At 37.4% G+C, this 121,896-nt stretch overlaps 1 protein-coding gene across 2 annotated transcripts; it reads right to left on the reverse strand.

Annotated features, from left to right (window-relative positions):
* Window positions 1–46,587: 46,587 nt before the first annotated feature.
* On the reverse strand, window positions 46,588–120,673 carry DEPDC1B (DEP domain containing 1B). Of its 2 annotated transcripts, XM_045565955.1 has the most exons (11): window positions 120,556–120,673; window positions 106,992–107,257; window positions 83,919–84,054; window positions 79,100–79,227; window positions 78,339–78,469; window positions 76,401–76,448; window positions 73,053–73,193; window positions 59,568–59,734; window positions 57,543–57,719; window positions 48,782–48,967; window positions 46,588–47,272 (listed from the first exon to the last, which is right to left on the reverse strand). In XM_045565955.1, the coding sequence occupies exons 1-11, from the start codon at window positions 120,601–120,603 to the stop codon at window positions 47,111–47,113; spliced, it is 1,590 nt and encodes a 529-aa protein (XP_045421911.1). In that variant the 5' UTR covers window positions 120,604–120,673; the 3' UTR covers window positions 46,588–47,110. The 2 variants fall into 2 exon arrangements, with proteins under 2 accessions (XP_045421911.1, XP_045421912.1); XM_045565956.1 differs by lacking the exon at window positions 48,782–48,967.
* Between the last annotated feature and the right edge of the window lie 1,223 nt (window positions 120,674–121,896).

Here is a 121,896-nt window from a genome sequence, read left to right on the forward strand (position 1 = left end):
TTCTTTGGAAAGGCTGGCATTTGCTTATGTCTCTAACACAAAGCACATTAACATTCTCAACCAAGAGCAGTTGACTTGGTTAGAACTACAGGTCTGAGTTTCTTCAAGGGAGCCCTCAAGATTTCTGATTTCACTGTCTTCCAAAGGGCATTTATATTTTTCTCCAAGTAACGATCTTTAGGGTTTTTCCCCCACTAAGTAATAAGTTAGCAAATTCTGGTAGCTTCAGAATGTCAACTTCATCTGCACCTAAGTCTCCAGATTTTCATAATGAACAATTCTGCTGATTTCTTGGCTACTAAACCACTTTTTACATGAACATGCCCCATTGGGCAACTGATACTGCAGAGGAAGAGAAATAAGATTTCTATTTCCTCCCAATTCTTTGGGCCTAAACATGTCTCTTTTACACCAAGAAACATTACTGAAGACTAATTCTTTTGCAATGTTTGAGGTGGAACTCCCAGCCTTAGCCTTGGCCACATCCATCATAAAAACCTTTTATTGATGTCATTAATAATATGTAGATTTAATTTACAAATTCTTTGGATTATTCCTGCTTCCTCAAGCGCAGACATCACATTTTTTCCCTCATACTTATAGTACCTAGAATACAGTAGTTAGTAAATATTTCTTGTGTTAAGTTGTGGACTTTTCTCAACTTGGAGCTTAATATTTTAGCCTGAAAGGGACCTGAAATGATCTTACGTTGGCCTGATCATACTGTTCTGTTCCATGCTCTATGTATATAGAGTAGATAGAGGGAGAGGGCAGGATCTATTTATGCCTTTGAAACAAATATAATAGGTATGGATTTATTCCACAACCCACAGGTACATGAAATGCCACATTTCTTTAGTTTTGTAAATCTACTTCCAACTGGATGAGCCTCTCCCACTAGAGTTGACAGGAAATTCAATCTCAGTCATTTTCAGGCCATCATCTACCCACCCACCAACATAAGACCACTGGGGCTTATAAAATTCATTTGGGGAAGGGCCTCTAGCCTAGTCCTCAGTCTAATTTAATCACAGAACTTTGAAATATATTGTCCAGCCCAAGTGGTTTATTCCATGGTGAACGATGATTTTGTTATTCACCAAACGACAGACTCCACTAGAGTCTTTTCCCTGCCACTCAAAGCCACAGTGCTTCATGTTCAACTTCAGGCACCACCGCCAAGTGTCTTAGCATTTCAACATCTTCCAGGATTCATCATCATTTCCCCTTTAACTTTCTAGTCCTCCCTCAATGCCAGTCTAGGAAAGTAGCTCCAAAGGCACAGATCTATGTAACAAATGCCTCTCAGCTCTCTCCTAGGGCAAAGCAAACTCAGACTTCTCCACAAAACCCTTTAGCTACCCGCAACTAGTGGGGATGGAGAATGAAGATACAAAAAGAAAACTAGAAAAATCAGTTACTTCATGCCACCCCAGAATAAGTTATTTTCACTGCTTACCATATCCATGCTTAAAGATTTGATAAATACAACTATGGAATTATTACAGAAGAAAATGTAGGAAGGCTTTTTGAAAATCCTTTTATAAAGAATTGGGGACAAATAATGAGGGAAATGCAGGGCCAGGAAAATTCTATTTCCACAGTAGGAAAGGCTGAGCTGCTTCACCCACTCCACAGTTCTCAAAATAATATAAACTATCATGTTTTTTGAAATGGGAAACCGTCATGTTCACATAAGCCTACTTCATTTGCTCCTGTTTCAGAATTTGTTACTTTCTTGACCTGTCCTCCAATTCAACATGCTCAAACCAGATTGAGGGGCATTAGAATGATTTTGCATATTCTGAAAGTCCTCCTAAATGATCCTTCAAGATTTTTCAAATAAATTACTCAGGACATTAGGCTTGAAAAAAAACTCTGGTTCTTTCAAAAAGCCTTTCATTTTTGTGTATAAATTCTTTAACTTGTCAATTGCTCCATTGCCATCTCCAAAGGACTATAATTTATCTGTAATCTATAAGTTTATATAACTCAAGAATTATTTTAGCATAAATTACACAAAGCACATTCTTAACCTCTAAAATTGAATGAGTGTTTTATGTTGTGTTTACTTTTTCCATGGGAGCCAAGAAAGAAATCTAGCATGTCTGACACTTTTAAGAGTTGTGCTTGTTCTGTACTCTGAATCCAATTCAAATGTTGAAAGTTCAAGACAAAATGCTTAAAAGGAAATGGTTACAATGTATCACTGATAATGAAATTTGTAATATATTATATAACAAATATATAATTTATAATTATAAGAATTATTTGATGAACTTTCAAATAGGCAGCTATTTTAGGATCTATCAGCATTTATTAAAAGGTGGGAAAGAAGTTATGTGATATTATATTTTGCTCATTTTTTACTGTACTCCCCTTTTATAAGCAGAATGCCACCTCTTTGTTTATTGTCTTAAGGGAGGGGCAAATTGAGTCAAAAAGCAGACAATGCCCATGGGATTTGCCACCATTGATTTCCCAGGGTAGGGGGCTAGTGAGAATTAAACCCTTAAGACTAAGGAAATGGGCTGAGTGCAGTGGCTCATGCCTGTAATCCTAGCACTCTGGGAGGCTAAGGTGGGACGACTGCTTGAGGTCAAGAGTTCGAGACCAGCCTGAGCAAAAGCAAGACCCCATCTCTATAAAAAAGAGAAAAAATTAGCCTGTTGTGGTGGCACATGCCTGTAGTACCAGCTATTTGGGAGACTGAGACAGGAGAATCACTTGAGCCCAGGAGTTTGAGGTTGCAGTGAGCTATAATGACACCACTGCATTCTACCCAGGGCAACAGAGCAAGACTGTCTCAAAGAAAAAGAAAAAAAGACTAAGAAAAAAGACCAACCTTCAAGCTATACAATAAGACTATAGTAAACAAAATGGCATGGTACTGGCAGAAGAACAGAGACACAGATCTATGGATCAGAACAGAAAACCTGAATATAAAATCACCTTCCTATTGCCATCTGATCTTTGACAAAGCAGAAAAAAATATACACTGGGGAAAAGAATCCCTATTAGATAAACAGTGCTGGGAAAATTGAATAGCCACATGTAGAATATTGAAACAGGATCCACACCTCTCACCACTCACAAAAATCAACTCACAGTGGATAACACAGTTAAACCTTAAGGCATGAAACCATGAGAAGTCTAGAAGAAAATATTAGAAAAACTCTATAGATATTGTCCTAGGCAAAGAATTCATGAAGACCCCAAAAGCAATCACAGCAACAATAAAAATAAATAAATTGGACCTGATTAAATTTTAAAAGCTTCTGCATAGCCAAGGAAACAATTATTATAGTGAATAGACAACCTACAGAATGGGAGAAAATATTTGCCCACTATATATCTGATAAAGGGCTGATGAGAATCTATAAAGAACTCAGGAAAATCAGCAAGAAAAAGTCAAACAACCCCATTAAAAAGTGGGCAAAGGACATGCACAGAAACTTCAAAAGAAGACAGAAGAATGGCCAACAAACATATGAAAAAATGCTCAACGTCTCTAATCATCAGGGAAATGCAAATCAAAACCACAATGAGATATCACTTAATTCCAGTGAGAATGGCTTTTATGAAAAAGTCCCAAAACAACAAATGTTGGCATGGATACAGAGAGACAGAAATACTCATACACTGCTGGTGGAACTGCAAACTAGTACAACCTCTTTGAAAAGTAGCATGGTGATACCTGAAAGAACTAAAAGCAGAACCAGCATTTAATCTAGCAATCCCACTACTGGGTATCTATCCAAAGGAAAAGAAGACATTCTATAAAAGAGAAACCTGCACTCAAATGCTTATAGCAGCATAAGTCACAATTGCAAAGATGTAGAAGCATCCCAAGTGTCTATCAATACATGAGTGGATTAATACAGTGTGGTATATGTATACCATGTAGTACTACTCGGCTATAAAAAATGGTGAACTAATTAATACCTCTTGTATTAATTGGGTGGAACTAGAGACCATTCCCCTAAGCAAAGTATCACAAGAATGGAAAAACAAACACCACATGTACTCACCATTAAATCGGAACTAATTGATCAACATTTATGTGCACATATGGAAAAACATTCATTGGAAATCAAGCAGGAGAGAGGGGGGAGGAGGAGATGGGTAAATTCACACCTAATGGGTACAACGCACACTCCCTGGGGGATGAACACACTTTGACTCAAACAGTACAAAAGCAATTTATGTAACCAAAATGTTTTGCCCTCGTAACATTCTGAAATTTTTAAAAAATTAAAAAGAAAAATTTAAAAAAAAAAAAAAAAAAAGAAAATGTACCGAGGTCTTTGTAAAGTGTCTGAGACAAACAAGAAAGGAATATAATGTCCCACCTCACACTATTGCCACTCCAGAAAAGAAGAAGGTTTCTGGAGTAGAGGAGAACAGAGATGGGGAGAAAAGAATGGCTGTATGTGGCATCCAGGCCGAGGAGTCCATGCAGGTTTTGTGGATCACCCAACACTTCAGAGAAGCAGGAAACTGTGATGATGCAGCTCCCTCAAGTGTGGCATGAACATAGCAGAAGAAGCCTCCTGAAGTCAGCCTGCCATGCAGACAGAAACCAGATAGCTCGGCAGCAGCGTCTGCAGCCCAAGGACCCAGAACCAGAGCTGGAAGCAGTCATGTCACAAACACCCACGTAGGACCAGATGGGTCATCCCCAACATTAGCTACCTCTCTGGCACCTGGACTCAAGGTGTAAGATGAGAGAATCGGTGGATGCGGGCCTGATTCGGAGTGTGTCCATTATGCTAGTAGAATGGGAGTTGATAACAGAAATGATGATGGATTATAGAGAAAACACTAATATTTGTGGGCTGAGATTTATACTCACTATGAAAGACATATTTAATTGCCAAAGTATGCTTTTTCAATGAAACAGAAAGACAGTTATGGACTTTATTCACTAAGCTTGCCTATTTTTATTGCATTATGAAACCAGTGCATTGTGAGGAGGCTTAAAAACTACAAATGTTTATGCCATCACAATGCTCACTAAGTCAGGAGGAAAAGTTTATTATTTTGCAGATGAAAACATCAAGATATAAACATCAAAACATACTTCTACATAATGAAGCAGGTTAGCAACAATAGTTTTGTTTTCTTTGATCCTCAGTGTTCTAAACACTGTAACATAGCGGAAGAGCCAAGGTATTATTTAACCCAATGGTATCAGAAACTCCAGAGACTTCTGCTTTCAGAGTCAGTCTCATCACTTCTTAAACCATTTTCTCAGTTGGGATCAAATACTGTTTTCCTGCAGGTAACAATTACATGCCCTACTCAGAGTCAAGTCAGACACAGAGGAATCATCATTAGAGTAGCCATACCTGGGAATAAGTGTTCTCAAATTTGACCTTTGTTCTCACCATTCTCGACCCTCAGCTCTTCAGATCACCATCAATAGCAAAGAAAGGAGCTTTCCTTCCTGGTTCCAGCATGCTTTCCTCTGGCTTTCTAGATGTGGAGGGCACCCAGAGACACTCACCCTGCAGAGGCTTTTACCAGCACCCCACTGGGCATGTCCTGCTCAGGAGCCCTGGTCTGCAGAACCCAGCAAACTTCTCTGCCATCCAGAGAAACCAAAGCCAAAGCTCTCTAAAGGGTTCTGAATATAAGCCTTGCAGTGGAGGAGCCTCTTCCAAGTTAGTTCTTCCAAATTGGTAGCTACTCCCTACATTTGCTATTCTCTTAAGAGTTTTCCTTTGCTCATTTTTTTGTTTTGTTTTTTGGCTTAAACAACGGAAATTTATTTCTCACAGTTTGAGAGGCTGGAAGTTCAAGATCAAGGTTCTGGCCAATTCAGTTTCTGGTGAGGGCTCTTTTCTTGAAGTGCAGATGGCTGACTTCTTGCTGTGTTCGCATGGCAGAGAGAGGGTGAAAGGGGGAGAGAAAGAATGTTTTCACTCACTCTCTGCGATCTCCTTATAGGCCCTAACCACAAAAAGTCACACTGGAGGTTCAGGCTTCAACATATGAATTTTAGGGGGACACAGCTCAGCCCATAACGTATACTTTTTCTCTTCACATTGTGGGTTGAGATACTGTATCCTTTGGGTTGTGGAGCTACTGAAAATTAACCTTTCGGTTACCCTTTATCTTTTGTGTTACCTCTTATTTTTTTTTTAACAGTGAACGACCAATAGCTTTAATTATGGCAATTAAACAAACAAAAATAAGTAAATGGGACCTGATCAAATTAAAAAACTTCCACACAGCCAAGGAAACTATCATGACAGCGATTAGACAACATACAGGATGGGAGAAAATATTTGCATGGTATACACTTGATGAAGGGCTGATAACTAGAATCTATAAAGAACTCAGGAAAATCAGCAAGAAAAAGTCAAACAACCCCATTAAAAAGTGGGCAAAGGACATGAACAGAAACTTCAAAAGAAGACAGAAGAATGGCCAACAAACATATGAAAAAATGCTCAACATCTCTAATCATCAGGAAAATGCAAATCAAAACCACAATGAGATATCACTGATCTCCAGTGAGAATGGCCTTTATCAAAAAGCCCCAAAACAGGCCGGGCGCGGTGGCTCACGCCTGTAATCCTAGCACTCTGGGAGGCCGAGGCAGGTGGATCGCTTGAGGTCAGGAGTTCGAGACCAGCCTGAGCGAGATCCCGTCTCTACTAAAAATAGAAAGAAATTATCTGGACAACTAAAATATATATAGAGAAAAAATTAGCCGGGCATGGTGGCGCATGCCTGTAGTCCCAGCTACTCGGGAGGCTGAGGCAGGAGAATCACTTGAGCCCAGGAGTTTGAGGTTGCTGTGAGCTAGGCTGATGCCACGGCACTCACTCTAGCCCAGGCAACAAAGAGACACTCTGTCTCAAAAAAAAAAAAAAAAAAAAGCCCCAAAACAATAAATGTTGGCATGGATGCAGAGAGATAGGAAGACTCATACGCTGCTGGTGGGACTGCGAACTAGTGCAACCCCTATGGAAAGCATATGGAGATACCTCAGAGAGCTACAAGTAGAACTACCATTTGATCCAGAAATCCCATTACTCAGCATCTACCCAAAGGAACAAAAGACATTCTATAAAAAAGACATCTGCACTTGAATGTTTATAGCAGCACAATTCACAATTGCAAAGATATGGAAACAACCCAAGTACCCATCAATACATGAGTGGATTAATAAAATGTGGTATATTTATACCATGGAGTACTACTCAGCCATAAATAAATGGTGAACTAATACCTTTTCTATTAACATGGGTGGAGCTGGAGCCCATTCTCCTAAGTGAAGTAACACAAGAATGGAAAAACAAATGCTCTTTTTTAATAATCACCTTTTCTTAGTTAACATCTCTTTATATGACATTTCCCTGGTCATCTTACAGATGTAGTTTCTAGCTCCTGACTGGTAAAAAATTGGTATCCTTGAAACATGAAACATGGGATTATGGGATTATTTTGATTGTGCCCTTGGATTTGAGCAGAGTGTGGATCTCCTTGCCAGTGGAAAATGGGATCTATATCAGTCAGGGTTTTCCACAGAATCAATAGCATACATATTTGTATATATAGGTGTATGTGTGTGTGAATAGAGAGAGGTTTATTTTTAAATATTTTGATCGACATATAATAAAAATATTTGTGGGGTACATGTGCTATATTGATGCATACATATAATGGGTAATGATATTTAGGATATCCATTCCCTAGATATTTAGGATATCCATTCCCTAGAACATGCATAATTTCATTATGTTGGGAATACTTCAGATCTTCTCTTTTAGCTATTTCAAAATATACAGTATGTTGGTGTTAACCACAGTCACTCTACTGTGCTATCAAAAACTAGCACATTCCTTCTATCTAACTGTATGCTTGTACCCATTGACCAACCTCTCAGTATCCCCGAGTCCCCATCCTTCTCAGCCTCTGGTAACAATCACCAGAGGTTTATTTTTAAGGAATTGGCTCACACAATTGTGGGGGCTGGCAAGTTTGAAGTCTATAGGGCATGCCAGCAGGCTGGAAACTCAGGCAAGAGTTGAAGTCACAGTTTTGGGTCTGAAATCCGTAACACAGACTGGAAACACAGGCAAGATTTCCATGTTACAGTCTTGAGCCAGAATTGCCTCTTCTTTGGGAAACCTCAGATTTTTCTCCCAAGTCCTTCAACTGATTGGCTTAGGCCCACCTACATTATTGAGGTTAATCTTTTTTCTTATGGTCAACTGATTGTAGATGTTAAACACATATACAAAATACCTTCAGAGCAACACCTAGATTTACATTTGATTAAATCACTGTGTACTATTGTCTAGCCAAGTTGACATGGAAAATTAACCATGACAGGATGCTAGTAATGCATGACATGCATTAACAACACAATTAGTTAAGCCATTACCAGTAATCGATTGTGATGAATTTCCTATTGCAGTGAGTGTTTTGGGAGCCCAAGTGGCTACTGTACCTGACCATTATAGCAGTAATGATGATTACAAGAACTATGGGTAGGATGGATTTTTTTTTTTTTTAGTGTCTTTGAGTACCTGCAGAAAGAAAAGGAAAAGCTCATACCCTTTTAACTCTGCTCTAGTCACTATCTGAGAAACAGATCATTTTCCTCGTAATCCTAAAAAGAGTTCTCATTTATTGTAGCCACTGATACAATAGTTCTGATATTACAAAAAATATTTCTTTTATTTTCTTTTATTCATTTAAAATAAATAATTTTACTTAAAAAAATACTGCTAAAAATCAAACACAAAACTTAATAATGTGGGTTGCTGAATTTTTAACATCAGTTTAATTCACAGTCTCACCAAGTTTCTCATGTGAAAATGAGGGCACAGATTTGGAGAGAATGGAGCCCTAAAATGTGGAACGGGGACATCTGGATGTACTTAAATGGAAATAGCTTGTCCTCCTTTGTCTGAGGACACTAGCCTTTCCTGAAACCCCTGTAATAATATCATCTGTGGAAGATGACTTGAAAACGGGATATTCATTCTCCCCAAGACCCACCCTTATCGCCACTGGACCCATAATCAGGATTAACTCTTAGCATGCTCCAGGGAGTCAGGTGCACATTATAACACAGAAAGAAATAGCTTATTCACCAAAAGAATTGCAAGAATTTGCTAACTGTATTGGCAGAAACCTGGGGAATGTGTGTATAATAGATTCTATGGGTGCTAGAATAAGAAGGATGGAATACAACATTAGATTGGGCCAAATTCATTGATATGGGTATAATTACTACAGAATCTGGATTTCATGTGTTAGCTTGTACAACTAGAAGTGGCTCTAACAGCTTGTGTGGTGGTTGGTTGACTGAAACTTAGTCTCAGCAGTGGCCTATGTTTAATGAGGCTGAAATGCCGGGGAATACAAAAGCTTAGGAGGACAGGAATGTTGGAGAAGATTCATTGTGTATGACCTGCACACCTACCTTCCAATTAATTCCCCCCAAAAGGCCCACAATATACTTCCTTTAGTAATGCATTTATAAATACATCATTGGGTGGAACACCTGTATCCTGTGCTTGCTCATTTTGTTGGCCAGGTATGACCATGGAAGATGATGCTGTTGAGACGAGACCCCTGATTTCAATGTATCATTGGATTCCTGAGGAACAGAACCCAAAAGGCAGCAATTAACCACCAATGACAAAATGGATACATTCACCATAAGGGCACCAGTGATCTGAAAACATGATTTAATAGAAAAAACTCCAGATCCAGTGGCCAAACTTACCTGGGTTGAGTTGCCACAAAGTTAGGGAAAACTATGTGGATGAACTCGTCAGAACAAGCATAGTGTGGGGATATTTATGTTGCATGTGACTACTTCCGAAAGGGCATCCACTACAGAAGAGGCTCTTAAAAGTCTTTACAGTCATGCCTCCTGGATGTTGGTCAGACTCTTCCCCCAGCTACCTCAGTGCTTAATCGATGGACCCATGAGCAAAGTGGCCAGGGTGTCGGGGTAGAGGCTATGCATGAGCTCAACAATATGGACTTATTACTAAGGCTGACCTGGCTACCACTACTGTTGATTTTCTAATCTGCCAACAGCAGAGACAAGCATTGAGCTCCTGATATGGCAACATTTACCCAGAGAGCCAGCCAGCCACCTGGTAGCAGTTTGATTACATTGGACCTCTTCCATTACAGAGGGGTGGAGATTTGTCCTCACTGTACTAGACATACACCCTGGATATGGATTAATCTTCCTGCCCATAATGCTTCTGTCAGAACCACTATTCATGGACTCAAATAATGGCTTATCTATCAGCATGATATTTCACACAGCATTGCTTCTGATCAAGGTGTTGGTTTCACAACAAAGTAAATACAGCAATAGGCTTATGTCCAACTAATTAACTGATTTTATCACATATCCTATCACTAAGAAACAACTGGGGTGATTGAAATATTGAGTGGGCTACTGAAGACTCAGTTACAGCACCAGTTAGAAGACTACACTCTGAAAGATGGGTTTCTGTTTTATGAGATGAAGTATATTCCTTGAATCAGAGACTATCATATGGTGCTATCTCCCCTATACCCAGAATACATGAATCTGGGAATCAAAGGGTAAAAGTGAAAGTGGCTCTTCTAGCTATATAAATAACAATCCATTTGCAGATTTTTTGCTTCCCATTGCAGCAACTTTGAACTCTGCTGGTTTGGAGGTCTAAATTCTCCAGGGGTCAATGCTTCCACCAAGGTATCTAACAATGGTTCCATTGAATTGTAAGATGAGAATGCCACCCAGCCTTTTTAGACTCCTTTTGCCACTGAACCTGTAAACAGAAAAAGTGGTAATTCTATGGGCTGGAATGGTTGATTCTGGTTACCAGAGGAAATTGAGTTGTTACTACAAGGTGGAGGACAGAACTATGGAATGCAAATATTAAACGTTAATGGAAAACTACAGGAATCAAAAAAAGGGAGGAGCAGGATTATTGAGGACTCAGATCCTTTAGAAATGAAGATTTGGATCACTCCACCAGATACAGAACCCAGACCATCTAAGGGCAATGGAAATATGGAATAGGCTATAGAAGACGGAAGCCATAGATATCCACTATGGCCTCTTGATCAATTACTCTAATGAGAACTGTAGTAGTTTTGCATATTTCCTCTTTGTATATTATGTATATGAATGTATTTGCATATATTAACATTTTTTCTCCCCTTCTAATTATTATTTTATATTTAAGTTATTAAGTATAATAAACTCTACAAATTAGCCTTTAGGTAAGAGAATATTCAGTGGGACTATGACTATGAAGGATATTTAAGACATCTAGCTGAGGATATAATGACTGTTGAAACTGTGTCTCTCCTTATTGGGAGAAAGGAGTGAGAAGGCTGCATTTCTATGAAGAATAGAGTTGCTTTGTGTTGTACAAAAGTTCAAATGTGTGTAAAAGGATGCATGGGGAAGCCAAGTAGCAAAAGGTGTTGACTGTGTCAGTTATCAACATACTGCCTCTCGGCTCCAAATGCACCCCTCTTCCCCCTGCTTTGTGATACTAATCTGAACCTTTCGCCAGCCAGGGAAACATGTTTCATTGATAAAGTACAGAGAGACACAAGCTAGAGCAGAGGAAGGTGCATTCCTTCTTGATTCTTCCTGGTTCTTCTTACTCCTATGACACGCCACCAGTGGTGTGTGGGAAAGCCAGTGGCACCCACCCACGAGTGAGTTTCACCAGCACCTAGTAAGGGCTTCCTAGTGAGTTTTACTGTGTCCCTAGCAGCGAGCTTCCTTGCCAATGGTATGCATGAGACCCAGGGGTACTCACCTTCCAGCAGGTTTGGCCAGCCCCCTAGTAGGCACTTCCTTGCCCACAGTTCTGGCCCACTGTCACCCCAACAGACAATTCTCTGCTCACTAGCCCTAGCCTGCAGCACCTCAAGAAACTTCTCTACTACTCAGTGGGCCCCAGACCCTCCCTCTCCAACAAGATCTGAGGGAATAAATACCCTTTCTGTATTTGTTTCTTCCTTGAATATTCTCCTGAAGCCCTAGATTTAGTAGCTTCTCCCTATATTTGCTATTCTTGGCTTCTTTGATGTTTAATTTACCTCTTTTGTTGTTAATCACATTTTATTAGTTAATAATTCTTTATATTAAATTTTCCCTCTTCAAATTCTTGTGATTTCTGTCTCCTCACTGGACACTGACTGATATAGGTCCCTTCAGAAAAGAATCCCCTTTACCCTGCCTGCCATAGCCTGCACCCATGTGCATCATCAATGGCCTGAGAACAGGCCAATCTCACCTGGCATTGCCTCCACCAGAGACCACATGCATCATCTGGAGGCCTGGGGACTGACCTGCCCAGCCTTTCCACCATTGGTGGCTGCACACTCCTCCCAAGGGCCTAAGGAAAGACCTTCCCAGCCTGCCAGCATCTGCACAAATCATCTGGGGGCCTGGGGACCTGCTCCCCCCACCACTGCTGGCACCCACACACTTCTCCTAGGGGCCAGAGAACAAGTCCACTCAGCCTGCCACCACCATCACCACCAACACCCACCTGTACACATCACCTGGAAGCCTGGGGACTTGCCCACCCAGCTTGTCACTGCCACTGCTGGCACCTATGCATGTGGCCTGGGGGTTTAAGGGTTGGCCTTCCACTGCTACCATCATTGCTGAAGCCATACATGCTTCCCAAGGTCTTAAGGACCTGCCCACCTGCCCAGCCCACCACTGCCACTGTCTGGAGGACCAAGACTTGACCTGCCCAGCCTGCTACCCATGTACACCACCCGGTGGCCCAAGAACCACACTCGTCCCACCACTGCCACACCTGGGGCCTGAGGACTGGCCCACCTGGCATCCCATCCCCAGAAAAGGCTCACCACAGTTTCCACTAACAACCAGAGCCTAAGTCACCAGGGAATTTACAGACACTACTGATACTAGTTACAGCCAAAAACTCATATGGAGACTACACAACTACACACATCCAAAATCAAACCCAAAGTGCCCTACCCAGTCAACACTATAGACAGGAAAAAGTCTTTCCCTACAAAAGCCAATCCATAAAATTGGAAGAAATCACTGTTACACCAGATGTGCAGATATCAACATAAAGACACAAGAAACATGATAAAGCAAGGAAACATGGCACCTCCAAAGGAACACAATAATTCTCCAGCAACAGATTCCAACAAAAAGGAAATCTATGAAATACCCAAAAAGAATTCAAAATAATGATATTGAGAAGCTCAGAACACAGATAAACAATACAAAGCAATAAGAAAAACAATTCACAACCTGAATAAGAAATTCAAGAAAGAGATAGATATCATTAAAAAAGAATCAAAGAGAAATCCTAAAACTGAAGAATTCAATGAATGGAATTAAAAAATACAATCAAGAGCTTCAACTTAGAGTAGATTAAGCAGAAGAATGAATTTCTGAACTCGAAGATAGGTTTTTTTGAAATAACCCAGTAAGACAAAAAAATAAATAAATAGTAAAGAAAGCCTACAAGATGCATGGGACACTGTAAAGAGATCAAATATTAAAATTTGGGGTATTCTAGAAGGAGAAGAGATAGGCAAAAGCATAGGAAAAACTAACAAAATAATAGCTGAAAACACCCCAAGTCTTATAAGAGATATAGACATTCAGATACAGGAAGCTCAAAGATTTCCAAAGAGATTCAGCCCCAAAAACGTGTTCTCCAATACACATAATAATCAAACTGTCAAAACTCAAATATGAAGAGACGATTCTAAAAACAGCAAGAGAAAAGCATCAAGTCACATATAAGGGAACTCCCCTCAGATTAATAACAGGTTTATCAGCAGGAACGTTATAAGCCTGGAGAGAATAGGATGATATATTGAAAGTGTTAAAAGAAAAAACTGCCCATCAGGTATACTATACCCAGCAAAGTTACCCTTCAAACATGAAGGAGAAATAGTCTTTCCCAGACAAACAAAAACTTAGAGAATTCATCACCACTAGACAGGTCCTACGAGAAATGCTTCAGAGAGTCCTAATCTGGCAGTGAAAGGATATATAGCATCATGAAAACATACAAAAGTATAAAACTCACTGGTAGAACAGATGCACAAGAGAAAGAGAGAGGATTTGTGTTACCGCTACAGAAAACCACCAAACTGCATGAGAAACTATAAGAGAGAAAGAAAAGAACAAAGCATATACAAAACACCCAGAAAAAAATTAACAAAATGACAGGAATAAGTCCTCATCTATCAATAATAACCTTGAATGTAAATAAATTGAATTGTCCACTTAAGAGATATAGATTGGCTGACTGGATAAAAAAAATCATGACCCAACTATATGCTGAAGTAAGTGAAGAAACTGACTTCATCTGAAAAGAGACACATAGACTGAAAGTGAAGAGCTGAAAAAAAAATTCCATGCAAATGGAAACCAGGAGCAAGCAGGAGAAGCTACACTTATATCAGATAAAACAGACTTTAAGTCAAAAACAGGAAAAAGAGACAAAGAATGTAATCTTATAATGATAAAGAGATCAATTTAGCAAGAGGATATAACAATCTAAATATATATGCACCCAACACTGGAGCACCCGGATATAGAAAGCAAGTATTATTAGATCTAAAGAAAGATATGGACTCCAATACAATAATAGTTGGAGACTTTAACATCCCACTTTCATCACTGGACAGATCATCTAGACAGCAATTCAACAAGGAAACACTGGGTTTAAACTGCACTTTAGACCAAATGGACCTAACAGACATTTACAGAACATCTTGTCTAACAGCTGTGGAACACACATTTTTCCCATCAGCACATGAAACATTCTCCAAGATAGATCATATGTTAGTCCACAAAATAAGACTCAACAAATTTTAAAAATCAAAATCATATCAAATATCTTCTCAGATCACAAAGTAGAAATCAATAATAAGAGAAAATTTGGAAACTGTAAAAATACATGGAAATTAAACAAGATGCTCTTGAATGACCACTGGGTCAATGAAGGAAATTAAAAAATTTTTGAAACAAATAAAAATAGAAATGCAACATACCAAAACCTATGGGATACAGTAAAAGCAATGCTAAGAGGGAAGTTTATAGCAACAAATGCCTACATCAAAGACTAGAAAGATTTCAAATAAACAACCTAATGATGCATCCAAGAAAGTAGAAAAGCAAGAATAAACCAAACTCAAAGTTAGTATAAGGAAAAAAATAATAAAGATCAGAGTAGAACTTAAAAAAATAATGACTAAAAAGTAACGCAAAGGATCAACAAAATGAAAAGTGGGTTTGTTGAAAATATAAACAAAATCCACAAACCGTTAGTTTGAGAATAAAACAGAGAAGACCCAAATAAATAAAATTAGAAATGAACAAGGAGACATCACACAAATACCACAGAAATATGCAGAGGCTACTATAAATAACTATATACCAATAAATTCAAAAACCTAGAGGAAATGGATAAATTCCTGGACAAATACACCCTACCAAGATTGAACCAAGAAGAAACAGAAAACCTAAGCAGACCATTAACAAGTAACAAGATTGAATCAGTAATAAGAGGCCTCCCAACAAAGAAAAGTCCAGGACCACATGGCTTCACCACCGAATTCTACTGAACCTTTACAGAAAAATTAATACCAATTCTTCTCAAACTATTTGCAAACAATTGAATAGAAAGGAATTCTTCCTAACTCATTCTATGAGGCCAGCATAACCTTGATACCAAAACCAGAAAAGGAAACAATAAAGAAAGAAACAACAGGCCAATATCCCTGATGAACATAGATGCAAAAAGCCTCAACAAAATACTATCAAACCAAATCCAACAACATATCAAAAAGATAATACACCATGATCAAATGGGATTTATATCAGGAATGTAAGGATGGTTTCAATATACACAAATCAATAAACATCATATATCATTAGGGAAATGCAAATTAAAACCACAATGAGATAGACATCATCTCACTCAAGTTAGAGTGTCTATTATTAAAAAGACAAAAAATAACAGATGTTGGTGAGGTTGCAGAGGAAATAGAACTCTCATACACTGTTGGTAGGAATTTAAATTAGTACAGCCACTATGGAAAACATTACGGAGGTTTCTCAAAAAAACTAAAAATAGACCTGCCATATGATTCAGCAATTCTACTACTGAGTATTTATCCAAAGGAAACGACATCAGCATATGAAAGGGATACCTGCACCCCTATATTTATTGCAGCACTATTCACAATAGCCAAGTTATGCAATCAACCTGTCTGCCAATGGATGAATGGATAAAGAAAAAGTGGTATATACACAATGGAATATTATTTGGCCATAAAAAGGAATTAAATCCTGTTAATTGCAACAACATGGATGGAACTGCAGGTCATTATGACAAGTGAAATAATCCAGGCACAGAAAGACAAATATCACATATTCTCACTCATATGTGAGAGCTATAAAAGCTGATCTCATGGAGGTAGAGATTAGAATGATGGTTACCAGAAGCTGGGCAAGGGGCAGGAGATGAGGAGAGGTTGGTTAATGGGTACAAACATACAGGTAGATGGCAGGAATAAGTTCTAGTGTTCAACAGTACAGTAAGGTGACTATAGATAAGAATAGTACATTAATATATTTCAAAATAGCTGGAAGAGAAGATTTGAAATGTTCCCAACACAAAGAAATGATAAATGCTAATATCCCTGATGTGATCATTATACATTTTATGAATGTATCAAAATATCACACGGGCCCCCCTAAATATGTAAAAATATTACACATCAATAAAAGATTAAATAAATTTTTTAAAATTCCATTTAGAAAAGTTCTAAATTTTTCCACAAATGAACTGACAGTATTAAAAAAATGACAGCACCTCAAATGGACCTTTCCCAAAGTAGATGCTCAAAAAAATAATTGTTCATTGAATTTTTACCAATTATAACTGTAAAATTTGCCTTTTACAAGGCAGTGGAGAAATTGAAAGCGTCATACCCTGCTGGTAAGATTGTAAATGGTGTAGTCCCTTGAAAACAATCTGGGAGTGCCTCAAAATGTTAAACATAGAGTTACCCTGTAACCCAGCAATTAATTCTGCTTCTAGATACATACCCAAGAGAAATGAAAACATATGCCACACAAAAACTTGTTCGCAAATATTCATAGCAGCATTATTCATAATAGCCAAAAAGTGGAAACCACCCAAACATTTATCAAGTGATGAATGGATAAATAAAATGTCATATATGCATACAATAGAATATTATTCAGCCATAAAAGGGAACAAAGCACTTATATATGCTACAACATGATAAATCTGGAAAGCCTTATGCCAAGTGAAAGAAACCAGAGTGAGTCAAAGACCACATATTGTATGATTCTGTTTATAGAAAATGTCTAGAACAGACAAATCTATGAGGATGGAAAGTTGATTAGTGGTTGCCTCGGGCTAGGGGTAGGTAGGGCAGGAGAGAGCTGGCAGGAAAGCAGAGTGACTGCTAAGGGACATGGGATTTCTTACGGGGGTGATGAACATGTTCTAGGATTTGATTGTGGTGATTTTCACACAACTCTGTGAATATACTTAAATGAGTGAAGTGTACACTTTAAATAGATTAAAATGTATGTGAATTTGATCTCAGTGCTGTTTTTTAAATTGCCTTTTAAAAGGGGCTTTAGTTCTGCCTCTCTAGTTCATAAAATGTAGTAAAGTGATGCTAAAATAAAACCAAGAATTAAACCCAATGAATCAAAAAATCTTTATTTTAAAAAGTGTATCTGGCTTTTTCTTTCTGTTTCCTTTTTATTTGCTTTCATTTATTTATTTTTTAAGCTAGTCCAGTGAAGCAGTAGGAGTGGAGAAGGAGCAAAGGAATCTGTAATTGGTTGTGATCAATTAGTTGTAAACACCACTGCACTCGGACCAGCCCATTTTTATTTGCTTTTAATTAGAATCGTTTTGGGAAACATCCGAGAGGATAGTGGATGGTTTTTCTCAGATGTCTTACAATAGACTGTTCTACCAGACTGCCTGAAGGATCTGTCTTGGTGAAAGTGACTTAATGTGCAACGATTCTAAATCAACATTAAAGACAAGCTCATGAGACATAATAGCGGGAAAGTGTGGTGAGAAATGCCAAAGGCTGTCTTTCTGGTCCCGTGGCTAGAAACAGGGGCTAGAGCTTTGGAAGGCGCCCTCGCCTTTCTGGGCCTCTCTCCTTATCTGTTGAAGCTGACAGTCTCCGAGCATCTTTGTGGATTGAACATTCTGTGAGTCTGACATTCTGCTATGCAAATGTTAATATTCTTTCATAAGTCATAGGAATAAAGGTAAATATGGGTGATACCTAAGCAAATTTTGCAAATGGAAGTAAATTTTTCATGTTGAATGCTAAAATTATAATGGCCTCGACAGCCATTAAATATGCCTAGGAACACTGTCCCTCAGAGGTTACTGATGCTACCATTTTTTAGGGAACTGGACAAATAGCAAATCAGAGGCCAGATAAGAATTAAAAAAAAAAAAAATCTGACTCTTCAGAATGAGAACCTTTGAATGAGGCTACAAAATTATTTATTACAGTTATTAACTAAATTTATTGCCATTTTCCCTAAGAATAACAACCATTCCACCATTCCTTTTTGTTTTTAATAAAGACTCCTGTAGTTATGCCTGGTTGAAAAAAAAACAGGTAATTTTGAAATAATTAAATCCTTTATATAGTTTTCTTTCATATTACTCATCTATTCTTTTTCTCCCTGAGGATATTGCAAAGCATTGCTCCTCAGGAAAAATACAGAAAACTGCAACTCCTTTTCTTTCTCATATTTTTCTTGGTGTTCAATAAGAGTCCCCAGAAGAGTTTTCCATTATAACTCCAAATGTACAAGCTAAATCTACTTCTAATTGCTACTTACATTAGCTAATCTCACATTTAAATCATGTTGATGACATTTTATCAAGGCTTTAAAAATTGCTTAAGCAATTTTTGTTTACTTGAATGAATTGAAAGCTAGATGTAGCTCCTTTAAGGATTTTTAAAACTTAATTTTAGTCCCTCAAATTTCCCCTCATTTATTTTATTTACTAAGTATATAAAATGGTCAGGTATTCAGTGAATTAATATCCTTTATCCACAAAATAAAAGGGAAACCAGGGATTTAGCCTTTATCAGAGTAGTATAAAAGTTAATATAAAGTGAATAAAATTACAAATATTTATGTAAATTGATATAAAATGACTATGAAAGCACATATCAAATATTTGATACAGGTAAAGAATATTGGATACTACTAGATACAAAGTAAATATTTATTTAAAATTTTTAAAATTCCAAAAAAGTACAATCTTTTAAAAGGTGATAAAGACCACAAATGTTACAAAATCCAGAAAAAATAAAATATTTGTGTTAACTAGCAGCCTGACACATTTCTAGAATACTTTATTCCTACAGTGTTAGCTGAATACTCTTTGGTTGCCTTGCCATATGACAATGTTTTGGGTTTTTTTGGTTTTTTTTTTGTCAAAAAATCTAATTAAGAAGTGTCTCTTTTGTCCATTGTAAGTTGTTTGATTCTTGGTAAATATTATGGGGTCATGATTCTGAAAGAAGTCATTAAACACTGTTGAATGAAATATGGCTCATAACAAGTCATAACAAAAGATGACAGTACTTATCAAAATAAATGACCTGCTAGAACTGTAGCCATTGTTGACCTTCATACCCTTTCTGTTGACTGTATAAATTAAGTTTTTCTTCACTGTCATTTCATCTTCCTTCTGCTTTTTCACTTCCTGTTTGGGAGGGTCCTGGTTCTCATAGGCATCTTTATGTCTGCCATCCTCATTTAATGAAAAGTTAATTCCATTAACTACAGTTCTTGGTTACCTTGATTCTTTTCCTTATCTTCATGATTTTGAACATCAGTTTTTAGTTTATATTGTCACACAGTAAGAGAGTTTTTGTCATTTTAGAGCTTTTGTTAGCCTTCTTTATTTCCATTTTTGTTTTTGGTTTCCCCAAAGAGGGGATACTTCTTTTGTATCTATATTTTAGTACAGTGAATAATTTTCTAATAATGTATATAATATATAATTAATATGTAATATACCATATATAATTTATATAAGATACAGTTAATCTGCAATCAAGGCATACACAGGAGTAGGAGTCAGCAACCTCTTCTGTGAAGGATCAGATAGTAAATACTTTTGGCATTGGGGACCTTACAGTCTCTTTCTCAACTACTGGACTCCACTTTTATAGCACAAAAACAGCCGTAGATAATATGTAAATAAATGGACGTGACTATGTTCCAGTGAAGCTTGTTTACAAATAAGGTGGCGGGCTATATGGGGCCTCAGGTCATAGTCTATAAACCCCTACCCAAGAGCAATTCAGATATATTTTAAAGTGCTGCTTCACTGTATAAAGCTACACACTTACTCATATTACTTAAGCCTATATACTCTTATAACAACTTATACTGCACACATTGACTTATTGACGAGTGTTAGAAGTTGGGTCACTTGTACACTTTCTTCCTCTGGCTGCCTTACTGCCTTGCTGGCAATAGTGTGTGCCATTTCATCTGGATCCACAGGATTTTAGCAGGACAAGGTGCCTCTGAAATGCTAAAATACAATCCAATACCTAGGGAAGCACAAGACCCATGACTTCTCTCTCCCTCCCTCTCTATCTCTCTCTGTCTATCTCTCTTCCCCCCGCCCCCCCCCCCCACACACACACAGTTTGTATTATGGCAACATGTTTGGGCCCTTCACGGAAATTCTGATAAATTTTATTTTGTATATTTCTCATCAAAAAGGAGAAAAAAGTATGGTGCATTTATAACTGACATGGAGCATTATTGAACATATTGCTGACAGGAAAGAATTTCCAACTTAAGTAGAAATCAATGAAAACGCTTTTGCAAGTTTGGAAATCGGAATTGTTTTCCCCAAACTGACTTCTGGCTGTCTACATTTCAAATCTAACTGCACTGCACTGCACTGCACATGTGGTTCTGGTACTAGACTCCATGTGACATATTTGTATCATGCTAACAGGCTGGCTCTCCCCCTTCCTGCTACTCCACTGGTGGGTTGACACAGTGGGCAGTAGGCATATGACTGGAAGCCATTCCAGTATCTCATAACTAGCAGGAACTTAGCTATCTCTATTAGTCTCCAATGGCTGCTATAACAAATTACCACACACATAGTGGTTTGAAATAACACACATTATTATTGTCTTACAGTTTTGGAGGTCAGAAGTATGAGATCAGTTTCACTAGGCCAAAATGAAGATGTCAGCAGGTCTATACTCCCTCCAGAGGCTCTGGAGGAAAATCTGTTCCATTGCCTTTTCCAGCATTCCATGGCTTGTGGACCCTTCCTCCATCTTCAAAGCCACAAGTGTAGCATCTTGCTTCAGTGCTTATTTTGCCTTCTTTTCATGTCATGCCTCACTCTTACAAGGATACTTGTGATTGGTTGTAGGACTCACCTAGATAATTTAGGATGATCTTACCATCTCAAGATGTTTAACTTAATCCTCTCTGCAGTCTCTTTTGCTATATAAGGCAACATTCACAGGCTCCAGGGATTATGACCTGGGCATCTTTGGAGGCCACTACACAGTCTACCACAATAAGTTATATTACAACATAAATGTCTCACACATAACCCAAACTAAATACATGTCTAATTCAACCTCCCATCAGCTAGATTCCAAAAATGCCTGTGCCCAATTCTCTGTCATAATCCAAAGGGAAGTATGACCTAGAAGTCAGGGTAGAACGTGAGAGCAGCATAAACTGGTTGCAATTAAAATATACTATTTTGGTAAGTTTTATGAAATCTAGGAAACTCAATTAATCTTCAGAACTCTAGTAGATTTAATAGATGAAGTGCCGTAGTTTCAAAAACATAGCAAGGGTCCCATGCAGGAACTTAATGTGGGACCATGCAAATGAGAGACCCTCTTACTAAAGCTTCAGTAATTTCAGGCAAATCCTTCTCTAACTCATTATTTGCCTCTCCCAGGGTTTTTCTGGATTTTTTTTTCTTGGTGGTAAATGAAAATATTACATTAATAGTCAAAGGCATCTCTATGCAGAATTTCCAGTACATTCAAAATGTTATGCGAGCATCACCTTTCTCTAGCTCCAAAACATTTTCATCATTCCAGAAGAAAACTCTGTACCCATTAAGCAATTCTCACTCTCCCTCCTCCAGCCCTAATCAATCACTAATTTTCTTTCTGTCTCTTCATATTTACCCATTCTGGACATTTCATATAAATGGAATTACATAATATGTGAGCTTTTGTGTCTGGTTTCTTTCACTTAATATTATCTTTCCAAGGTTCATCCATGTTGTAGCATGTATCAGTACTTTGTTCCCTTTATGGCTGAATGATAGTCCACTGTATAGATATACCATATGTTGTTTATCCATTTATCCACTGATGGGCATTTGAGTTGTTTACACATTTTGGCTATTCTGAATAATGCTGTTATGAACATTTCATGTATAAGTTTTTGTTTGAACATCTGTTTTTAGTTCATTTGGTTACATATGTGGGGGTACAATTGCTGGTTCATATGGTAATTCTATGTTTCATTTTTTGAGTAATTCCCAGGAGTTTTTACAATTTAAGCCTTATCTCTAAGTGTGAAATAAAAAGCAATTTCTTGGCCAGGCATGGTGGTTCACACCTGTAATCCAAACACTTTGGGAAGCCAAAGTGGGAGGATCGCTTGAGCCCATGAGTTTAAGACCAGCCTGTGTAACATGGTGAGACTGCACCTCTACAAAAAAATACAAAAATTAGCCAGGCATGGTGGCACACACCTGTAGTCCCAGCTACTCAGCAGGTTGAGACAGGAGGATGGACTGAACCCAGTAGTTCAAGGTTGCAGTGAGCTATGATGACACCACTGCACCCTCCAACTGAGGGTGACAGAGCAAGACCCTGTGTTTAAAAAATAATAAAAAGCAATTTCTGTTAACATGGTTTTGTGAGGTAGTTATTTTTGGGAAAAGCTGGCCGAGGAAGTGGAAGAAGAGAAAATGAAATGTCCTAGATCAACTCTCAGTGGCTCTCAAACCTGGCTGCACATTATAATCACCTGGGTACTTCTTTTTTCAAATGGCAATTAAACATTTTGAGAAAACTTGATTTTTAAAAAACCCTCAGAAAACAGGTTACCCTATCATACATCTCTCTCAAAAGGTTTGTAAATAAAGTTTCTCCAACCAGACAAAGCCCCACAGTTGGTGGTACTGGGACAAATTCAAGCCCTATCATGTGGGCGGAATCTCCCCTGACTTTGGGAAGACTGTAGATGAGAAAAGCCACGAAGAAAAATGTTCGAAATTCCTCAGAACCATTTGAATTGCTCACCTATGTGACCAGGCCAAAAACCTCTTGAATTACACAATAATTCTATTTCCTCAATTATAAGATAAAACAAATGTTAAAATACACTAATTTATCAAACTTCCATGAGTTAAAAGATTACATTAAATGTATAGAATATAGATACATCTTAATTGTTAAAAAGCAAAAATTTGTTTTTACTTTAGACTTTAGGATATAAAGTTACTTAAAGACTAGAATCAAACTTTCTCATGGCCTTCACAATATATAAGACCAGCAGGAAAGTAAACCTTGAAAAAGAATACAGTAGTTAAATTCATAAGTCAAAAAATTTCCATAGGATAAATCTATAAAGTACAGAGTGGGCGCTTCATATATATTACAGATAGAAATTAGTGTTTTTTTCCAACCCAAACTATTGTACAGGAAGGTAGGCTAAGTTTTCTACCTTGTACCCCTGGAGCAAAGAAAAAACAATAGCAATAGCTACCATTTACTAAACACTGACTTTGCTAGACATTGTGCCAAGCATTTTGGTTACCTTAGCTCATTTAGTCCTCTCAACAACTCTATTATATTTTAAAGATAAAGAATCTGAGGCTTAAAGACACCAAATAATGCTCATATGTTTACAAATTAAGAAATATATTTCTATATAACCCATAGGCTCAAGAAATCACAATAGAATTGAATACATTTCAAACTGAAGTATAATAAAAATAATGCACATAAAAATTCATTGGAGGCTCCTAAAGCTGTGCTAATAGGAATATGTATAGCCTTATATGTATATATTAGAAAAGATATAATTTTGATAACCTATGCTCTAGATTTATCTCACAAAGTTCAAAGATAACTAATAAATTTAAGTCAAAGAAAACTGAATGAAGGAAATAAAGACAGGAACATGAACCAAAGAAATAGAAAACAAATACACAATAGTGAGATCAACAAAGCCTAAGACTGGTTCTTCACTGAGAATAAATAATTTGCCTAACTGACCGTTGAAACACAGTCACAGCGAGCTATTTGCCTCCCTAGGCCAAGCTCTTAGGCCTTAGTCTAAAGGTCTGCTTATAACCTCCACCTGGTCCTGAAGTCACTGAAGTGTATGATCTTAGTAAAAGCAACTCTGACCATTTATAGAAGATAGGATGCAAAATATAAACAAAGCCTGCTTTTACAAATGAATTTCAGTAGTGAAATCACTCTTGTTATTGCAACATATTTGCAAAGTTTTTTTGAAACCCACATCTTTTCTATTTTAAAATATAAATAGCCCTCCCTCAAATTATAGGGAAAAAACCCTGAAAAATAGTTGCTTGCTGCTTGTGTGAAATAATATTTCATTTTTATATCAAACAAGAAACAGATCGATATTTTATACAAAAGGGAGAAGAATCTTGTTAAATAACATTCTCTACAGGATTATTAAAATTACTTTGAAAACAAAAATGCTGTCTTATAGTTACTATTAAGATCCTAGGTGGCAGGAGTTGTACACACTTACCTGAAATATTTTCCAAAGCCTTTCCACAATGCTATGCACCCTTTGATGTTTAAGAAATAATTGTTCGATCATCCACTGCCCTGGTTTCTCCATTTTCCTTAGGGTGTACACATTTGAGCTGTTTAATATAAATCCCAGGATAGCTCTCTAAGGCGGTGGATCTCAAAGTATAGTCCCAGGACCAGCATTACCTGGGAACACCAGCATTACCTGGGAACATCAGCATTACCTGGGAATTGTTAAACATGCAAATTCTCAGGCTCCACCCCAGACTTAATGAATCAGACACTCTTCAGGTGGAGCCCAGCAATGTGTTCTTTAACAAGTCTTCCAGGTGATTCTTTGCATGCTGAAGTTTGAGAGCCTCTGCCCTAATATAAGTTAGTAAGACTTTAGAAGCATCTCAAAATTTTACTTGCACCGGTAGTTACTGGAAGCTCACAGGGCTCTGCACGTGCACATGTTGGCAGCTTATACAGGGTTCTTAATGGCTCTGCCTAAAGCAGGAGATTAATTATCAAAGGAGCTTCCACAGCCCTCACAGAAGAGAGGTTCTACACTGCAAAAACGGGCCTTAAACAGCATTTGCCAGCATATTGGAAGAAATGACAAGAAATCTAATGAGCTTACAACACCAAGATATACTTGCCTGAACATTTGATCGTTCATCAGGGTAGGGTTGCCCTGCCCCCCACAAGGACATTGCCGGGAAAACGGAAGAGAACAGCGAGCAGTGAACCACTGTTTCAAGGACAGCCAATTAGAAAAGGACTTGATAGAATGAAAATAAAATGTACCGGCATTTTATCACCAATTATTCCAAGGCGACGAGGACTATATTCACCCATTTATATTTTCCCCTGCCTTATTCTTGCCTCTATTTTGAGAAGAAAATGAGGAAAAATGTTTCCCTAAGCTCAGCTTTCAACTGTGTAACAATAGTTGCAACAGCCAGGAAAGGTTTCTCGGGAGTTTAGGAACATCAGTCTCTTAACAAAGTAGAGCAGAACATTTGACTTCCCAAATTTGGTTTATTTTACTTTTTAATAACAAAAATATATATATATTGTTTTTCCTTTCCAAATCACACAAAAGATTAAACAGAAATGTGGGTAAAGAGTGCTGAATGCAGCTCCATTGATGATCGGAGGGGGAAAGAAAGGAATGTGTGCATGTTCTACTGCTATTTCTTTCTCCTTCTTTTCTCCCACCAACTTCGACTGGACAAAGTTATTGCACCATTAACTGGAATGTTCTAAAGGTCCAGGCTCCCTCCTCTCTGCTGGGAGACCATGGAGCAATGAGCTGGGTGCAGCAGCCTTCTCGACTGTCCCCCACACCACAGCACAGGCGCTAACTCTGTACCTGGAACTTGAAAGAAAAATATCTCTGTCTTATAATTATTCTGTATTCTAGTTTTTCCATTACAAAAGTAACATATGCTCATTTTAACTAATAAAAGAATCCAAAGATACATGTATAATATCTGTAATGTTTAGTGTAAATACATTTGTAACGGGCAATTGTGGGGAAATCCTCCATCGTGTGAATGTTGGTGGGAACAGTGTTCTGCTTCCTGAAGGGTCACACACCCCCTCCCCCGGTGTCTGGAGCACGGCACAGAAGCTCGGCTGACACACACACTCCCATCTGGGATGACTGCGTGTAAAGGACATGGTACAAGACTCCACTGCCAATTGGTGCCCGTGAGGATAAATGTCTAATGGTGTCAGTAGGGACACCCTGAACCAGATTGCTTTGTGGTGTGACCTGGACAGTGTCCTCCACTGCCAAGGTCCTTGCCAGATTCCTGAGCCTAGCTCTTCAGTCAATCTTCCAACCAGGTCGTCGAGCCCCATTCAGCACATTCTCTGGCATATTCTCAATAGTGGTGAATTTGTTTCCTTTGAGGATTTTGAAACAGACAAATGGCATTTGGAAACAAATGATGATGCTAATTAATACTATATATGGACTCACATACACACACACAAATAAGATGTGATTATAAAGTTTTGACACTAGTTTTCCTGCCTACAAAAGACAAATAGTGCCAAAAATGTTTTGAACAATGAAAACATGTTAAAATGAATGCATTTAACATTTCTTAATCTCACTCTTTAAAAGAATGGAATTAATTTGAATGTTTATTCATGTATGTATAGGTTATTATAAAAGCAGTCTCATTACTGCCTACCTAGTGTGCAGAGTATATGAGCCCAGGCATGACAGGACTTCACAGAGGTCCTAAGAATACTTTATAATATTATAATTGATAAGAAAAAATTGATCCAGGCCGGGTGTGGTGGCTCACACCTGTAATCCTAGCACTCTGGGAGGCCGAGGCGGGTGGATCGCTCAAGGTCAGGAGTTCGAGACCAGCCTGAGCAAGAGCGAGACCCCGTCTCTACTAAAAAAAAAAATAGAAAGAAATTAGCTGGCCAACTAAAATATATATATATAGAAAAAATTAGCCGAGCATGGTGGCGCATGTCTGTAGTCCCAGGTACTCGGGAGGCTGAGGCAGTAGGATTGCTCGAGCCCAGGAGTTTGAGGTTGCTGTGAGCTAGGCTGATGCCACGGCACTCACTCTAGCCCGGGCAACAGAGCGAGACTCTGTCTCAAAAAAAAAAAAAAAAAATTGATCCATAATTACTTTAAATCTGAAAAATTTAGAAAATTACTTTAAATCTAGAAACTCTGTTTTGTTCTGCCTAAAATTGTATTCTTTACACGTTGATAATAATAACAAAATAGCTTTATCCTGGCAGTACACCTACATAAATAAAAACACTATCCTGAAATAACATTTTTATGACCTTTAAGAGAAGCCGATGTTTATCTTGTTTTAGGTTGCTGTGCACTTTTGCTTTTGATATTCATATTTATCCATTTGTAAGTTTCTAGCACACAGTAGGCACTGAACATATATTTTCCTTTTTAGTTTTATGTCATGAACTGGGCACAACTTTTTTCTTTCCTGTGATTTTTTTTTTTTTTGTATCAGCTTTCTTCAGATATATTTCACATACCATACAATTCACCCAATTAAGTATACAATTCAGAGGCTCTTAGTATATTCCAACAGAGTTGTTCAACCATCACAACTGTGATTTAAGAAACATTGGCCAAAGAAAGGGGCAGAATAGGAACTTCCTTCTCAAGTTATACACAAACCCATATCGTGGCTATTTTGCCAGAAGCCTCATAGATAGCTTTGAGGTGGCAAATTCATTCACCCTACATCAAGACAGTAGGAGGGAAAAGAGAAGGAAAGGCAAAATAAAGCTATATTTAGGGTCACTAGCCCAATCTTCCTAACAAGCCTCTACCCTGCTGGGCAATAAAAACATTGGAATTTAACAAAATTTAATGCACCAGATGTTATCGTAGCTGCTGAAGTCAAGACTGATATTTGACTAAAAAGTCAGTTCAAGTGGGGGATCATAAATATATATAACACATATTTACTATAATCATTTTCATTTAAACCACATGTATATACATTTAATAAAATGAGTGCGTTTAAGTTGTTAAGATTTTTCATAGCATAGTCCTTTTACTTTTTTATTGTATTGTTGACTGTTGATCCAGTCTGTTTAATATATGATACTATATAGGTAAAATTATTGGCCACTTTTGGCTCTAGATTTGATTCTCTCTCTCAATTTTTTTCTTTTCCAAATTGAGATTAATCAGTTTAATTCAGGGTACATATTTTTCTGCATTCATAATTTTATTTTCCAGTAAATCATTAAATTAAATATTCCATTATTTGATGTCTTCTTATAAATCATTAGGACCTTTAATTTTCTGAGATTGATAATAAAATATGTTCATGATTTTAGTCTTAAAATTCAGGATTTTCTAGTGCAACGACTGACTTCTGCTATAGTAGAGGAAAACAGCCAGAGACAAGATCTAATCCATGAATGTGTCTGTGTTCCAATAAAACTTTATTACACGTGGTTTTGGCCCATGGGCCACAGTTTGCCAACTCCTGTTTCATGTTATTTTCAGCCCCAGGCCACCATTTTTTCCAAGCTTTAGTACATGTTCACTTAGGACTTTCATTTGTCAAAGTATAATTTTCAAAAAGTTAAAAACATGACTGTCATTAAGTATGTAGCAAAGATTTATTTAACTCATTAATATGAAACCAGTAAGATAGCTAATGCGAGTCAAAGGAATAGAGGAGAGACGGAAGTATTTATAGTCATTGAAAAAAGATTGCTGAAATAAGAATGCTAAAATAGACAAAAGTGGTTAATGTTCTACATTAACTGTATCCTCTGGAGTGTTTTTTTTCTACAGATTTATTTGCATCACTGTCGGTTTTCTCTAAGACACCATCTACATATAGATATCCCAATCAATAGCACTTAATGCGTTACATGAAAGTTAATAGCCCTGAAGAATTAAATAATCCATAGGTGCATATGTTACATATTTCTCCAATATGGCTATTTCCAAGTTTTGGATATCTTTTTCTTACCACACTTCACTCCAGTACTGCACCGTGAATGATGACTTTTTAGTGAGGAATTTTATCAATTCTGTAAGACTCATGTTCTTATATTCCATCTTTCCAAAACAGAACTCAAATCCTTTCTCATTGCATTTAGTGGTAAACAATATGGCCTTTACACATCTCCGTCCTTAAGGTTCACTCAGGAAGTAAGATTGTTCTGTGTGTGTGTGCATGTGCAGAGTGCATTTTCCAAGACAGCCACAATATTATTTCTGATCCTGTGTGACTTTCTTACAATGTGACGTTGGTAATTCCTCCAAACAAGAAGTGGGGTATATGATCCCTCCACAGGAATCTGAGAAAGCTTGTGCCCACAGAGGAAGTAAAGCTATGTGACTTCTGAAGGCTAGGTCCTGAAAGGCAATATGGCTTTCTTCTGATTCTCACAGCAATGCCCACACTTGGAAGGCAGCCACCCTGCTGTGATGAAGCCCAGACTAGCACAAAGAGACCACGTGGACAGGCCATGCGTCGGTGCCTTAGCACAGCCCAGCTGAGGTTCCAAATGATAGAACCCACTGCCATACAACTGAGTGACAATTCCTCCAGATCATTCCAGATCCCAACTGCTGAGTCACTCCCAGCCTGCAAGGCTTCCTAGATGGGGCTCCAGACATGATGGAAAAACAACCAGCCATCCCTACTGTGCACTGTCTGAATTCCTGACCCACAGAAAGCATGAGAAATAATACTTTGATTTCACCATTTTAATTTTTAGGGTGATTTGTTAAGCAGCAATAGAAAACTGATATATAGGTAGTATGGTTGTGAATTTTTTTTTTTAATTTTCAATGTGTCATTACAGACAAAAATTTTGGAATCCTTCCAAATTGATTTTTGGTACTGTAGTTAGAGAAAAAAAATTATTTCTAAAATTTCTAGAATTTGTAGATTTACCAATAACAAAAAGCAATTTTCTATTCTCTTAATAGCTGCATTGCTGCAGATATTGCTGTGATTTTTTTAAAAAAAATGTTTCTTAAAACCTCATATCGATGTTCTTCTTGTGTTATCATTTTTGTAGGTAATATCTGATGATGTAGTATTTTAGGCTTGTTCTTTAATCAAATGTTAAATCTCAAGAATTGCCTTTAAGTTTTGTTACCTTTTAGAACAGTAAGATTATTTCTTCCTAGTAGTGCTCAGTACATGGGTGTCCTCTTAGGTCAGTTTTCCCCCCTTACATTCAAGCCATCTGTTCCTCCAAAACTTTTGCACCACCAGTTAATTTCTTTCAAGTGGCACAAAAAGTTTATGTCATTTGCAAAATTATTTGGGGGCAGACTACATCCAGATTTTTACAAAATGTCCTTAATTTCTTACAGTTGCCTTGGCCTCATTTAACACAACAGATTTTTCTACACTCACCTTTAGCAAGTTTTTTTGAGAACATTAACTTGGTTTTCATAGAAAAAATACTTTTTCATTGGGTTTTACAGTACTTCAGTTTTGTGATTACAATAATTACAATTACAATTATTAATTGTAATTACAATTAATGTGGTAGCCAGCCTCCACGACAACCTCCAGTGACCCTCTCCTCCTGGAATTAACACCTGCGTACAGTTCTCTTCCACAATGAATAGGGCTAACCTGTGTAACCAACAGGACATTGCAGAAATGACGGTGTGTGACTTCCGAGAGCCTTATAAAAAGGCATCGTGGCGTCTGTCTCACCAAGATCACTCACTTTGGGATAAGCCCACTGTCATGTCACGAGGGCACTCAACCAGTTTATAGAGATGACTCCATGGCAGGAAACTGAGGCCTCTTGCCATCAGCCACCATCAGCTCGTCAACCATGTGAGTGAGCCATTCTGGAACTGCTTTCTTTGGCCCCAGTCAAGCCTTCACGTGACTGCAGACCCAGCCAGTAACTTGACTGCGACCTCTGAGAGACCCCCAAGTCAGAACTACCCAGAGTGAGCTGATCAGAATTCCAGAGCCTTGGAAACAGGTATAATAAATGCCCACTGTTGTTATGTTATTGTTGTTTTAAATCATTACGTTTTCAGAGAATTTGTTATAAAATAGAAATACTTATTAGAAAATAGAAAACTAATACAATGACTATAAATAGGTTTGGGAATAAACAGATAGATACCTAACACAACCAGTATAAACATATTTGAGAAACAATACAACTCCCGCTGTGTGAGAGCTAAGCGGAACAGCACAACCAACTACAGCACAGCCAACTAGCTGCGAGTCCACACCACACAGTGGGCGTGGAGGATACAGGGTACATTGGTTAATCCAACAACCCTGTTAACTGAAGGTCTGTTAAAAGAGTGCCAACTGTTAGTCCCTTTTGGATGATCTAGTCTGTTCTGAGTAAAGACTTATCGTGCCAGTTATCAACTTATTACCTCTCAGCTCCAAATTCACCCTTTGATACACACTCTGTGATAATGAATAGAATTCCTTTAAGCATTTCTCCTTTACAATGTACATAATATTAAACTATCACAGCAGAAGGGGCAGGAGGGGCACTGCGTGAGGAAGGGACTCTCCTACTGTTCCTGGCGGCTGCACAGGGGGTCAGTGGTGTGGGTGTGGGGACTCTGGTGGTGTTCTGCCCCAGCCACTGGTCCAGAAGATGCAGGCCCTTGGCCAACTCCCAGCCTAAGCCTGGCCTGCCAATCACCTTGCAATACCCGCACAGCCCAGACACTGCACCCTCCAGGCCTCTTGCTGCACTGGCGCCCGCAAACCCTCTGCACACTCCACTTGACTACTCACCGGCTGAGACTCATCTGCAAACTGCCACCCCGCAGATGGTCACCACCAGGCATCCTCACTCCCTCTGCATGCCGACCACCCAGCTACCAGCTGCCCCTCACCTGTGCGCCACCTACACCCGGAAGGGTCGCTTCCTGTTTGCCCAGGGACTGCACAAGGCTCTGACGTGGGCACACCAGGGAGCTCTTCCAACATCCAGAGACCTGCATCTCACGTTCTCCAATGAGTTCGGAACCCCAGCCTCAAGGAGGGGGCTCTCCTTCCAAGTTTACTTTTCTTGAGTACCCTTCCTCAGTCTTAAGGTACCATAAAACGTTTTCTCACATCTTATAGTTACTCTTTTATCATTATTTAATAATTCTTTATATTAAATTTTCCCTGTTCAAATCACTGTGTAGTTTTTATCTCCTGATTGGAGCCAAACTGATACACTTACGTTTCAGAGTTCTTTCCCTAACCTCTGCTCCCAAAGATGGCATCTGGGTATATGAAGAAGCTTCCTTTATTCTGTTGGGAAGGAGGGAGGGATGTAGGGAGGGTGAGACAGAGAGAGAGAGGGAGAAGTGACCTCAGGTTCAAGAGCTGTTCTCTGGGTCTCCGTTGTATTCTACTGCAGGCAGGTAGGTTGCTCGGCTCCCTGAACCGGTTCCAGTGAGTGAAACTGTTCACACTTGGTTTGGGGTGGAAAATGCTGGCAACCACTACTAGAAACTGTGATCCTGTCCTCTCGTCTTAGAGGCTCCCTGAACCACAATCTTTTCATTCCGTTAAGGTATTTTCTGATCCATTGGCCCCCACGGTGTCCCTGCAGTGACAGGAAAACTCCAGGCATAGAAAGGCACATGACCCCCGCACGCCAGGCACAGCCCTGGGCGCCAGGAGCAAGGCCTCAGTCTTGATACTTCTGGCTTCTCCAAGGTCCCCCGAGGCATTGCCTTCTCACAGTGTTGGGTAGCAGCCCAGAGCCAAAGGCTAAAGTGGAGTCAGAACCGATGTCTGTGGCCCCTCCGATGCTTTGACAAAACAGCAGACCACTAGCTCTGAAGCTGTGACTCCTCCATGCCTTTCCTGATGCTTCTACATTCTCCTCATTCGAGGCACAGCCCTAAGAGGGGAAAAGCAAAGACCTTACGGAAAAGCAGGGACCCTTACCCCATGGAACCAAAAAAAACACAGGACCTCTACTTGCTCCAATCTAAATCCTTCTTTCTAGAAGAACCAAAACCTCTAAACTCGGAAAGAAATGCTATAAATTTTTCTTTTACTACGTTTCTGAGCTTTAGAGACATTTAGAAAATCCTTCATCTTGACAAAGTCAAGCTTTCCATATTGCCAGCATTATTAAAAACATCCTATGGTAATTAAAAGCTGAAGAATGACTCTTCTTTTTTTTTTTTTTTTGTATTCTTGTTATCAAATTCCTAATCCCACTCCTATTTCCAGAATGTCGCATTCCCCCATCCCACACTACAGAAAGATGCCTCGGCCTGACCAGGTATAAAGTCATATATAGAAATTCAGGAGAGAGGGGTACATACATATTTCAAAAGCTTTTACCTTCCATTAAATACTTAACTTCCAATACTTGAAGAAAAGAATAAATAAACGAACAAGACAGGAGATAAATTTGTACAGAAAAGATGCAAAATCAGAGAACACTAAGGAATCCTTATTTGATGCATAAATAGATTCACTGACACCATGAACCACCTTTCGTTATCTGTCCTTGGAAAATAAAAATAAAATGCTTCATTTTATAAAATCTAGGACACCATTAATTTGTGTACCACTAAAAAAAAATGCTGCCAATTGAACTGTAATACATCCTCAATTGAAAGATGCATTCTAGTCTCAGAGATGATAAAATGTGGAGAAAAATGTGTGTCTTAGAAGTAATGAAATATAGCAGTAGAGATGATTGAATCCAGAAAACAAAAATTATCTGCTTATTTTAAATTATATTGGAGATAATTTTAAAAAGCCATGAAAGTAAAAAATAGAAATGGGAGCTTCTGGGCTCACCAAAAAGAAATATTTTCAGCATTTCTAATAACCACAAGTTACTATTAAAAAATGTCACAAAGACGTGGAGTTTTGAACCAAATATTTAAGTGCTCCCAAAATGTCACATGTTCAAGTGGTGCAGTTAAGAAGGAAAAAAGCATATACACCTGGAATCGTGGGAATGTCGCTGGTATCTGAAGAGGCTGCTGAGCAATCGCAGTGGTTAGTAACAGGAAAACACAGGACTGTGTCTCGCTGCAGGATGACAAGAGCCGGGGGTTCTGAGATGCACACAGAGCTATCTCCGAAGGACATTTTCTGAGAAACCTTCCACAAGCATAAAGAGGTTGATGATCTCTAGACCCAGTTTGTTTTTACCTAAAGAACAGCAATGCGAATCGTGTCAATTACCTCCTTCCCTAGCATCTGCAAACCAATGCCATGCATAGGGACAGGAAAAAATCCTAACTGATATTAAAAGAATATAAATGAAGCATAAAAATAAGAATTTGTAAACTACATCACTGTAGATTCTGTTAAAATAAATCAAGCTATCAGAAAGCAATAGCATCTAAGCATGACCAATATTAACTGCTTATAACTCAGTTCCTTACTTACAAGGAGCTATACAAATTTATAAAATTGGACTTCTGATTATGAAAATATGCAACATTGGTAATGAGAATATTTCACAACTTTCAGTGCACAAAAGGGCTATCAAATCAAGAACATTTTAACGAATTGGGGAATAATTTAGAGACGCTTATTTAATACTCTCATTTTATATTGAGCCAATTAAGGAAAAAAAGCCCATATAACCTCGGTCTTGACTTAACGATAAACTTGAAACCAGGCGTCATGACGAGTCATTTGATCTAATAGGACAACTTGAACTTCTGTGCCAGCTCTAATACCCACCTCCCCAAGCTATTGAAAATTACCGTGAACATTAATAACACTATAAAAAAGGAGTCTGGTTTATATAAACCCAAGTCAATACAAATGGGGAAAGGACCATTTATTGTGACGGATGTGTTCACTGAATGCAAAAAGGAAATTATTGAAGAGAGAGTGAAAGGGAAAAATCTATAAATATCCAGATTCCCTGCAGTAGTGGGGAATTAACCACACGGAAATTAAAGAAAAGCTAAAGGAAAAGAGTGAGTTCACATGTGGAGAAAATATTAAAAGCATCTCACTGCAGGCAAGAAGATTAAGGCAATGCATTTGCAGAGCCACTTCTAACATTCATTAAATGTTATGAAATGGAACAGTATAGACCCAGAGGCATGGAATACCAGGCTGTTGATGGAAACATAGAAACTAGCAATAAAAGGATTACTTTTTAAAATAAAGCACAAGGAAGGTTCATCAACACCCGCAATTTATTGCAACCATTGTAAACACATAGGTACAAATGAACACAGGCATGCCCTGTGAAAATCTGGAAAGAGAAACCATGATGTAGCAGCAACCTAAAAAGAATCCAAAAGTAAGTTCCAAATAGTACTGGGATCTGGACCAACTGGGCTGGAATATGTAGAAGAGGAAGCCATATTGGAGATGTCATTTGAGAGATACCAAAATACTCCTCACTTAAAAATAATTCCCCTGCCTGCCCGCCACAGTTCATGCAATACTCCGTCCTTTAGGCAAAGCCATGTAAGACTTTATACTAAAGCATCACCTGGACCATACAGAATGGCAAATCACTTCTAGTTGTCACCAGAAGCTTATTTCATGCTGTTTCCTCTGAGAAGATGCCTTTGCCCTGCCATCCTCACTAGTGAACACATTCTTCAGGGCTTACCTTAAATATTAGCTCCTCAGTGACACCTTCCATAGCCCTCCAACTGCCCTGGGAAAATTACCTCTCTGTCCTCTGTGCCCCCTGCACTCTACAGAGGTCTGAGGCGTGGATTTCATTGTCTATAGTTGCATGTAGACATGTTTGCTTTCCTCTTTGGGCTGAGGTCCTTCAGAGTTAAATCATCTTTCTTCCTCCATAATTGCCCAGCCTAGGCCTACAACAAACTGGGTGAATGAAAGGGCTCTAACTATGTAGTTAGCTAACTAGTCTTTGTAAGGAAATGTAGTGCAGCCTGGTTAAGTCGTGCTGAGAGCAAATGTAGACATCACAACGGTGAGCCTGAAGTGACAGCGCAGTATCAGGTGGGGACTGGCTGTTTCACCAGTTCCTAAAAGGTGTCTTATACAAAACTGATGCTCAAGAAATACATGAGCACAACTGAGGAGGCAGAGGGTGAAGAGAAAAGACCCTAATAAGAGAGAAGGGGCATAAATGGAGGATACAGGGAGTCAAAAATAAGCCCCCTCTTTCAGAGATTTGCTTGGATCAAGCCCACAAGCTTCATCTGTCAGTGACAGGATTTAGTGTGGTGAAGTAGGGAGAACTCCAGATCACCACAGAGAAGACCAGAGCTGAGGTTTTGCATTTGTAACTGGGTACCTCTCTGAACCGCAGTTTTCTCATCTGCATCTATCTGCCCACCTCTCCATATAGGATAAGTTTGGCCAACATGAGACATTCAGTATTTTATCTGTACCAAATACTTTGTTGTAAGGCCCACACATTCCATTTCTCCACTGGCCCCTCCCCTCCCAGCAACTTCTAACATCTTCCTGGTCCTGGAAAACACTGGGGTTTGTGACCTCCAAAATCCAATCCCTTCACTTTACTGAAGGAAAAAACCAAAGCCCAGAGAGGTTGTGAGTTGCTCAAGGTCAATTGCCCAACTGTTTCCTTGCAGTGCTACAAGTTAAAATCCAAATATTCTGATTTCTAACAAATATTAACCCTACAAATTCTAATGGGAAGGACCCCGAGTAATAACTTAGTTGGAAAGAAGGGACTAGGAGTCTTGCCTTCAGATTGTATTTGCACAGCAAACACACTGTTTACTTAATTATGTTTATTGAAGGTGTGGGAGATTAAAGCCTCCTCAAGCCATGCCGTGGCATAACCATTGTTGCTAACGCACTGCTCTTTGCACTCTACCATCTACCTCCAGTAAAGTCACTTACCCTCTCAGTAACCTGGGCTGTGCTTGTTTGCTTATTGTATGTTGGCATCAACAACTCCAAAGGCATTACTTGTAAACATATGCTTTATCCCAGATTGCCATCTATGTATTTATTATAAAATGCTTGGTCAGAGATCAAAAGATTATTTTGACAAATAAAACAAGATTTATCTTAAGGAAAGAGAGTGGCATGGTTATCTCCATATTGCAGGGAAGGTAGCAAAGGGACTGACTCGCACAAAATTATCCCGCCTCTGTGTTTTTCTTTTCAAACTGAATTTTGCAGGATATATTCTTTTCACTTTAAAATCCAATAATCTGACGTTTATCCCAAATTATCTGCTACTGCACTTAGATAATTGTTAGTTTCTACCACTTATAGCTCCCTTTTAGGGAGTATTTAGCAAATAATAATAGGGCCTTTCTGGAGTTTGGGGGGAAAATACGGTTAACAGAGGAGCCAAAATATTACTTACAGTTATTTTTGTTACAATAAAGATGATCAATGTTTGAGTCTCTTCTTTCTACAATTAATGGCTTACTAACCATATAAAATATTCTGGATTTAAAAAAAAAAAATCCCTAGTTACTCCTCTGTGATAGAATAATTACCAACACAAGACTGACCTCTGCTGGGAACATCTGGTCCCTGTTAGATGGATCATGACTTTTCAGAAGTCAGCCAGCTAAAGCAGGTACCACCTAGGGCCCTAATAGATAGTTGAATTCCATTCTCTGTGAAAAGGTAAGAGTGAGGAACTGTCTGAAATTAAAACCTTCATCATCTTTAAGCAGTAATTGTGTATAATTATACTTGGCATTTTGATAAGTAGAAAGTATAAAGAAATTCAGAAATGTCACTATATGTTTTAAATGTTAATTATTCCCTTAAATGATTAAGAGTTAGAACACTGAAACATTATTATCCAATCATATTTGACCATCCTGTATATTCTATTTAGAAAAGTCTTAAAATTTTTCTAAGTATCAGAAAGCTTTCAAAAGACTGTAATTTTTAGGACAAATTTGCATATGGACAAAAACCCAGGTTTAATTTTTAAAAATTATGCGGAATCAGTAGGCAAGAAAGCTGATGTCATTTGTCGTATTTCCTCTGTGTCTGCTGTCATGGTCTAAGATCTCACGTGAAGTAGCTTTCAGCCACATGATTCTATCTTCAAAACATCTCTCCCCTACTTTGACTTCGATTTTTTAATAACTTCTGTGTCTAAAACACACCGGATTAAAAGACATAAACATATAGATATAAGTTTCAATAACTGGAGATAAACTAGTTTTATCTAGGCTCTCAGATAATCAGAGATTGCTTTTTATCCCGCATAACTCTTTTTAGCAGCAAACAGTTCTGCTATCTTGGTAAATTATCACTGAAATGTTTGTGGCCAGGACCCCTCAAAGGGCACGAATTCTTAGTGGAAACAGTGAGCAAAAGGCCTCTATGTTCCCATGTTGGATTAGGCAACACTGATCAAAATAAAAGGGCTTCAATTTTAAATATCAATCATATTTTACTTATTTCTCATGAAAATAACCTCTAGTCCTCTGAGTTTGTTTTTTTTTTAATAAAGCTTTTTTTTTTCATTAAGCATAGAGAGCAATTGTTATTATAAACCACTCAAGAAGACCACCTTGTTATTACTATGAAAAATATGCTGGCAGCAAAATGTAAAATTTGTGGGGGCTGGAAGAGGGAAGAAAAGCTTTTGTTACAGTCTCTAGAAAAAGCTCTAGAGACAGTATGTGTCCTCAGTTGTGACAGAAGAGCCCCAAAAGAGGCATAATAAAGTGAACAGACCTAGCCAAATACACATATTATATTTTTTCTTCTGAAATAAGCACAGTTGGTGACATTTTATGGAAAACATAATGTATTCTAGATACTCAAATGAAGCAAACAATTCACTCAACAATTCTCCAAGGTGGAATTTGCAAAAACTGTAAATAGATTTTTAGCTAAATCTTATATTCACTAGGTAATTATCAAACTTACATAGCAATGCAAATACGCACTAAACAACTGAAAGTGACATTTTTTTATTGGGTTAGCACTCTACTATCCCATTATTGTTCCCATTTTATTTCTTCAAATTGAAAGCTTGAATGTTAACTAGACACTGAAAAAAATCTATCAGAAGGTATTTATTATTAAATTAATGAATATATCCTCCAATTATCCCAGGCAGTTCATCAGTTCTACCAATTAAATAATAAATGTATTTCCATTTTGCCACAAATTAGCAAACTCTGCTTATTAATGTGGTCTCAGATCCCAACTTTCAAATTGCTTGGGTACCCATGGGCAAATAATTTCTTTAAGACCCAATGATCATAGTTTGTTTTATAGTAATTTATTTGCTGGAAGACCCAATTTGCAATGATGTCATGGTATTATACTTTTGCAGGTTACATTGTCTTAAGCAAGGAAATGCAAGAATGATTGACAACACTATAGAATTTCCTATGTTTTATTCTGAAGTGAGTGCTTCAAAATACTACGATAATGGATACAAATACAGTTGAATCTCCCCTAAATGCTGATTTTAGTAACTAATAACACTCTTACTCTAGGGCTTTAATATTTGCAGGCTTTTGTTCTCAATGGTAAACATAATGATTCACTATAACCACACCCATATAACAAAGAGCCATTTTAACTGATTCCTCCTTTAATCCTGATAAAAGATTTTTATGGCATTCCAAACATAAGACATTTTTGTTTCTTCTTCCTGTACATAAGCAGCTCACAAAAGCCAGCTCCTTTTAAGTTACATTTCCTATAAAAATGTGCAGAAACTCTTTTGTAGGTGTGGGAATCAAAACCAAGCTCCTGGATAACATAAGTGCTAAGTCATGACCCATATGTCTGTCCAATTTGCTAGATTCCCAGACACGACTTCCCTGAAGGCAGAAGAAGAACACAAAGATGTGTGAGAAATCAGAATGACAAATGGCTGAATTCCATCACCCTGCTCATAGGCAGCATGTATTCAACCAATTTTCTGTGAGGAACACTCATTTGATAAATTCCTTATCAGAGTCTCTCAGAGCAATGATATGATGTTTTCTACTCATCATACCTAGAAATAAAAGCAATTATAAGCAAAGATAAAGATACTTCAAGAATGATTTCTAGGCCAGGCCTTGTAGGTCATGCCTGTAATCCTAGCACTTTGGGAGGCCAATGTGGGAGGATTGCTTGAGCCCAGGAGTTAGAGAATAGCCTGAGCAAAAGCGAGACCCTATCTCTTCAAAAACAGAAAAATTAGCCAGGCTTGGTGACGTGTGCCTATAGTCCGAGCTACTGAGGAGACTGAGGCAGGAGGATCGCTTGAGCCCAGGAGCTGCGATTGCAGGGGGCTTTAATGACGCCACTGCACTCTAGCCCAGGCAGGCAATGGAGCAAGACCCTGTCTCAAAAATAAATAAATAAATAAATAGAAAATAAAAATCGTATCTAAATATAGAGCAAATACATGCTCATGTCTATAGAGCCTCAGAAAAAGACTTAGTTTTCATCACTGTTGCAGTATTTCTTGCGGGAAATTATAGAAAACTCAATTAAAAACCTTCAGCATGTATTAGAAGAAAGTGATCAAAAGAAACTAAATGAATTTGGCAAAGCTACTTAGGACAATCAAAATACTATAAATCAAATAGAAATTTGAGATCTTAATTTTTAAAAGCATAAGCTGAAAAAAAAAACACGTGAACTTACATGTAAGTATCTAAAATTGTATCTAAAAGTATCTAAAAATTGCTAAACACCATAAAACACCACTCACTGGGAGACAATACAAGAAAGTAGTCAAGAGCCTGGACTTTGCAGTCAGGCAGTGCTTGTTGTGACTGCCAATTATGTTACTCGCAAGCTGAGTAATCTTAGGATGTTACCCAACCTTCCTGCAACTCAGCTTCCTGACCTGTAAAATGGACAGTAAAATGAACATAAAATGTGAGCAAGGTTTTATATAGAGAGGAAAAAAACTGTTTAGATACTGCAAAATTCATACTATCCTTGTGCACACAGAATATTAACAGAAATTGACCATATACTAGGCTATGCATCAAGTCTCAACAAATTTTAATGACTGGAATTATACAAACCATTTTTGTGACTTCGGTATAATTAATACATTAAAAATCAATGACAAAATGGTAACTAACAAATTGCCATATGACTTTACCAGCAAGTTTTGCCCAAGATCCAAGGGAGAAATCATTCAAACTTATACAGAAAAAGGGAATAATCTCTACCTCAATTTATATAACCTTAATCACAAACTCAAAATGGATAAGAGAAGGAAATTTTCAGGCCAATTTTATTCATGAACATAGATATAAGAACAATAAACTAATATCAGCAACAGAATCTAGATATATATTAAAATGATAGTACAGCATGACTTAGACTTACACCCACCTCACACAGAGTTTTAATATTAGAAACCAATTAATATAACCCCACTGACAGATTAAAAGATGGAACCTGGCCGGGCACAGTGGATCATGCCTGTAATCCTAGCACTCTGGGAGGCCTAGGCAGGAGGATCACTTGAGGTCAGGAGTTCCAGACCTGCCTGAGCAAGAGTGAGACCCCATCTCTACTAAAAATATAATAGAAAAAAAAGTTAGCTGGGTGTGGTGGTACACACTTGTAGTCTCAGCTGCTCAGGAGGCTGAGGCAGGAGAATTGCTTGAGCTCAGAAGGTTGAGGTTGTAGTGAGCTATGATTAGGCCATTGCACTCTAGCTGGTATACTATCCATGGCTTCAGACATCTCCTGGAGGCCTTGGAATGTATTCCCTGCAGATAAGGGGGGACTACTCGCTGCACAGAGTGAGACTCTGTCTCAAAACAGAAGTTCTTTTTTATTCCTAGATTGCCAAAACATTTTTGTTTGCTTGTTTTAAGATTGCTGTTGAATCTTAATCAAATGCCCTTTCTGCATTTGTTGAGGATTTTATAGGTAACATTTTTTTTTTTTTTTTGAGACAGAGTTTCGCTCTGTTGCCCGGGTTAGAGTGCCGTGGTGTCGGCCTAGCTCACAGCAACCTCCAACTCCTGGGCTCAATCGATCCTCTTGCCTCAGCCTCCAAAGTAGCTGGGACTACAGGCATGCGCCACCATATCCATAAAACAACTTCTTTTAACATGATAAAAAGGTATCTACAAATACCCTAAAACTAAAAGATTTCCCTCTGAAATCAGGAACACCACAATGATAGCTTCTATCCCCACTTGGATTCCACATTATAGAGTAGTCCCCCCACCTTATCTGCAGGGGATACATTCCAAGACTTCCAGTAGATGCTTGCAACCATGGATAGTACTGAACCCTATATAAACAGGCATACTTGGTTTTATTGCATTCTGCAGATACTGAACTTTTTACAAACCAAAGATTTGTAGCAACCTTACATCAAGCAAGTCCATCTGCGACATTTTTCTCATAGCATGTGCTGATTTTGTGTCTCTGTGCCACATTTTGGTAATTCTCAAAATACTTCAGACTTTTATATTATTGTATCTATTATGATGATCTATGATCAGTGATCTTTGATGTTACTATTTTAATTGATTTGGAGTGCCATAAACCACACCCATATAAGACAATGATCCTAATTGATAAATGTTGTGTGTTCTGACTGCTCCACCAACTGGCTGTTCCCCCGTCTCTCTCCCTTTCCTCAGGCCTCCCTATTCCCTGAGACACAACAATATTGAAATTAGGCCAATTAATAACATCTCCAATGTCCTCTAAGTGTTCAAGTGAAAGGAAGAGTTGTATGTCTCTCACTTTAAATCAAAAGCTAGAAATGATTAAGCTTAGTGAAGGCATGCTAAAAGCTGAGATAGGCTGAGAGCTAGGCCTCTTGCATCAAACTCTAAGCCAAGTTGTGAACACAAATGAAAAGTTCTTGGAGGAAATTAGAAGTGCTACTCCAGTGAACACGTGAACAATAAGAAAGCGAAACAGCCTTATTGCTGACATGGAGAAAGTTTTAGTGGTCTGGATAGAAAACCAAACCAGCCACAACATTCCCTTAAGCCAAACCCTAATCTGTAGCAAAGCCCTAAATCTCTTCAATACTATGAAGGCTGAGAGAGGTGAGGAAGCTGCAGAAGAAAAGCTGGATGCCAGCAGAGGTTGGTTCATGAGGTTTAAGGAAAGAGGTCATTTCCATAACAAAAAAGTGCAAGGTGAAGCAGCAAATGCTGATGTAGAAGCTGCAGCAAGTTATCCAGATCATTGATGAAGGTGGCTACATTAAACAACAGATTTTCAACGTATGCAAAACAGCCTTCTATTGGCAGAAGATGGTATCTAGAACTTTCCTAGCTAGAGAGTAAAAGTTAATGCCTGGTTACAAACCTTCAAAGGACAGGCTCTCTTATTAGGGGCTAATGCAGGCAGTGACTTCAAATTGAAGCCCATGTTCTTTTACCACTCTAAATATCCCAAGGTCATTATGCTAAATCTACTCTGCCTGTGCTCTATAAATGGAGTAAAGCCTGGGTGACAGCACATCTGTTTATAACATGGTTTACTATTTTAAGGTCACTGTTGAGACCTACTGCCCAGAAAAAATGATTCCTTTCAAAATATTACTGTTCATTGATAATGCACCTGGTGACCCAGGCATGGATCTGCTAAAAAAACAAAGAGATGATTCACATCCCAGGAGGATGAAGTGGGGTGGCATAAGATTTCATCACACTACTCAGAACAGCCTACAATTTAAAACTTATAAATTGTTTATTTCTGGAATTTTCCATTTAATATTTTCTGACTGTGGCTGACCATGGGTAACTGAAACCCTGGAAAGCAAAATGCAGATAAGGGGGAAATGCTATACTGAAGGTCTCCAGGGCTAAAAGATAAAAAAGAAAGAAAGAAAAAGAAACAAATGACACAAGGATTGAAAAGTGTATCATATCTATTGCTTCATAACAAATTATCCCTGAATTAAGTGGCTTAAAACAAATATTTAAAAAAAATTTTTTTAAAGGAAGAAAAGGAAAAAGACATTTATTATATCACAGTTTCTATAGGTTAGGAACCAGGCACAGCTCAGCAAAGACCTTTATCTCAGAGTTTCTCAAAAAGCTGTAATCAAGTTACCAGCTAGGCTTAGGACCACCTCAAGGTTGACCAAGGGAGGATCTGCTTCCAAGATCACTCACAAAATTGTTGGCAGGCCCCGTGTCCTTGCTGGCTGTTGGCCAGAGACATCAGTTCCTTGCCTGACAGGTCCCTCTACAGGGCAGCTCACAACATGACAGCTGGCTTTCCTCAGAGCAAGCCAGGAAGAGAGTAAGAGAGGGGACACGCAAGATAGAAGCCAGAGTCTTTCTGGAATCTAATCTCAAAAGTGATATCCCATTGCTTTAGACATATTCCATTAGTTAGAAGCGTGTCAGTTGGCTCAACCCACACTCAAGGAGAGGGGATTACACAGGCCATTAAATACCAGGAGACAGAGGTCACTGTGGACATTTTAGATGCTATCTACAACAGAAAAGAAAAACAAAAACTGTCATTTTTACTGACATGTAATGAATGCAGAAAATGCAAAAAAAAGAAAAAAAAACCCACACGAAATGTTTAGAATTAATAAGAAAGCCTACCAAGGTTATTGGTACAAAACTCAGTAAACAAAAATCAGTTTTATACTCTATACAAGCAACAAACAGTAAAAGGAAATTTCAAAACAACACCACTTACAACAGGATCAAACATTATCATTTACCAGTTGAATAATGACTGATGAAGCAAGAGGATAGGTACTATTCTCTTTACTTTTGTATATATTTGAAAATTACTAACACTTCTTTAAAGTATCAAGTACTTAGGAACTAAATCTAACAAAAGATTTGTAAACCTGAGAGAGAAACTTAAATTTTTTTATTTTAAATAAATGGAGGGATAAACCATATTCGTGGACTAGAAGACTTAATATTGTAAAGATAGCAGTTCTCTCCAAATTGATCATAGTCAATAAAATCAAAATCTCAACAGAGTATTCGTGTGTGTGTGTAGCTTGACTATTCACTTTGTGCAATTAAAATTTGTACAAAAGTGAAAAAGTCCAAAAAGATATGGAGAAAGTGTTCAGCCACATTAATAACCATGGAAATGCAAAATGAAACTATACTGTTAATATCCAACACATTGACAATATTTCAAACTCTCACAATAGCAAGTTTTTGTGAGGACATTAAGCAAAAGAACTCTCATATGCTGTTAATGGGAATATTAATTGGTACAAATACTTTGGAAAACTGCTATTACCTACTTATCAATTTCACACTTAGGTAGTGTTTATATTTTATGACACCTCCATAAGTATGTTATACTTATTTTAAAAAGTAATCTTTAAAAAAAGGAAAGAAAACAATCACATATACTTCCATAGATAAGCAATAGGAGAGGAGATTCCAGAAAATAAACTCTGCCTTGGAGGGCAAAGAGAACAGAAAACATTTAATAGAATTATTCTTTGCTCTAAAAAGAATGTCAAAAGTCTCAGAATAAATCCTGGAACACTAAAAATCTCCCATTACATTACATAATTGGAATGTAAGGTGGTACGCAAAGCAATAGGAATATTTTTATCCATTTTTAAATAAGCAAACTCTGGATCTGCTGTAGGAGGCATTCTGCTACAAGAGAATAGCGGCAGATCTCAAGTGTAAGGAAAAATCAATCCAGAGAGTACCACAAGCCAATTACTGGGTGTTGCTCTCAGCTTTTTGGGTAATTGCTCTCAGAGGAAACCTTCCAGGAGCTCCATAATCCAAGTGCACCACTATTTTACAAAGGGCAAAGCAAAGCAAAAAAAACTGATAAAACACTCTCCTAAAGTCCAGTACAAAAGCCCAAATCTCACTTCTTATTTTCTTACAGAAATAAATGGCTCATATGAGAATACTGGCAAAGGCATTTAAGGATGTTAACTGATCTAAATACTAAAATTTAAAAAAAAACCAAAACACTAGATATGGTATAAAAAAACAGTATTTATTTACATTCCATGTACTTTCAAAAGGATGAAAATATATTTATAAAGAAGTAGTCTAATTTTATTTAACTGATTTGTGTTTCTCATAAAAACAACAAAGATTTCACTTAGAATCACTGGTCTAAGGTAACCTGAATAATTTAACCAGTTCAACCTTCCATCTTTAGCTATGACTGAAACTATACTATTATAGGCAGATGAAAATCCACTACACTTATAGGTAAACACCAACTAATATATATGTTATAAAAATACCAGCTTTAATAAAATCTGTCATAGCATCCAAAAAATCTGCAATAAAAGACACAGCCATCAAAATATAGGACATTAAGATTTTTGTACAACAATGAAAAATGGAATTTACATAGGGGAAATCACAAATGGCTGTTAAGGCAACAGCATCACAGTAACAGTACACAGTGTCTTTCTTCTTCAAGTATAAACAGTGTTTTTAAGACTTGGTTATAACAAAAACATCAGTCACTAGGATGTACACACAACTATTATAAACACCGTGAAAAACAACAAATAAAAAGATGAAAATACTTTACCCTTAAATTTGGTAACAATTACAAACATGTTAACATTGCCACTATATATTTGACTCAATTGTTTTTATTGACTTGTACACTTTAAAAATAGCACTGAGTTTTACAAAAATACTGATAATGGCTCAACATTTTTTAAGTCAGATAATCTTTATCTGAATTTCAGTAGTCTATATGTTTTGCATTTCTTTCTTCAACCACCATAGTCCTTCTCCTAACCACGAATCACTCAAAACAACAACATCAACAACAACAATAACAGAAGGTCTCTAACCCCTGTTGCTGTGGAAGTATTACATCCGAAAACTTCTAGTTCTTTGAAATGGTTGGAACGGCTTTTTTAGTGCCCACATTAGTAGCTGTGGTTTTGGTTTGGGTTTTTCAGGAAACAGAAGTGCTTCACTTTCTGGTGTAGGAAATCGTTCTCGGTAGACTTCAGGATAGGATTTCTGAAACTTAAAAAGAAGTCCAAGAGGAGTCAAAAAGACATACAAGAGCCAATAAAATTAGGCAGCCACATTTTAAATAAGAGTTTCTGATCCCATGGTTTCCTGTTTTTGTTTTATTTTTGTTAAATCATTTGATTCCAATTCCTTTCTTTTTCTTTTCTTTTTTTTTTTTTTTTTGAGGCAGAGTCCCGCTCTGTCACCCTGGCTAGAGTGCTGTGGCGTCAGCCTAGCTCACAGCAACCTCAAACTCCTGGGCTCAAGCAATCCTACTGCCTCAGCCTCCCGAGTAGCTGGGACTACAGGCATGCGCCACCATACCCGGCTAATTTTTTCGATATATTTTTAGTTGCCCAGATAATTTCTTTCTATTTTTTAGTAGAGACGGGTTCTCGATCTTGCTCAGACTGGTTTCGAACTCCTGAGCTCAAATGATCCACCCACCTCGGCCTCCCAGAGTGCTAGGATTACAGGTGTGAGCCACCGCGCCTGGCCTGATTCCAATTTCAATAGCACTAATTCATCTCTCCTTTGACCCAAGCTTCAAATAAAGTTTTCTTGTTAGTCATATTTCTTAAACATTCCCCAACTGCCAACTATAAATAGATCTCGCTTTTAAAATATTGACAAGTAACTCTGACTTGAAAATAACTTATGTTCTACACAGTTAAAGAAAATTTCAGCCCAATTACATGTCACCATCTCCCTGCCTCTCCAATTCTGCCGACCAGCTTCTGCCCAACTGGAAGAGAGAACATTTTGGTATATGTTTCTTGGTGAAAAGCTTACAGAGAGTGTATTTTTCCTTTGATCTTTACCACTCTTCTCCAAAATTAATCTGAGATTATGATTAGGAGTGTAGAACTCCGGTGCTCTGTGTGTAGTCCTACATTTGCAGTATGACCTGGAATCCAGCTGTGAAGAGTTTGGTCTTTAAAAACAAAACCATTTACCTGATCGGGGATTGATCTTTAAGAATGGTCAGAGTAAACCTATTTTGAGTTGAAAACTATCGTCTAACATAATAGGAACTAAAACTTAGTGCTACCTGAGGCAAGAAACCAATTTGATTGTGGCTATCTAAAGCCAATGGCTTTTATACTAGACAGTTTACACTTATGAATTCCATCTGATTTGCCTTTCAAAAACATCAAAAGAAATCTGCCTTCACTGATAGCTTCTCTGAACTTAACATAACTGTTCTGATAATTCACATTATGCCACATATCAAAACAATGGACAAATATTAGAGAATAGCTCCACAATTGAAGAGTTTGATAATGGCATAAGATCTACATTAGAGAATAGAGATCTGAGAAACTGACCACAACTGTGTAAATCAATGAGACTTCTGTAATATATGAACTGAATAATATACTTTCAAAACTTCTATGTTTCAGAAGATGAGATTTATATGAAACCTCTATTTATTTTATATTAAAATAAAGGGAAAAAGAAGAAACAACATAAGAACAGTAGGGAGAAGAAAAAATGACTTATAAAGAATATCCTTTTTACCTGCTTCAGTTTTTTCTTTTTCTCTTTGCTGGAGAGTTTAGCGTCTGTTATGACTTCCTCCAGCAAGGCTGCCAGAGGTTCCTGAGAGCCATATGCTCTTTGATATTCAAATTCCTCTGGACTAATTTGATGGCAAAATGACGGAGCAGATAAAGTGATATCCATATCAGCTCCTGGGTATTTTATCTGAGGCAAAAAGATTAGTAGTGAAAGAAAATGGTGCATTTTCAAATAAATTACAAAAATCAGTTCAGATCAAATATGGCATATCTTCTTGCACTGTAGGAATGCCATGTCATTCCTCTAAATTTTATTGAGGGAAACTATATTGAAAAGTAAATGTATTCTCATAACTTCAAAATAACATGATTTAAAGTGACACTTCTTTTATTGCAAAATATTAAGGGGGTACAAATGGTTTTGTTACATGGCTACTTTGTACAATACTTAAATCAGGGCTTTTGGTGGGTCTATCACCAGAATAGTGTTCATTGTATGCAATAGGTAAGTTTTTATTTATCCCCCACCTCCTCTCCCAGTCTCCCCTCTTCTTGGTTTCCAATGTCCTTTCTATCTCATTGTGCCCAAGTGTACCTATCATTTAGCTGCTACTGATTAGTGAGAACATATGGTATTTGGTTTTCCATTCCTGAGTACTTCACTTAGCATAATGGCCTCCAGTTCCATCTAAGTTGCTGCAAAAGACATTATTGCATTCATTTTTAGGCTGAGTAATTCTCTATGGTGGGGAGGATGTGTGTGTGTACACCACCTTTCCTTTACCCACTCATCAATCAATGGCCACTTAGGTTGGTTCCACATCTTTGCAATTCTGAGTTGTGCTGCAATAAACATTTGAGTGCAGGTGTCTTTTCAAAAAAATGACTTCTTTTCTTTTGTGTAGATACCCAGCAGTGGAATTGCTGGATTGAATGGTAGCTCTAGATTTATTTCTTTGAGGAATCTCAAAACTAAGCCCTTTATGCATAATTCATTTCTCAGAGTCCCATGTAAAATATGACTTTACTTCACTCAGCAAATATTTATAGATTATTTATTATGTGAAAGGCATTATATGGGGAGATGAGAAGAGAGGTGCATAAGATAATACAATAACAATGCCTGATGGCTCAAGACCACAAAGATAAACCTGTAAAAGTAAACAGCCAATTTTTGCTTACATGCAAAATAAAGCTGTTGGAAAGAATAGCTACTAGATACTTCAAATAATATATTAGTTTAAAAACACCTCATGATTCTGAGGCTCTTTTTTTTTTTTTGAGACAGAGTCTCACTCTGTTGCCCAGGCTAGAGTGTAGAGTGCCGTGGCATTAGCCTAGCTCACAGCAACCTCAAACTCCTGGGCTCAAGGGATCCTTCTGCCTCAGCCTCTTATGTAGCTGGGATTACAGGCATGTGCCACCATGCCTGGCTAATTTTTTCTGTATATTTTTAGTTGTCCGGCTAATTTCTTTCTATTTTTAGTAGAGACGGGGTCTTGCTCTTGTTCAGGCTGGTCTCGAACTCCTGACCGTGAGCAATCTTCCCACCTTGGCCTCCCAGAGTGCCAGGATTATACGCGTGATCCACCGCACCCGTCCAGTATGGACATTTTAATGATGTTGATTCTGCCAATCCATGAGCAAGGGATGTTTTTCCATTTGTGTGTGTCATCTGTGATTTCTTTCATCAGTGTTTTATAATTCTCCTTGTAGAGATCTATGACCTTCTTGATTTAAGTTTATTCCTGGCTGGGCGCAGTGACTCATAGCTATAATCCTAGCACTCTGGGAGGCAAAGGCGGGTGGATGGTTTTAGCTCAGGAGTTAGAGACCAGCCTGAGCAAGAGTGAGACCCTGTCTCTACTAAAAATAGAAAGAAATTAGCTGGGCAACTAAAAGTATATAAAAAAAAAACTTAGCCAGGCATGGTGGCACATGCCTGTAGTCCCAGCTACTCGGGAGGCTAAGGCAGAAGGATTGCTTGAGCCCAGGAGTTTGAGGTTGCTTTGAGCTAGGCTGACACCATGACACTCTAGCCTGGGCAACAGAATGAGACTCTGTCTCAAAAAAAAAAAAAAAAAAAAAAAAGTTTATTCCTAGGTATTTTATTATTTTTGTAGCTATTGTAAATGGTATTGAGTCCTTGATTTGACTCTCAGTGTGACTGTTATTACTACATAGAAATGCTAATGATTTGTATACACTGATTTTGTAACCTGAGACTTTGCTGAATTTATTTATCAATTCTAAGAGTCCCTTGGTGGTATTTTTAAGATTTTCTAAATACAAGGTCATAATTTGACCTCCTCTTTCTTCATTTGGATGCCCTTTATTTCTTTCTCATACCTGATTGCTCTGGCTAGGACTTCCAATGCTATGTTGAATAAAAGTGGTGACAGTGAGCACCCCTGTCTTGTTCCAGTACTTAGGAGTAATGCTTTCAACTTTTCCCCATTCAGTATGATATTGGCTGTGAGTTTATTGTATACAGCTTTTATAATTTTGAGGTATGTTCCTTCTATGCCTAGTTTTTTTAGAGTTTTTATCATGAAAGGGTGCTAGAGTTTATCAAATGCCTTTTTGGTATCTATTGAGATGATCATATGGACTTTGTTTTTTCTTCTGTTTATGTGGTGAATCACATTTACTGATTGGCATATGTTGAACCATCCTTGGAACCCCTGGGATGAAACCCACCACTTGATCATGGTGAATTGTCTTTTTGATGTGTTATTGAATTTGGTCTGCTAGTATTTTGTTGAGGATGTTTGCATCTATGTTCATAACATATATTGGTCTGCAGCTTTCTTTTTTGATTGTGTCCTTTCCTGGCTTTGGTATCCAGGTGATACTGACTTCACAGAATGGGTTAGGGAGGATTCTCTCCTTCGTAATATTATGGAGTAATTTCTGTAGGACAGGTACCAGTTGTTCTTTGTAGGCGTGATAGAATTGAGCTTTGATTCCATCTGGTCTGGGGCTTTTTTTTCTTGGAAGATTTTTTTATGACTGCTTCAGTCTCGCTGCCAGTTATTAATCTGTTTAGGATTTCTATGTCTTCCTGATTCTGCTTGGGAGGTTGTGTGTTTCCAGGAATTTATCCATTTCCTCTAGGTATTCTGGATTGTTTGCATAGAGGTTTTAGTAGTATTCACAGATGATGTTTTGCATTTCTGCAGTATCAATTGTAATGTCTCTTTTTTCATTTCTAATTGAGCTTCTTTGAGTCCTTTCTCTTTTATTTCTGGTTAATCAGGCCAATGGTCTATTGATATTATTTATCTTTCCAAAGAACTAACTTTTTGTTTCATAGATCCTTTGTACTGTTTTTTTGATTTCCATTTCATTTAGTTCTACACTGAGCTCTGTTATTTCTTTTCTTCTGCTGGCTTTAGGTTTGATTCGTTCTTCTTTTTCTAGTTTCTTGAGATGTGACATGAAGTTGTTAATTTGTGATCTTTCTGTCTTTTTGATGAAGGCATTTAAGGCTATGAATTTTCCCCCTTAGGACTCCTTTTACTATATCCCATAGATTTTGAAGGCTTTTATCCCCTTTGTCATTCAGTTCAAGGAATCTTTTTATTTCCATCTTAATCTAATCATTGACCCAAGGATCATTTACCATCAGGTTGTTTAATTTTCATGACTTTGTGTGGAATTCTTTCTCTTGGAATTGATGTCTGGTTTTATTCCACTGTGGTCTGAGAAGATACATGGTATGATTTCGATTTTTTTGAATTTTATAAGACTTGTTTTGTGGCCTAAGATACAATCAATCTTGGAAAATGTCCCATGTGCTGATGAGAAGAATGTATACTTAGTAGTTTTGGGGTAGAATGTTCCGTAAATGTCTGTTAGGTCCATTTGTTCTAGAGTCTCATTTAAATCCATTGTTTCTTGATCCATTTTCTGCTTTGACAATCTGCCCAGTTCTATCAGTGGGGTATGGAAGTCCCCAGCTATTAAGATGCTGCTGTTTATTTCTTTGCTTAGATCTTGTAGAATTTGCTTTATGAATCTGGGAGCTCCTGTGTTAGGTACACATATATTTAGAATTGTTATATCTTGTTGTTGAATTGCTCCCTTTATCATGTATAATGGCCATCTTTGTCTTTTGTAACATTGTTGATTTAAAGTCTATTTTATCTGATATGAGAATGGCTACACCTGCTCACTTTTGGCCTCCCCATTTGTGTGGAATACTTTTTTAATCCTTTACCTTGAGTCTGTGTGTATTCTTGTGGGTTAGGAGTGTTTCCTGAGGACAGAAGGTATTTGGGTTGTGTTTATTCATCCATTCTGTCTTTTAAGTGGGGCATTCAGACTGTTACTGTTCACATTGAGTGTTAGTATTGATATGTTGGATGCTATTCTTCCCATTCATCATGTTGGATGATCCATTACTGTTTTGTTTTCCCTCTTGTGCTATTGTTCCATAAGAGCTGTGAGCTTTAACTTTTGGGTGTTTTTACACTGGTTGGTATCTATTGTTTTGTTCCATCTATAATGCATTTTTGAACATTTCCTATAAGGCAGGTCAAATTCCCTTAGTGTTTGTTTGTCTGGAAAAGTCTTTATTTCTCCATCATTTAAGAAAATTAGTTTTTCAGAGTACAAAATTCTTGGCTCGCAGTTGTTCTGTTCAAGACAACTAAAAATGGGGCTCCAACTCCTTCTGGCTTGTAAGGTTTCCAGTGAGATGTCTTGCTGTTAGCGTGATGGGTTTTCCTTTCCTTTGTAGGTTAGCTGTGGCTTTCATTTTGCAGCTTGTATAATTTTTTCCCTTCATTTTGACTTTGGCCAGGTTGATGATTATTTGTCTTAGAGATATTCTATCTGCTATGAATCCTCCTGGTGTTCAATGACCATCTTGTATCTGGATATCTAAATCTCTGGTGATATCAGGTAAGTTCTCCTCAATAATTCCCTCATATGGTTTTCCATGTAAAGCCACAGTTTTAAATATGAGATTTTTACTTTTTTAAACCCAAGATCCATTTTAATAAATTAAAAAAAATTTTGCGCCTTCTTTTAATAAGATCTGAAATTTAAACAAATTAAACATACTGACTAAAATAATTCAAAACTTTAATAATGTTGGACATACATGGTGAACTATCCAGGTTCTTTCCCACTTGTGGAGAGTTTGATTCTCCCTCCCTTTGGAATAGATAGAAGCATGTATTTAGCTAAGCTGTTATGTAGATAGAGGTACTACGACTATCTCCAAACATTTTATCCATGAGAATCAAGTGAAAACAACAAATGTACAGACACTGTATATGGCAAAAGGGAGAAGGGAAAAATAAGGAAAAAAAGGAAACCGAGATCTGAAAACCAAGACCTGTGAATAAATGAACATATATTAAAAATATTTAATTTCAGAGTCCAGAGTCTTTGCTGGAGCACCCTGCTGTTTTTCTGTACTATTATATTCACATTTTTGGTTTAAGATTTTTTTCCTATAAGTCACAGCTAAAAATAAATATGTTGCCAAGAGGGGTTATTATTATACATTAAGCATATTCCATGCCTCAATATCAGTTTATCAAATCATTTAGAGACAACCTAAGAAAGAGCAGAACCCTAAGGGAAAGGGGCCTATAAGGGACACTTCCTTTTTTATTTGAAGAAGGGCAAAAAAACCAGAAAAGGGACAGAATAAAGGGTAAGACCCAGGTAGAGGGTGATAGCCAGAAGCCTAGGGCATGAGAAAAACACTAGATACCCAGGAGTGAAGGGCATCAAAAGAGTTGCAGACGATAGATGGAAGGCTTGTGTCAAAAGCATTGCCTACCTCACAATTTATCCCAGAGTCAGCCCTGAAACTACCACAAAATGAATCACTAAGATAATCCAAGCAACACTGTGCATTTTCAGAGCAGCACTGCTCTAACTAAATGTGCTATGGCATAGGGGCTTAGGGGCCTATTCAAGAGAACCAGAGATCTTAAGCTCTGAGTCCTAAAAAAAACAATTGCTTGGCAATTCTACTGTGTACTTCCACGAGAGAAAAAGTAATTGGACAATTGAGTAGTCATTGACTTTATTCAGTACACACTGCAGGGCCTCTTCAAAAGATCATGTTTGCCTGCAGTAAAATTAATCATCATAGCTCAGCCTTCTGATCTTCACTTGACAGCAAAGGGCTCACAGGGCTAAGTTGCTATAATATATGCCTGTGCTATCTATATGAATACACAAACCTAGCACGTATACATGGCAAAATTGTTATTGCTACAACATTTCCTTGAAGAAATTCAGTGAAGTATTTCTTTTCATTTTTACTTTTTTTAAGTTTGGCTCATAAGAATATCAGGGGAAAAAATATTAAACAGCAGTAAGATTACATTTTTTACACATGAAAATGGCAAAGTTATGTATGAGTGTTAATGGGGATATCCAAAATAGCCAAAGGTGCAAAGAAACGAATGCTCACTTTCTTGTATCACTGACAGGAATGTAAATGGAAAACAATCATTCTAAAGGGAAATTTGGCAATATGCTATCAATACTTAAAATTTGTTCATGGCCTTTTACCAATCAATGCCATTCCTAGGAATTTATTCTTAGAAAATAATCATAGATCAGCAAAAAAAACCTAGCCATAAAAATATTAACCGTTATATTGCTTGCAAAACAGGAGGAAAAACATAGAAACAATCTAAATATCAACCAAAAAGTAAATTATGGTATATCCATATTATAGAATACTATGTTACCAATAATAATGACATTGTAGAATAACAATAATGATGATAACAACAACAACAACAACGGCAGCTACAAACTGAAGGTTTACAATGTGATAAACATTATTTTAAGTACTTCACATGTAATAAGCCATTCAATTCCCAAAACAACCCAATGAGGTTAAGTATTATTATTCCCATTTTATGGATGAGAAAAGAGAGATGTTGGGACAGATGTTGAAGTAAAGACATTATATAACTTGTGTAAGGCCACCATTAACAAAGGGCACATCATGAATTCAAACCACTCAGCCACAAAACACAATGGTGATCCAGCACCTCTTGTATTATCCTGGCTAGAGCTGGAGTCCATTCTACTAAGTGAAGTATCACGATGATGGAAAAACAAGCACCACATGTACTTACCATTAAATTGGTATTAACTGACTTAACTGACCAACAGTTAAGTGCACATATAGCAGTAACATTCATCAGGTGTCAGGAACGTGGGAGGGGGGAGAAGAGGATGGGTACAGTGTGCACCGTCTGGGAGATGGATACACTTGAAGCTCTGACTCGGGTGGGGCAAAGGCAATAAATGTAACCTAAACATTTGTAACCCCGTAATATGCTGAAACAAAAACAAATTAAAAATTAAAAAAAAAAAAAAACCATTATGCTCTAGAGTCCGTGCTCTTGGCCACTCTATTGTCAATCAAGAACATTTAATGATGTGGGAAATTTTTCTCATTGTATTATTAAGAGAAGGAAGGAAGGCAGGCAGGCAAGCACACATGCCAACAACAGCAGATAAACACACACAAAAATAACTGAAAGATTATAATACTGAATGTGAACATTTGGTGTGACTGAAATTTTTAGTGTGTATTCTATTTTCCAATTTCTTCAATCTATTAGGTTGTTAATTACAAAAAAAAATGGAAAAATTTTTTAATTTTTAAATTACATACTGTAAACAGCTGAATAGTTAATTATTTTCATAATACCTTGGGAGGTAGCAGTTCACTAGTCCTTAATTGTGGAGTCTCAAAAAGTGCTTAAGAGAAAAGAGGTCCAATCGGTCAGAAGGAGGCAAGCAGACCTTCTGCCTGCCTTTAGCAAGTTTCTGCTCTCCACAGGCTGACATACAAACCCTACTTTGGAGCCCACATGACAGTAATATATTACATTTCTTTTGCCTTATTTTAATATAACCACCACAACAATAGCAGCTACCTTTTAAGGAGTATCTGTCATATGTCAGAAATTCACAGTAGGCGTTTTACAGAGTAGTATTTTTTTTTAAGAGACAGAGTCTCACTATGTTGCCCAGGCTGGACTCAAACTCCTGGGCTCAAGCGATCCTCCTGCCTCAGCCTCCAAAGTAGCTGGGGCTTTAGGCACCAGATATGTGCCTCCATGCCCAGCTCTTTACAATACAGTATTCTAATCTTCATAGCTTTATAAAGTAAGAATGGACCACTTTAATACTTGAGGAAAGTAAAATCCAGAGAAGTTAAGAGGCTTGCCCAGAGTCATACAACTAGTCAAGGGTAAGCCAGGAGTTTGGCCAGGATTTTACAACTCTAATGCCAGTGTTCTACCACACCATGTTTCTTAGAGAGGCAGTATGGCACTGATTTTGGATGCTGTTTACATCAGCTTGAATTCTGGCTCTGTGACCTTGAACAAGTTACTTAAGTTCTGTGTGCCTGAGCTTTCTCATGTAAAAAGTGAGACTATTAATACCATCTAAGTTGTAGGGCTATTAACAATCAAGACATTTGTTGCACGTAAATCATTTTTATCAGTAAGTATATATAGATTCTGAACAAACTCATTCAAGGAATTTGTAACCAAAAATATGCAGCATTGATGAGTATGCATTCCATAAATTTTTCAATGATAATAGCAAACATATGTAGCACTATGTGCCAAAACCTGTTATAAGCACTTTGTAAATATTAATTCACTTAATCCTCACAACAAAATGTCCCAAGAAGCCTAGCAAGCTTACATGACTTTCCACTGCCAATCTTATAGGACTGATAATATCCTCTCCTTTACCTGGACTCTTCGTAGATGAGCCACACGCTCCTCTATAGAAGTCTGCAAGGCCAATGGGACTTTCAGAATTTCCTGGTAATTGTCCATCAGAAACGTCACCAACCTAGCAGCTAATAACTCATCCAAGTCCACTTCATCCTTGGAACACAAGATGCAACGGGAAAATGTCTGAACCATCTAAAAAAGGGGGGCGGGTGGGGTGTGGTAAATAAACACAGATGAGTTTTTTTCTGAACTGCGTGAAATCTAATTTGCAAAAAGCAAATGTGAATAGTCAGTGAGAAATGGCCCAAGGCACAGGGTGCATATCCTACCAGGCACCTGGCCATCTCAGATGGGGTGATCATCTCATCAACTAGTATGTACAAAATGTGCATCTTCTCTTTAAGAAACTTTCGCAGAGAGATGCTTGTCTAAGCAGTTTTTAAAGGCATCCCCTTTTACATATGATTTTAAATATATGTGTGTGTGTGTGTATATATATTCAAATATATAAACAAATTCTGAAAATTATTATCACTATGACTTGAACATGTAGCACTTTCAAGTTCAAAGTACATTACAGCCATTTAGTCAAACAATATCCTAATTTCATTATTGGTTTTTTTAAAATTCTGCTAAACAATCTGTATGCCTCAATCATTACATTTTTCCCTGGTCAGGTTATTTTCTCTAGGATTTTGGAAGTATATTTGACAATCATCTTTGAACAAAGCCATGGGACTTTACAAGAAGTGCATTAAGTGATGAGACTCTCTTCATGGCAAGCAGAAACACAAAATATATTATAACATATATATTATATAATATAAATTAATATTAACTACTCCATTCTTAATACTATCCTTTGGACTGATTTTCTTATCTTTTCCTTTTCTTACTGATTTTACTGCTGACAATCTTACTTCAAAACCTATGAGCATGAAATGATGTATTTCTGTTTAGTAAGACTTCATTTCATCAACACACTGCAAATGATCTTCATTCACATTCACATGTACAGAGGGACACACTGGCAGATTTTTTTGCCTACTGACACCATGGACCCCAGGGAATCTATGAACACCTTGAAATTGTATGCAAAATTTTCACATATATTCTATATGGGAATAGGTGCAAAGATTCCTTCATCTTTTCAAAAAGGTCCATTAGCCCTCTACCCATCTGCTCACCCAAAAAAGAGGTCAAGAATCACTCTACTGGGCATGGAGTGCTCCTCTGATCTTATTCCATTACTTCTAAAACTGGGCCAGTGGATCGCCAGGGAGTACACAGCAGTTGAGCAGGATATAGAAAGTATATACATTCCACTGAAGCACCAATTTTGCTTTAAGACTTTTTTTGAGGAAAATTAAGAGATTTTGCTAGTAAGTAAATTCTAAACATAAACTCTATTTAAAAACACATGCTGTTAAAAACAGAGAGTAAAACAGCGGTTACCAGAGGCTGGGGGTGCAAGGGTTTGCAAATGGGAGATGTTGGCCAAAGGGTACAAAGTTCCAACCAGACAGGAGGAATAAGTGTTAATACTCTATAGTACAGCACAGTGACCACAATTATAATAAAGTATCATATCTTTCAAAATTATTAAAAGAACAGATTTCTAATGTTCTCGCCATAAAAAAATACTAAGTTGGTGAGGTGATGGACATGTTAATTAGCTTGATTGAATCTTTCTATAATGTATGCATAGATCAAAACATCACATTGTATCCCACAAATATACACAATTATTATTTGGTAATTAAAATAGATAAAAAAATAAATTTTTAAAAAATATTGGTAAAACAGGATGCAGCAGGTATCTCTACACTCAGAGTCTGCCCCCTACTCAGTCTTTACTTGTCAATATGTTCTTTAAGACACTTAGACGAAAAGTACAATACAAGACTGGGTGGACACCAGACCGTGGCTCTTTCAGCAAGCCTGCCTTGCACGTCCCTCTGATATCCCAAACTAGTAAACTTTAATCAGTTGCATTTCATTCCAAAACCTCATCACAGCAGATGTTAAAAATCAACCTACCAGTGTTCGGGTGCCAAAGCCATCACACAGTGGTGGCATCTCCTTATTTAAGCAGATCCTTGCCATCATCCTCATCAACAGCTGTAACTTTCTCCTATTTTCTGGAGGCAGGAGGAGGCAGCAAATCTGAAATGCTTCAACTGCCATTTTCTCTTTCTGTAACAAACCTGAATTTAAAAAAAAGTTTTCAATCTTTTAAAACTTATAGCCTACTTGACTCTGTAGGTTCACATTTTTATGAAATATACATTTTTAAATTACATAAAATATTTTCACATATTCAACAATACTGGGCCAACTGAATATAGATCCATTGTCACTCACAAATCATCTTGGAAAATATAAACCATCAACCAGGGATGACAAATACATGGACCCAAATACAGCTGTTTTCTCCTCCCATACTCTAGAAAGATGTAAGTAAGTTTTCACAGCATTCTTTCCCACTGAACCAGGAGCAGTCAGGCTAATGCTAACCTAACCGTCAAAACTCACACTGTTAACAGGTCCAAAAGCAAGAACATGAATATGCCACTGCTGCCCTGAATTCTCCCCTGTGTATTATTTCCTCATGATTAGCAGGGTCACCATCTCGCATGTCTCTCAAAGACCAAGTAATAGGACTAATGCTGACACAGTCAGTCGACTGCCAAATGTCTCCACTTCTTTCTAAAGAACACCTGTCAAATAACCCTTCCTTCCACTTAGGCTATTTTTTATAGTTGAATGTGCTCATTCAATTGTATTATATGCCTTCTTCCTACCTCAGCATATCCAACCTTTTCAAGTTCCCACTAGTCTTTGACTTGGAGGCAAAAACCGTCTTTTACGCTGAATAAATACTTGCTAAACATGTATGATATACCAGGAACTGTGCTAGGTCCTGGAAATACAAAGGTATGCCAGGCCCCTTCCTTTGAAGAGCTTATGCACTACAAGGAAGAGGGATCCATAAATAAATAAGTGTCAAAATGTGAGAAGTGATGCAATAGACATCTGCAAGGGGCACATGAAGGGAAGTATGTCACTCAGTATTATTGCAGCATAGGCTGTAAGAGCAAGGGCTTGGTAGAAGTGAAGCTAGAAAGGCCAGGAGAAATGAGGTCTTAGGAGGCCCTGGATCCCAGACGAAGGAGCTTGGCAGTGGATGTGCATGGGAGGGAAAGCAAGGCAGGAGGAGAGAGCTTTTTATATGCCAGGTTCTGATGCAAGATGTGTCCAGGAAATGCTGCTGTTGACTATCATCATCATGATCTCTGCAGACCTGCTTTCAATTCTATACAATAAAATCACAGAAAGAAAAAAGGTTTATGATCATATTTTAATTCATTCTTTCATCTTTCAAAAAAATATTTATGAAGCCCTGCCTGTATTCCAGGAAATGTTTTAGGAGGGGATATACAGTAGGAACTAAAACAAAATCCCTATCTGATCCCACACACCTTACTTTCCAGCAGATAATAAACCAAGAGATATAGAAATACAGTGTCAGGGTGCAAAGACACTATGGAGAAAAGTAAAGCAGGAAAGGAGGTGGGGAGTGAAGGGATGTGCTCAGAAAAAAACATTCCTACCAGTTCAGGAAAGACTCCTGTCTAAGGAAGAGACATGTGAGCCACGATCTGAAGGAAACGAGAGCAAGCTGGGGAAGTAATGGAGTGACAACTTTTGAAAGTGGAGGAAACAGTAATTACAAAGGTTGTAACATGAAAGTACGCTGGGAGCATTTCAGGAGCAGGAATGAGGCCAGCGTGAAGAGACAGGAGTGTGTAAGGAAAAGATAAGCCAGAAATGGGGTTAGAGACGGAGCCAAGAGCCAGATCATGCAGAACCTTGGTTATCATTAAGAACATTGGGTTTTATTGTAAGTGACCTGAGAAGCCCCTTGTGGGTTCTGAGCAGGAGGATTGCTTGATCTGAGTTGCTTTTGATTGTGGCAGCTGTACAGCAAATAGATTGCAAGGGGATAGCGGGGAAAGCAAGTCACAAGGCATGATGATGGAATATCAAGTAGAGCATGGAAGTCTGGCTAAGTGGAAGAGACAAAGACTGGAGTTTGGGGAGGGTGAGTCAGCCGGGTGTTGCAAAGCACAGTTATTTCCAAGTTGAGGGAACCATGTGAAACAAGGGTTCAATAAATGTGTATAGGAATCCCCTTGAGACTTTAAGGAATACTGAAATGTGTATACACATATAAGGTGAAAGTCAACAAAGTTACACAAAGAACAATCAGTGAGCTGTGAGCTTAACACTTTCCAGATCTCACGTAATAAGAGAATCCTCGTGATTGTTGAGACCATTCAGGTAAAAGCCCAGAAAGGTCATACTTCAGTAATAAAACTAAATTCTCCCTTTAGTAAAGACTAATCTAGTCATGCCCTAACAATAGCTTTAAAAAATCACATACAAATGGGCAAGCAGAAACTCAAGTAAATTAATTGCCTAATAGAATAAAGCCCAACTCTCTTTAATGGAAGACAACAAAATCCAGCCAATTGACAATGAAAAATTCAATGTTCAATATCCAATCAAAATTATAAACATGCCAAGAAGCAGAAAAATATGACTAATACCCAGGAGAAAAATCAATAGACAGTCAATAGAAACAGATCCAGAAGCAAAGATAAAGGAATTAGCAGGAAAGGATATTACAAAAGGCATTCTAACTATGTTCACATATGTAAAAGAAACCTAAACGTAAATGAGGCAGTAAGTGGAAGATATTAAAAAGAAGCAGGCCAGGCGTGGTGGCTCACGCCTGTAATCCTAGCCCTCTGGGAGGCCGAGGTGGGTGGATCGTTTGAGCTCAGGAGTTCGAGACCAGCCTGAGCAAGAGCGAGACCCCGTCTCTACTAAAAATAGAAAGAAATTATCTGGCCAACTACAATATATATATAGAAAAAATTAGCCGGGCATGGTGGTGCATGCCTGTAGTCCCAGCTACTGGGGAGGCTGAGGCAGTAGGATCGCTTAACCCCAGGAGTTTGAGGTTGCTGTGAGCTAGGCTGATGCCATGGCACTCACTCTAGCCTGGGCAACAAAGTGAGACTCTGTCTCAAAAAAAAATAAAAAATGAAAAAAAATAAAAATAAAAAGAAGCAAATAGAACTTCTTGAGATGAAAAATGTTAAGTCTCAAATAAAACATTCACTAGATGAGAATGATAGCAGATTAAACACAGCAAGAAAAAAAAATAAGAAATTTAAATATACTATAATATAAATTAGCCAAAATAGAAGCAAAGAAAGAAAAAAAGTGGAAAAAAAATGAACAGAGTTGCAGCCACTTGTGGGAAATTTTCAAGTGATCCAACGTATGAATAACTGGAAAAGAAGAATGAGGCCCAGAAAAAATATTTGAAGACACAATGGCCAAAAAGTTCCTAAATTTGATGAAATCTATCAATCAACAGATCAAAGAAATTCAATGAATCAAAGCACAATAAACATAAAGAAAACTACGTACAAGCACGTTATATTCAAATTCCTAATAAATCACTGATAGAGAACATCTAAAGTGTAGAAATTAAATGACACATGCAGAGAGGAACAAAAATTAAGATGACTACAGACTTTTCATCAGAAACTATTCAAGCCAGAAGATAAGGGATTGATATCTTTTAAGTGCTGAAGGAAGAAAAATCCTCAACTTAGAATTCTATACCCAGTGAAAATATCTTTCAAAATTTAGTCAGAACAAAGACTTTTCAGACCCCCTTCCAGCCAAAAAGAAAAAGAAAAAAAAAATTGAGTGAATTACCAAGAGACCTTATTCTACAAAAAAGTTAAAGGATGTTTTTCAAGCAGAAGAAAAACAATACCAAAAGGAAACCTGGATCTATACAAAGGAATAACAAGTACCAGAAAAGACTAATATGTGGGTAGATAAAACTTGCTTCCTGTTTCTTAATTTCTTTAAAAGCAACTTGTCTGTTTAAAGAAAAAATAACATATAGTAGAGTTTATAAAATATGTAGAAGTAAAATGTATGACAACAATAACATAAAGAGTGGAGGAAGAAAATTAAAGAATATTATTGTAAGGTAATAACATTATATATAAAGTGGTATAATATTTAAAGGTAAGCAAGGATTTCTTGAGACACAAAAAGCATGAACCATGAAAGAGTGGAATTCATCAAAACTAAAAACTGCCTTTCAAAGGACATTGTTAATAATATGAAAAAGAAGTACAATCTGGAACAAAATATTTACAATACATGTATCTAACACAGGACTTATATGCAGATACACAAATAACTCTTACAACTCAATAACAGAACAAACAAGCCAATTATAAAATGGGCAGAAGATGTGAACACTTTACAAAAGACAATATATGAATGGCCATTGAACAAATGAAAAGATGCCCCAAATAACAAGTCATCAGAAAAAATGCAAATTGAAACCACAAAGCTATACCACTACACCCCACTAGAGTGACTAAAATTTAAAAGACTGACAATGCCAACTGTTAATAAGGATATAGAGCTACCAGAACTCATACATTGCTGTGGGAATGTAAAATGGCACAACTCTGGAAAAAAGAAGTACTTCACATAAAAGAAAACATATATTTATAATGTGACCCAGAAATTCCACTCCTGATTATTTATCCAAACAAAATAAAGATACATGTTTATATAAGGACTTGTACATGGACATTAATAGAAGCTTTATTCATAATAGCCCCAAACTGGAAATAATCCACATGTCCCTAAATGGGTGAAAGGATGAACAAGTTATGGTATATCCATGCAATAGAGCACTTAGCAATAAAATGTAGCAAACTACTGGTATGTGCACCAATATGAGTGAATCTCAAAAACATGTAAAGCAAAACCAGCCAGGTACATAGTACATGCTATATAATTCTACTTGTATGAAACTCTTCAGAAAGAAAACCTAACTACACAGATAGAAAATTTCTACTTCTGGTTGTCTGGTACCAGTGATGGGGTGGAGGGATGGCCAAGAAAGAGCATAAGAGAACTTTTAGGGGTGATGGAAATGGAATATTTATTAATTGTGATAGTAATTACACAAGTATACATTATAAAACTAACTGTATTTAAATTAATGCATTTAAATTGTATGTTATTTATACCTCAATAAAGTTATTTTTAAACATAAATGAATCAAGTTAGAGACCTAAAGATGAAAAAAACTTAAAAATCTGAGAAGTATACAATCTCTGTGATTGAAAGCTAGAGAAAGAATTTTTTAAATAAAACACATTAATTTGACTAAAGTAAAACATAAAAGCTCTTTCTTTCAATTAAAATCAAAAGACAAACCACAGACTAGGAAACATTGGTAAGCTACAAGGTACAAAAATTAGAATATCCAGAATATATTTTTAGAATGATAAAAAAGAAAAACCAAAAGAAAAACACAGGCAAAGGATAGAAAACATATTTCACACAAGAAGAAACCCTCATGACCATTAAACAGCAATAAGATTCCTTTTCACACCCATCAGATTACAAAAATTTGGCCGAGTGCATTGGCTCATGCCTGTAATCCCGCCACTTTGGGAGGCTAAAGTGGGAGGATTGCTTGAGGCCAGGAATTCAAGACCAGCCTGGGCAACATAACAAGATAAAAAATTTTAAAATTAGCCAGACATGGTGGCATGTGCTTATAGCCCCACCTGCTTGGGAGGCTGAGGCAGGGAAGATCACTTGAGCCCAGGAATTTGAGGTTACAGTGAACTATGACTGTGCCACTGCACTCCAGCCTGGGTGATAGAGCAAGACTCTGTCTCAAAGAAAAAAAGAAGAGAAAGAATAGAAAATTTTTAAAACCTTCTGGAATCAAGTATTAGTAAGAAAATGCTCATTATAGGAATATACTACTCATGGGTGTGTAAATTGCTGCACCCACTCTGGAAAACAATTTGCTATAACTAGTAAAGATGTGAATTCTGAACAACCTAACAATAGTGCTTCCAGATACAGAGTAACACATGGATGTCATTACAATGATACAAAATGTGTGTGTTAAATCAGGGCAGTGGACACATGGATGTCTTATGTTCTGCCAATTTAATCATAATCCTCCCCTCAAATAGCATATTTGGTAGAAGTCTGGAAATCAAATTGCATAATCACTTTTTAAAATGTTCTGAGAATTTTGTTTTCTTTCCACAAACAATACCCCAAAACAATGACCAAATCTATCACCTAGATCTTGGCTTCTAAATATCATTCTCTACTAAAAGGAATAAAGAATGCTTGAAGGAATGGCTGACTCCAAGAATGGTGGGAAAAAGTACAAGGTGAACCTGTAGTGTCAACATGCAAGAAAGCAGTCAAAGAATGGTGGGGATGTGGCAAATGGACACACGAGCCAGCATCAGGGCCCTGCTACTAGCCAAATCTGAGACAGTTTGAGCATCAGGTAATGAATTATAAAGCAGTAAATAAAATATGAAGTCCTGAGTCCAAACCGACATAAATAAATTGAAAGTTTAATGTTGGAAAGCTTACACACATTTCAAAGTTACCACCCCACAAAATCTATTAATTACAAGGAGAAAAAGAGTAACCACATAGTGGAGAACCCTGATAGATACCATTTTAATCAAGTGATATCAGGGATATCATGTGATATGTTATTTTTATGTAACATCTTTGTTTGGTTTTACTATCAGGATAACACTGGCTTCATAAAATGATTCAGAAAGTATTCCCTCATCTTCTATTTTCTAAAACTATTTTTATACAATCGACATTACCTTTTCTTAAATGTTTGGTAGAATTCACCAAATCTGGACCTATAGTTCTACTTTAATTCTACTGTAGTCAGAGAACTTAGAACAATTTCAGTCATTCTAAATTTATTGAGATGTGTTTTATTGCATATCACCCTTGACATATTCCGTTGGTCAGAAGCAAGTCACAGGTCCCACCTACACTCAAGGGTTGGAAATTATATAAGGGCATGAGTACCAGGGAGCATGACATTGGGGGCCATCTTAGAAGTAAGAAGTGCATCCAAAAGTACTTTTAAATATCCCACTTTATCTCCACTATTGGTTAATAAGCTATACCTCTTTATTTAAACAACCATACCAAGATACATTATAAACAAATTCTTAAAAACCAATAATAAAGATAAAATCTTAAAAGCAGCTGTAGAGGGGAAAAAGATATCAGCTTTGTTTAGACTAGATTTATTGCATATATTCTGCACTGTTCCTTTCTTCTATAGTGCCTAATCTGCTCCTAATCCCATCCAGTGAAATTTTCATATAAGATACTGTATTTTTTTAACTCCTAAAATCCAATTTGCTTCTTTTTTTCTTTGCTTATTCTTTTTTTTAGGAGATTATCTCTTCTTACGTGTATAATTCAGTGGTTTTTAGCATATTCACTAAGTTATAGCCATTATCTAATTCACAACATTTTTGTCACTCCCCTTTCTTTCTTCCCCTGCTGGAAACCACTATAGATTTGCCTATTCTGGACATTTCATATAAATGGAATGATACAATATGTGATATTTTGTCTTTGACTTCATTCACTTAATGTTTTCAGGATTCATCTGTGTTGTAGCATGTAACAATATTGCATTCCTTTTTATGGCTGAATAATATTCCATTGTATGGATACCACATTTTATTCATTTATCATTTGATAGGCATTTTAGTTGTTTCTACTTTGGGGCGATTCTGAGTAATGCTGCTATGAACATCTGGGTATAAGTTGTATGTGGACATAAGTTTTCAATTCTCTTGGGTATAAACCGAGAAGTGAAGTTGCTGTATCATGTGGTAACTGTAGGTTTAATTTTTTGAGGAAATGCCAAATTATTTTACAAAATGGTTGTGCCATTTTATATTCCCACCAGCAATATATGAGGGTTCCAGTTTCTCCACATTCTCACTAATACATATTCAAATTAAGAAATATATTTTACATTGCAATAATACATAAGCATATACATAGGTATTTAACTAAAACATAAGTTTATGAAAATATCTACTCTTTCTACATACAGTGCAGTATGATATTTTGCATATTATTCTATTTCTTATTTTTTGCTAGTGCTACTCTACTACATAGATTTCACACCTAATATAAAGTTTCAAAAACTTTATGGTTTTGGGGACTATTGAGTTTGAGCTGAGGTTCTTATATAACATCCAGGAATACACTGTCAGGAGTCAGAAATATACTCTGATCTTGAGTTTAGGAGATAGATCGGGGATGAAAATACAAAAGTAAAAGTCCTCAGCACATGGGTGATCCATGAAGTGGGTATGTGATCAAAGAGATAAATGGAAAAAGGGCTGAGGTTGAGTGTATCAAATCTTTCTTGACATCCAGTCCCAAGGATGTTATTTTTCAACCCATTCAAATGTCAAAGAGGTACTCATTTTTAGTTCTACCACTGAATCTTAGAGGGCTATATACTGCTTTCCTAAGTTCCCATGCATGTGGAAAGACTTAGATTCTCAAAAGTAGTTCAATCTGAGCTCTCTATTTCTGTTTTCTAACTTCTTTCTCACTGTTCGCTATTGCCTAATCTTTTTTTCTTTCTTCAAAAAGAATTTATTGACAAAAGTACACTATAGAGTTCAGGAAAATATAATTGCAAGAGAACTTAGCTTTAAAATACACAAGAAAGTCTACAGTTGAACACAAAAGACATCTTCATCAAGTACTTTCAAACTCTTCAAGCTCATAAACTATTACTGATTTTTAAAGAGTTTTGTGGGGTTTTTTAGGTTCTAGTTTAAGAACCTGTGAAAGACATTAGCATTCTATCTTCTTTTCTTTTCTTTTTTTTTTTTTTTTTTACTAAAGAGTTTCAGTGTTATAACTACTTTATTCTTTGGATTCATTTCATTTTGCTAAACATAGTTAAGAATAACTTTTTCATCTTTCATCATTTGTATAATTTCAACATCATCATAAAAATATTGATTCATCTTTCTCTTGAGAAAACGACAAGGGGCTTCTATAGCCCCAAAGGTAACTTTTTTCTTGCATTTCTGAATGACATATAATAGTACTTACCCTAGTTATAGATTGTAAAGATTTATCACAAGTAGTTCTACATAAAAATCTTCCATCATTTGAGGGAAGAAATGGTTAGATACCAATATATGATTATCCCATCTTAAGTCATGTATTTTCTCATCTTTTTATATTTTTCAAAAACAAAGATATTTAGGAGGAAAATAAGTGTTGCCCATTGCTTTAATTTTCATGTTTTCATATGTATAACTATTATAGGTATTATTGCTACTTATCAATGAGGAAACGAGCCAGAAAAGCAGTGGTTTGTCAAAGTAGGTACAACCAAACAAACCAGGGAGCGTGGTGATATTTCCATTGGTGAAATAAGAACAAAATAATGAAAAGATAATCAACAATCAAACCAAATAACTTGTGCAATCCATCTGTGACACTTTTTCAATCAGGGAAATACTTCATCATTTAGCTGGACTGAAGTGGAATAAGTAAATAAATAATTTAATACTCAAGGAAACCCAACTGTTCCTTATGATAGGAATGAATAAAATCAAAGTTCATGGAAATGTATAATGTTCTACATTACTAGAGGTTAGATCAGGGGTGGGGATCTAGGTCCTTAAGTGCGGCCTTTTGACAGAATCCAAATTTTATAGAACAAATCCTTTTATTTTTATTAATATATTTTTATTTTTAAATGAATATATTTAAAATACCAAAGAATAAAATAATCCTCCCAGATTGACAGGCACAATTGGAATGTTAGTAAGCCATAAGGGCTAAATCGACAGGCTCCTAGGCTCATAATTTAGTTCTAACTTGCCCCACCTGACTGGCACCACTACTACACGAGGCTGGCTGGTAAGAGTTTACGGGGGTCAAGTATGTTAGTCTGTTATCAGCTTTTGACAATGGTGCACTGTATTTCTGTTTGAAGTGGAATTTGTGAATAGGTGCACAGCTTGACAGCAATTTTTACAATAATTCTATCTGCTTAACAGCCCATTGTGTCAAAGAAGACCAAGAGAAAGCCGAAGGAAGAAAATAGATTTTTTAATGAGGATTGGGAATTGCAATATTATCTTGTTTCTGCTAAAGATAAGATGATATGCTTGCTTTGTGATACTGCAATATCAACATTAAAGAAATTCAATGCTCATCAGCATTATAATACTCATAAGGACCACAAATATTTTAAATTAGAGGAAGAGGTGTGAAAGGTTGCATTGCAGAAATTAAAGATGAAAAGGAAAAACAAAGATGATTCTTTCAAGAAGCAATAAGACCTGGAAAGAATGCCACTGAAGCAACTTACAAAGTAGCTTAAATACTAGAGAAAAAAAGGGACGCCACTGAATGACGTATAAATTGTGAAAGAATGCATTGTTGAAGTTGTAGGGTGCCTTAGACCCTGATAACACTTCAAAGTACAAACAACTGCCTCTTTCAAGGAGCACCATAACTGATCAGCAGCATGAATTAGCCTTCATGCCCATGACACACTTGCTTCTTCTAGAAGAGGCACTCACTATACACCCACAGCAGTTTGTGTCACTGAAAAGTCAAGCCCAAAGCTGCTAGACCTTCTAATTTTTTGAAAAATAGCCAGAAATATGAATTCTTACGTGAATCTCCTATTTCTTAAGGTTTAACAGTTTAATTAAATTTCATTTTTACAACACACATGTCAAACCAGACTTATTTATGGTGTATTGATAATATGTGGGCCACATTTGGCTCACAGACCAATAGTGTGAGCTCTCAGATTATACAACCCACAAGTCACTCAATTTTTCACAACACCCTACCATGCTCCCATGCCCTTTTGTGTTTCCTCTCTGCCTCCCTCTTTTCCTCAGTATGCCAAATTATTAGACGCTATACAATACAATGGACTGTAGGGTGGGGGTGGAGTGTGAGTAAAGGATGCTACTCACTCTCATTCGCCCCATTCAGGAATCAACAAGCTCTGCCTTTTTGGGAAGAAAGATCAATTACTATGGATAGTTACACTGGTAGGTCAGACTCCTGAGCCAAATTGAATAATTTTAAATGTAAGTAGAAAGTAAGTCTTATATCTACAAAAATGTCATGGTTTTTCTTTTTTGAGAACTTTTCGAGGTCCTGTTTCATGTACCAGTAATGACTAACTGCACTCACACAACTTTGGCATCAAGCCCAACCATGCCAGAAGCAAAGGAATAAACCTCAAAAGAAGTTCATTAACTAAACTGAAAATCACTTTTGTTGGAAATGCTGTAGAATTTTTAGCTTCTACACAAAATAGACTGATTACTTACTTTAAAAAGTACTTTATCAAATGACATTCTATTCCAAACAAAGTTAAGTCAAAGGTTTAAGGGATGAGTGAACCTTACTGGGATCTCACATACATATCTAGATATTTACCCTTTCCCATAGACTCTAACAGGATTACTACGCTAGATAATCTTTGTTAATTATTGACAAATTATGGTCTTCTATAATCTAGAAGGCTTTCTTCTTTCACTACAGAAGGATCTAAAAAAAGTGGTTTTCAATGCAGGTTGTCTCAAATATATTCACTTGAACAGGACTGGATAAGGCAAGGTTTATATATCATTACCATGCATTAGTCTATTCTTACTGATACCTAATGGCAATAAATTCCCCCAATCTGCCCATCCTTCTTCCACCCTAATCCTTCTAAAGATGATACTGCAGAGAATAGCTGACTCTGATATCAATTTGGAAATAGACAGCTTTAATTCCTAGCTGAGATTCAAATGAACAATTGTGGTAGAATAGACCAGTGATATCATAAATATAACTGATACAAATTGAATTTGTTTTTAAAAAAAATTTCCAAATCAGATAATTTTACTATAGATTATTAAAAAATGGAAAAATGAGAAGAAAATCTAACAAGCAATGTTTAATCCACTCTTTAGAACTCTTCTTTTACCAATGGCAAAATGGCAGCAAGTAGCTATAATGGGAATCTACTCAATTACTCCACAAGCATGCTAGGCATGATGTTCACAAGTGCATAAGCCCAAGTTCAATACTCCTTGATTGGAAACAAAATACCAAGAAGCACCATGGTCTCAAAACCCAGTAATAAGCCTAATCCCTCATTTGTTCCCAATATTGGTCTGTCTGAAAATGCTCACTCTTATGTACATGATTTATAATTGTTATGTTTGTTTGCTATTATCACAGAACCTACAAAAGCTTAAACTCTAAAGTACTGTGCCATGAGATCAAGTAACTTATTCACATATTACTGATATTTTGTTTGGATATTATGGCAGCATCCATACTTTCCAAAAATCAAGTCAGATAGAAAGAAGGAGGAAGAAAAGAGAAGCAAGGGAAAGGAAGGAAAATAAAAGAAGCGAAAGAGAAAGATGGTTAAACTCCACAATATTAAAAAACAAGAGTATAATAATTCCTATAAATTTACATAAGAGAATATGATAGCCATGCAATAATTTGGTCTTTAAAGCAAAACTTTTGATAAGAAAATGATAATACTTATTGAACAATTACAACAGCCAGCAGGAAAATCTGATTTCCAAGAAGAAAGAAACAATATCAGAAAGACTAATAGTAGGCCGGGCGCGGTGGCTCACGCCTGTAATCCTAGCCCTCTGGGAGGCCGAGGCGGGTGGATCGCTCGAGGTCAGGAGTTCAAGACCAGCCTGAGCGAGACCCCGTCTCTACTAAAAATAGAAATAAATTATCTGGCCAACTAAAATATATATAGAAAAAATTAGCCGGGCATGGTGGCGCATGCTTGTAATCCCAGCTACTCGGGAGGCTGAGGCAGTAGGATCGCTTAAAGCCCAGAAGTTTGAGGTTGCTGTGAGCTAGGCTGACGCCACGGCACTCACTCTAGCCTGGGCAACAAAGTGAGACTCTGTCTCAAAAAAAAAAAAAAAAGAAAGACTAATAGCAATAATGTTGTTTATTTTCCTTTCTACCATGTTTCTTTCAGAGCATAAATTCTAAAGTATAAATCTATATGAGGAATAGCAACAAGTTTTAATGAATGATAAAGTTATTGTACTATATTTATTTTGCATGTCTCAAATAAGAAATAGTCCTAAAAAACCTATTGCTTCTATAAATAGAAATTAGACTTCTAAATGGAAACACACCTCCCACACTTGACTATTTGTGAAGTCATATCCAGAATAATAAATTTAGTCATAAACAGTAAATGTCAAATTCATTCTTCTATACCAATCAAGTTATACTCCTTTGTACAAAAATGGCATGCAACATATATATTCTTTCTTAAGAAATAAAAGCTACCGGCCCTTGCTTTGAGTTTCATAATAGAGCTTAATCATTTTATTTTATTCCTTCATCGAGCAAGACTTCAGCCATGCCAAGCAGCCTATCAGGTTTTACTTTAAAAATTCCATGAATTTTGGCTAATGAAAGTCTCCAGACAGTGAAAAATGAAATGATTCGATATCAATAATGCAGATATACATTCAATATATTCCAACTTACCTAATACGCTGACAAAAGCATCAAAAAGATGAAACGTAAGCAGTGGCTCTTTCAAGTGACCATAGTAATCTGCTATAGTTTTAAAGACATCTTTTTCAAATCCCAGGTACATAGGCTGCTTCAAATCAGAACAGTTGGGCCCTATTTTTTTAAAAAGAGAGAGAAAGAAAAACAGTATGGAGCAATTACCTCTAAGTATTACTCTCTGTGAATAAGTGTGGCACGTACAGATATCCAGGTATTCAAGATACACAGAAAAATTTTCATGGGAAAAACTGACATTAATTAAATGGGCACTATATATTCTGCTTACACAAATATGCTTTGTGTCTAAATTGAAATCAATTATAAAACAATGAGGAAAATCAAAAGTTTACTTCCATTTTAAAAGAACCACACTCTTATTTTTTAAATGTCCTTCTGAAAGGCATTTTTATTCAATGTAAACAATAATTTTCTTTGAAATACTCAATATTTTCCCAGTCTTGATAAACTGACCAAGATAACAATCAGTTCACATGTATAATACAGTTATAAAGCAATTTCTAAAGCTTTTCATTATTTCATCATTGCTATATTATAAAATCCTACGGTCATAGAGTTGAGTGAAATAATTTCTGCCTCTAAACTATTTCAGACTAATAAAAATGTTAACTTTTTAAAAGATACCCTGAAAAGGAGATTTTACATTTTGTCTTGTTAATTCATTCTGATTATACACTTTCTATTTGATCTCCGACCAACCATCAAAAGATAGTTTACCAAGCAGAGTCATACTGCAAAGTTGGATCAAAAATAGGAACCCTGAAACTTCCTGGTCCCACCTGTATTTTATCCCAGCAGCAAGTAAAGCAAAAATCCACTCATATTTTGGACCAAAACAGGAACAAGAAACGTTCTCTACAGAGTTGGCAGCAAAGGCCCCTGATAATCCATATACAGACCAAAGATTTACGCTGCCAAGTTGAGAAACGAACTGGAGCTGCCTGCACCCTGAGAAAAATGGCAAGTGGTCCCACGAGGAACAGTTTAGCCAGGCTTCTCCATTTCCATTACGGCATGAAGAGTGCGACCCCCTTGGAAAGTTCTAGGTTAGCATAAGACTAAACAACTATACCCAAATAGACCTCTACCCCCAGGAGAACAAAAGCAGCAGCCAAGATAAATTAAAAGGAAATTCTTCCTACAGAAATGCTGTAACTAAAGAAAGAGTATCAAGCTAAAAAGGACAGTAAAACATTCTGGGCCTTCACATTTCAAGGCCACTGGGATATCATCAAATGGCATTTTTTAGTCTCTTTAAAAACTCTCTTACCTTTCAATATTCTTTTCTTATAAAATAACTTAATTTGATTGGTTAAAATAATGAAAATTGTGAAATACCTATGTGTGTGGTATCACATCAACCTAGCAGCAAACGTAGCCACCATTTTTGCTTGTTACCTCCTCTGACACATCCTAAGCTCAGTCTATTGAAATAATTAGGTTGGTAGGTCTCAGCAAGCAATACACTTTGCCTAGAATTACTCCCTACCAGGATAAGTATGTGGCTCATTCTAAGCAGTTGTTCTCCTTTGTGAACATTTCATCATCCTTGTTAAAAATATGCAAAAATCAAAAAAGGTTCCCTAAAAAAACCAGTGCATAGTGAGTCCTAAGAGAGGAGACCATATTTTTAAGATCTTTTCTTTCTTAGTCATCTTGAACTTTAAGAATGTGTTTTTAATCTGGTTTTTTATAAACGTTATTCCTGACAGATTTTGGGAAAGAAAAGCTTTGACTTTTTTGTATCCATTTTTTATCGAATTCTTGTGAGATACATGCACAAAAAAGAAAAACATAGTTAACCCAGTTTTGTATTTATTCAGTCAGAGCTGGGCCTGGCCAAAAACGAAAGTATCCAGGTCGACATACACATGGTCTACAATAAATGCAGATGGGCCTAAAGAGAAAGACGTGAGCAACAGACTAACAGAAAAGGAGGCAACAGGCCTTCAAAATATATAATCAGTCTATCCTTCTGTTCCCTTTTAGATGACTGTAATGGGAATCTGTACTTACTAAGGATAAGGACAAGAAACAGGTCATGACTTTGATGGACTCAAAGTAGATTTTGAGGGTCAATGAGAATTTTGGAACACTTAGTGATTTTATAAAGCATTCAAAAGGTTGACCTTGCCTTTTGGCCACCTTTTTTGACACATAAATAAACATTTTATGGATGTCATAAATCATTGCACTTTATACATATGACACATATTCCCTGTTCCCAACATCTGCCACCTACTGTAACACCACTTAATACACATGAAGATCATTGCTAAATCATTCCTCACACTTGTCCTTTCCATTGAAAAGTAATCAGAGTTATTCTAACGTTTCTGCAGAAGTTTTGTGGCTTTAGGTATACATCTTGCTTGAGGGAAAATTATACTCTTCACTACATTTCAGTCCTCATTGAAAATTCAAATCATAAACACATCTTAATATATACTTTATAACATTTTATATTATAGCCTAGATTGGTTATACTGGCTTCCTATGTTCATGCTCAGCTGATCAACTTCTAAATCTTTGGTTTGCCAAGAGTTCAGAAATGGATAATTTAACTTCCCATTTGTACTTTCTATCTCATCATTGTGAACTCCGGCCAAAGATATAATTTAAATTTAATTTACTTCAAATGGTCAAGCAGGAAGAATAAAAAGCCCAAGCACTTCCCTATGAAATGGATTTCATAACTATGAAAATATTCACAGAGACCACCCTGGTCCAGGCCCTCTCATCTTACATACATATTACTGAAACGGTGTTTCTTGTTTGTCTGCATGCAAGTTCTTCTCTTTCTAAGCCATCCTACATATCAAGTAGATCAGCCTTCTAAAATATTTCTCTCCCACTTAAAGTGCTGCCTTACAGAAAGCTAGTAATAGACAGAATCGGCTGACCAAACTGATAATGTAAATACAGTGGATATTCAGGAATACATGTTTTAGGAATAAAAACCTATAGATTATTAACAGGTAGCTATCTGTCACAATATTACATGTAATATTTAACTAATTTCTTTCATGTGATGAAACAATTAGTAGTGCAGACTTTATCTGTAGTGTGATTATATCTACTAGAAATTAGAACCACCAAATCCCTTTAAAACTGTTCTATAATTCAGCCCTTTCATTAAGTCACAAATTTATCACTAAAAGCAGAGTAGTCCCAAAACAATTAACTGCCGGTCTCACAGGTGTCAAATTAATGTTCAGCCCATTGAGCAGAAATTTTTTCTATAATAATTTAGGGCACTAATTTCTCTGAATTTCCCAAAACTGGCAGATAATTAGTACTTACAATTTGCCAAACACTTCATAGCTGACAGCACCCAATGAGGAAGTTCTTCTATAGGAAAAACAAAAATAAAAAGAAGATATTTTATTCAATTCCACATAACTCAAGGAACTATATACATACTTGATATTGTAAGAATGTATTACTTGCCCAAGTAATATGAAACATATCTGCTAATCACAAATCATCAATTTATGTGTCAGAACATTTAAAAGATGGAAATCTTTCCTTAGCAGCAGTGTTGTACCATGCACCATATAAATTATGCCTACAAATTTCTCTAAGGACAAGGTGCACCTTTTAAAGATTTAGTAAAAAAAAAATTGATGGTTTATTCCAAATAAACCAAAAGACAAACCACATATCCTAAGAATTACTGAAGAAAAAGAAAAAACAAAAAAGACAAAAATATTAGTAATCAAATGCATTTGTGAAACAAGTTCACCAAACACCTCCCTTCAAAAAAGGTAAATTCTCTAGGTCCAATATAAGTATCATTTTACATGTTTCCATTTTCAAAATGCTTTAGGCCAAGAAAGTTCCACTGACATATTAATATTATGCTATTATTGTTAGGACAGCCTTAAAATGGTAACAGTAATATAACATTGCTACAAATAATCCCTGGTGAACAGAATCTCTTCCTTCCTGGCCCTGCTGTAGACATCTGATGAAACAGGCCGGCACTCAGGCTTCCACTTCATTTTCTCTACTTTCTGTAAAACTGAGAAGATGGCTTGTTTGAACTGAGTTAGATCTAATGAACCTGAGTCTTACAAAATGCTCTCTTCTTCCTGAAGACCTTACTTAGTAAAATGAAAGATGATTGGTCATCTAACTGATAACTGAAAGTATTAATTTGCTATACTCAGAGAACGTAGAAGGATTTTAGATGTATTTCAAAGGATATACCTCCCTCATTCTAGAAACTTAATTTTATACACTGAGATTAAACTCACAACTCATAAAGTCACCACAAATCCATTTCTGTCTCCCTTTGTCCTCCATTCCTGATAATAGGGACTATAAAAGGGGAAGTGCTTCAGTTTTCAAAGACAGAAGCTACTCCTATCAGGAAACATGGTCTAGAAAAACCTCTTGTTCTCTTACAACTGCTCAGGCTCCTTCTGGTACATTCTGTCTGCTGCCCAGGAGCCTCCAACCCTAATTTAATATTTTACAAAAACCCAAAAAGTGTTATACCATCTTCCCACGTTCAAAGATCATTCTAGTTCCAGCCAATATCCAGCATCAAAGGTTTGAACTAAAGGAAGAACATATCAAAGAGCTCATCCAATTCTCGTCCAGTCCTTATCCATAGGATGTTTTAAAATTAGTCTGGGAATTGTGGCCTACTATAAGCACCGTGAACACATTTTTACACATCAAAAATTAGGTTGGGTAGCTACTTAATGTCTTTTTTTTCCTGAATTTATAGACTGGCCTGGAGGAAAAGATATAAAAAAGTAAAGTACCTTCAAAATTTAAAAAGGTACCTTATTAAAAAGAAAAAAAAATGACATAAACATTATCCTAGAAAATCTGACACAAAGATACCCTAACAAAAAGGTTAGTGAGAATCCTAAATGCAATCAGACCCCAGGGCCCACCTGAAAACTGACTCAAGCTCTCAGTTAGGTCTTAAACATGCTCACTTTTCAGAGGTTTTCCTGGGGATAATATGGAAGCACTTAATGACCAGGGCGGCTAACACAACTAGCCTCTGGATAGATTTTGCTGAGACTGATGAATACTACTGGATAGTCATCTTTCTATGACATTTCCTTAATCCAAACAATTAGTTACAAGGAAGTGGGAGAAGGATATATGTAATGAAGGGGCAAACTTATTTAGGATTTAGGAAGGTCAAATAGGAGCTGATGGACCTGTGCGGTCAATGTATTGGGTCAACCAGGAGCAAAATAGTATTTAGGCACTTACTTGATTTGTCATCAAGGATAACGACTCCCTGCTTGCTAACACTATACACATTATGGATGATGAACTTGGAGTTGACAAGTTTGATGTCTAAAACTTCTTCTAAGGAATCTAAGCCAAGGATTTTCTGTAAGCTAAAAAGATAAATAATTAAACTGTTATTTTTTAAAAAATCATTATTTACCAAAAAACTAGCACTCCAAAAGATCAACCTTTAAAATGTATTATTTTCGTGCACTTCACCCAATCTTTGTGGGACAAAAAAGAGTAAAAATGCAGTATGATAAAAACAAACTTAAAAGATATCCTTTCGTCTTTAGCAAATATTTAATAGCAAGCATTTAATAACACCCTGAATGCTTTAATAACTAAAAATATATTTAAAAAGCTTATCTTATGGTAAAAAACCGTATTACTACATCTTCATGAGAAAAAGCAAATTTGCTATAACACTGGTACCTTTAATTATACCTACAGTACACATCAAATATCTAGGAGACCAAATTTTCCATTATGTATTTTATTAAACTTAAGATTTCAGCATTACTAGAAAGTTTAGGCTTTTAAACTCCTATTTTTAATATAAATGGCAATAGAAAATCCCTAGAGTTCAGTTAAATTATGTTTGCTAAGCACAGCTGCAAATAATGCAAAGTTGAGATTTTTATACATAATTTCAGAACATTAAATATACAGAGAGTGGTGAAGAAACAAAATAGAAAAAAAAATCACTCAAATTTCCCACTAATATCAAATGCACATACTATGATAATGTCATAGACTTCCATATCTCTTCTACATGGGCCTCTGTCAGCTGTCTGCGGTGGACGAGACGGCAAGCTGGCACCTCACCAATAGCAATACTGTGACGCTTGTACCACATCTCAGAATTCTAATAGGGGGACGAGGAGTATCAAAGAGGGAGGGAAGGAGTAGGAAGAGAGAAAAAATATTTCAATATAAAGTGGTATGATTTTATGAGAAATGTTTTTGATTTGGTCATTTGTAATATGATTTAAAATAATAATTAAAAATAAAAACTTTCTTTACGTGGACCTCAGAGAAGAATGACTATTAAGATTATGTCATATTATAAATGAATATTCATGAATTACAAAAGAGCTATGGCAGTAACCACCATATTAACTAGCTAACTTTTCCTGTAAGAGTTCCAACTAATCAGTGAAGTAGCAGTGAAATAAAATTTTATTAATTCAAAATTCCATCAAGCAATACTTATCCAAATTCACACACTGTCCAAAATTGAGTAATTGTTTAAAATAAAATTAAAATGTACCACTTTTAAGAATTCTCTATTTTTTTATAAGCAAATATCAAGTACGTACAATGTTGGGAAGCAGCCCCTAGATCTTAGGTGTCTGCAAAAGTTGGGAAAAATAAGCGCTCCACAAGGACAGCTGAAGATGGCAAGTAGAAGAGAAGGAATGGACCTCAGTCTCTGGAGGGGAAAAAAACTAAAGAATAGAGAAGTTGACTAATTTGCCCCAAATAACACAGCTTTACCTCCTCAATATTCTCAGTACCATGTTTCTCACATTTAGGCTACAAGATATAGGTCCTAAAACTTCCTTTTGGTAAATTTTGACCTTTAAAAGGCAAAATATATAAGTCATTTACAAAAACTTTCTATAATAGTTTTTTGCAAAAGCAACATTATAGAAAAATTTTATTAATTTGAAAAAAGGAGCAAGAAAGTTGTTTCTTTGATCTGGTTTTTGGTTTTGCTTTTATTTTTGAAGAATTACTGAATTAGAAAAGAAATTCAAGGCCACATGATGTGTGAACTCCTCAGTATCCAAATCAAATTTGTTTTTGAATGCAGGCATCCATTTGCCTAGCAAATTCACTTTTAAAATTTATCCTAAAACAATACTCATGAATATATTCAGATGTTTATCTATAAAGGAACTGCTTACTACATTGTGTATATATTAAAAAACTAGAAACTTACATGCATACTTAAGAGCAAAGGACTGGACAAATATATTACTTTCATATTAGATGATGCAGATAATAAAATGTTGAATATTTAATAGCATGACCAAATGGGCATAACATACTATTCTAAGTGAAGAATATAAGCTACAAAACAGCTCAGCATGATCTCATTTTTGTGTTAAAAATATAGAGAGAAAAAACGATACACAATAAAATGTTAACAGTATTTCCCTCTGGATGATATTACAGATAATTTATTTTCTTATTTCTCTATCTATAAACAATTCTACAAAATAAATAAATAATAGCAACAGTGCTTAACAGTTACTGGGCACCTGTGCACCAGGCACTATTCTAAGCATTTTATAGGTATGAACTCACTGGATCTTCACAACAACTCTACCTCAGAGGGTACTATTATCCTAAAAAACTGAGACACAAACACAGAGAAACAAGTTCAAATAGCTAGTAACTGGAGAAGCCAAGATTCAAACCCAGAGTCCATACTCTTACCCTTCATATTATGCTGACCCCTGAGCAAACACAATAAATAATTTTATTTGCTCTATTTTATTTCATTTTATATAATGGCTAGACAAGAGAGAAGACAGGACAAAAATAAGAAACAACAAGCAAACTCAAGGCAGAGACAGAAAAAAAGTAATGTAGAAAAAATGAATGATGAATTCAAATTCCTCAAGAAATATGAACAGTTTGCTTATTGACTATTAGCATCATCATTCCAAAAACTGCATCAAGGCCCCACCAGGGAAATATATCCTATTCTGCCCTTCTTCCTGTGAATAATCCTCAACAAGTGGCAGCACAAGCCTTAGTGGAATTATATATAAAAAGCAGGGAGCTCAAACCTCTATCACTTCATTTAAGGGGAAAGAAAGGATGAGAAAAGGTAAGACAAAAGTTACGAAAAGAAATATGGATATAGAGAATAAACCTAATGATAAGGTTTGGTGGGGAGGGAGAGGAGGAACTGAAGAGTCTTGGGACTGTGGTATACCACTTAAAGGCTCTTGAAAATTTTAAAATTAAAAATTGGAAAATTGCTGTCACTGGTACAAAGCCCTGAACAATGGATTGAAATGTGCTAGTGAACACTCCATCTTCCTAGTGGGGACACCATGAACATTTTAACTTCACGGAACCAAGTAGAACAGAAAAGGGAAGTCATTATATTGACATAAAAACTTATCAATTTAATATGGGATTTTATCTCTTTTGTACAAACAATACTGGATGACCTTGCAATGGAAAAATGCCTACTGAATACCCAACCACTGTACATATAGGGTCATGTGAGGTGTTAAATACAAATGTTCAAAAAAATGTACCTGACTTCATGGAGCTTATATTTAAACTTTCTCTAGGACAGGAACTATCAACAAGACATTAACTAAGTACTGATCATTACAAATAAATAATCCCCAAGTACCTTTTGTGATCACTGTTTCAGAATATTTCCGCTTTGTTTTCTAATACAGTAATTCCCCTTTATCTGAGGTTTTGCTTTCTGAGGTTTCAGTTACCCGCAGTCAACCACAGTTTGAAAATATTAAATGGAACATTGCAGAAATACACAATTCATAAATTTTAAATTGCGTGCCATTCTGAGTAGCATGATGAAATCTGACACCATTCAGCTCCATCCTGCCTGGGCCACGAACCCTCCCTTTGTCCGGCAAGATCCACACTGCACATGCTCCCTGACCATGAGTTACCTAGTTAGCACACTTGGTTATCAGATCAACTGTGATTGTCAGTGTCACAGCGCTTTTGTTGAAGGAACCCTTATTCTACTTAATAATGGCTTCAAAGCCCAAGAGCAGTGATGCTAGCAATTTGAATATGCCAAAGAGAAGCAATCAAGTGCTTCCTTTAAGCAAAAAGGTAAAAGTTCTTCACTTCTAATAAGGAAAGAAAAAAATCCTATGGAGAGGTTGGTAAGATCTATGATAAAAATGAATCTTCACCTCATCATTTGGGGAAGGAAATTGTGGGAAAGGAAAAAGAAATTTGTGGTCGTTTTGCTGTCGCACCACAAACTGCAAAAGTTATGGCCACAGTGCATGATAAGTGCCTAGTTAAGATGAAAAAGGCATAAAATTTGTGAGCGGAAGAAATGAACGGAAATGTGTCCTGACTGACAGCAATTGGATTTGGTACTATCTGAGGTTTCAGACATCCACTGGGGATTGTGGAACATACCCCCCTCATCCATGGGTGGACTACTGTGGTCTATTTTGTATTGCCTGCTTCACTAGACTTTGAGCCCTCTTAAAGCAAACACCATGTCACATATTAGCATGTCTGTAGAGCCTAGCACAACACATGGCACACAAGAGACATTCAATGAAGTTATGAATTCCAAATACAACCTCTCCTCGAAGTTCCAGGGCCACTGACTCCTTCTGTCTGTTATACATTTCCTTTTAATATAACTCATCTTTATCATCAAATATATCTTAATCCAAATTCATCACCATTCCTGACAAATCTACAAGCCCTTCTAGAGTCCTAATTTCCATCACTGGTGACACTCTTGTCCTTGAATTATCTCTGATAAAGCCTAAACTTCTGACCTATTCTCTCCAAGCTGACATATAATACAACCTCTTTAGGAAAAACATTTTTTTCTTTTAATTACACTGCCCAAAAAGGGTTACATCCTATCTTTGCAAACAAAAATACATTTTGGACATCTAGTCTAAAAAGACTTGAGTAACTTTAAATATTGGTTTTGATACAATTCTTTAAAATTGCCTTATAGAAGTTTTTCTCTATTTTACTTGTTAGCATTATCTTAATCTTGGTGATCTTGTACTGGGGATATTTTAAGGAAAAAGTATGCCAAAAAAGAAGTAGTCAATTCTACAATGAGCCAAGGTTTTCCAAAACTAGAAGAATCCACCTTTCTTTCATACATTGTGTTGGGGTCAATCCACCATATTCCATGACCTAACCTTCTTATTCTATAAGGAAGTTTTAACAGAAACCTGCTCAGTCAGAACATATGAAAATAGCTACCACATACAGTCGGCCCTCCATGTCCATGAGTTCCTCATCTGTGTATTCAACCAACTGTGGATCAAAATATTCAGAAAAAAAATGGATGGTTGTGTCTGTACTGAACATGTATAGGCATTTTTTTCTCATTATTCCCTAAACAATATAGTATAACAACTATTTACATAGCATTTACATTGAATTAGATGTTGTAAGTACTCTAAAGTATATGGGAGGATGTGTGTAGGTTATGTGCAAATACTACACCATTTTACATCAGGGAATTGAGCATACATGGAGTTTGGTATCCATAAGGCAGGGTTGTGGGGTGGTGGGGTGAGGGTCCTGGAACTAATCCCTCATGGATACCAAGGGATGACTGTATTCAGTCAAAATGTCAATAGGCAAGAGTGAAAAAATGCAAGAGCCAATCTTTCTTTGTTACTGGTCTCTTGGCTGTTGGCAGGTATGATATTATTTTAAAGTACTTTCAGATCAATGTCCATAAGAAAACAACAGAAAAAAGTGGACCAAGACTGGGGGTTCACAGATGATTTCCCTCTGCCACCAGTGCCTCGTCCATCCTTCAGTCTCGGCACTTACCATCACCACTGGCCTCACTGGGATGTTCTCTTGTGAAGTGCCTGGTGGGGGATCATTCCATTCTGGAAATTTAATAACATCCTTTTGGTATGGGGGCTTCTTTGGATATGGTTTCAGGGGTGAAGAAGGAGGAAATCTAAAAACCAAGAAGAAATTCTCTATTATTGCAGTCAGTGAGAGACATGGATATTTCAACAATAGTCCCCACTTCTTTTGTCCTTGAGAATTTATACAATAATTCCAAACTTCAGATAATAAATGGGCTCATACTTAGTAAAATTTATTACACATGGCTAATTGTACCCAACGATAACATGATTTTCTTTTTAATACTCATTCATTACGCCTATCAAATAACACTTATGGAGAAAAATAAGAATTGAATATGTGAAACATTTTTAAAATAATAAATAAAACTTGCTCTCTTATTTGATTTTCATGATTAAAGATGTTCTTAATGGGCTACTAGGCTAAACCATTTTTACTGGTTCATAACTCCAGCTAGAATTTATAGATGGTAAGTTGCATATAGAAATTATTGATAAAGAAATCTTCAGTAACACTTGCTAAGAAAGAGTACATTAACACAAAAATCATTTGGCCTAATATTCACTTTTATAACTCTTTCTAATAAACATGAATCCTCCTTCCCTTGAATATTCAATACATCACACTGAGACTAAAGCTTCAATCATCTTGGAAGGAGCTAGAAAGCTGCCTGGTGTTCTCATTCTGCCTTTCTACACTCTTTCCCATTCTCAGCTTTCCTGTGGATCTGTAGCATCACTCCCTGGACTAACACATAGAAGTCTATGAAAATTCTAGTGCTCTTTAAACTGGTCTACACCATACCTGATAAAGAAAGGAAAGGTAATTAAATATATATTTTTATCAGAGAATCTTTTTCTGTAAGCTTGTTAGAAAACGATATATCACATTGCATTGCATTGCAAAAGCAATGTAAGAACTTTAATTCTTAATGTTGACATAGAAGTCAGCAGGATATTGACTTTTATTTTGACTTTTTATTTATATAAGCCAAAATAAAGGCTTAAAATTTCATCCCTGATATCCATAGGAAAAAATCCAATTAACTAAAGATCTTCCTCTTAAGGCAAATGCAGACACAAAGAATTTTTTAAATGTCTATAGTTTTCAAGGAAAGTTTGTATCCAGGTAAATCAGAAGAATCACAAATATAAGACTATTGAAGGAAACCAGAATATGTCACCTCAAAGTATGCCTCTTTGACATAAATAATTTTTTTTGACCTACAGGCCATTACGAAGCAGATGCAGAAGAGCTCTCTACCTTCCCTCTGTTTACCTAAAAGCAGGACAGAATTATAAAGACAAAAGGTCTTTCTATCCTCCCTTGCTTTGCCACAGAAAGACAGCAGGTAAATTCTCCTTTACCACCTTTATCAGTTTAGAGACAGCACCAGAGGAATCTGAGCAGACTTTATTCATTAGTTTCCCTGTAAATTTACCTTCCCATATTTTCCTACCTTTGGAAGCCTAAACTGCTTTTATTTATCCTGGCACTTCTTTAAAATTTACTGGTCTTTGTTGAAGATCTCATATAAGCTGGGATTCTAAGCCATTGTCCTGAGTTGCTTTTGTCCCACATAATGCACATTGCACTCACTGACAAACTTGCTTGTTTTTCTCTTGCTGATTTGTTGCAAGAGTATGTCCCAAGTATAAACTTATGCGAGTTGAGGAAAATGATAATTTCTCTTATTCAGTACTATGGAAAAACATTTCAAAACAGTGAAATGACTAATGGAGAAAAATTGAGTTTCATCTTCTCTGAAAAGAATATCTAATAATTGCAACTTTATTTTAAAAGTCAGTTTTGAGTCAGTAAGAAAAAAACGAGGTCTGGAAATCACTACATCGAGTTAAAGATAAATAAACTGAACGATAGTTTAAATTTTGGTAATCAAGTTACCAAGGCAGGTGTTCCCAAAAGATTCCAGAATACAAACTAAATGAATCTCTAAAGTCAGTCAAAGATAACCTTCTTTGTAAGTGAAAGCTGGCTTACAAAAGTCCAATCCAAATTCAACAATTATAACAAAAGTCCTATTTCCAGCCAAAGTACTGCATTTATGCACACGTGAATGCAACACACACTCACATATACATATAATATTGCATATAATTCCAGGAGTTCACAGATCACCCACCTCTCAGTTCATTAAAAATTAGACACAACCTCAACCCCCATCCCACCACTAATAGCCACTGCTTACTCCTCCCACTTCATTCCCTCTAACTATAGCATGAAAATTTTTAGATCCAAGTGCCAGACTTAGCTCTCTCATAAACTGTCTGTGTATCCTTTAGAAACTAAACGTCTCTCTAAATCACAATCAAATTTATTCATTTGTCAAATGAAAGAATGAAATTGGATGATCCATAAATTTCCTCCTAAGTTCAAAAATGTGTTTCCTGTATTCCCACACTTAGAAACAAGTAATATCTTCCAAAGACCAAAGCAGAACTTTTTACTTGCAAAATTGTGACTGAACAGATGTCAAGGAGTCACTGTTTTTCCTCCACACTGAGATGAGATCTTTGCCATGAGTAACATCTGCAGGCGTGCTCTCTATTTGCACAGCAGTCTGACGACCTTGCCTGACATAAAATGCTGAAGAGCTCCCTCTGGTGTACTACTTTTACTTTGTGCATTGAAAGTTATCAATTTAATCCTAACATTTTAATCATGAAATCTTTCATGTTAAAGATCATCAAGTTCAAATGTCACATTTTCCACTTAGGGAAATTAAGGCCCAAAAGAGGAAAAGCAACTTATCAAAAGTCTCACAACTAACTGGACAAGAGGGCAAACCATCTTGAGCAAAAGATTTGTAAGCCCTTTAAAAAGAAAATTACAAAATTTTACTGAAAGACATTAAAGAACTAAATTGATAGATATATCATGCTGTTAAATAAGAATCTATATCATAAAATGTCAATTTTCCCCATGAAATATAGTTACAATGAAATTTTAATAAAAATAAAAGAACTGTTCATGAAACATGATAAACTGATAATAAAATTTATATGGAAACACAATAATCAAGACATTCTTAAAGAAGAAAAATAAATGATGTGACTTGCCCTACCGGATATCAAGGATAATGAAGGTAATATGGTAGAGCAATACTGATGGCATAGACCACGGTTTCTCAACATCAGCAGTATTGACATTTTGGGCCGGATAGTTGTTGGTTGTAGGGAGCTGTCCTGTACACTGGAGGATGTTGAGCAACAACCCTGGCCTCTATCCACAGGATGCTAGTAACACCCCTACACATTCATTTGTTGTGACAACGAAAACTTTCTCTACACATTGCCAAATGTCTCCTCTGAAATAGCCCCCAGTTAAGAATCATGGGCCTAGACAAAAAGAATCTAAAACACACACTCATATTTATAAATATGATTTATGACAGAGCAGACATTAACAGATCAATAGGAAAGCATGGACTGTTCGATAAATAGTACCAGTCCAACTGGTTATCCATTTGGGAAAAAATGAAATTGCATCCCTGTGACAGGATGTCACATTTTCAAAGGTGTTTACATTTCCAAAGGTTTGTACCTCCCACCCACATGCTTTTATGCAATGTGACCTTGCCATTACCCTATCAAAAGGCAGAGTGCATTTCTCTACACTGGGTGAGCCCCCTCTAATTGTTTGGATAAAAAGATTATGGCAGAAGCACTAGCCCTTAACTGGCTGGCACTCTTCCTGCCTCTTGGAACTCTTGCTTTCGTATCATTCAGTATTATGAAGCTCCCTCTTGAAAACCAGCCATCATATAGTAAGTGTGGCTACCCTGGGACCACCATGTTGTGAGATGCCTAAGCAATAGGAAGAGGCCCTAGAAGATGACATACCACCTGTAAGAAACTGATGTCAAGGAGTACTAAAGCTGCATACTTGTGAATGAAGAAGTCATCTGCTTCAGCCTCAGCAGCCCCAGCTGATGCCCACCTAAGCCATTCCTGAATTCCTGACCCACACAATTATGTAAAATTGCAATGAATGTTTTATGCCACTAAATTTAGCATAGTTTTATTACACAACAACAGATCACTAGAGCAGAAACTTATGGCATTTGCATCAGGACCAGGCAGTGAAGGGCCTCAGGAGAACTTCTTAGCAGAGGCTAGAAGGACAGTAAGGAAGTTGTTACTAGAAGCTGGAGAAAAAAATCCATGTTACATAGTGGCATAAATTTCAGTAAAACTATCACCTGTATTAATATGGAAAATAGAAAAGGTGAATCTGGCTAGGATATTTTCCAGGATGAATGATGAAAGTGCCAACTGGTTTCTTTTACTTGCAATGACAAAGTATGGATAGAGAGAGATAAATTAAAGAACTGTTTAGTTTTTTAGTAGATTTAGAGAAAATATAAAGGACCTGTGATTTAATGATTCAAAACCAAAACTATTTCTTATCCTTAGTCCCCACCCCCACCAAAAAGTTGTCAAAGTAAAAAATGGCCTTATAGCAAAGATCAAATTCAAGGTGTTTCTAGTGAAACATGGTTTCATAGTAGTCACAAGTACATGGCTCTAAGATTTTCACTATGACCTCAGAAGGATTTAAGGTAGTACTTCATAGATAATCTCAGTTAAACTAATAGGGTTGTGTTTTTGTTTTTGTTGTTGTTGTTGTTGTTGTTTTTGAGACAGAGTCTCACTCTGTTGCCTAGGCTAGAGAGCTGTGGCATCAGCCTAGCTCACAGCAACCTCAGACTCCTGGCCTCAAGCGATCCCCCTGCCTCAGCCTCCCAAGTAGCTGGGACTATAGGCATGCACCACCATGCCCAGCTAATTTTTTCTATATATTTTTAGTTGTCCAGCTAATTTCTTTCTATTTTTTTAGTATAGAGGGAGTCTCATTCTTGCTCAGACTTGTCTTGAACTCCTGAGCTCAAATGATCCGCCCACCTCAGCCTCCCAGAGTGCTAGGATTACAGGTGTGAGCCACAGTGCCCAGCCAATAATAGGGTTTTTTAAAAGGAAAAAACAAATCGCCTTTTCCTGACTCTACCCTCAAACTCAACACAGAACACTTCTGTAACCAGGAAACAGTGTCAGATCCCACAGGTTAAGGGCTCAATCCCACAAGGCTGCCCACTACTTCAGAGGCCAATTGTTAAGTCTCACATTGTGATTTCTACTTCTAATTAACTGGCAATAAATTGGAGATCCCATAACCTCTCCCTTGGGTTCAATAATTTGCTAGGCTGGCTCACAGAATTCAGAGAAACACTCTACTTATGTTTACTAGATTATTATGCAGGATATTACTAAGGATACAGATGAACAGCCAGATGAAGAGATGGATAGGGTGAGGTGGGGAAGCGGACGGGACAGCTTCCATGCTCTCACTGGGTACATCATCCTCGCAGCCCTCCACCTGTTCAGCAACCTAGAAGCTTAAAACTTGCTGCTTAAGAGTTTTTGTAGAACTTGATCTCCAGTCCCATCCCCCTTCCCAGAGGTCAATAGGTAGGGCTTAAACTTCCAATTCTCTAATCTTGTAGTCACTTGGTCTTTCTGGTGATTGGCCCCATCCTGAGGCTTTCAAGGAGCTCCACCCTAAGTAACCTCATGAGCATAAACTCAGGAGTTATCAAGAGGCTGATTATGAATAATAAAATATATTCCTAGCATTTAGAAAATTCTGGGGGTTTTAGGTGTACTATGACAAGAACTGAGGACAAAGACCAAATATACTTCATATTGCACCACAGGTTTCTAAAACTCTTAAGGGTGTTGTTCCATAGCAGACTTAAGAGCAGAAGAGACTCTCTCAAAGAGATTTGTGAGTGTGATTCTGACTAATGGAGTAAAGCACAATAAGATTCATAGGAAAGCTCAACATTCTTAAAACAACAGTACTAGCAGAATCACCATCCACTTCGGCAGTTCACATGAAAACTGAAAATCATATCCACTTGGATATCCCAAATTGAAAAGAACAGCCAAGACTCTCAAGCTTCTATAAGCAGGATATATCTAAGAAAGCTATTCCACTGCAAACATAGGCCATTTCTTTATGGAAAAGGAAGAATGACTCAGAATGTAGAGCCAAAAATCCAGGAGGTAGAGCCAAGAACCACACAGAATCACCCCCAGAAAGCAGAACTGTGCCCTAATCAAGGAATGGCAGATAAACATCCAATTGCATTTCAGAAGTGCTATGGGCCAGTGACTGCTATACTTTATGTCATAATGGGATGAAACTTAGAAGTCTTGATGGAAGGAGTGAATGTAGTTTACAAATAAAAGGAATGTTATTGTGGTCAGCAGCAAACTACGACAAATTGTATTTTCCAAGGATGGCCACAACACTATCTCCCATCCTATATGCTCTTCCAAGATGTGACTTTGATACTCCCCAATCAACATGAGGAGATTATTTCTCTACCTCCTTGAATATGAGTAGGCCTTATGATTGCTTTGACAAACAAAACACAACACAAGGGATGCTATGCCAATTTCAGGTATAGACCTTAGCTGTCCAGCACTTTTCTCTTCTGACCTATTGGGAATGCTTGTTCTTGGGATGCTTATTCTTGGGATATAACTTCTTAGAACCCAGCCACCATGTAAGTATGGTGACTACCCTAAGACCATTATGCTGCAAGAGGCATGTCCTTGTCAATTTAAAATCATGAATGGACAGCTTTAATACCTTATATAGGGTTGTAGTGTACAGGCTGGCCATCCTGCAGGATGGGAAGTATAGCCCAGCAGAAACTAAAAGCAGGCACTTTCAAGTGTTAAAATAGAGATTATAAGACTGACAGAATGAACTCTGTGGTAATAAGATACCAAATTATAAACAAGACTTAAGGCCAAGCCAGGCAAGGTGTAAGCCACATATTCCTACACTTAAAGAATAAACTATGTTCATGTTCTAACTGCCACAAGGTTGTTTTTCTTTTTCTCTAGCAGGTAAACAAGCACTGGCCTCTAGATAAGCAAAAGTGATATAATTGAAGCTCATCAGTCACCAGAGGCTGACTAACTAACCCTCCCATCCCTGTTCCATAAGCTATAATTACAGCTTTGATTGAACAAGAGACTGATTTCAGTAACTTTCTCCTGATAAGAGACCACCAACCATGGACTGGTTCTGGCTGGTTTACAGAGGCTGCATACTGAGTGCCTTCATGTCCCTGCTTCAGCTTTTGATGTATAGGGCCTAATTGTAATACATTTAAATATTCAGTTTCCACTCCAAATTGAACATGGAATGTATTTAACATGCATGTTTGTTTAATATGCATGTTTGTGTCCTCCTTTTGGGAATATTCATGGCTCCTCCGATAACCTGTTGAATATGTACACTTAGCCAACCCATTCAGCATAAATTCCTGTCTCACTCTTCCTCCTTTGAAGTGCCTGCTTCCAGTCTCTGATGGAGGCTCTGCTTCCTAACCTGTCAGGAAAGCCTGGTCAGCTTGCAGACCACGACCCTTTATAACAAATAAAGCTCTTCTCCAAATTTGTGAATTTCAGGATTCTTTGTTGGAAGGAGGAAGGGTGAGACAGGAATTTACGCTGAATGGGTTGGCTAAGTATACATATTCAACAGGTTATAGGAAGAGCTATGAATGTTCACTTGAAGGATGCAAGCATGGGCAGTAAGGAAATATGCATGTTACATATGCCCCATGTTCATTTTGGGATGCAGACTGAACATTGAAATGCATTAAAATTAGGCTCTATATGTCAAAGGTGAAATGAGGACACAGAGGGATTCTGTGCATAGCCTCCATCAACAGGCCAGATTCAGTCCATGGTCAGTGGTCTCTTACAAGGAAGAAATGCTGGTGAGTTGTTGTATCAAACCACAAGAAGGGAGGGGAGTCCAGCTGCAGTGTCAGGCAGTTGGTTGAAATCAGCAGTGGAGCAAGTCTTTCCAAAGGACTGGTTTCTGTTTAACCCTTAGAAAAGAGAGTATAATAGCAACTAGCAAGGGAGGGGGTATAAATGAGGCATATCCAATCTCCCATCCCATCGTGGCCAAGAACTCAGTTGTTAAGGTTTCTCTGGGGTCCCCTTGGCCAAGAGGTGGTCTGTTCAGTTGGTTGAGGGGCTTATGATTTTATTTTTATTTCTCAATCCACGTGGAGTTGCCTTAGGGGATAAAACCTCAGGTAGAAAAAGAGAGAGGCCAAGAAGCTTAAAGAAACCACATTTGTGAGTAGAGAAAGGAACCATCTTAGAAGTGAATTTTCTAGCCCAACTGATGCCTTGTGGGAAGGGGCAAACTGCCAGCTGAGCTCTTTGTACACTCTTGTCACAAAAACATGAGCAAAATAATATGGTTACTTTAAGCTGCTAAAGTTTGAGTATATTGTTTCTCAGCAGTAGAAAACCAGAACAATCCCTAATTTGCACCATAAATAAAAATCATGGGCAAAACAATTAAATTTAGGATACGATATAAGAAAATATCTCTCTGACACTGGGTAATGAATAGACTCCTTTCAAGCAAGATATTAAAACCGTATAGCATAAAGAAAAAGAGTGATACATTCAATTAAAGTTAAGAACTTTTCTGTTTATCAAGAGACCACAAATAAAGTGAAAAAATGGAAGCTCTTTGCAATGTAATAATTGATAAAGGATTAATATCCAGAATATATTTTTAAACTATTAAGAATCTATAAGGAAAAAATTCTATAGAAAAAGCCAAAAAGCATGAACCAGGCATTTCCAGATACAGAATCAAGAATGATGAATAAACATATGAAAAGATATTCAATCTCATCAGTAATCAAGAAAATTCACAATAACATTACAGACAGCATCATTTCACACATATCAGATTGGCAAAAATTTAAGTCAGTCAATGTCAAATATTTTATAACTAAATAAAAACTAGCCTATCCACTACGGAAAACAGTTTGACATTACCTAGTAAAGCTAAACATGCACATAGCCTCTAAACGAATTTCACTCCTAGGTAACTCTGAGTACCCTAAAGAAACTCTTGCATTTGTACAGGAGACATGTCTATAAAAATTTATGGCAACATTACTCATAATAGCAAAAAACTGGAGAGCAACTCAACTCTGCACTGACAGGAGAATAAACAGATTGTGGTATATTGATATAATAGAACACAATATAGCTGCAAGAATTCAATGAACTATAATTACACACATCAACACAGATGAATATCCAAAACCATGAGAAACGAACAAGTCAAAGAAAACACACACTCTGATATCTCTTATTTAAAGTCCAAAACAGAGAGAAATACCTCAGAAACAAAAACAATATATTGTTTAAGGATACAAGCTTAACTGATAAAATAATATAAGCAATGGAATAATTAACATAGAAGTCAAGATACTAATAGCTTCTCAGGAGATGATTCAAACTGTAGGTAAACAGGTGTTTGCTTTGTTATTCTTATGTAAATTGTTTAGATACAGTTTATAGCACTCTTGTATGAAAGATATTATTTCTCAAAAAAAAATTCAGACTATTTAAATAGGGCAGAACTCCCTCTAGTGGACTACATTTGGTTTTGCTTTAAAAACTATAAATTTAATCCTAACATGATCATGGATTTCAGAATTATAAAGTCCTTTAGAAATCATCTAGAACAAACTCCACATTTGTACAGTGGATAAATTAAGACCAGGAAAGTAATTGCCCACAGCTAATCTTCCAAGAAAACAATGCTGGTCTCCTAATGCCACGACCATTGCCAAGAATTGGTTGGAGAAAAGCAATTTAAAAATAATCCATGCCAGAACTACTATCCTTTGGTGAATTTACTTGAAACAAATTAGAATTTAGTACCTCATCAGTGAATAAAAATATTCTAGGGCATCTAAACCACAAGGAAAACATAATTTATACATCTTAATGAACTTGACTGATAAGTGACAGATCTCACAATGATTTGAAGTCCTTTTAAGACTTTTAAGCATATATTGTGGATGCATCAGCATGAATTTGCAGCACCAACAGCTTTGACCACCTGACTGCCTCAGTAATATAAAGACTTTTTACCAAAACAAACAACAACGACGACAAAAAAAAAACCAGCCAGATATTATTATATGAGTTGGTCTCTCTGAGACTGATATATCCCAAAAACCTGTGGATTAGGCAAACTCATAGCAATTTGCTGAGTTTCACTGTGCTCTGTAAACCCACTCAACATACTTTTCCAGCCCAGTAGTGGTATATAGTATCATATCATCTAAATGCTGAAAAACTGCTAATAATCACATTTCATAATACTGCTTGAAGGTGTATCAGGAACATAAAGTGTTTAAGGGGTATGGGAGATGATGCTGGAAAAATAGTTGGAAAACTAAGGAAAGCTTTGAACACCAAGCTTGGACATCTTTCCTATTTTATATGAATAAAGATTCCCTTCTAAGTAAAGGATGAAATTAGTATTTTTAAGAAGAAGAGACGGGAGCTAATCTGAAAGACACTCCTACTTTAGATTAACAATAACTATTTAGAAAATAAATTCTATTTGCAACAGAAGAAAAATATATAAAATACCTATGACTTAAAAATAGAAATGCACAAGATTTACGGAGAAAACCACCACCATTTATAACAGCACCAAAAAGCACAAACTACTTAGATCTAAATCTAAGGAAACAAAGTCTGTATACTTAAAGCTACAAAACACTGCTGAGAAATTAAATACCCTAAGTAAACAGAGAGATATACCATGTTCATTATTAGGAAGATTCAATTTTGTTAAGGTGTTAAATCTCCGTAAACTGATCTACTATTCCACATAAATACATTCAAAATCCCAGCAGGTATTTGTATAGGAATAAACAAGTTGATTCTAAAATTTATATGGAAAAGCGAAAGAACTATAATAACTAAAACAATTTTGAAAAAGAACAAAGTTGGAGGACTCACATTACCCGATTTCAAGATTTATTATAAACATACAGTAATCAAGAACAGTGTTGTATTGGAGACAAGCTAGACATACAGAACAATGGACACAATTGTACATGAATTAAGGCAGAGTACGGAACATGATGCTGTAGCCCCCTGGGAAGAGCACATGTACTGGGAACCAAAGTGTGGAAGCAGGAATGGCCCTCCCAGTGACTCACTGGAGGACCTGGTGCTTCCCATCCCCACAACTCTGGGCTCTGAAGTTAGCAGTCTTGTGCCCAAAAGGGGACATGAAAAGGGCACTTTAGACTACTTATGGCCAGGGAGCACAAGTGATAAGAGAAGAGGAATCACTGTCATGGCAAAGGTAATGGACCCTGACCAGCAAGAAGGAGGCCTGTGCTTACACAATGGGGGCAGGGAGGAATACCCATAGCACCCAGAGATCCACAGGCACCTCCTAGTACTTCCTTGTCCCATTGTCACTGTGAATGGGCTTGTACAGAAGCATTAGCCTCAGAAGTGCATGAGTATCAAGGGTCCAGATCCTCAGGAATGAGCTTTTGCATCATACTACCTGGTAAGGCATCCAAGCCCTGCCCAGTGATAACTAAGGGTGAGAGGATTCACAAAGAGGTGTGGAGGAGGGAGAGGATGAGCACCAGTTGCAGCCATGCGACCAGCTGCAGGGGGACAGGGGCTGTAGTATTCCTCATAATTTCCATCTTCTAGATTTCCCCTCACAAAGAAAGCCCCAACGTGTGTGAGGAAGTAGATCTGTGCAGCACAAGAAATGGACACATCAAGGAGCGCAGCAGAGTAAGGAGCCAAGCCAATCCTTCCAGAAGACACAGGACCCCTCTAGCAGCAACCTTTGTCTGGGGACTCCCCATCAGCCTGGCCAAGCCTTTTTCAGAACTGCATCCTGTGGTCTTAACTCGTCCTACCCAATTTTTCTTTCCCTCTCGGCTTTCACTAAGGTCAGACCTGAATCACAGTCTGAAGGCTCACTCCATCACCTCCTGTTCCCTTGACCATTTATCCTTTCTGGATAAATGGTCACTCCCACCCCTGGCATTAAATCTCTTGCACGTACAGTCCCATCTTAACATCTCCTTGCCTTCTCAGAGGACCCGAATTAATGGAATCTTCTATTAACTTGTGCTCATCTATGTATGATGACTTCAGATCAATGCAAACAATATAAGCACCTGCTACATATCAGATACCACTAGGTAACAGAGGTACAAGAATTAATAATAGTCTTTGCCCTCAAAAAACTGGGAGTCTAACAACTGTGGCCTGCAGGTCAAATCCTGCCACTTGCTTTAATAAACAAAATTTTACAGGAACACAGCCATACCCGTTCATTTACATACTCTCTGTGGCTGCTTTCACCCAACAACCATGGAATTGGGCGATTCCAACAGATTGGTATGACCCACAAATATTCACTATCTGGCCCTTTACTGAACAAGTTTGCTGTCCCCAGTCTGATAGAAACAGAGAATAAGAATATTTAGCCAGATGTGATGGCGCACACCTGTCATCCCAGCCACTCAAGAGGCTGAGGCAGGAAGATGGCTTGAGCCCAGGAGTTTGAGGTTGCAGTGAGCTGTAAAGTCACTGCACTTTAGCCCAGGTGACAGAGACCCTGTCTCTAAAAAAATAAAAAATATTTATTTGCTTGTTGTATAGGCTCCACCAGGACAAGAAGCTTATCTGTCTTGTTTTCACAGTATCTCCAAGAACTAGCACATTCAATTTGAACACTACGTTGCAGGAGACTGAGTAAATACCTGTTTAATCTTGGTGACCAGTATATCCTAAAGACAAAAATGTTAACTTCTTGTTTTGTAGATGATATCACAAAGGTTCAGAAAGTATAAGCAATTTGCTTAAGATCACATGGGTACTAGTAACTGGGAGCTGGGGTTGGACCTCAGGCTCGCCTCACTCTGAACCCTGTGTCTGTTATAGTCCTTCCAATATTGAGCTCATGTCATAGGTAACTGCAGCGCACCTGATGTGGGAAGGGCTAGGTCACCTTAACTGGGGAATAGAGGTGGGGTGATTATTGCTTAACTCCCTCAAAGTAAGGAAGGGAAGCCCTCACTGGCTAACCTTTGAACTCCTTTCTTAATGAATACTAGGCATTGTGCTGGATGTTGGGGACACAGAGATAAAAGGGAAATTCTTTCACAGCCTCATCTCCCACAACTCCCTCTATAAATGACACCCAACTTTTTTATTAGATTCTCTCCACCTTGATGACCCTGATCAACATCTCTCCCTTCCTTGCCTGGCAAACACCTGATGCTACATAAAGACTCAAGTCAAGTGTCATACCCCTGGAGTAAACTATTCTCTGACTAGTTCAAGCAGAGTTAATCCCTCACGCTCATACAGCACTGAATTCACATCCTATTACAGCATTTGGAACAAAATATTCTAGCTTATCTGTTTGTCTTCACAACTAAACTATAGATAGGGTCATGCATCTAAAGTGTTTAGCACCATGCCCAGCATACAATATGCACTCCACAATACCAGAGAAGGAATAGGAAGAGGAACGGGAGGACAGGGAGAAGCAGCAGCATATGTAAGGATCTAATTAACAGAGACCAAAACACAAAACAGTGCTAAGAAGAAGGCAGAACTTAAGTGTTAGTTAAGCAATTGGTGAAATGCTGACTGGACATGAATTGTGTAAAAATGCTTAAGTAGACTATGCTTCCTGATGCTCACATGAAACATGTGTCCTAGTCTGTGAGCTCATCAAGTCCACAAACTCAGAGAGAAAATGCCCCACCTTTGCAACAACTTCTATAATTTTAGTGCTAAAACTTGCTTCTCAAGGCATGTTCCCACCCTTCTTAGCAAGTTATAGTTTAGAATTCCATGAGAAAAACTGATTAATGCCTCTATGATCTTTATTATTTTGTCTCTAGATCAATAATATCTGAGAACTACTCTTGTTCAATTCACCTTCTCTGCCCAAAAGAGCTTTCTCTCCTATTTAAAATGGGAGCATTCAGTGAATTTTGCTCTTTTAGTATTTCTGGAGTCCTTTGCTCCATTCCCTATTTAAGAAAGCTTGTGGATAATAACTAGGCATCATGAATTCAAGAGTAAAGAGTAAAGAAAAAAGAGAATTTCAAAGACAATTTGGTGAAGACCAAGTGGATAAAACAAAGAAATATAAGGGGAAGGGTATATCTGACAGAAAACATGAAACACAGGAACTATGACCTCAAATAAAGGACGAGAATAGAAAGATAAATCATAGATTTGAAATTATCATAAATTAATAACAAAAAAGCCTAAAAAAGGATATTATGAAACAAAAGTCTATCAATAACCAGGGGCTACATTTTATAACTCAGGAGAGTATATTTCAACATTCTACTTAACACACCTACAGGTATTGGCATCTTTTGCAAAGATGGCAGTGATGATAATGTAACCCCTGAATCAGTGAGACTTAACAGCTTAATATATAACTTTCAACTCTGGATCCATGTGTAACCTGCCTACTACTTCTTGGTAGACTCTGCTCCTGTCCCTTGGGTCCTAAAAGGATCCTCAACTCAAATCTATCCTCCATATCTCTGATTGTTACAGACCAGTCCGACTTGTTGCTTTGCTTTCGGGCAGTCACATACACATAAAAATCATTGTACCAGCCCTTAGGCCCAAACTGCTACAGGCATTGCTTGTTGTAACAATCCAGTTTTTAGTTGCAGCTGTAAGGAATGGAAACCAATTCCAGCTAATTTAACCAGAGAGGAATTTAAAGATATCAAATAGGTCACAAAATTTATTGAAGAGCTAAAGAACCAAGATTGGTGGGGGCAAGGGGGACTGAGATAAAGGCAGGAAAGGAGGCCATGCAGCACACACAGAAGGAACCATGGTGAGGTCATGCTCCAAAACAGTCTAGTCTGAAAGCCTGCCAGCACCATGGCCTCTGGATACTTCTGCTGCTATATACTTCTGTCCTTGCTCCTATAGGCCACCACTTCTGTCACAAGAAATTCTAAGCTGTCCCTTCCCCTATGCATCCTTCACTCAAGATTCAAAGTCTTAGGTGGAAACCTACAAACAGCCAACAGGAGGACATGTGCCTGCACCCTCAGTGCTAGGGTAGGAAGAAGGAGTGTGTCACCTACCTAGGCTTCCGATGTCGGGCACAGGCCCTGCCTCCCACCAAGGCTCACATAAATAGGGATTCCCACAAAATAGACAAGGAGTTTCAAATGCTTAACAGCAAAAAAAAAAAAGTTAAATGTCCCCTATATTTGTTTTCATCATCATAACACAAATGCAAAATAAGTATTCATTCTTGACCCTTTTGGGAGGTGTGGGTACAGAGACTCTGAGATAGTCACCCAGCTCCAGAGGCTCCAAACCCCTGATATATTAAATAGGAACAAAGCCATCGCAAAGACTTAGACGCTCACTAAACATTGCATGTGTGTTTGAAGAATTGTAAGGTATTATGGAATGTTCCTTGGCTTAAAAAAGACTAGCATATTACATTCCAGGCCTCAGTAATGATATACTAGTAAACATTAACAAAGATTCTAAATGAAAATAGTGCTTTCAGATTAATGAACAATACATTTAAAAATTGTTTAATAATCAGACTTCAGCCAGGCGCCGTAGCTCATGGCTATAATCCTAGCACTTTCGGGAGGCTGAGGCAGGAAAATCACTTGAGGCCAGGAGTTTTAGACCAGCCTGAGCATGAGTGAGACCTCACCTCTATAAAAATAGAAAAATTAGCCTGGCATGATGGCACACATGTAGTACCAGCTACTTGGCAGGAAGATCACTTGAGCCTAGGAGTTTGAGGTTGCAGTGAGCTATGATGATACCACTGCACTCTAGCCAGGGTGACAGAGTGAGACTCAGTCTCAAAAAAAAAAAAAAAAGTCAGACTTCCTACAAAGCTTAAGGACTATATACAGAGCAGTTACAAGGTGTAGCCAGGAATTTTGCTATAAACATGGGCCCTTCCTTACTTTTCAACTCTACCGCTAACATTCTCATCCAGGCAACATCACCCATACAAATTACCTTAAACACCTCACCAGTTTCTCTGCTTTACAGTCTATTCTGTTATTAGTATTCAATTAACTCTATTCTAGAGCACAGATTCCCTTGCTGCTCAAAACATGAACCTTGGCTGCCTTCTCTTCTTAAAATAAAAGTATACTCCATAGCCAGAAATGTAAGAAACTCCACCAAATTTATCCTTCCTGACTTTCTGACCTATGATTTCTGCTCCAGCCAGGTCAGCCTCCTCCTTTTCTTCCAGGAAGCTTATGTGTGTGTTCCTGACTGAGAGCCTTGGTCTTGCCGTCTTTGACACCTGAAGCCTTTCCCATCTCTTATCATCCAGACCTTATCATCCTAGGCTGAAGTTCTCCTCCACCTCCCCCTCCATGAGGTTCCAAAACACTCCCATCCACACTGACTGGGTCAGAGGCACAGTTCCCACACTGGCCATGTATATAACATAATCATGATACAGGTTGGTATAGTATTATAGGGAAATGGTGGAGCACGTGGCCACTGAAGTACATTTACCCCATCTAAACACTCAAAGTTTTGTGACTTTTTTTTCCTGCCACAATACAGGACACAGTGCTTTTTTTTTTCTTTCTTTCTTTTTTTTTTTTTTTTAAGAGACAGGGTCTCACAACATTTCCCAGGCTAGAGTCAAACTTCTGGGTTCAAGTCGATTCTAGTGCCTCCACCTCCCGAGTAGGTGGGACTACAGGTGCATGCCACCACACCTGGCTAATCTTTTTATTTTCTGTAGAGATAGGGCCTCTCTATGTTGCCCAGGTGCAAGTCACTGTGCCCCTCATGATTTTTTAAGACATTATGCTAGAAACTAGTAACATTAAGTGCCTCCGGGAAAGGAAAGTAGGTGGCTGGGGAAGAGAGATGTGAGAAAGGCTTTTCATTGCATATACCCTTTTGAACTTTGTAAATTTTGAACCACATGAAAGTACTGCCTTCACAAAATATACAGAATTTAAAAATAAAAACGAGATACTAATAGAAAAAATTTGTGACTAAAACTACAATGCTGATCAAACAAAAGAGATGTGTCAACCGAAGGACTTCCAGTGTAGCAACCTTAATTTATTGTTTGTTATGGGTTCTTCTAGGTAATTAATTAAATACTGCCTTGATTCTGTTACTTACTTTTCATATACATATGTACCCTCTCTCAAAAGAGATTGCAAAGTGAAGGAGAGAAAGAATCATGTTATATCTCCTTTTATTTCAGTTCCTTCACTGCCTTGGATTAGAAAACACATGATAGGTACTTAATATTTAGAAACATAAAAGTTTAGAATTAAAAAGGACCTTAAAGATCTAGCCCATCCCTGTTATTTTATATTTGAGAAAACTGATGCCCAGGAAGACTAAGGACTTTTCCAACTAATCACAGGACAAATACCCAGGACTTGATGAAATGAATAAAAACAAAAGAAAAATAAAATCACATGCACACTTTTGTGCTTTCCCATAAAAACACAAGATGTCCACTAGAGGGAGTGAGTAGCCCATTAATTTGAAGGTAAGGCATCTAAACTAGGTCCCTTCAAAAGACCTGTAGGGTAGTAATGGAAGAATTTTTCCCAGGGCCACAGAAAATGACTAAAGGGCCACCTACCTCAAATGACTTGAATCTGGGTTTCTTTTGCTTGAGGTACAAATAGAGACTTTACAAATCACCAGCTTAAGAAACAAATGTTTAAGCTGGTGAATATGAGTAGGAAAAAAAAAAGAAAAAGAAAAAAGAAAGGCCGGGCGCGGTGGCTCACGCCTGTAATCCTAGCTCTGGGAGGCCGAGGCGGGTGGATCGCTCGAGGTCAGGAGTTCGAGACCAGCCTGAGCAAGAGTGAGACCCCGTCTCTACTAAAAATAGAAAGAAATTATCTGGCCAACTAAAAATATATATACAAAAAAAATTAGCCGGGCATGGTGGCTCATGCCTGTAGTCCCAGCTACTCGGGAGGCTGAGGCAGTAGGATCGCTTAAGCCCAGGAGTCTGAGGTTGCTGTGAGCTAGGCTGATGCCACGGCACTCACTCTAGCCCGGGCAACAAAGTGAGACTCTGTCTCAAAAAAAAAAAAAAAAAAAGAAAAAAGAAAAAATGTTATTATACAGTAAAATTGATCTTTTTTCTTTTCTTGGATGTATATAGTCCTATCAATTTTAACACATGTATATATTCATACAAGCACCACCATAATCAACAAACAGAACAGTTCCATTATTCCCAAAAACAGTCCTTCCAGCTCTCCCTTCATAGTCACACCCTCCCCACCCACTAGTACTCCATCATATGGACGTACAATAGTTACCCATTAGCCCACTGAAGAATGCTTAGGTTGCTTCCAGTTACTGGCAATCTATAAATATTCACTTACAAGTTTTTGTGTGAACATGAAGTTGTTATTTCTCTAGCGTAAATACTCAGGAGTAGGAATGCTGAGTCATATAATCAATGTATTCATTAACTTTATAAGAAACTGTCCAGATTAAACCTGAGCAAGGAGAACAGCCATCTGCAAGCCTGGGAGAGAGGTTCAGAAGAAACCAACCCAGCTGGCACCCTGATCTTGGACTTCTAGCCCCCAGAATTAGGAGCAGAACACGAAGGAGCAGGGTATTGGCAGAGACAAACCCCCAAGAGGCTTGGAGTCCAACAAGAAGGGTAGGAGGAACAGCTTATTTCTCCCTCCTCCATATCTCTGGTATTGAGTGGGCTCTCGAGCTGCTAGAGAGTTCTTCTACCATCACAAGGCCAAAAGTTGCTGCCACCAGTGAACTGGGAGCTTCATGAGGACAAAGCACCAGGCAGCCAGCACCCTTGGGGTCACTTCCCATCACTACAGACCCAAGCCAAGACGGCAGGTGCCATATAGCTTCTCCACCAACCATGCACCTTTGTTAATGAATAGTTCTCAGAAAATTGGATGTTCATATGCAGAAGAATGAAACTAGACCCCCATCTCTCATCGTATACAAAAATGAACTTAAAATAGATCAAAGACCTAAATGTGGCCACGCATGGTAGCTCACATCTATAATCCTAGCACTTCGGGATGCTGAGGCAGGAGAATCACTTGAGGCCAGGAGTTTCAGGCCAGTCTGGTCAACAGAGCAAGACCCTGTCTTTACAAAAAATTAGCCAGGCATAGTGCCATGCGCCTGCAGTCCTAGCTACTTGGGAGGCTGAGGCAGGAGGATTGCTTGAGCCCAGGATTTTGAGGTTGCAGTGAGCTATGATTAGGCCACTGGACTCCAGCCTGGGTAACAGAGCAAGACCTTATCTCTAAAAAGAAAAAAAAAGGCCTAAATGTAAGACCTGAAACTATAAAACTACTAGGTGAAATCATAGGGAAAATTTTATGGGTAAAACTACAAAAGCACAGGCAACAAAAACAAAAATAGACAAATGGGATTATATCAAATTAAAAACCTTCTGCATAGCAAAGGAAACAATCAACAGAGTGAAGAGACAACCTGTAGAATGGAAGAAGATATCTGCAAATGATTCATCTGACAATGGACTAACATCCAAAATATACAAGGAGCTCAACAGCAAAATGCAAATAATCTGATTAACAAATGGGCAAAGAATCTGAAAAGACATATAAATGGCCAATAAGTATATGAAAAGATGCTCAACATCATTAATCATCAGGGAAATCAAAACCACAATGAGATAACAACCTCACATCAGTTAAAGTGGCTATTATCAAAAAGAGAAAAAAATAACACATGCTGGTAAGAATGTGGGGAAAAGGGAACACATACACTGTTGGTGGGAATATAAATTAGTACGGCCATTATGGGAAATAGTATGGAGGTTTCTCAAAAAACTAAAAATAGTACTACTATATGACCCAGTAATCCCAATACTAAGTTATTTATCCAAAGGAGAAGAAATCAGTATATAAAAGAGATATCTGCACCGTACCACTATTCACAATAGCCAAAATATAGAATCAGCCTAAATGTCTACCAAAAGATGAACTGATAAAGAAAATGTGGTATAAATACACAATGGAATACTATTTGGTCATAAAAAAGAATGAAATTCTGTCATTCCCAGCAACATGGATAAACCTGGACAACATTATGTTAAGTGAAGTAATTCAGGCACAGAAAGATAAATGCCATGTTCTCACTCATATGTGGGGGCTTAAAAAATTGAGTTCATGGAAGTAGAGGGTAGAAGAGGGTAGAATTATAGTTATTAGAGGAAAGGTAGAGGGAGAGGAAGATAGAAAGTGGTTGGTTAACAAATACAAAATTACAGTTATATAGGAGGAATAAGTTGTAGTGTTCTGTAGGACTATAGGGAGAATATAGTTACTACCATATTGTTTATGTTCAAAGAGCTAGAAGAGAGGATTTTAAATGTTCCCAGTACAAAGAAATGATAAATGTTTGAAGTAATGGATATCCTAATTACCTGATTTGATCATTATGTATTGTATACATGTATCAATATGTCACTCTCTACCCCATAAATATATACCATTATTACATGTCAGCTAAAAATGAAAGAAAAAATTACAATAAACTTTTTTTTAAAAAAGGCACCTCTTCCACAAAGCTTGAAATTTAGAAGTTTGTCCCTGAATTTTGCCACCTCATTGATTCTCCATCTATTTTCAAATTAGCTCATGCTCTCCCTCTTCTGCTTTCATGATAACTGGCAGTAGTACTCATCACCTACGGAAAGCAATAGGAGATATGGCAGGTGGGGCAGTGCCATGTTCTTTCTTGGAGCACCGGCATGTGACGGTGATGATCTTGAGTACCAGTAATAGAAGCCTGCATATATGTAACAGCTGGCTGCACACTCACTAGGTCACTCTCAATTCAAGGCACGAGTACCTTAACAAATGATTTACATGTCTAAATAGATTTCATCCCAGATTAATCTAGGCAATTGGCAAAAGTCAGTGGTTAACTTACAGAACTTCCACATAAGGAAAATGGAAAGCCATAATGAACTTTCAGGTGGTAAATAATGAAAGGAAACAGTGCTCCATTTATGACTTACAAGTATTCAATTAGAGAAACTGGAGGGAAAAAAATCATTATTTAATGAATGAATTTAATCTGTCTTGTGTACTCTATTTTTTAAAATGGGATACATGATTAAGTCTTAATATTGAAGTGAAACATGTCCTGGCAGTCAGTGCTGCGTGGTCAGTTCCTACAATATGGCCCTAATTTCACTCTCCTGAGGACCCATAAAGTCTCATGGGACTCAAGGAGAGGTACCCAATTTAAGTAACAATAGAATAGATTGGAAGTTACTCATCCAGAGAATCTTTCAGAAGTATTCTAGCTAAATCTTGATGGGGTACAAGCAATTAGTTTCCCAAGAGAAATAATCACTTAAGAATCCCCAGTGAAGTGTAGCATGTCAAACCAGGGTTACAGTTTCCACTATCTGATGCTAACAAGCACTAAGGTCTCAGAATAGGCTGAGATCATCAAGATCCTAATTAAAAGTTGGATCATCAAAGCCAGAAATAACCGCCAAATGGAAAAACGACTAATTGCTCAGATGACAATCTTGATGTCTGGACTCTGGAGGCTGCTGGCAAAAATCCATGAGGAAGTGAGGAAGTTAGATTCTAAATGTACAGCAAAATCTGTTCTTCCCCCTATGCATTGGTGACCACCCTCACTCTGCTCTCAGCGACTAGTCCAAGAGGGAGACAACGCAATGGTCCAGGTATGAGAGTGCCAGGTTTTCTCTGCTAAAAGCCATTTTTCTCAACTCTTGTTTCACATTTTCAGATTCTCTAAGAGAAGTACTAAGTTATCATAGCCATCCTCCTAGGTGAGCAAAAGGCATGAAAAGAATTCCTTACTGAAAAATCATTACAACAAAAAACAGCTCTGGGTGCCCTCATTAAATGTGCTGTAATTATATTCCTTAAAGAAAGCAAATATTGGCCGGGCACGGTGGCTCAGGCCTGTAATCCTAGCCCTCTGGGAGGCCGAGGCAGGTGGATCGATCGAGGTCAGGAGTTCGAGACCAGCCTGAGCGAGACCCCGTCTCTACTAAAAATAGAAATAAAAAAATTATCTGGACAACTAAAAACATATATAGAAAAAATTAGCCGGGCCTGGTGGCGCATGCCTGTAGTCCCAGCTACTCAGGACGCTGAGGCAGTAGGATCACTTAAGCCCAGGAGTTTGAGGTTGCTGTGAGCTAGGCTAACGCCACGGCACTCACTCTAGCCCGGGCAACAAAGTGAGACTGTCTCAAAAAAAAAAAAAAAAAAGAAGAAAGCAAATATTAAGGATTCATATTCTCCATTTCTTCCTTTAATCCCCCCTCGGGGTTCTTAGCACTTTGGTAGGTGTCTCTGTAGATAACACAAAGTTTGCTCTTCTTGACTTGTGTGACTTCATTCCTCTTTAGTCTTCTCCCACACCTAAATCTTAGGTAGGGCCCTTCCACCTCCAGCAATAAAACAGCCTGTGTGCAGTGAGAAGGAGAGAAGCACAAGGAGAGAGATCACCATTTTCCCTCGGATTATCTGGTGGTAAGTGTCCACATCATAAAACAGCACTGAAGCACAAACAAACATATTTGGGAAAAAGTAAACTTGCTTTGTCAGGCTTAATCTGAGATATTAGGGAATTTTAGCACAATTCTTCATATGGGCCTTGAGCTATTTAAAGATCAGGTTGTACTCTGCCACTTACCCCCTGAATATGCTAATCCTCATTGCTCAGCTGAACCCAGAGCTACTGTTTCACTCTTTCGGATTCTCCAGGAGAAGTACTAAGTTATTGCAGTTGTGCTCCCAGGTGAGCAAAAGGCATGAAAAGATTTCCTTACTGAAAAATCATTGCAAGAAAAAACAGCTCTGGGGTGCTCTCAATCGCCAAGAAAAACTACAATTGGCTCTAACAACACATTCAGTTCTCCACTCAACACATCACAAATAGAACCATCACTTCAATGGACAAGGTAAATTCTTTCATAACAGGAAGTTTAGCAAGCTTGGACCAGATCCACTCATCCCCTGATTCCTCCCCTTCAGGGTGTACATGCTGCTATTACCTGTATAAGTGACGGTTGTCTTCAAAATCTTCCTGACCCCATTTTCCCTTAATGTCTTCAATAACGTGATTTTTCAAGAATTTCTTTAGCAGCTGGACCGTTTGTTTGCGAGTCACTTCGGGGCCGAAGTTTTGACTGCACCTCAGCAGCTCATGCAGCCAATCCACAGCTTCAGCCGCTGTGAAGCAATGCTCATAACTCTTGAAACGACAGCGATGTTTCCGTAAGGGCATCCTAGCACGAAAAAGCTCCACTGTTTCATTCCACTAGGGGAAAGTAGAGAATGATGTTTAGTAATTGACTGATTTTTTTAAATGTTATTACATCCCAAATATTTAAAGCTATGAATGGAATTTTTCCACTTAAAAAACTGCTTGAATAAATGGAGTCCTGCAAATTTTTTATTGAAATACTTCAAAGTCTAAAGAAAAGTTTTGAAGAATGAATGGTGCACAACAATGTGAATGTACTTAATACCACTGAGCTATATGCTTGAAAATGGTTAATACCACTGAACTATATGCTTGAAAATGGTTAAAAGTTTTATAATGTGTATATTTTATCACAATTAAAATAAAAATATTTCAATAGAAAAAAGTCTAAAGAAAATGCAACTTTTCAAGGCTAGTTCATTTATTCATTTAAGAAGTACGTGTTGAAGAAATAACGATGATACGACATCTCTTTGGTTCTCCTGGAGAGAGCTGGAACCCATTATATTAAGTGAAGTATCCAAAGAATGGAAGGACAGGCATCACATGTACTCACCAGAAAACTGGTTTCCCTGATCATCACCTAAATGCACATCGGAGAAGGATACCAATTGGATATCAGACTGAGACTGGGGGGGGGGGGTCTATGTGTACATGATGAGTGCGTTGCGCACCATCTGGGGAGTGGTCGTGCTTGAGGGTGCTGACTCGGGGAGGTGGGGGGGGGGATGGAGGTGTGGCTGCATGGTGGGTGCCAGGCGCACTGTCTGGAGAGTGGACACGCCTGGGGCTCTGACTCAGGGGGATGGGCGGGACACGGACAATGTATATAGCCTGAGCTTTTGTACCCCCATGAAGAGCTGAAATAAATAAAATAAAATTTAAAAAAAAAAAAAAAAAGAAGTACGTGTTGAGATGGCTGTCAAGTTGCTCTATTAATGGGTTTTTACATAAATGAAAAAGTATGTGATATAATAAATGGTTAAAACTAAGCCCTTTATGCATAATTCATTTCTCAGAGTCCCATGTAAAATATGACTTTAATTCACTCAGCAAATATTTATAGATCATTTATTATGTGAAAGGCATTATATGGGGAGATGAGAAGAGAGGTGCATAAGATAATATAATAACAATGCCTGATGTCTCAAGACCACAAAGATAAACCTTTAAAAGTAAATAGCCAATTTTTGCTTACATGCAAAACAAAGCTGTTGGAAAGAATAGCTACTAGACACTTCAAATAATATATTAGTTTAAAACCACCTCATGATTCTGAGGCTCTTTTTTTTTTTTTGAGACAGAGTCTCACTCTGTTGCCCAGGCTAGAGTGTAGAGTGCCATGGCATTAGCCTAGCTCACAGCAACCTCAAACTCCTGAGCTCAAGGGATCCTCCTGCCTCAGCCTCCCGAGTAGCTGGGACTACGGGCATGTGCCACCATGCCCAGCTAATTTTTTCTATATATTTTTAGTTGTCCAGCTAATTTCTTCCTATTTTTAGTAGAGACAGGGTCTCACTCTTGCTCAGGCTGGTCTCGAACTCCTGAGCTCAAACAATCCTCCCACCTCGGCCTTACAGAGTGCTAGAATTTATAGGCGCGAGCCACCACGCCCAGCCTCTGAGGCTCTTTTGAAAGAACCCAGAAGTTTAAGTATGCATGGTATCTTCAGAGATACCACATGGAAACAGTAGACAGAGTAGAGTGCAGGCTCTAAAGTGAAATATTGTTGGGTTCAGAGGCTGCTCTGCTACCGACCAGCTGGGCAACCTCCAACTCATTGCTAGTGAGGCCAACATTTCTCCAAATGTAAAGTAGCACCCACATGATAGGGTTGTTACAAAGACTAGACGAGATAATGTGAGATAATATCTATGAAGCCTATCACAGGGCCTGTCACACAAGAAATACTTAATAATTGTTAGCTATTATATATCACTGTTGTTATATTTATTATCTGAGCAAATATACTGAAAAGACCCGTTAATGGAGTCTCCATTGACCAGGGTTTAGTCCAGCCTCTAGTGACAAAAATGTAGCTTTGGTGCAGTTAACACTTCTCTGTAGGAATTTGTACTAAATACAAACATGGCCCCAGAAACTCAGAAAATTTCAGATTTGGGGAGTCAAAAACCATTTAAATTAAAATGGGAGGTGTGTGTCGTGCACAGTCAGCCTGCTAAGAAACAGCATACCACATGTTGATTCGACCTTCTTTAGTTAAATTCACAGAATATATACCCCACTGCTTCCACTTTATTTAGGAACCTTTTAAGAAACCACTGTTGTCAGACTGAGTACGTACCAACTCACTATAATATGCTGCTGGCAATGCTCACAACACAGTGTTCCTGACCTCAAAGTGAAGAAACTCTGAACCACTTCACTAGGACAGAATGCAGAATGGGGAAAACATTAGGTATGGAGTTAGACCTGGACTCCAGTCCCAGTTCTGCCATTTACTGGCACCAAGAACAGCGCTTGGCATATGATAAGCACTCAAAAAACATCCAGTTTTTGCCAGCAAATGAGGAGGGTGGCAAAAAGGAAAAATATATATATATATCCAGTTTCCTTCCACTCCAAGACATCACTGAACAAGCACACAAGCTACCATGTCTCATAGCATCTTTGAAGACAAAAACCAGATGTCTCTCTTAGATGTCACTTTCCAGTAACTTCATGACAACTCAGCTTCTTTCTCCTTATTGCTGCATAAAGTTACATCAGTGAGCAGGAAATCAGGAAGCAGAAAGGCCCAGAATAAAGAAGCTGACTCATTTAGTTCATACTGGAACCATTAAGGACATAGTGTTGACACATTCAGCACCCACCAGTCAGCTAGCAGAGGGAAGAGGTAGTAGATACACACTGGCAGTGCTGGAGAACACTCGTTATATAAAAACAAGTAAAGCCTTTCCACAGTCCTATGCCGGAGACACCAAGGACACTAACAGGGATTGTCCCACACCATCATGAGACTCTTGCCTGAAGTTTTTGCTTCTATTAATAAAATATAAACGTGAATAAATGACTGTCCTTTTTGTTCCTTTTAGCCTAGAATATTACAAACTTTTCTCCCCATTGTGGCTTTGTATGTATATAATCCTCATAATAAAACCATCTTTCAGAAATAAAGGAATTTACTCCAAACTACACAGCTAATAAGTGGTAGAACCAATTTGTATATCCAAATCTATATCTTGAATCTAAAATCTATGTTATCTCTACATTCTTCTGAAAATAAAAAATGCTAAAGGGAAAACAAAAGTCTCATCTCCATATTGTTTTAAAGCTAGCCCCAGAAAAGAATCTCGTAACTGTTCAATAAATGCTTATTTAAGATTTGATCTCTTTTTATTCAGGCACTCTACTTTTAAGGATTCACCATATATTTATAAGCATACATATGAGACAAAAAACATTTACATGTTGAATTTTATTTACGTTGAATTATATTTAATAAATCTTGGTGTTTAGAAAAGCATTTATAAGAATTTTTTTGTGTGCTGTTTATATCACAGAAAAATTAGAATTTGAATAGAAATTGATGAAAGCGTGGAATAGCCATAAAACAGAATTCTATCAATAGCTCTAGACAGACGTAGATATAATTAAGTATGAGAAAAAGGTAAAACACAATATACATAATCTGATCCTATCTACTTTAGTATATGCATATAAAAAGCTAAAAGAATATATAACAAACTATTAAAGAAAAAAAGATCATCTCTTCTAAGGTAGAAATATGGGCAACTTTTACTGTGTAACATATTTCCACAACATATTGTTTACAACAATCACGTGTTGCCTCTAGGAGCAAAAAAAAAAAAAAACAAAGATTTTTTTTATGTATAATGTAAGGAAATATATTTGCAGGTGAAAATAAAGAAATTACTTTTTTAATAACTTAGTATATAATGCCTAAAAAAGTTCTATCTTGGTAATAAATATGTAATACTGATAAAGTATATCTGTTTTTCTCCAGATTCTCAATAGAATCAAGTTATATTTAGTGTCTTTGTACTTTATTTCCCCCACTTAAATTATATCTTAAACATTTTTCTCTTCTTTCATTTAAAAAAATAGGCACTGGGTACCCACTATGTCAATATATATAGATCCACCTCTCTTTATTGCAAAGTATTCTGTTTTATGGATATACCATATTTCAATCACTTCTATCTCATAATATTACTACACTATGGTATTATAATAACCACATTTACGAAAAGAATCTGGAAAATTGGGAAGAAGTGCCTTTATATGTAAGAAAACTAAGGAGAATATTGTGTACCAAGCCAAAGGCATCCAAATTCATACCTCTTGATTTATACTGCAGTCACTACCTCACTTCTTGACATGACAATTAAAACTTCTGCAGAACATATTTCTTTAAAAATAAATCCACACAATTACACCTTCATCAGCCCTCATAGATTAAACAAAATGTTCACATACGAATTTTCTTCCTACATAATTACTTCAACATCTTTTTAGGGATCTAGGCTTCCCATCAGTCCTCCTGAAAGTCCTCAAAATTCATAGTCATATTATCATACCATTCTCTCTTCTCTCACTCTTCTCTTCCAAGTATATCACTTCACAAACTCTGAATCTTTTATTTCTCACCTCTGTGCCTATTAAAATCAGATTTTCTGATTCTACCTTTTTCTTTCAACTATATTTCTGATCTCACAGTGTTTTTGTTTTCTTTTTTTTTCCCAATCCTGGTTCTGTTTTCCCTTCTGATTATGCCTTTCCTTCCAGGTTTCTCTTCATACTTTCTACTGCCCAACCACCCAAGCAACTATTGTCCCATTTCTCTTCTATCTTCGATGGTCAATCTTGTCATCCATAGTAGCAATTCCTGAATATACAACAGCAGGAGCTTGAAAGTCAGAAGTGGTGTTTCTGCATGCATGCACCCTAGATATGTAACACAGTAAACAACCCACACTAGGTATTCGATATGCAAATGATTAATTGGTCTTAACCTTCTCTACTTTTTAAAACAACTTCTTAACCTTGTGAAATTTAATTCTGCTCTAACTCCCTATCATGTCTTCCTCCCGGCCAAATTCAAACAGCTTTTTGTTCTTAACCATATTAATCTTTCTACTTCCTTTGACACTGTTATGAGTCATGTTCCAAATTAAATTGGCCCAGATTTTAAATCTTTTCTAAATTTCTTAAAAACACACACAGAAACAAAGCAAGCCATAGAGTAAAATAACATATATCCAGAATTTCTAAAACAAAATTAAAAATTCAAATCAATAAGAAAAAGACACACCAATAGAAAATAGAAAAAGGCTTAAACAGGCACTTTACAAAAAAAGATCTCCAAATGTCCTATAACATATACAAAGATGCTATACCTCATTAATTATCAGTGAAATGCAAAAGAACTCTACAAGTCAGTATCACAACATGCCTATCAAAATAGCTAAAATGAAAAAGATAGGCAGATCTAGCAATTTCATTATTGGGTATTTACCCAAAAGATTTGAAATCAGTATGTTGAAGTATGTCTGCACACCCATATTCATTGCAGCACTCTTCACAATAGCTAAGTTATGGAATCAACCTAAGTGTCCAACAACAGATGAATGGATAAAGAAAATGTGGTGTATATACCCAATGCAATACTATTCAGTCTTAAAAAAGAAATTTCATTTGTGACAAGATAGACAGAATTGGAGAACATTATGCTGAGTGAAATAAGCTATGCACAAATACTGCATGTTCTTACTTATATGTGGAATCCAAAACAACTGAACTCAAAGAAGCAGAGAGTAGAATGGTAGTTGAGGGGAGTAGGGAAAATGGGGAGATAATGGTCAAATGGTACACAAAGCCTCAACTAGACAGGAAAAATAAGAGCATTTTTCTTTGAGATATATTGCACAACATGGTGAATATAGTAAATAATAATGTATTGTACATACAAAATCACTAAGTAATAAATTTCAAGTGTTCTTACCACAAAAAATGAGTATTTGAGAGATGGATATGTTAATTAGCTTGAGTAAATTCCATTGTATCCATAAATCATAACATCACTTTGTACCCCATAAATATATACAACTATAATTTGTCAATTTATAATTTAAAAATAAAGTGTTTTTTAAATACAAAAAAAAAGATACTCAATACTAAGCGCTGCTGAGAAGGTGAAGGAACTAGAAAATCATGCATTGCTGGAGGGAATATAAATTGATACAACCACTTTGAAAAATAGGTTGGCAATATCTACAAAAGCTAAATATATGCATACCTTAGGACTCAGCAATTCCACTCCTAAGTATATATTCCCCAAAAGACACACTGTTCATAGTGGCACTATTCATAATGTGTCCAAATGTCAACATAAGAACAGATAAATAAGTTATGATATATTCACACACTAGAATACAATAAAAATGAACTACCGCTGTATGTAATAACATAGATGAATCTCAGAAATGTAATACTGAGATAAAGAGGCTATATATGAAAGTAAATGCTGTATGATTCGATTTACATAAAGTTTAAAATCTGGTCAAAGTAATCCCTGGCATTTGAAATCATGATAGTGTTTACCTTCATAAGGAGGTAGAAACTGAGAGGGAGCAGGGAGACTTCCAGGGTGCTGGTCATGTTACATTGCTTCATCTGAGTGTTGGTTACACGAGGTGTTCACTTTATGAAAATTTATTGAGTTGTACACTTAAAATTTGTGTACTTTTCTGTAAATTATGCTTAATTAAAACCTAAAAACAGCCGAGCATGGTGGCTCATGCCTGTATTCCCAGTTACTTGAGAGGCTGAAGTGGGAGGATTACTTGAGGCCATGAGTTTGCAAACAGCATGGGCAACATAGGGATACCCCATCTCTAAAAAAATAAAAAATAATAATAAAATTTTTTTAAATCTAAAAACAAAAACACACATACATATACATATGCTTACATATTAAAACACTCCTTGGCCGGGCATGGTGACTCATGCTTGTAATCCCAGTACTTTGGGAGACTGAGGTAGAAGGATTGCTTGAGGCCAGGAGCTTAAGACCAGCCTGAGCAACATAGTGAAACCCCATCTCCACAAAAAATAAAAAGATTATCCAAGCATGGTGGCATGCACCTGTTGTCTGAGTTACTTGGGACAGTAAGGTGGGAGGATTGTTTGATCCCAGGAGTTTGAAGTTATAGTAAGCTATGTATGATTGTACCACTGCACTCCAGCGCAGACAACAGTGAGATCCTGTCTCAAAAAAAAAAAAAAAACCCTCCTTGTGAGCAATCCACAACTGCGGATTACTAACCTGAAAGTCAGTAAATATGAATTGGCTGGCTGCAGTGGTAAACTGGATGTGGAGAAGAGGAAGGAGATCAGAAGAAAAGAAACCAGGTGAGTAGATGAAGGAGAGAATGTATATAAACAGGAAAAGCAGGGCAAAGTGGCTAGAACTAAATAATGAATAGTAGAAAGAGAGCCCATAGTGTCCATGAATGTTGATTTAACTTCTCTACCTATTACCCTACCTCACAAGGTCACTGTAAGATCAAATGACACCATGGCTATAAAAGTCCTTAGTAAAAGATAAAGTATTCCTCAAATATAAGGATAATACATAAAATTTCCAGGATAATCTCTTAAAACAAATCATACAGTTCAGTCTATCCCATAGCTGGAAAAAAATCTTTGGGACAAAATCAAGATCCTAGCAGGATACACAACTTGGCAAACGTCATCCAGGTACTTAGTCTAAGATCTAGAACCCCCGTTCTATGGACTTCAAGTGGTCATTTCACTATACCAAGTACGTATGGACATTAACATACTTTTAAACAAGTTTCACGTCTTTTTAATCACTGATTTTTAAAAATGCTCTGTGGACACCTAGCTTTCATTGAGTCTCATTAGAATATTTGCACCAAAAAGTCATAATCAATTATGTGGGTGAGGATAGGGAGGGGGCTATATAAAAGATTTTTATTTATTTATGTTGATTGATCATAATCATTATCAACTAAGTTTACTTAATGCATAATGCTTTATGCATTACATAAACATAATGAAGACATGGCTCTCTAGGACCCAGTGTTTCCAAGTATGACTAACTATATCTATTAATTGATCCAGGCTGGTTTAGCAGTCTTCTACTTGTTCTTCTAATTGCAGAATAATGCTCACTGTAACAAATTAAATGCAGAAGTATACACAAAAGAGTGTATCTCTCTCTCCAATCCCACATATCTATCAAACATATAGATGCACATACAGAATTTTTCCCCTGTATGTTTGTTATTGTTTGCTTCCTTTTTAAGAAATCTGACCAGTCATATCGTATACATTATTGTACAACTTGCTTTCGCATCTAACATACCATAGATATCACTCTGTGTCAATACCTGTAGATCTAGCCCATTCTTACGAATGTTGCATAATTACTTCACCATTTTCTAACTAATGGGCATTCAAGCTGTTTCCACTCTGATTTTTTACAAACATGTTACAAGTGTATCCTTGTTCATATAACCTACAGTAACAAGGCTTTGTTTTTGATAGAGATCTAAAATGTATCAGCATATTTAAATCAGTTGTAGCAATTCATATTCCCACCAACAATGTATCCTTATCCTTCAACCAGCAGATGTTATCATTCTTTTCATTTCTGCCAATCTATGTAAAAGAAATGATATATCCATATTTTGTTTCCATTTTCCTATCTTCACCTTTAGTCATATTCGTCTAAGATTTGCCATTTTTCTATTGAATTGTCTCTTTTATTTTTAAATCAATGTTACTATTTACTCCATTAATGTTAAATGCACAAAAGTCAGGAAAGTTAATCAGTTTTGTTCAGTTCAGTATCCTTACAACCAAGGACAGTGCCTGATATATAGTATATATATTTAATATGTATTGAATAATTATGTAATATTAAACCTTTTTCATATATGGTAGGAATATTTTCTCTTGGCCTACCAATTTCTTTATGTTGCCTCTAGCTATATAATGGTTTTGTTGTTGATGATGATATTGTTTTAAGGAAGTAAATACATCTTTCTTTTCTTTATGGCTTCAGGATTTACTCTCTTAATTAAGCATCCCCATCCTGAGGTATTAAAAATGCTTATCAAAATTATGTTTTAATATTTTAGAGGATTTCTTTTTTAATATTTCAATCTTTAGCTGGAATTTTTTATGCTGAGAGGGAGGGGATCTCTAACTTTTTTTCCTGTATGGAGAGCCAATTATGCTATGTTTTTCTAAATGAACTGAATACTATTAAGTTACCTTACATATTACCTTTCTTAATTCTGATTCTGAACTCTCTTGATTCTGTTTCTATCCCACTGAGCTATTATCTATTTCTGCATAATACCATACAGTTGTGATTATAGTCAATTAATGCCAAGTTTAAATCTCTGGTAGGACAAGGGCCCCTATAGTTCTTCTTTTAAAAATGCTTTGATTTTTCACACTTTTACTCTTTTGCATGAGCTTTCAACTCATTGCATTCCTCTATACAAGGAAAAAAAAATCCATTAGGGCCAGGCACAGTACCTCATGCTTGCAATCCCAGCACTTTGGGAAGCCTTTGCATTTAACATCAAAAGATTAAATGTAGGTGGGCATGGTGGTGCAGGCCTGTAGTCTTAGCTACTGGGAAGGCTGAGACGGGAGGATCACTTGGGCCCAGCAGTTCAAGGTTCCAGTAAGCTATGATCATGCCACTGCACTCTAGTCTGTGACAGAGTGAGACCCTGTCTCAAAAAAAAAAAAAAAATCCATTAGGATTCAGAATGGATTTTTAACTGTTCTGTTGACAGCTGGCTTTCATTACATATTAGAAAATATCTAACAAAACATCCTTATCAAGGGCTCATATCTCTTTTTAACAAGAGAATTTATAAATAGAATTTTGAATTTGCTTATTTTGCTTTTGAATGGCATTTATCATTATGAATTATATTTACTTAATACATAGACACTTTAGATTTTCAAAGCCTAGTGAGTACCTTGGTCTCTACTCCCACTTATTTCCAAATATAATCAAGTGGTTATTTGGCTATTCTGCTCAGAAAAAAAATTATCTTTAAATAATCTAGCAATATACCATTCTCAGTCACATTTATAAAGAAAATATCCAAAATATCCTATGTCAACAAAGAATAAGAACTTGAGAATGTGTTTTTTTTTCATGACATTTACATTTGAAGAGATCTTTATAGCAAATGAGACAAAATAGTTGTGTGTGATTAAAAAACATCTTTTGTTTTACTTATTAATTTCAGACCCCTAGTTTAAGGGAAAAAGAATCATAACACAACTGTTTTTGCTTAACATCATGAGGCACATCATAAGCTACAACACTGAGTGTTGTGCTTCCTGCTCTTTTCTCCAGGATATTTATTCAATTTCCTTCCTTCTTAGTACCAAAAATATTATGATAATGGTGATATGAAGAGGACTGGTCTGGGAGTTTAGTGACAACCAATTCTAGATCTGGCTGCACTTGCCAAATACTCGCTGTGTGACCTTGCCATTCTAGCTCTCAGAGTCAAGGACAGCTATGCCTTTTAAAGTCTGCCAGTTGAATGGCACCATATGGATGACTTGGAATAAGTTCAAAGAAAAGATCAGTAGATTTAAGCAGTTTTTAGAAAAAGAATTCTCATTCTCTTCACTTTAATGAACTATTTATATGTGAGTTACAAAAAGGAAAGTGATTTCAGTGAAGATGTACAAATGGCTAATTAGCTTCCATATTCATCACAGATTGAGTCTGTCATTTGATTTTTGCCATAAAAATTTATATAATTTGTAAAATACTATTTTCAAATAAGACTTTGGTGCTTTAGAAAATGGAGCTGTACATACTTTGAGAAAGTACAGAGAGCCATGAAAGGAAGAAATAAAGGCCTTGTCTTTGTATACTAACAGATTTTTTTCCCAAACTTTTCCTGAAGAAAGATTAGGATGAGGCTGATGTTGAAACAAAGGGGAAATGGTATGCTAGAGGTGGGGGGAAGAAAGGCCAGCTTGGGCAGATAAGTAAAGAGAGGACTAGCCACAGACTTTTTGATTTCCCTGTAAAATATTTAAGGTATAACTGAATTATACTGGGGAAACAATTACAGATTTTACAATGGGGAAAAGCACCTTTAAAAGTCAGCTGCAAACACTGGTAACAGGAATCCTCACTTGAAAAAAATAATTGGCAATTGTTTTCTATTTTCCAAATCTTAGTTTAATACTATATTTCTCAAATAGTATAAAGTTGAGAACTGAATTGATTACCTCAGAAATTCTGGTGAGATTGAGATGTTTTCATTAACTAGCCGCATAATTTTTCTGCTTACCTTGATCAGTCGAAACATGGCCTGAATATAATTTCTTAGGGACTGAAGACTTCTAGAGAGCAGAGAGCACTTTCCTTTATAAATTCCTTTGATTATGTTTTAATGTGACTCAGAATCCAGCAGTGTCTTTATACATGGGCCCTCTGCATTCATAAAAAGAGGCACCTCATACAATTCTGTGAATATGAGATTTTAAACAGTTCCAATTATGATGTAATTTATATATTTTTTAGTCTAAGGCAGGAGGAATAAGGACTAGTTATGCTTCCCTATGTTTCCCTTGCATAAGTACTGTTAGTAAATTGGTGGGGGGAGTTACATGCCTTACTTTCCTTCCTCAAAGAAGAGTAAGTTTTTGAAAGTCCCTGATAAGACACAACCTCTACCTCATCCCTAAAGTTAGACCAACAGCCCTGACCCCAGATGGTTTCAAGTGTTCAGACAATTGTGAAATGGAAGCAGATATGAAAACACCATTTTTTAAAACCCCTATTTGTTCCCTGCCACACCATCCATACCTCTTAGCAGCTAGCCCCCCCAAAAAATTCAAATTTACATATGTTGGATTTTTCTTAAAGGAATAATCATTCTGGGTGTCTAAAGCAGATTGTTGGCAAAGATGAGGGCAATAATTCCTCTCATCCTGTTCCCACACACTTCTATAATGTGACTTTGCCACTCTGCCCTTCAAGAAGTGGAGTTAAATTTCTGGAATCCAGACTTAGCTGTTTGACTTGCTTTAACAAATGAGATTTGAACACAAAGTCACAGGTGGAAACCTTCATTTAGTTAGATTAGGCTGGAACCATGAGACCACTACGTGAAGAGGCCTGTGCTAAACTGTCTACACTTGGCTCAGCTAACAGCTGGGACAAAGTCAAGTGGCCATATTACATCATTCAGTCCCAGCTAAGTCACCAGATGACTGTGGCATATAAGTGACCCGAACAGAAGAAACATGGACCTGAGTCCAGCCCAGATTGCTGACTCACAGAATCATGGGCAAATAGTCTTCATTTTAAGCTGAAAGAAACAATGTCACAGACTCCCCCAAGTCCCCTGAAATCATATATAAAATTTCATGAGTATCTGGCATGTGCATTTTTCTGTGAAGAGGATCTGTAATCTTTATCAGATTCTCAAAGTGGTCTCTCCTTTGTTCCACTCTAGTAATCTTTTAAGGCAGAAATCACTGAAATTACTGGCTCCACATCATAAAGGAGATAAAGTACACCTGTGAATACCAAAGCTTTCTTCCCAGGAGAAGAGGCAGCACCCAGGACCATCAAGAGTTCAGACCATCCATCTGGGCCAACCCTTATTTAGGTAGGTGCTGACAGAAAGAGAAACGCCAGGGGCCAGAACCGCGGCCAGGGTGATCCACTCCAGGTCTGAGCACCTTTAGAACACCTTGTCAAGTGTCACTTAAGTGCACTCAGGACCGAGACACGCCCTGCCTGCATGGCCCCAAACGGTGAGCCTTGCAGGGGGCGGGGTAGCCCTCTCCCACACTGAGGCGTTAGATTCCTAAGGACCAAAAAATAATGAATAGATAAATAAAAGAAAGAAAAGCCGGGCGCCACGCACGCCTGTAGTCGCATCTACTCTAGAGGCTGAGACGGGAGGATTGCTTGAATCCAAGAGTTCGAAGCCAGCCTGGGCTACATAGCGGGATTCCATCTCTAAAAAAATATATAATTATTATAATAACAAATAAAAATAAGATTCCGGAGGGCAAGGGGCGAGAGGACCGGCTGGTTTTGGAGGGCTTTAAATGAAGAGGTGCCGTTTACTGACGAGAACCCAGTCAACATCTCGGGGACGAAGCTGCACCCACCCGACCGGCTGGGCTCCAGGCCGGGTCCCCTTTCTGTTAGCGTCGTCCATTAAAGGGCGACCCCAGCCGACTTCCGTCCGCCTCCACACCGGGCCCACGCCGCCCCGCAGAAGCGAGAACCGACAGGTACTCTGTCGGGGGTCGCGGCGTCCACTCACCAGCCTGGTGGCCCGGTACGGCCCGGGCCCCACGATGCGATGCTCCATGGCCCGGGGCAGGGCGGCTGCGGCAGCGCCAGCGCCGATCCCGCGAGCCGGCGGCTCCCCAGTTTGAATCGCGAGCCTGCGGACTGCGGGCGCTGATTGGACGGCGCGGCAGCACGTGACCGGAACTGCACGGGGGCGGAGGGCCGGGGTCTCCTAGGAGACCGCTTGTGGCCGAGCGCGCTGGGGGCGGGCAGCCAAGTGGGGCGGAGTCGGTGGCCCAAGGTCGCCCCACCGCGCGCACACGGTGCGGGGTGTGACTGACCGTGTGCGGGCGTGTCAGCGCGTTGGCGGAGCCGCCTGGCGCCCTTCCCGGACTTCCCCCAGGCCTGTCCCGCGCACACACGCTTTCTCGACAAAAGAGTCGATCAAAGTGTGTGATCCAGTGACCGAAACCCAGCTTGTGACTGCATAAATGAATCCTTGTCCTTCCTACCAAGTGTTCCGTGAACTTGGAGGTGCTGCTGACGTTGGGAGAAGTGGGTAGTGAAACGAAGCGAGTTGACAGCCTGTACAAGTGGAGGAACATTTAAAAACTAGATAAAAACACATGGTCACAGCGATTGTAGATAGCGTGTAAGAGCAATAAAGAGCGGGGAAAGAGCCCAAATTCAACTTGTTTTGCTCTCTTGATAGAGTACTGTTTTCTCCTTCAATCTGAGTTCTATGTTTTGTATCTGATTGAAACTTTCAGTCCTTTGCTGTAGGATTCTGAGTCCTTTTTTGCTGCTCAGAATTCTCGCCCTGGCCCGATTTGCAGTTATTCAAAGGGACACATGAGGTCACTCTCTATACCTACAACTCTGTATACCTACCTACCACTGGAGTTCAAAGTTCCAATCTGGTCACTCAGTGAGTACCCAGGATATGACATCATAAGAAAGCTGAGTAAAGGATCTGACTCCCACATTCTCTCACCCTGATAGCACCTCCCACTCCGCTTCTCCATTTGCTGCTTTAGATTTTTATTTAGCCGCATTTAGAAAGCCCATGAAATTCCTGGGATGATGTGTATGCATTGCTTTTGTAAGCAGAAAAAGCAATAAAAATATTTAGTGAATCCTTATCAGAACTTTTTTTTAACCTCGGTGGAATTCGGTGGAAGAGATATGCTTGTCCTTGGCAAGGGAGAACAAGGGATACTTATGTCCTTGACACAAGAGAGAGAAGGCAAAACAGGAATTTTAGAGCATTGTCCATCTGGGACCCGCCACCACCAACCATGGAGGTGGAACTGTGATATGATACAAAACATCATGCTCACCATTAAATTGTGCAGTTTTCCAGATCTGTAAT

Source organism: Lemur catta, chromosome 12 (assembly GCF_020740605.2).
Source record: "Lemur catta isolate mLemCat1 chromosome 12, mLemCat1.pri, whole genome shotgun sequence".
NCBI lineage: Eukaryota > Metazoa > Chordata > Mammalia > Primates > Lemuridae > Lemur > Lemur catta.

Coding starts and splice junctions, on each gene's coding strand:
- DEPDC1B (XM_045565955.1), bottom strand. CDS start 120,603: ATGGAGCATCGCATCGTGGGGCCCGGGCCGTACCGGGCCACCAGGCTG. Junction 84,055..106,991: donor GACAACCGTCACTTATACAG/GTAATAGCAGCA, acceptor CTTGGTTTTTAG/ATTTCCTCCTTCTTCACCCC. Junction 48,968..57,542: donor CTCATCTACGAAGAGTCCAG/GTAAAGGAGAGG, acceptor TTTTTGCCTCAG/ATAAAATACCCAGGAGCTGA.